The following is a 138179-nucleotide window of genomic DNA, read 5'->3' on the forward strand; positions in this document are numbered from 1 at the left end:
ATGGTATTTATCTTCAAGTTTCAATGTTACATTGAAGTTTTGTTGATGATTTATCCCCTTAATAATGGTGAGTGATAGGAACTTTGGGCAATCAAAAGAGGGTAGCCAGGTGCCTTTTTTATTTTATTTTCTATTTTTTATTTTTTATTTTTTATTACATAGATCCTGCACTCTGCTCTACATCTCCCATAATAACCATTAACCCTTTCCCTTTGGTAATATAAATGGCATTATTGGCAGACACAAAATATTGATTCAACGCTCATTGTCTGGCTGTCTGCACAAGTTTGTGTGGTTTTGTTTTCATGTAGAAATCTTTATAAATTTTAATGCCTGTTTTAAAGTTCAAAATGTGTATATTTTTCCTTTTATTTTATATGAATTTGACAATAATTTCAGGTTTCTCGCTCCCTTGCAGCCTGTGAAGGTGCACTTCTTGTTGTAGATGCTTCTCAGGTATAATCTTTTCCTCTTTATGCTTGGTATCTTCTTAATTGATAATTTATCATCTGGAGAGGTGTTGCTCACTTCGTGAACTATGATGCTTATTGTTGCTATTAAGTGCCACAGTTATTTCACTCTAGTTATCATTCCCATATGTGTTTCTTGCAGCAATTGATTTTGAAGTTGGATTATACTGTGTAGGGTGTGGAAGCTCAGACTCTGGCTAATGTTTATTTGGCGTTGGAAAACAATCTTGAGATTATACCGGTATGTTGGCAGAACTCCATGGTTTGTTATTGGATTAATTTGACTGAATACACTTCTAAGCAAATAATTATTTGAGATGCTTCACCTTACTACTGTATGGCTCTAAAATTTTGTCATGTTCTGGGAAAAGTCCACCACAGTTGGTCAAGTTCACCAGATTTTTAAGTGCCTTTTTGTAGGTTATTTAACAGCTGTATATAGAAGTATAGGCTTGGTGTCAGAGTGAAATAAAATGTCAGAAGGCAATTACATTTTTGTAGCATATCAAGAAAAGTACTTAATAATTATTCTTAGATTCATGATTTATAATTCAACTGCACAATTTAACCAACTTACCAACTGCACAATGAGATTCTGAAAATTTTCAAAATTTGTAACACAAAACTGTGCTGATGGAGTGGGGTTCTGAGCAGTATTTATTAATATAAAAATATGGCCTATTTCTTTTAAGGGGAATATAATCTGGACTGGAAAATTACCCCTTTATATACAGAGAAGCTAATCACTAATAAGAGACAGATATGGACATATCAGAAATACAAAGTGACAAGAAAGTAGTAATATTGCAATTTACGAGAATAAGATATCACATTACAGCAAATACAAGATCTTTAATATTAATTTGTGATCATATATGATAGTCACCTTTATTTCTTCTATCCAAATAAAAAATAGATCAACTTTAGGGATTAGTTTATACCTTTTAGGATGGCATTGGGGAATAATTAAATAACCCAATCACTTGATCTTCTAAATGAGTTAGACCAATTCTGCATGTAACCAAAGTAGACAAATCTTGGAATGGACCAAAACAATACAATTGAGTCAATCCCTAATTTTCCAAAAACTCATATTTTAACTCAAAAACACGTTGGAGTATTGTTGGCATCATGTTAGAGAGCATGTTGAAATGTGGTGGAAACAAGGAAATTTTTCTAGACAATTGTTGTGGATGGTGCTATTCATTTTTTATGTGCACTGCTCATTGTGTCCTGCTCACTTTCTTTATACTTCCAGTTTCATAATATATATTGTCTGTTCAGTGTGCCATTCTTCATTTTTGTTAATTTGAATTGAGTGATGCATTCTGCAGGTTTTGAACAAGATTGATCTTCCAGGTGCTGAACCAAGCCGTGTTTCTCAAGAAATAGAAGAGGTTGGTGTGTAAAGATAAGGAGAATAGAATACTATTGTTTCATTTATTTGATAGTAGGATCCTACATGCGTATCAAATGAACACAATTATAATCAGGATTCACATTAGCATAATTCCTCTGAATATCTGCAGCCTTGATATTATGCTCTATATTGGGGATTTCAGTTAGAGTTCCATTATTTTATTATTATTGTTATCATTATTGCTACTGTTTTGGTTATGGATCTTGCAATTGGACTTCATATTATTTTTTATTGTTGTTCTTTCTTTCTTTGAATGATCTTTGCAACCTTTCTGTTATATTATGATACTGGTATAATTCCTGTTGTTGAAATTGATTATGGCTGACATTACTGTTATATATGCTCTGCTCATGTGTGGCATTTCTTTCTTGCTTTAAGGATATTAGTTATGACTAAGCAAACAAGTTATTGGAACATTAACGCCACTAGAATTTGACAGTTTTAACCAGCTTAGCTTATCTTCATTCCTAGATTGTTGGGTTGGACTGTAGCGATGCAATCCTCTGCTCAGCAAAGGTTAGCTCTATTTTATTGTTTTGCCATTATTTTGATCTATCAAGGGAAAACTTGTCACATTCAATTTCATAGAAAGAGGGATGAGACTGATCATATGAGATAATGCTACACGAAAACTATTGCACTTCTCTTGTTCTCTCTCTATTTAAAAAAAAAAAGAAGATGTAGTGCATGCTCCATTTATATGATTGAGCCCATTTTTGACATGGTATTCCTTTCTCTAGGAAGGAATTGGTATTACTGAAATACTAAATGCAATTGTTCAAAAGATTCCACCACCTCAGAATACTGCTGGAAGGCCTTTGAGGGCACTTATTTTTGATAGGTATCTGATTTTGGTACCACATAAAAGTACAGAAATTCATTTGTTTGGTAACTTGCGTATTTGGTTTACAACATTTTCATTTAGCAAGAATCAATGTTGCTTTATTTTTTTAAAGCATGAAAATTAAAGATTGATGAGAATACTCTTATTTCTCTTGACACCTTGTTGTTTGTCTTTTTTCATGCCTTAACTGGCTGATTTTGTACCTTGGACTTACTATAAATTTCCACTAATTTTATTGTCCATGTCTTTCTGTAGTTATTATGATCCATACCGAGGTGTTATTGTATATTTCCGAGTCATTGATGGGACAATTAAAAAAGGTGACAGAATACTCTTCATGGCCAGTGGGAAGGTAGAGTGCATCGGGCTTCATATATTATCTTGATTGTAAATTAGTATATTCACAGGAAATAATATCCTCATGTATTAATGTAGTTGCAACTTTTATATACTTGAGCTCAAATGATGACATCAAACTAGTTACCTCAAGCGATTAGTGATGATAGACTATTTGAAAATTTTGTTTTCTATTTTATCATTTTCTAATTTCTAGCAAATTTATTCTTGAAATTCTTGGTGCTGATTCTTCTGTGCGTATCTGTAAAATGCAGGATTATACTGTTGATGAAATAGGAGTTTTATCTCCCAATCAGATGCAAGTAAATGAGCTTTATGCTGGAGAGGTAGGATTGCCTCAAAATTTTGTTGTAGGTGTTGTGTTGACTTTTCTTCCCCATGTGACTAGTAATGTACTTAAATAGCTAAAATCCAGGTGGGTTACGTCTCTGCTTCAATAAGATCTGTGGCAGATGCAAGGGTGGGTGACACCATTACACACTACGGTAGAAGTGCAGAACAATCTCTGCCTGGATACAAGGAGGCTACGCCAATGGTGTTCTGTGGCTTGTTTCCTGTTGATGCAGACCAGTATTTTCTTCTCTTGCTCTTCTTTCTTTAATACAGTTAAATGATCCAAATTAAGTAATGATGTTGGGTTGGCACTATTATTGCTTTTCGTAATCTTATACTACTACAGGTTTGCTGAACTGCGTGATGCATTAGAGAAATTGCAGCTCAATGATGCTGCATTGAAGGTAAATATAGAGCTGACATTATTATTTTGTATGATGTGATGCCCCTTTTAAGAAACTGTTTCAAAACCTGTGTCTAGTTTACTTCAATGTTTTCAGCAGCTGCTGCATCATATACTCACATGTTTAACCAATGTTCCAATCAGTTGTTTGAAAGAGATGTGGACCATAGGTGTGCTTTTTTTTTTTTCCCAAACATTCCAATACTTTGGAAATTGATTGACAGATGAGGGCCTCCAAAATACCACTCTGTGTTCATACAAGAGTTTATTTTAATAAATGTTGCAGACAATAGTCTACATTTTCTTTTAAATACATTACTGATAAGGATTTCTTCATCTATACCCTGTGTAACAGTTTGAGCCTGAAACCTCTAGTGCCATGGGTTTTGGCTTTAGATGTGGATTTTTGGGTCTTCTTCACATGGAAATTGTTCAGGTCAGAGCGCTGCCATCTATAATGTTGTTGATGATATTGTGTTTTACCTAATATCTTATTTTGTAACACTGTCTATGATATACTTTGTCACAGGAAAGGCTTGAGCGTGAGTACAACTTGTCACTAATAACTACTGCACCAAGTGTTGTTTACCAAGTCAACTGTATAACTGGTGATACTGTAATATCTGCTTATCCTGAAAGCTTTTTAGTTTGAGTTATTTTGCATCCTCCTGACTATTATAGAATAGCAGTAGATAAAGTAAAGAAAGTTTTTCAGCAGTACAGCACTAGCTCTAGATATGAATTTTCAGAATGAATATGTGAATCTCCCAATCACTTAAACAGTCTCCTAAAACAAAATTATTAGGCTTGATAAAAATTAAACAAAAATATGATAAGTTCTTCAAGAAAGGACATGAGATTAATTTTCGCCCATTGTGGAAGTTCTTGCCAGTTTGTACAGGTGCCTTACACTTATTGTAATGCTGATTACTGGACTTCTAATTGCTTTGAGTTTCAATACTACATTTTTTGGCCACATGCTGAGGGAAATGGAGATTAATTTGAGACTTCCCTAGAGTCACAAAACTATACCACCGAACTATATAAGGTCTTTGACTCTTTGGCACCAATTACCTTGAGTTGAGTGTCATGGTGGGGAGTTTGCTTCTTCGTATCCTGTTGTTTGTTTTGCAACTTCTGGATCTGCATAGACTTTTTGTTACACTTCTCAAAATGTCATTAAGTACTTCATTTCTATGCCGTGTCTTATTTAACATGCAATCTTATCATATCTTATCTTAGGTTGAGTGTTCAAATCCATCTTTGCTCCCAGAACCTGGAAAAAGAAAGTCAATTGAGGAACCATATGTCAAGGTTGCTCATTCAGTTTGTAAAATTTGTAATCATGCAATCTCTCTTGTGACTTAACCAAAATGCCTTAGTCATTTACTCCACTATAGATTGAGATGCTCACTCCAAAAGAATACATTGGTGCACTAATGGAGCTTGCTCAAGACAGAAGAGGAGAGTTCAAAGAAATGAAATTTATTGCTGAAAACAGAGCTGCAATTATATATGAATTGCCACTTGCTGAGGTATTCCAATGGGGTTAGTCAGCCTGTTGTGTTTTCTAAAGTTTTCAGTGGTAACCACCCCCCCCCCCCCACCCCCCCCCACCCTCACACACACACACACCAAAGAAAAAAGAAAAGAAAAAAACCAAATCCGACTTCAAACTGCTTTTTTCTTCAGTACATACAGCTATCAGCTAAGGACCTATAGTGTATCAATTTCTTTTATAGATGGTTGGTGATTTCTTTGATCAACTGAAATCAAGAAGCAAAGGTTATGCTAGCATGGAGTACAATTTTATTGGGTGAGTTCATCTGTTATTATGATTTATTCTCTTGATGCTTTTTTCTGTTGCAAAGTAAGGTTATTCTTTGTAAGATATTGGCTTTAATAAAGTATGGAGTACAACTGACGTCTTTATGACTATAACTACATAAAAGATAAATGCCTATGATTTGCACAGTATTGGGGAAAAAACATTACCCAATCTTACCTCCGTTTTCTAAGATTGTTTCTATGGCTAAACCCTTTAGTCAGTGTGAAGAGTGCTTTTGATACCAACTCAGCCTTCATTCTCTCTTTCTTTTCTTTTCTTTTTTTTTCCTTATTGCCTTCTCTCTAAATTATAGTGTAGGGAATCTTTGACACATTTTGTGTTTCAAAAGCATCAAAATTTGTCAGATACAAAGAAAGTGATTTGATAAACAGCTAATTTGATATTTGCTGATATATTTGCCAGATACAAAGAAAGTGATTTGATAAAGCTTGATATTCTTATTAATGGTGACCCTGTGGAACCTTTGTCAACTATTGTGCATAAGGACAAGGTACAAAATTTACATCCATTTGCCTTTCTTTCGTGGTGGAAGTTTCTCTCTCTCTCTCTCTCTCTCTCTTGCTGAAGGAATATAACTTATCATGCAACTCTGATGCATCAAGCATTTCCAATGTTTTTTCTGAGCTTAACATTTTAATTTTAGCTAGATGAAGACAATTCCCTGACCTCAATTTCAATTCAATAATTCATCTATCATTGTATGTTGGTTGGGGACCGACTTTGTTCAGTTAGGTTTTACTTTGGAGATATAAATTATGTTTTTGATGCATCAAAACTTGGTGCTTCTGATTTTCCAGATGAAAAGTAGATGAAATCAGAGGTTCATAATTTGGACTGAGGATGAGAAATTGAGAGTAAAATAAGAAATGATGATAGAAGCTGCCTTTCTTGTCCTTTTTCTATTCTATTGCCATCTCTGATTGTGTCCAGCTGTACTTGATTAGGGATTAAGCTTAGGGTAGGAATTCGTGAATGAAAATACTAGGGATGTTTAACTAATAATTAAACTAAACCTTTTCACATGTCTTGTATGAAAACTTTGATTTCTGAATTTTTCTGAGACTTTAGCTTAATGGTTACCTATTGATTGCTGCAAATATATTCCTTCTACATTTCAGGCATATGGAGTGGGAAGGGCCTTGACTCAAAAGCTGAAAGAACTAATACCTAGACAAATGTTTAAAGTTCCAATCCAGGTAAAAACCGCACTGTACCTTTTTCATTTGCTTGTGAAAATGTTACTACTAAATTAGGATAAAAGATCCAAGAAACTTACTCCCGACCAGCAGAAAGACATGGTAATTGGGTGATATAAGGTCCTCATCTCAACCCACTTATAAACTGTCAAGGTAAATCTTAGGTTCTCAATTTAATCTAGTCAATAAATGTAGCAATTAAGCCATTAAGGCTAAGATTCCCAGCTTGCCAAATAAAGACACTGAGCCTGTGCTATCATATATTTGAAGCTATCTACTTTTATCAGCACCTTCATTTTCTTGGAAACTTTATGTAGGGATCCTCTAGAATGAGTCAGAACTTTCTAAAAGTTTAGTGTGCCATTCATGCTAATGGTACCTGAGTCATGGTTCCTACTGAAATGCTACACTATGTGGAAAGGTTTTATTTTGTGCATTAAAAATCTTGTCCATGTTGTAATCTTTTTGCTTACGATCTAGTAGAGTTCATCTCATGTTCGGTATTTCATGGCAGGCATGCATAGGCTCCAAAGTCATTGCCAGTGAGGCTTTGTCTGCTATCAGGAAGGATGTTCTTGCCAAGTGCTATGGTAAAATAGTTTATAGCAACATTCCTTGGAGCATTTGAAAGATGCTTCATAAAGATCAATTTTCCTCAAAAGAAATGAGTTTCTTTGGCATTATATGACTAAAATTAGTTAATAGCATTCTTGTGTGATTTCCAATTTTGCATGAGATATTTGACATCTTTTAGAATTCTCTTTCTTCAATATTTATTATCCTTAGTTTTATCAGGAACTTGCTACATAGTATGTATGAATAATCTATCGGTAATTTTACGTTGTAATTCAACAATACTCAGATGCTTTACACTCATTTCTACGATTCTAAATGCTTATGGTTTATTTGTTTTTCTAGGTGGTGACATTTCAAGAAAAAAGAAGTTGCTTAAGAAACAGGTAATTTCTTTTTGAATAGTGATATCATGTTGTCTTCAAAGTAAAATAACATGGAAAACATCATTCCAAGCTAAAATTTGACATACATTCATATTTCAAAGCTTTAAAATTTTGAAATTTTACTGCACACATTACTTATAGACCTATGGAGTATGATCCTATCCAATCTCACAATGAGGGTTTCATTCTTTATTTTATAATCTCTGAATCATGCTTGACATTGCTATCACTATCACTATCAGGCCGAGGGGAAGAAAAGAATGAAGTCAATTGGTAAAGTTGATGTACCTCAGGAAGCATTTATGGCAGTTCTCAAACTTGAGAAAGAGGTCCTATGATTGCATCAATGCAGCAGAGGGAGATGTAGAATCAATGCCCATCTTCTTGCAGTTTCTTTTTTTTTTTTCTTCATATTTTTTCGACACAACCAAATTGTAAAAGGCATCAGATATCTTGGTGATCAAGCAAAGATTCATGTACATCATATGGCAAGCTTCATGGATTGGAATTTTGATGTAAATAACAACAGCATTTTTGTAACTGAAATGTTTTTCATCCTAATCTGAAATTGAAGCAAGAAACCGTCCATGTCTGGGGTACAACCTTCATTATCTTTCCCAACACCTTACACTACTGTATAATTACATCATTATGTTTCTTATCTCACCATAAAATGCTAAAATACAAGAGAGTAACAGTATTACGTTGAAAACAAAAAGGCATCAAAACACCCTCCTTGTGATCCTCTGTTGGTTACGGTTACAAGACGAGGTTTTTGCTGGTTGTTGAGTTTGTAAGAATCATAGGCCTGGCGGGTGGAGAATAACACCACCCGCCAGTTAGGAGGAAGCAAGATGAAGAATCAAGAAGAGAGAAATGGCTGAAAATATATTAACTATCTTACTTCATGTCTTTTACTGAAAGAAGATTACACAATATATATACACATAAAAGATGCTCAAATAGTAAACCTACAAAGCTACCCAATAATCTTTTCAGCTCCCAAGGCTACAGTATGTTCATTTCAGCTCCCAAGGCTACAGTATGTTCATTTCAACTCCCAAGGCTTAGTTCACACTGCTCAAGGAAGACAATTCTAACACTCCCCCTCAAGCTGGAACATCTAGAAGTTCCAAGCTTGAAGTCAAACATAAACTCCACTCTAAATTACAAATGAAGATTACAAGCAACTAGAGGATAACAGTGCTGGATGGCTTCAGAGAGACAATGCTATACACAACCCTTGGAAATGCATCAAGGGCGAAGCTTGTCACGACCATCCTTGGAAATGACGGCACCAAGGGTAAGAAATAACACTAACACCTTCACAGCAACATAAACACTCTATGACTTGCCAACAACAATCTTCATCGAGAGTGGTGGAGGAGAACGGGAGCACAGAATGCAATTGAGCCCATAGTAATGAAGATACTTCAAAGCAAAGAAATGAAGACGAAAAGCAAAGAAATGAAGACGACACACCAATTGTAGACAATCACACTCCCCCTCACTTGAAACATGGGAATAATCAAAGGCCTTTATAGTAGTGCTGAAACTTACCATCCATGGGATAAGGCATACCGGAGATAAAGAAATAGCACGGTTATACCAAAAATAGTAAACACCATGGGAAGAACCGAAGAAGCTCAACAATAAACCCAAAAACCTTTAAATTTTACCCAGCAGGCATCAATGGTTGCCAAGAAATTTGCAGCACTTTGGCAGAGAAGTGCCCATAGTATTACTGCAGTTTGGGACGTTTGGGACATCATGTGATGCTATAATGGAGGGAAATGTTGTGTGAACTGAACAAATACATGACACTAGTAGGAAAAGAGGTAAAAGATGTGGTAGTTCAACACGAAAAACTAGAAATAGAAGCCAAGATGAAAAGCTAGAAATAGATACAGAACACCACTCTATCATGATATCCCGAGGAGGAAAAAGATGTGGTTTCCACTCTATCATGATATCCCGAGGAGGAAAAAGATGTGGTTTCAAGGTGAAAAGCTAGAAATAGAGGCCAAGTATGATAGGTTTCAAGGTGAAAAGCTAGAAATAGAGGCCAAGTATGATAGCATCATATACTGGAAGCTCGGGAGAATTTAATACCACAGTCGCCGGAATTTTTCATACGGTTGACTGGCGTTGACCGGCAGTTGACCGGCATGACCGGCGGAGACTGGAAATCTGAATATACTCCCAGGTGTGTCTCATCAAGGCGAATCTACTTGGGGCAACAACACCTTGAACGGAGATCGGAGGAGAGAGATATGGCCGGAAAAGAGTGGAGACTTCCGGCAGAGTGCGGCGGCGCGTGGGGGCGCGTGCAGAGGATGATGGCCACCGGATTTCAGGCGTCGGCTCGCGACGAGGTTCCGAGTAAGGTTGTGGTGGTAGTTTCTTCACACACTAGCTGGAAGTGAGTCGGAACGAAATGGGCAGCCGCGTATCGCCGGAAAAAATGGTGTTTTTTTTTTCCAGAAATGGAAAGGATGAAAATAGCCTAGAATCTTAGGCTCTGATACCATGTTGAGTTTGTAAGAATCATAGGCCTGGCGGGNGGAGAATAACACCACCCGCCAGTTAGGAGGAAGCAAGATGAAGAATCAAGAAGAGAGAAATGGCTGAAAATATATTAACTATCTTACTTCATGTCTTTTACTGAAAGAAGATTACACAATATATATACACATAAAAGATGCTCAAATAGTAAACCTACAAAGCTACCCAATAATCTTTTCAGCTCCCAAGGCTACAGTATGTTCATTTCAGCTCCCAAGGCTACAGTATGTTCATTTCAGCTCCCAAGGCTTAGTTCACACTGCTCAAGGAAGACAATTCTAACACTGGTTAAGGTTACAAGGCGAGGTTTACTCTAGTACATACCCTCAGGTAGTGACTGCATGTTTCCGTTGTCAAACTCCACCCCACCCCACCCTACCCCACCCATAAAAAATAAAAAAAAAAAAAGCATCAAAACACCAAGTAAATAGATGCAATCTCAAGGATTGGTAAAATGTTGCTCTTGAAAAACAAAAGTTTCTAAATGGGTTTGGGTTGAGGTAATTTCACATGTCCTATAAATCAATGGAACGCAGTATACAGATACAGTGAACCTCCGTGCCAGAGGGTCATTGCCAGCAATTTTGTACTGTGTTTATTGGCACAAGAAATTCTTACCTGAAAACAAGAGAATGAGTGAGTCATTTACTTCTTAGTTTTGACTTTTGATACAAAGAAATGTTTAAGCCATAGTAAATTATTGATAAGGGCAATACACAGGTATACAAACCTATACAACAAGAGGAAGACAGGAATAATCAGGGGCGCAAAAGAATGCATACTGATGTTGATCAACGTCAAACGAATGAAGAACCTCTTCCAAGACTTTTCGCCTATCTGGGTCCAGTGGATTTGCTAATCCATCAGAGTGAGTAATATTCAAAAGATACAGCTTCTTAGATAACACAAAAGCAGCAGAAAACACCCTCTTCATTCCTCCCCTGGAGCTATCCACTTTGTACTCAAACTCGTAAACTTCAATGCCTCCCTTCCCTGACCTCTCGGATACTGCAACCAATTCAGCACCTACGGTGCTTTCCTGGTGGAGAATGGCATAAATTAAGCGACACTAAAGCACAAATCAAGATTTAGCCGCAGATAAAAAAGATGGAGCACAGAGATGTGGAGGAGAATGCTTTGGCAACTTAAAATGGCAGCATACAACCTTGTTGATCAATGTTATTGCAAAATTGTTTCCACACATTCAATAGATCTTATTTCAACAAAAAAGTTTTAAAGTTTTCTATACAATATAGCATAATTATCCCACGAATGAACTTGTTGACTACGGAAAAACCACAAATTATCAAACTAGATAGATGTCATATGCTACCTCTACCTAATAATTGGCATAGCTGGGGGCGGCTTGCAGTGAACGCTAACAAGTACACACCCAAACTTAGTACTCAGACGTTTCCTCTTATCACAACAGAAGTCTTGAACACTAATTGCAATTCAAAAGCCAAAGGGATAACAGTTTTGGTTAAAAGGGGCCGGGTTTACAAAGTGTGGGGGCCATGACCAAGGAGCCAAGGGTGGCTGTGTTGAGGTGCCCTTGACCCGGGGCTGTATGCTAAGACCAATGGCCCAAGCAACTTGGGCAACAGCTAACTGCAGCAGTTGGGTTTAGGTGGACTTGTGCATGGTGGAACGAACATGGGCATGAACCATGGGAAAAAACCATCACCAAGATTATTGCCAGTTGTTGGTTATAATTTTAAATGGATGTAAACTGATCCTAAGCAGCATGTAACCACCCTACAGGCTCAAAAAGGGGGGAGTTTGAGCACTGCTTTGTATCAAGGTATTATAAAGTGCATCATGTTTCCCTTCAATCATGCTGCTTTTCATCTCTATGAGTTCAAAATCTTGTTTTTCAATTTATCATAATATAGAAGGCATCTCTAAGTCTCTATCATCAGATCAATTTCCAATCCTTGCATTATGGTACAAGTATACAACGCACAAAGAGTCAAACACTAGTAAACGTTCAAGTGACACATTCACTTAAACACATGTTGAAAAGGAATTAACCATTCATATCTAGATTTAAGCTTCTTTACAACCATATCATCCCCGCTTTTTACTACCAAATCATCTGCATTCTCTAACTGTTATGATGAATGGCAGTCATATATATGCAACCACTCCTTATTTGTAAAAGTTAATTAACAGCCTAAAGAGCTTGTTAGATAAAAGATCACACTAAACAAAGAAACAAATTAACCACAACCAAATCAGAATTCAGAAAGAAGGGACCAACCTTTCGGCGTTCGGCCTGGATGAGTTTTTCAGCCACAAACTGAGGAGTTCCAAATTGAGTTAGGCTGGTGATCTTCACAGGGCTCACCACAACCCCAACATTGTTGGATCCCTTGCTCGCATCCTCAAAGAGAACAGTAGCTCCAGCTTTATCAACCTACCAAACTCGCACAACATCTATCAAGTCAGATTATTTCACAATCACTCGCAACCAGAACCAAAAATCCAAGTACAGAAGATATAAACCTAATTGAAGCATGTGCCCGTCTTAACTAAAAGTCACATGGGTTGGCTATACTACATCTCAATTAGAAGCCAAAGTTGATAGTTGGATTGTACATTTATGTTTATATATTATATATATGCTCAACAAACCTTAATCCAAGAAGAGGGTCTGAGAAAAGTGAAACCATCTTTTGGGTCGGTGTACCTTTCGAGCTCCAATTCCTCTCTTCCTCCTTCAAGGGCTTCAGAGCAGCTGGGTAGAAGCGAAGCAGCTAAAACGGAGATGGCCAGCAACCTTCTACTCAGAACAATTGACGCCAGCGCTTTCACGGAAACGGGAATCGAATTCTCAGTCTCAATGCTGGTACAAGAAATGGCAGAGAAATTGAAGAGACGTCTATGCCCTCTTCCTCTCTTATGGGTCTGCTGCTTCTGTGGTGGAAATTGAGAGTTGAAGAGAGTATACCCATATCCGCAAACTGAGATTTGGGCAGCCCGATACATCAAACCTGCCATCAAACAAAGAATTGGAGATTGGAAAAGAGAAACTGCCCTGTCTCTGAGCTCACACTCTCTGATGACACTCCACTTCTATCTTGCATTCTTACATCCCCAATTCTAAATGTATAATTTTAGGTGTTTTCAAAAAAATCTAAAAACATCATAAATGTGAATGAAGGTTATATCCCTCATTTATGTCCGTTTTTTTTCTTTTTTGTACATTATGTTATAAAAGTTGTACTACGTAATATTTTAGACAAATATACTCCTACCGTTATAACTTTCGTTATCTTTTCCACTATTGTTACTATGCACATGCATTCACCATATATTTTCTTATCTTCTTCAATAATAATAATATACACATTAAATATTAGAATTATATGTTAGTTATTTTAAAAAATATAAATATCCAATTTATAAAAAAAAATTTACATTATTATTATTTACTATATTAAACTTTAAATAAATTTAAAATTTTAATATAAAATACTAATATTGGGCACATATTTTTTGCGCATCGCGCATAAGAAAAACTAGTATATATAATAAGAGCAAATATCAATTTTGATCTCATGAATATTCACAAAATGATAATTTTAATTTATATGTTTAATTCTTACCAATTTTTATCCATGATTATTATTTTAGTGCCAATTTTCATTCACGACTATTGTTTCAGTGTCAAAATTTATCACGTCGACCACCCCTCTATTTAAGACATGTCGAAATCTAAAAACTTTAAAGGCATTTTCGTCATTTTCAACTTAAAATTCATAAGATCAATCCTAATTCATAATTCTCCTCCTCATCCTACCTTAATTTGAGGAGGAGAACTGTGAATTGAGATCGATCTTAAAGTTTAAATTCATTTATTAACGCTCAAATTGGGATATGAATTTGAAAAGGATGAAAATACTCTTCATAATTTTACACTAATTATGAGTATGAGCCCATTGCAGAATCAGAACCTTGCTTTTAAAAAATTATGCTCAAACTATGACATGATTTGTTGGGTCATTGGGCCTATATTGCCTATATTGCATTATAAATCTACCAAATTATGTGTAATTTAGAACGATTTATTCCTATATCTACTATACTAATAAGAGCCAAAGAGAGTTAGGCTTAAAATGGATAGAAAAATGGCGGTCAAATTATTTAATCAAATGGATGGTTCAAATGAATTATTTAATCAAATAGATGGCTAAGATAATTCAGATTAATATTATTCATAGGGATACCTAATTTAACCTTACTTTTATGATTATCCGTTAAGTTTTCCGTTAAATATTCTCTCCTCCGTTAATATTCCGTTAACTTTTAACTTACCCATTAATTCCTATAAGAAAGGTCTTAGGTTCGAACCTCATCTCAATCAAATTTGACATAATTAAGTTTCTCACTCTATTTACTCTTATTAAATTAAATAAATTAGTAGCTACAACAAAAAATGATACATATGTATTTCTTTAATTTAGAATTATGTGTCTGCAATACCTTTATTTGAAAAAATTATTCATTATCAAAAAATTAAATTAAATAAGAGAAATAATTTCATTAGTTATATTGTCTTTATTTTTTCTCATGCAAAGATTCTTTACATTCAAATTTATCAATTGATATTCATTGTATTGTCCATTATCTTATTTTTACAATATCTTGTAATTAAATATCAAAGTTATAGTACAAAATAATGTTATATATTTATTTACCAAGTATTTTATTAATACTATGGAAAAAAATTTAATATAATTTGGAGCTAATTATATTAACTACTTGGGGATTGGTTGACAAAGAGGGTACTCAAATAACCTAACAAATTGAAGCGAAATTGCTCTATTTTACTCTTATTGAATTAAATACATTAGTAGTTACACCAAAAAATGATACATATGTATTTCTTTAATACCATGAAAAAAATAAAAAAGAATAGTTTGAAACCAATCATATTAACTACTTGGGGGATTTGTTGACAATGAAAGTACTCAAATAACCCATTACCCAGCAAATTGAAGCGAGAAACTACCTTTTAATATCTTTGGAATATATAATATTTTAAATTTCAAATTTTTATTAATTTATTTAATCTTTTTTCTTAAACTAGAAATTTCTTTATCCACAATAACTCATTCAACAATAATGGTTGAATCAAATGAACCCCAAGCAGAACACCTAAAGGAAAGTACATAGCTCCTATATCATAATCACATTGTATGACGTTGTCATCTATGCTACCAACAATAACCAAATTGCAAATAACACACTACCAACAAAAAGGAAGAGAACAAATAGTAAAGATGAAGACAATGACAATGTTACTCAAAAGAGAATTAAGAACACTTAGAAAAATTCAAATGAAAAGTAGTATTTATTTAGACTATCATTTTTAGACCAAATATTTAGACTTATCGATTCTACAAGGTTGCAAATAATTATTTTAGTAATAATTATAATGAATTTTCTATATTATCTTGGATTCATATACTTTGAGTTAGATATTTAAATAAAAAAATTCGACATTCAATTACTCATGTATAAACTTCTCTTATATAATCTTGCATTAATATACTTTCAAATATTTATTTAAATATAAACATTGGGCATTAACTCATTCGCGCAATGCGCGTATAAAACTAGTTGCATTATAAATCTACCAAATTATGTGTAACTTAGAATGATTTATTTCATTATGATTTTTTATATTATTTTCTGCAACGGAGTAAGCCAACCACTTTATATTTTTCAATCTTAATTGATGTGTTCCACACATGTTACGTTACTGATGATAATTTGATCCATCCAATATATAAGATTTATTCAAATTTATTTATGAATTAATTTCACTGTTTTTTTTTTTTTTGAAAAAAAAAATTTCACTGTTGTAAAAATCGCACTTAGGCGTCGGTCGGTCACCTAGAATTTCACCATAATTAGTGTTCTATGTGACATATATAGGTGCCCTAGGCGCTAACTACGCGGCCGATTAACTACTATTAAAAATTGGACGCCTGAAAAACACCTAGTGATTTTTTAGGATATAGTTAGACGTTGTATTGGTATTATTTAGCCAGCCTTAGAGCCACATCAATGAAACAAATACGCACTTGCATATATATTGTTGATGTAAACCTAATTACACACACCAATAATAATCACTCAGAAACCATATCAAAAAAATATATATATGAATTTAATCGTCAATCATTTCGAATATAAAATGAATGTAATAATGCTGTCGTTTTTGAAAAACAAATAAATCAATAAAAAAAAAGGAATTTAGAGGAAGGTAAATGGAAGCAAAAGCAAATTTGGTACGTTGTATATTACAGTAAACTATAAGTTGGACCATTTTCAAAGGGATATATACTTAGCTTTTTCAATATTGGTTTAATTAAGTCAGCCACTATACTGGGACCTATGGATTTAAATGCGGAGACATGTTGTCGCAACACACCCCTTGTGGTTGCTTTCAACTCCTTTTCTTGTTTTACAAGATATATGATATGCCCAATGTTTATCTAATTATCTAAAAATTATATGATTTAATTTGTAACGAATATTACAATTATTTATATTCATTAATCGATTTTATTATACATTAATTAAATAAAATTTAATAGGGATAAAATTTAAACAAATGCTCGAATTATTTCGAGATATGGACGATAGTAATCTTTAATTATTTTTAGTTTTATTTAGTTTAATTACAAATTCAAAAGGATATCAGGTCGAATAACAATAATAATATACACGAAATGCTAAGTCAATATTTTATCCATAGAAGTTTCAGAATTTAATGTAACAGATGACATCAACTAGTGTCATGGAATACGTTATCAAGCTAATGTCAAAAGATGACATCAGCTGACTCCTCATTCCTCACAGAAACCTCAAACCGCGTCCATACATTTTTTGGTCAACGAACATTCCTTGATAAGCATATTAAGCATATGCCATTGTCAAACACATGCAAGGAGCTTAAATTATAGATTTACTACATTTACTATTTATTTCTACTCCTTCACTTTTACTGCATATGATGTAATAATTGATGATTAGTTATCTTTATTCTGTGGATCTCAATAAAAATATCAATATCAAAATTTTGTGAAAAGTATAATTTAAGAGTATGAGTAGTATTTTCCCTTAAATTATATATAAGTTAGGAAAATGATATATAACTTTTATGAAGTAAAACTTTCATCACATGTTGTGATTTTATTCATAGAAGATAAATAGTGGAGAAATCCAAATTATGGACCACTATTTTTCTTGGATAAATTAGAACATATATATACTACTTAAGTATGAAATAAAAATGGAGTAAAAATATATCGAGTAAATGCATTATTAAACAAAAAAAATCTTATCACATATCTTGATAAATTATAATAAATTTGTTATTTTTTGAATCAAATACGCGATAAAAGAGAGTATATATAATATTACTTTAAAAATAATAAAAGTCAAAAAAGGATGAAATCCTAACGAAAGTTGAGAAGTAAACATGAAGGAAAGTCATTGAGTTGGACCACAAACCAATTGGGAGCCACTATTTATTTTTTTGCTACTACTATTATTATGGGAATGACTATTATGTAACATGGCTTTTGTTTTTCTACTTACAAGGAAAATAATGTTTTTGTTTCTATATTAAATAAAAGAAGTACGCACAAAGACGCTAAACTATAAAATTATAGCGATAAGTCCCAAAGAGGTCGTCATCCAATTAGGTGAAACATGACTCTCAGACTCTGCAGATACATAAATGTCATGAGTTCTATTCTTGCTAACACCAGCAAATTATAATAGACTTTGGCCATATCATATATACTCATGCTTTGGACTATATAAATATATATTTCAATTAAAAAGGGTACTAAATCATTTTAATGAAATTTTGAATTAAATTAAATTAATTGAAAAGTCAAATCTTTAAAATATTAAAATAAAAATAATTCACACCATTTAACAAAAATAATTCAGTTTGATCGATTAATTGATTTTTAAATGAATTATACTAACCCTAAATTTTGTCCTAGAACCGATATATAAATTGTGCTTTGGTGCATAGTAATCTTGCTTCATTGATAGTCAAATCGTTGAAACACATATTGTACTTTATTTCTTCCATTATTAAGGCTTCACTATAGGAGTGATGGAATAAGAATGCAGTTTTAGGACAATCTCAATGTATATTTTTTTTGGTGGTTTTTGATTGATTTCGCTGAGAGAGAATCTGTTTACAAGAGATTGAGTTTTTATTTTATTTTAATTTTTTAAAGATACATACCGAAACAACAACCAACACATGATTTTTACACAATCGTAAGGTCAAAAGTTGCTGGAAGTGGTAAATTGCAAATTGCTACTCCAGTCTCCAGATTCCCACTACACCATCCACATTCAAGCTTAAACTCACAAAAAAGTGTCTAGCCACTAGCTCAGTTAATTCGATGAGAATAGGAATTCTGTATGATCAGATTAACATAAGGAACGTATGCACAATATAAGAGAATACAGACATAGAGTCCTAACATAACACAACTATATAACTCCTAACAGATTCAATCGATCATTTAAAGTCTTGTTCCAATGACTCTCGTGGGAAGAGATGAAGACCCTTTATGTATGGAGGACAGATATAAAATTTGGATGAATATATACGTGATGCTCAAGGTAGAATATTTAGGAGGGGAGCAGGAAAGGGGAACAGCAGTCAGTGGCGGGGTCTGCTCTGCTGAATCCAAATTAAAAGAGATGACGAGAGCAGTGACGAATTGAAACCAAACCACCACGCGGAGGACTTTCCTACTCCCTACTCCCCACGGCTTAAGATGTCACCATCACCAGTCATCATCCTATCCTCCTCCGCCCTTCTCCGCCTTCATTCAACAACGGCGGTCATACATGTACAACACCTCCCTCCCTCCCTCCCTCCCTGTAAAGTGCACCAATCAATTCATTCCCCACAACAAATTTTCATGTTTGACCAACACACAATCATTCAACTTTAGTCACAGTGACGTCTTCCACTGCTTATAAATATCTGTCTTCCGCACATCTTTGGGTCAGTCCTTCCAGAAGTCTTCTGCCTCTTCTTTTCACCATCACTGCTACTCAACTCAAGAAAAGCCAAAACCGAATTTAGAGGATTCTGCAGCTGAACAGAGGATATTCAAGGGATCAATCGAGAAGAAAGGAGAAGATGATGAATAGTGGTGTTGGAATCCAGAATAATCGCCGGCCTGAACTGGACTTTCTTCCGCCGGGGTTCAGATTCCATCCCACCGACGACGAGCTGGTGCTTCACTATCTCTGCCGGAAGTGCGCTTCCCAGCCCATCTCCGTTCCCGTTATCGCCGAAATTGATCTCTACAAGTTCGCCCCATGGCAACTTCCCGGTAATTCTCCCTCAGTTCTGTGAATTTGTTGGCTTCTCTTCTGTTCTGATACTAATTCCCAATTTAATGATTTGATGCAGAGATGGCGTTGTACGGAGAAAAAGAATGGTACTTTTTCTCGCCGAGGGACCGGAAGTATCCCAACGGTTCGCGCCCCAACAGGGCAGCCGGATTGGGTTACTGGAAGGCCACCGGAGCCGATAAGCCCGTCGGCAAGGCACAGGGAATAAAGAAAGCCCTGGTTTTCTACGCCGGAAAAGCTCCCACAGGAATAAAGACCAACTGGATAATGCACGAGTACCGTCTCGCTAACGTCGACCGCTCCGCCGGCAAGGGCCACACTCTAAGGGTACACTATATACCAAATCTCAGAGATAAACTATAGACTTAGACTTTTAGTTGAGATGAAGCACATGCTTTAATTTAATCTAATAATTTATGCATAATAATCCTACAGCTTGATGACTGGGTACTATGCCGGATATACAACAAGAAAGGCATTCTTGAAAAGTACGACAATGTCGTCGCCGCCGACGACCAGAAGCCCAAACTCACCGGATTTTCACCAAATGCGATGTTAGCGCCACCGCAGAGTAATCAGAGTGAGTACTTGCATTGGCACACAGACTCAAGCTCCTCCTCCGACCAAATGCTGTCGTCGCCGGAATTAGCGCCGGAAAAAGAAGTCCAGAGCAGTTCAGGCTGGGATGACCTGGATTTTCAGCTTAACAATTTCATGGCAGCCTTCCCCACCGACGACCCATTCAACGAACACTTCAATTCTTTCCCAGACATCCTCTTTCCACTGCAGTAGTAGTCCTAAACACAAAATCTCCATTTCCCATTCTCCACATACAACAATTCGTTTAATTTAGCCAAGTATCATTCAGTTCAATTCATTCTTTAATTTATAAACCAAAAAGAAGAGAAGAAGAAGATGAAAGATTGTTAGGAAGATGCAGGCATGTCTGCAATCATATTACTGAAGTAGTGTACATACATTTTAATGCAGCGCACCTTTTACGATATGATAAATGCTATATATAGCCTACAGATCCGACAATGAAGCCTAAATTATTGTTTAATTTGTTCAAATGAAAACAAGGTTGGGTGCCGGAGGGCGATCGCAGTTCGCGCGCGTCCAACCTATAGCGCTCTTCTCATTGTCGTAAATCACCATTTTATCCTGCATCGACACATCTGCAAAACACGACCAACCATTATAATTGGATAGATTAAGGTTTCAATCAATCTGTTTTACTGTTTTGTAGCATCCAAGAAAATATATATATATATATATATACCTCCGATAAGGTTGTAGGTGTGCAGTCCTGCTTCTGTTCCGTTCAGAACTCCCAGACAAACACTGCCCATAGACTGCACAGCAATAGCACCGCACATGCACATTTATTATTATATTCGACCTATTGTTAATTTGGTAATCACAAAATTTCAATCATGTTCAATTTTTGAGTCATATGTTTACCACAAGACGAGATTTACCTACACTGTACTAGTTTCCTCATCACGAAAAAAAAAAAAAAAGAAGTAAACAAATTAAAGGTGAAATGCATGACTTACAGAGATGATGAGATAGGATTCTGGAGAAATCTCGAAGAGAGTTCTGGATCTCCATCCATTGGCAAAGCTGAGTGCAAAGGGCTTGAAGTATTTCTTCACATCACTGATGCTTCTGAAAGGCTTCCTGCCCTTCCAGCAGAAAGGTAGGGTAGGGTCATCCCTAGCTTCTCTCAACGGCTTTCCTCTCAGTTCTTTCACCACCTGCAAGTACATACCACCGTTATTTATCGAGACTAAAAGTTTAAGCTGATAATGAGATTTGAATGGAGATATAGATGACAACTTACTGAATACAGAAAAGCTTCATATGGTTGGGAAGTGAAATAGCTGTAAGAGCTTCCACTATCAAACACTACAACCATATTCTTAGCCCCAGTACTTTTACCACCAAAAGTTAGCTCTGCAGGGCCCGGAGAGTAGTGCTTCCTGTCATATATCATCATCATTCATCATCGTATCGAACATATAATATATAAACATAAATATGCAATTCAACTATAAATTTAGATTTTCAGTTGAGATGGAGCACATGTTTTAATTTGGTATCAGAGAAAAAAAAAAAAAAAGACTATGGTCCACATGTTGTTAGGAGTCCATCAGGAGTAATCAGCAATATAATGTATAAATATAAGTGTGCAATCCAACTATAATCTTAAACTTTTAGTTGAGATGGAACACATGCTTCAATTTATATATATATGAGAAGTGCAGGTTATATTATTACGTGAAGTCTCGTGACATAGGTGTCCAGGTGATACGCGAGGCATCATAAACCTCGTCGCCCAAGAAGAGATAGCCTCCTCCTCGCCCACTCAAGCAGTGACCGATTACATTTCGCACCAGACCCTGACCCCATAGCTGTGTTACAACGCTGCTTTTTCCTCTCCCAAGCCCAAGTATTCCATCTAAAGGATGGTGCGAGGTACCTGGTACCTGATCATATCCACACCTGTTGATATAAAAAATCCACAACTTCTCAACCTTCTAAACCATTCAAGAAATAAAAGGAATATAATATAATGTCTGCAAAAGTTGTACAAGCTGATCTCTTCTAAGACTAGAGAAATTGGCAGTCACGACCTGCTAAGAGTGGGTACTGGGTAAACCCTATTGCCCAAACCCTAGCCAGCAAATGATATGATCACAGTGTGTTGGATAAGCAAGCTAGGTTATTAATAGTTGACCAGTTTAAACCAGCCACTACCAGAGGGTGTACCCTAAAGTAAACCCCACAATTCACCAAGAAAATATCACAAAGGAATAAACAAACCTAGGTTATCCATTGACTTGTTCAACCCAAGAAAGTCAATAAACAAACCTAGGTTACCCATTGACCTGTTCAAACCAAGAAAGTCAATATAGGTGACTTTCAGTAAGAATCAGAACTTGTAACACTGTGGTTACCAAGTCAATAATGTGACCAACTCCCGTGGATCTTGACATGGGTTAAAAGAGAATAACATATCAGGTGTTATCAATAGCACAGACATCAGAGAGCAGAGAGACAATTATGCAATGCAAGATAGATATACTGACCCTAGAGCCAAATGAGGCTTAATCTTGACACCATTGGTGAGGTTGAGATGAAAAACATCATTAAGCAAAACACCCAGGGATGAACCTCCATCTGCATACTCAACCTCATAGTCACATTGCTGTGGATCCTCACACGTGTAGTCCCCCAAATGCAAAGAGGCACAAAGGGGATCCTTGCAAATCACAAGGTCATTGTTGGGCTTGTAGTAAGGGTGAGGTGCCTGCAGAATAAATATATATAGAAACCCATTGAAGAATTTAATTTGTAACTGAGACATAAAAAGAAACAAATCTGTAACTGAGCCATATTTCTTATCAATCATTCTTCATTCTGTGAACAATCTGTGTATGTAAATGTGATGAAATTAAAGATTTTACCCTTGTGCAATGGACACAAGGAGCGTCGCATTGAAGCCATGTAAGGTCACTTCCCGTATCAGGATCAACAAAATAGGGCCTTGGAGGATTCCCTATATCCACTTGGGCAAAGTAAAATCTACAAAAACATATTTAGATTAGAACCACACATTCATAAAAATGCAACATTGGGCAATTCATGTTCTTTCCTAACATAAAATCTCAAAGAATCAATCAAACAGTAAACGAATTTGCTCCACTATCCTGTCGGACCGAAACGTGGAGTCCTAAAGGCTAGAGATCGAACTCCGTCTTTTGTAGAAAAGTAAAAGAAATCACTACATTCTAGGTCCTATCGGACCAGACGTGGGGCCTTGAAGGCTAGAATCGCATACCGGTTTGGGTAAACGTTGCCCTACAGCGGCAGAACAATCAAAGACGGCCCACCCCGGCTGTACACTGGGGATGGGGTAGATGACGATGACGAGGCTCTATCGGAGCCAGAAAACGGCAGTTTCCACCATTTCTGATGGCGACTTTTGTAGACAAGTAAAGAAAATTACTACATTCTATGTCCTATCGGACCAAATGTGGGGCCTTGAAAGCTAGAATCGCATATTCGTTTGGATAAACGTTGCCATACAGCGGCAGAACAATTGACGACGGCCCACCCCGGCTGTACACCGGGGATGGGGACGGGGATGACGACGACGACAAGGCTCCATCGGAGCCCGAAAACGGCCATTTCCACCATTTCTAGACAAGTAAAGAAAATTACTACATTCTATATCCTATCAGACCAGACGCTGGGCCTTAAAAGCTAAAATCGCATACCCGTTTGGATAAACGTTGCCGTACAGCGGCAGAACAATCGAAGATGGCCCACCCCGGCTGTACACCGGGGACAAGGACGAGGACGACGAGGCTCCATCAGAGCCCGAAGACGGCCATTTCCACCATTTCTGATGGCGATCAGGCGACCCGGCAGCCAAAGAAACCGCGACGACCATAAAGATCGCCGCCACCACCATCATTCTCCCACCCATCTCTCTCGATCAAGCAGTCAGACAAGGAAACAAAGCAGCAGACAACCTAGCCCGACAAGTAACAGAAGAAAATTTATGTTCCAAAATGGGTCCAATTCAATGAGGACCCTGTTCTTTGACTTATATATAAAGACTGGGATTCTTTGGAAAGGCTAGTAATTTACTTGAGAATGCAGGTTTAAAAGAGGTATATATCATTATCCGCATTATTCTTTCACTCCTTCATATTCTATTGGCGCCGCATTATTCTTAACTTTTCTTGTTAAATGTTTTTATTCTTTCCTTCCCTCCTTAGCAACAGTTGTGGATCATGGGTCATGGCTGATACTGCAGTTGTGTTGAACTGATATTGCAGTTGAGCGGAACAAAGGCATTTTCATGCGTCTGAAAGTGTAGTTGCGTTGAACTTATACTGCAGTTATGTCGAACAGATAACTGACTTCTGTTTCGCGCAACTGCAGTTTCCTTTCAACACAACTGCAGTATTCGTTCAACACAACTGCAGTATCAGCCATGACCATGGTCCACAGTATAATTTGCGCCTTAGCAAACACCAAACCGCAGTTCGGAAAAGTTAAGAATTAGTAACGGTACGGTTAGTTCTATCAACTAACTGCTACTCCGTACTGTGGTTATACCTATGATGTGATTATAAAAAGTGAGCTTTTTATGAAAAGTCTGCACAGCTCTTTGGTGTTCGTTCAATGTCGTTAAATTCCTGAACCACTTAGGCTTGTTTGGTGACTGAGAATTAACAAATACAAAATAAAATATAAATCACATGATTTTCACATTTCACACGTATTATTATTAGCTTATATGATTAATTTTGTTTTTCTTTTTCTAGTGGCACCCGGTTACACTCCTATATGGAATGAGGTGGGTTCGAGTCTCAGTAAAGATAATATTTGACTCTTTGTGCTTCAGTAGGGACGGTAATATGTTACCAATGTATATTTGTGTATTAGTGAAGTACAATGAGTAATCAATTTAAGTACAATATTGTTTGTGTCAGAAAATCAGAGACTCCCTCTCCATTACAAGGTTCGTTCTTTATACTGAAGGTGTAACAGACTCGGGTAATAATGGTAGGAGGAATAATGATGGGGAGCCGCTGAGTAATTCCCCTCTTCAATGTGTCGGAGTAATGCACTGTTATGTGGTTGTTTGACTTCTTCCTCGTGACAGCTTGCTTTCGGGTCGGGTGCTTTCCTAATTATCCTGTCACCAATCCCCCTTACTCTGAGAGCCTAGTAGAGTCAACTAGGGAGTAATGATAGTGCAAATTTGTCATTTATCGAGTATCATATGCTACAGGCGTAGAGAAGCGAGGCGAATAATTTTTTTAAATTATTTATTTTTTGAAGCCCTAGCCAGTCATGGCCAAGGCACCACCTTGGCCGATTGTGGCGTGGCCGAGGCCCGATTGTGGCCAAGGCACGGCCTCGGGCGATTGTGGTCGAGGTACGACCTCGACTCAGTTTTTTTTTTTTTTACTCATTGTACTTCACTAATACACATATATACATTGGTAACATATTTACCGTCAAGTAGGTTGAGAAAGTAGTTATAAACAGATATTTCATTATAACAGAGTCAATAGTACTAAAAAAAAGAAGAAGTCAATTTTAACTTTTGTTTTTAACATATGAATTAATTGGGTAATCTTATTATCAAAGTTAATAATTCATCTAAATATATCATTATGATATAATCATTCTATATCATCATCATTATAATATATCACCTAAAATGATTTAATTAACTCAAAATTTGAAAATAATTGATTATATAGTAATAAAATAGGAGTCCAATCAACATTTTAGTAATTTGAAAATAATATATTTAGGAGATTTTTGATACTTTTGAAACGTATAATTGTATAAACCTATTATACAATTATTACACTCGCATAACGTACCTTACCGGCGTTGACCTAATTGTGTATCCTTAACCCGCAAGTAATTACATATTTAGCACATCAATCAAATTCTTATTCATTCTCAAATATATATATATATATATATATATATATATATATATATATATATATCACAATATTTGTCATGAAAAGTACGCTAATAATTCAGTGGGTAGCGTGCAACGCAAGTGCATTAATTATTTACTAATTGTTGGATATGGTACCACGGCCCATAAAGATAAAATGACCGAAATATATATGGCGGTCCAATTCATATACAAAGCCCAATCAGAATTGCAACTCAATCGGAGTTAATACCAGATAAAATATCTTGTTATGGAGTGTGATGTAAGGGATGACATAATATCTACCATAATGGAGTATGAGGTAAGGGATGATGTAACAATGGGTGGATTTTACACCTTGAACTTGAGGTTAATTACAAGATTAACCCTAAAATTCACCTATAAATACCCTACTCATTTCTCATTCTCACCATCCCAAAATCACTCACAAAATCTCCTTTCTCACACTAGTTCTCCTTCTTTATATCGAGAGAAGAAATCATACATTGTCTCTTCCTTGTTATATAAAAGATGTTGTAATATTTTCTTTATAGAAGAATACTTTCATTCTTGTTCGTGGTTTTACCCTATCGGGTTTTACCTATAGAGGTTGTGTTTCCTTGTTGATACTAATTCCTCTCTTATTCAATATTCATTTCTTATACCGTTTGTAGGAATTGATCTTGGTAGAGTGATTGTACATGTCTAGGAAAAACACTGGTCAAGACTTGGTATTTAAGTAGTCCGTTGGTGACTCACCTCTCTTATCCAGAAGTATTTTTCGGTGTACACTTCATAAAACTAGTATTGTTCTGCATTTGGTATTATTTGAGTATTTCATATATTACTCGTAGAAATTACGGTAGTTTTCGCCAAGCCGTTGACTAGCCCATTAGTCACAAAACCAACACTAATCATACTCACCTAACCTCACTAAGTATATACCTAAAATGATTTAATTTACTCAAATTTTGAAAATAATTGATTGTGTAGTAATAACATAGGAGTCCAATCAACATTTTAGTAATTTGAAAATAATATATTTAAGATATTTTTGAAGCTTTTGAAATGTATAAACATATATAATTATTGCACTCACGTAACGTACCTTACCGGCGTTGACCTATTTATTTTTTATACAACTGACAGTCTTGCACCTAAGCTACCTATATATGTTTTCATCAATTACATATTCTTACCTTGCAAGTAATTGCATATTTAGCACATCGATCACATTCTTATTCATAATATTCTCAAAATGTCTATGTATATCACAATATTTGTCTCATACCCAAACATTTGGAGAATTAAAAAAAAAAAAAAAAAAAAAAACATATATGTAGGGTATAGCACGACACGCACATTATGTGCATAGTGATTGATGTGTAATGCACATGCCCACTATATGTAAATAATTATAATTAATTAGGATCTAAATTTATACTTTAGTCATTTGAAAATCTTGGACTAAAGATATATATTTTTTTTGATAATTTAAAACATAAATACATATAATTATTATTGTCATTTATCTAACATTCACATAATCTTAGTGTCACATACCTAATGACTTAGCAGGAAAAGTATGCTAATAATTCAGTGGCTAGTGTACGTGCAATGCACGTGCCTTATTTACTAATATTTTTATTCCTTATTGTATGTTCCATACAAAATCTACAAAACATATTCAGATCAGAACCGCACATATTCACTAACAGTCAAACTTGTAACTTTGTGGTTACCAAGTAAAATCTACAAAAACATATTCAGATCAGAACCACACATTCATAAAAATGCAACCTTTGGCAATTCATGTTCTTTCCTTACATAAAATCTCAAAGAATCAATAAAACAGAAGGAAATTGCTCCACTATCATGTCCGACCGAAACGTGGGGTCCTGAAGGCTAGAGATCGAAATAATTATACTCTAGTCATTTGAAAATAATTATAATTAATTAGGATCTAAATTTATACTTTAGTCATTTGAAAATCTTGGACTAAAAATATTTTTTGATAATTTAAAACATAAATACATATAATTATTATTGTCATATATCTATCATTTACATAATCTTAGTGGCACATACCTAATGACTTAGCAAGAAAAGTATGCTAATAATTCAGTGGCTAGTGTACGTGCAATGCACGTGCCTTATTTACTAATGTAGTATTTTTATTCCTTATTGTATGTTCTATACAAAATCTACAAAAACATATTCAGATCAGAACCACACTAATATGCAACCTTTGGCAATGGACACAAGGAGCGTCGCATTGAAGCCATGTAAGATCACTTCCTGTATCAGGATCAACAAAATAGGGCCTTGGAGGATTCCCTATATCCACTTGGGCAAAGTAAAATCTGCAACAACATATTCAGATCAGAATCACACACAAAAAAAAATAAAAAAAAATACAACCTTTGACAATTCATGTTCTTTCCTTACATAAAATTTCAAAGAATCAATAAAATAGTAAAGGATTGAAATTGCTCCACTATCATGTCCGACCGAAACGTGGGTCTTGAAGGCTAGAGATTGAAATAATTATACTTTAGTCATTTGAAAATAATTATAATTAATTAGGATCTAAATTTATACTTTAGTCATTTGAAAATCTTGGACTAAAGGTATTTTTTTAATAATTTAAAACATAAAATATATAACCTATAATATAAATAATTATGATTAATAATTATAAATTATATGTAAAGCAATTGATTGTGTAGTAATAATATAGGAGTCAAATCAATCAAAATTTTAGTAATTTGAAAATAATGTAAGAGATTTTTTAAATGTATCAATACATAATTATATATTATTACACTCACCTAACCTCACTAAGTATATACCTAAAATGATTTAATTAACTCAAATTTTGAAAATAATTGATTGTGTAGTAATAATAACATATAGGAGTCAAATAAACATTTTAGTAATTTGAAAATAATATATTTAAGATATTTTTGAAACTTTTGAAATGTATAAACATATACAATTATTACACTCGCATAATCAGTCTTATTAGCGTTGACCTAATTATTTTTTATACAACTGGCACCTACCTATTTATGTTTGTCATCAATTACGTATACTTACCCTATAAGTAATTACATATTTAGCACATCAATCACATTCTTATTCATTCTGAAAATATCTATGTATATCACAATATTTAATTATCTCATACCAAACATTTGGAGAATACGCTAATAATTCAGTGGCTAGCGTGCAATGTAAGTGTCTTCTTTACTAATGTATCATTCTACATCATCATTATAAGACATCACCTAAATTGATTTTTTTAGTATTACTGACTTTGTTACAATGTAGTATCTGTTCATACACCTAAAATGATTTAATTAACTCAAATTTGAAATAATAGATTGATTGCGCAGTAATAATATCGAAGTCAAATTAAAATATTGGTTTAAAATAACTTTATTAAGATATTTTTAAAAATTTTGAAACGTATAACGGACACAATTATTACATTGCCCAACCTTTCTAGCATGTACGGCATAATTATTTTTTACACAGCTGTCACCTACCTGCTATTATGTTCACAGTCACTTACATATTCCTATCATACGAGTAATTATGAAATTAGGAGGCAAGCTCAACTAAGTTGGTGAGACAGTTGGTTTAGTACCCATAATGTTTTAAGTTTGACTCTCCGTAGAAGTCGTCTATTGAGTTTCTTAGTTTGAGGCAGTTAACTATGGACAACTTAAATTAATTTACCTCCTTGTGATCATTTATCATCTAAGATTACAATGCATACATATTTAGATAATTGTTGTAGGCTTTCCGGTAAATCAATGATGTAAAATAATTATAATGAGAATCCAAATTTGTATTGTTGTCACTTGAAAAGCATGTACTAATGATAGATAATTATATTTATGTAATATATTGTTATGATGCAGCGAGTTAACCACAGATTCAAAAATGAGAATCCAAATTTGTATTGCTGTCACTTGAAAAGCATGTCGTAACGATAGATAATTATATTTAGGTAATATATTGTTATGACGCAGCGAGTTAACCACGGATTCCAAAAAATATATATTTCGTGGACGGCAGGATTCGAACCTGCGCGGGCAAAGCCCACATGATTTCTAGTCATGCCCGATAACCACTCCGGCACGTCCACAAGTGCATATTCTTTCTAAACATTATCTAATTAAACGATAGAAGATATTAGCATCAACCCCTTAAGTAGGTAATTTTTAAATATTTTATGGTATATTTTCCTCCTTCAAAAAAAAAAAAAAAAAAAAAAACCTTAGGTTTCAAATTAAAATTTTTGTATTTTTGAAAATAACATATATTTAAGATATAAAAATTTTGAACCGTATAAACACATAATTATTAAACTCACTTATCCTCGTTGGCATATACCTAATTATACTTTACACAATTGTTACATACGGAGTTACTTATATAATTATTGCTAAATTATAAATTGTATGCAAAATGATTATAATTAGGATCCAACTTTATATTATTGTCAATTTAAAATAAGGTATACGTGTAATTATTACTCATGATTAGAGCTTAACAATTGGTGTAAAATGCACATGCCATTTTCCTAATGGGTTTTTATTCCTTATTTTTTATTTTATACAATATATAACATATATTAAAAATAATTATGTCTAGATATCTTTTTTTTTGGAAGGTCCACGAGGTGTCCTGAGCAGGCCCAATTATGTCTAGATATCTTTAGTACATGTTTTTCAAACGATAAAAATATAAATTTTGATTTTAATTAGGGATGAAAATGGACTAAATCAAGCTGAACTTTAGAAAATTGAGTCTGGACATTAGCCTTACTGCCAGAGGTAACAAAAATGTTGTAGTCCCAATAACAATGGCTATACAATTGGTACAATAAGGATCAGGAATCTTGGTCCAAAATGGAACAGTGCAGGCAAACTCGAGGGACTTGTTACGCTTGGACAACACACAACTGACAAATAACGACAATAACATATGCAAATCACGACATACGACAACTTGTGGTGCAAGTACGAGGTTTTGGGTTCAAATCTTATGAATGGAGCAACAGATCGATGTTATGAGAGCTCTCCCAGTTAGGGTCCAGTTGAAACTCGAGTATGAAAGGAACTATGTATTGAATGTTATTGATACCTCGCTTTCAGAGAACTGGGATTAAATGGCAGGGATAGCAAGGGATCCAATGTCAAGCAATCTTGGAAGTATCTGCAAAATCGAGGGAGAGAGAAATAAGGTAGAATGGTGCCAGTGACTTGTGTAAAGGCAGTCGTGAAGGAGCCTTACCTCTCCAAGTCGAGCATTGATTTTCAGAGGTACAAAATCATCGGCTCGTGTTGCACCGATATTTACAATTGCAGTGGCAGCACCAACCTCGTTTGCAGTTCTGTGCAACGAAATTTGAAGGTTTTACCATATTTCAAGACTTAAATGCACTCACCATGAGAAAGATGACAAAATAAATGAGCTCCCAGAAAGAATCAACATCTAAACTATAGCTTAATGCAAGCGAATGATGAAGCTGAAGCTAGGACGTATTTTTTCCTAACAAAAGTCCTATTAGCATGGGTAATTCTTTTTCCAGTATTAGTCCAATCCGCGTACCCTATGTAAAGATATTGGATCACATATCTTCGAAATCCAGATGCAAGTCTCCAAGAAGAGAAAATTTGAAACACTCTAGTTTTGGTTGCAAGAACTCAAGTGATAATAAATAAAAAATTTCACCTAATTAGCCGGAATGCAGACATGGTCATCATAGAAGAACCCAGTGCAACAAAAGCATCGCATTCCTTGGCAGCTAGCATTGCCGAATCAGCTCTCCCTTTGGGGACATTATCTCCGAAAAAGACAACCTGAAAATTGTCAACAATTAGAAATTTAACTAACCTCGATAGCATCACTGTTAATGTATTTTTATTTTATTAACTTCAACGATGGCTAAAATCACCTCAACAACCTCAAAGTTCATACCTAACACGAACTAGAACAGTCCTTTGGAAAATGCTTTTTGGTTGAATTTATAAAGTTAACCCCCATTTTTCAATTGTGACCTTTAAGTCAGGTAAAATACGCATCTCGCAAATAAAAAAGAAAAATGACTTACATTCGGTTTCAGTAATCCATTGCATTTTGGGCAAACAGGAATATGGAAATCCTCCTCCCAGAATTTCTCATCAATCTCGATATCTCCATCAGGCCTTTGTTTCATTCCAAAACTCTTGTCCGACCGGCTGTCGTAGTCCAAACTTTCAATTGCCTCAGCCCACTGCACAATATGCGTTCTTCACTTAAGTTATAATCCCATACAGCAAGTAACGAAAATGAAGCAGTACGCCAGTACAAGTTGATATAACTTTAGAAATGAAATTCTTTGAATGATATAACAATATTGACAACACAAAAGTGGGGATAATCCTCCTACCTAATTTAAACCAAACCAAAAGTATAACTACTATTAATAATGTTTGGACCTAGTAAAATCACGGGATTCTAACATGCAGACCCAATTATATGCCGTGACTTATTTCCAATACAACGCAAGTAATTAAATACCAGAATGTTGCAGAGTACTAAGGCTTAGAAAGAATGTGCATGACCTTTAACTATTAATAAGTGTCTGCTGATAAATGAAAATTGTGGAGTAATTAAGAACTAAGGCAAATAGAACAATGGCTCGAGGCATGGGTCGAGTGATTAAATACTAAGGCGGGGAAATATAGATATTTGAGCGGGCAACAAAATTTTTTTTTGGGTATGACCGAGGTTTAAGGTCAGGCTGCATTCTTAGGGCTAGAATCCAAGACCTCTGGTTTAGCTGGAAGAGACCAACGTGAATTTTAATCCAAATAAAATAGATAAATGAATAATACCAAAAACTAACCTTTGGATTAAGAGCCTTCACTTGATCTTGAAATAGATCACGAGCTAGAGTATAACCACAATCCGTACAAATAACAGTATATACGGTACCATGCAATTCAAGTGGGTCACTGCCAGCACGATGATGCAGCCTGAAATGAAAAATGAAATTTTTAGTACCGTAAGTCCCCTAATCAGTAATTATGCAAGTTGATAGAAAATCAGTCTTATAACCTGTCTACATTCTGTGTAATCATATAACTAATGTGGCCCGCGTTTTCAAGAGTACTTAATGCCATATGAGCAGCACTAGGCTGCGCTGCAGTGAACCGTCTCCAACCAGCATAGCTCCGTGCCCAATAACGTCTTCGAGCCCGAACTGAGCGGAGAAACTCCTGCATGTTGAAAACCAAGCAAGTCTAATTCAGAAATTCTAGTCAGGAAGCAGAGAATATAAACATGTGAATTACAAAGCAGAATTGTATAAGAAATTACTCAAATATAGAAACAAGCAAAACATGAACGAGGGAGAGTTGGAGAGAATGAAGAATGGTAAGAATCCAAGCTTTTCACAATCACACTAACAGAAACACACTATTTAAGATTTTCTCTTTATCATATTGAAGGTAGACTTGCATTAATTATCTTAAAGTCTTTAAGGGCTAAGAGAGGAGAGTGCCCTGTGCCTTGAGAGGAAGAAAAGTAGAAAACAGCACTTGAATGATAAAGAATTTACAAGACATGCCTTCAGATCACCTGGTGAGTAATCGGTTTGAAACCTGTGCTATATGCTCCATTTGGGCTGCCAATCGAGAATGAAAACAGTTAAAAGTAGTACGGTAGTACCATCGTAAATCTAAAAAAGGAGAGTATTCCTAGGACACGTAAAGCCATGGCATTCAGTTTGTGTCCTACAATTCAATTGACAAAAAGTTTTTCAGTGCAAGTAGAAGTAACCTTCTGTAATCAGGAATACCGCTCTCTGTGCTTATCCCTGCTCCAGTCAAAACAACAAGCTTCTTGCTGTACAATGCAAAACAAACAAACAACAGATGTTAAGAAATTTGCGGTCATTATGTTCATCGCTATCTATAAAAGATGCCATGATATGAATTAGAGACTGACGATCAAAAACCATACAATTCAGAGCACACCATGGTAGGAGGAATTAATTCAAGGAAGAATCTTGATATCCATTATTGTCATATGAGAACTTCTGTGATTCTAACTAATTTCCGTTTTTCTCTTTTCTCTGCCATTTGCTAGCCGAGTAAGACCAAAAGAGCCAGTTACATTTGGTATTTTACTTTACATAATTTCCTTCCTCCTAGTTCCGTTTTCCATGGCTCATACATTTGTCCTCTAATGATATGACACACATATGTAGATGCAAAACAAGATCCATCGAGAAATTTCACCCTTCACCAAAGCACATAAACACCACCAGACCAAATGCCATGCTAAGACTATCAAAGTAGAACTAGAACTTGAAGTAGACAAGAGCAACAAAATAACATCTTTCATTGTTTGCAATACACAATCAACTAACATAAACACTCACTAATCCAAACAAAATTAGCTTAGCCTGACTAATTTATCCACTAACAAAAACAAAACAAACCAAAAAAAAAAAAAAAAAAAAAAAAAGAGCTAATTACTATTATAAAGTTGCATTATCATGAAGCAACCCCAACCAATTTGGCCATGTGCCTTAGTAACCACGAGGTTATAAGTTCGACTCTCAGCAAGAATGACCTATTCACCTTTTTGGTTTGAGCCGCTCAGTTATGGGCAACCTAAGCTTCTTTGTTGGCTAGGATCATAAGGTGGGGTTCACCCGTGCATATTAGTTTTAGCCAATTAGTTATAGGGGGCAACCTATGTTGATTTATCTCTCGTGGTCCTTTGCCGACTAGGATCGGTTTACCTAGTGCACACCTGGCTGTGGGTTTCCCTTGTCACATAAAGTTGCATTATCATCCATTTTCCTGAACAAAGAAATCTTGTGTACTGACCTCCTATCAAACAATTCATACAGGCGGTTGACATCATCTCTACTTGGAGGGTCTGAATAAGGAACTGTCTTCTTGTCTCTCAAAAAAGCATTTTCTTTACTTCCAGATGAGTTTTGAGGAAACTTTATATGAGCCTTTGTTTGCACAGACTTCACAGATATCTCACAAGGAACTGCCCATTTCAATCTGCTGGGAAACCTCCCATTTCTGCCAGTTGATATAACACCACCTATACACAGCCATAAATATGAACAATTAGCTAATAGCTATATATACAGGCAAAATACAATTCAAATTCATAAATATCACGAATCAGCTTGCCTGCAAAAGGTATTCTCAGGAATTCTCCCTCTTTTCTGAGTGCCTGCTCATTCAATTGGCAGAAATGTTATGAGAATAAAATTAACAGTAAATTAATTGCTAGTCAGTCGATTTCAGACTATTGTAAATTCATAGCGGGAAAAAACATTGAGGTAAATTTTCAACAGACAGGAAGATTCATACATGGAATAAGTGTCGGCAGGACAAACGCATAGTCATGGCCATCGTCTTCGTATGATTCTGAGAATATGGAAGAATGAGTTCTGTCGAGATTCTCGTCTGCTTTCCAGGTACCACAAGCATCAAGCCGCCGAGATTTTGGTTGGCTTTATGTACGAATGAGGCTGTTGTTTCTTCCACGTCGTAGAAGTCTCCGCCATTCACCGAAACAAAATCGCTTTATCGTGCACGCGCGAAAATGTTTTTACAACTAGCCTTTGTTTAGTATTAACATATAGAAAAATTTTCAATTTTAATCATATGATTGTTGGGGTATTTTTAATTTGAGTTTAGGAGTTTTAAAAGTGTCAATTTTAATTTACAATTGAGGGGATTATTTTTGGGGTATTTTTAATTTGAGTTTACAAGTTTTAAAAGTGTCAATTTTAATTTACAATTGAGGGGATTATTTTTCGAAACCAATGTACGTATAGTACTCGATATCGAGCTTCTAGCACGTGACATGGTCACACTAGTACAAAACTGCACATCCGCTACTGTTGTAAAAGACTTTTCGCTACTGTTGTACAACAGTAGCTGATGGGACAGTCTCTGAATATCGCTGACTTTTCGTTACCGTTGTACAACAGTAGCGAAAAGTCAGTAGCGGATTAATTTTTTTTTTTTAATATTTGATCATTCGCTACCGTTCCTAGCTAAGAACGATAGCGAATTAGTATTTTTTTTAAAAAAAGAAATTAAGCATCCGCTACCGTTCCTAGCTAGGAACGGTAGCGGATGATCTATAATAAAAAAAATTAAAAAAAAATCATCCGCTAGTAACGGATGGTTATATATATATTTTTTAAAAAATATTTTAATTTATTTATTTTACTTAAAACCAAAACAATAATATTCAACCTGCAATTCTCACACAAACATTATGATCAATTGAAACTACAATACTTCAAAGCTTAAAAAAGAATCAATGAAATTAAAGGTTTACAATTCCAAATTATAAATAATTGAAAGCTACAGAAGAGAGAATGAAATTACAACCAAATACTAGTCTAGTACTCTAGTCCAAGGAATTTTTGGCCATCTCTCTCCTCCTTTCAGATTCATCATACTATAATCAATAATAGGCAAAGCAAAAGTTGGTAACTAAATTAAGCATCATCAACTAACTCAATATCAATGCATTAAACGACCCAGAAAACAAACATATGAGACATCCAAAAGTGACCAAACATAATTTTGGACATACCACTCCCCCGTGTTTTGCTGCTTCATAGCGATTGCATGCATAAAAACCACCTGTCTTTTTGCCATGGTCTGATCATGCACCAAGGCATAGCCTACAAGGGATTAAATCACACTGCTTAAGGGACAATAACACTTAAATTAGTTAAAATAGAATTATATCCTACATGCTCAAGCTTCTGAGATAAAATAAGTAGTAAAAGGTATGTAAAATTAAAGTTTATAACTCATAAGGCAGATAAAATAAGCAGTAAAAGTTTATAACTCGGCAAATAAAAAAAACAAATAAAAAATAACATACCAATTCATGTTCCAGAAGGATCACATCTCTCTCCTAAAGTGGAACTTGAACATCTTTCCTGGCAATCTTCTTGGGCATATGAGAAAGATTCACTTCTGGCACAAAAACATCGGCCTATACAATCTTGATTTCATGACAGTTCTTCATCAGGACAGCAACCTGTTGCATTAGAAGACAAGCAAGTATCTCCTGTACGGCCTTTGCATGCCCAACCAGTGAAAAGTGTTACCAACGCAGTGTCTGATGCCGGAGCTGTATCAAATACAAAATGAGAAAGGCAACGTGGATCCTCTTCAACAAGGCATAATAGTAATAGATACTAACTAAAGAATGGTAAGAAAAAACACAGTACCTGCCATATGCATATTGTGCAGAAAAGGCATTGCATCCTCCTCATTTAGTGATCCTACTAACCACGGTAAGACGCATTCAATCAGTCTAAGTGGCATCACACACAAGCTCTGAAAAAGCAGTTCCCGCTGCCTTTTTGGGCTAAAATGTTTTCGTGCAAGCGGAAGAACCTATTGCACGTGTAGTGACAAAAATAAGTAATTAATTTAAAATTTCAATTTTCAAAATCAAAATGGACAGGAAACAAAATTTACTCGTATTATTAATGCAAGAAGGAAAATATCACCATTTGTAAATGGTTTTCTATGGAAAAGAAAATCTTAATTAGACAATCACTCACCTGAACTTCCTCATTGTGGAAGTGCTTCTCTATTATCTCCATTATATGATCAGCATGAGAGCATAACTTTGAATAAAATTCAGTAGAAGGTGAGTTAGCTCCAGCATTCTGAATGTTTTCTATGAGGCATCTGAGCTTACCAAACTCATTTTCTTCTTCTGCATGCTCCAGGGCAAAAGACAACTCTGTGTCTACAGCAGGGAATATAACTTTGTCCTCAACGATGCTGCAATCAGACAGGATAAGCTCAGAACCTCAGAATAGGAAAGCATAATGCTATAAACCATCATTAGGAGCTTATCATTTTGACAGAAAACAAAATTGCCAATTTTATATTAAACAATGCACATGGAAAAGTGTGAAAATTGGGGCACGTGCAACATTGAGGCAAGTCAAAGAGAATAATTAAAATATGAAATTTGCAAATAAAAGAAAAAGGCAAGTACTCTTATATGGAAAGAAAAATGTCAAAAAATGGAATAGAAGTGTCGTAATATATATCTGTGGTACTAGACACACACAAAAATATACAAAGTTTAAAACTTATGGGTTCCCTACACTAGCTAGGTGAGAGCTCAGAGCACATAAATGGATAGTTGGATGGTAAAATTCCAACCCTTAGTATTTGTCCACAAGGCAAAATGTTTTTTTATTCTTCGTTGTTTACTATCATGCAAATGGTTTCTGATAGGATAAAAAATAAAAGGTTCAAATTCCATGAAAGGATGATCGAGATTGTATTTGCCTTTAAAAAACTAGAACCATTTGTGAAAATTTATTTGCTAGCACTAAAATAATCACAGTTAAAAGTTCAGCAATTGACTGTTATACCAATTCATGTTTTCAATTCAACACTGTTTTTCGAAATCCACTTGGCAATAGTCTCACAGTCTACAGGCCGATGAGCTCCCTCTGTACACTGCTAGATCAACTCAGAGTAATAAGCTCAACAATTTCAATAATGAAACAAAGCTGAGAAAACTCGAAAATCAAGAAAAAAAACCACTCACATTCGAACAAAAGCTTTGGGTACAACTGCATATAACATTTCGCAGAGCTAAACAACCAACAAAAGTCTCTAAGCAGCCTCATTAATGTGTGGAAAGAAATCAAAATTCTTTAAAATAACAGGATTATTTGCCTTAACGTCATGGCATTATATGGCATAGTTGGAACTCAAAACCACAAGTAATGGCAGAGATTTTAGTTCAGCAATTAATGGCAGAGATTAAGTTCAGCAAATTAATGGCAGAGCCATAAGTTCAGCAAATTACCTATGCAAGTTCTCCCGAGTGAGGTTAGTAGCTTCTTTTATCCTTTTGGGAGCATACTTAGGACCCTTCCTTACTGAGTAGCCTTTCCAACTCCTAAAAGGAGAAGCAAATTGACACAGTCAAGAAATGAGAAGATTAACACATATGGAGATTACAAAAGATTTTAACTTGAGAAGTATAAAGGACAGAAATCTAAGAAACACCTAGATAATTACTGTTGGGCAATCAAATTTCTTCGCTTAAGACCATCAATATCTTTTGGATCTACTGCCTGCAATGGAGACAGAATTTTAATTAAAGTATAACTAGAAGAAGCATAATAAATTTAAAGAGAAAAACTACTAGGGCATGTTCGTATGATAGGACGAGACTAAATTGTCTGACATAGAATGTAAGTATCAATCTCTGGCTCTCTGCTAATAAATGTCTCCATTAACAATTGGACAAGTGATGGCATAATGTTAATAATATGCCTCTTAGAGGTCAAGCCCAATGCAAAAGGCTTTGACCATGCATGTCTTAAAAGGAAGAACAATGTAATTTAACATTTGATCTCTTTTAGTCAAGCACATTTCCACTATGTCAAGCAAAGCCTTTGAAATAATGTTTCTTGTGTAAAAAAAAAAACATATAATCATCTATTAATGAACATATTGGACTGCAAAATGAATTGTTAGCAATGTCTTTCAAATCCAAGGGTAGAATCTTATATAGAATTATAGACAGAATGACAGATACAGTACATTGGCTAGATCGAATCAATTAGAACTAATGAACTATTACCTTAAAAGTGGAAGAAACAACTCTCTACTAACCTAACATGGAACTATCAACTAAAAGGTAAAACCAATTCTCACTAAAAATAGAATGAAGCAGGTAGAGAGATTCGGTCCAAATTATTACCTCACCATTCTGGATTTGCATTAGCAAATCTTTAACTATGTCGTCAACATTTTGTACCTACACAAGTAGAATCACAAATAAGTAGTAAAAGACTTCAATTATTCACTTGATCATCAATTAGGTCAACAAATTAAAACAAAAAAACATTAATAAAAAATGTAACCTGCGCAATGGAGGCGGAAATGGCGGACGGTGGTGGCTGTTGTGGAGGGGGAAATGGCGGACGGTGGTGGTGGTGGTGGTTGCGCTGCGCAGATCTGGTGGCTGGCTGCGGGGGAGGCGAAAATGGATGGTGGCTACGGTGGTGGTGCTTACAACGGAGGCTCGCTGGTGGCGGAGGCAGACGACGGCGAAGGCGATGGAGGCAGAGGTGCGGTCGCCGTGACTGAGGCGGAGGTAGTGGACGAAGGCTGCAATGGTGGTCGTGGCTAGTGCGGGCGGCAGATCTGTTTGTGACGGCGGTGGTGGCTGCGACGGTGGAAGGCGGATGCGGTAACGGTGGAGGCTGCGGTGGTGTGGCGATGGAAGCCGTGGTCTGGTTGCGTTTGTGTGGAAGTAGTGGTCTGTGGCCGTGGATCTAATTTGTTTGAAGCAGATCTGGGATCTGTGTGTATGTTTGTAGCGAAATGCATTTTTCACTTTTTTTTTTAATTTTAATAACTTATATTTCGCTACCGTTTCGACACGAAACGGTAGCAAAATATAAAGGGCGCTTTTTTTTTTTTTTTTTTTAAATTCGCATCCGTTCCTACTAACAACGGTAGCGGATTGTTCTTCACTTATTTACGGAATTTCCACCGCGCGATTTTTTTTTAAGAATACACAACTGTTCTTTCAAGAACAGTAGCTAAATGTGAGTGTTTTATGTGCTATTTTGTACTAGTGTCAAATCGATCACTGTCGAGCACACTTAGACTCTTCTTGATCATCCTAAAAGTCGAGCCTACCTGTTTGGTTCCTAGCATATCCCAGCATCTTCATTACCGGCCCAACCTATTTAGTCGGGGTCAGGCCTTTAGATTTAGATTTCATCGACTACGCTCCGTGTTTTTTAGAGCATCTAAGAATACGTGTATGATTCTCCTTTTGCCTCGACCTCAACCTACGCAAGTGTTCCATGTGCCTAGCATGTTGAAATGAGGGAATTTGTTTCCCAGCCTCGACTATAAATACCGCACTTATTGCGAGGTAGGAGATCTTTTTAGACTATTTCTATAAGCTATAAAGGAGTTCAGAGACATCTGACCCACTATCACGTAGTCTGAACTCAACACTTAAATCAATAGATCACAATTAATTCGACTTCACGGTCGTAACAGATAATCTGGTCGCAATATCGGTAAAATTTGATCTCTCAATCATGGTACAAATCTGATCCCAAGACCAGTAAAAATCTAAACAACCCCTTATAGTCCAAAAGGATGTACTTATGGTTGTGCTCTTTTCCCCTTAACTAACATTTTTCCCACTGATTTTTTCTTAATCTAAGGTTTTTAATGAGGCAACCGTCGTTAGTCATGGACTGTATAATCAAGTATTCCAACTCGAACTCTGCCCCATTAGCTCGATATCACGGCTCGGACTGAGGGCTACTTGATAGGGAATATTCCCGGGTTTGACCTCCACATACGTTCCATGCTATTGTTTTGTAGTCGGGTTGGTGTCAAACGATTCGGGTCAACGTCAACTAGTTAATCAATCCTTATATCGTGGACCCTGGTCCAAAATGACGGCGTTTAACTAAGTTAGTGGAGAGTTGGCGCGACGAACACCGTTCCATCCGTTCAATCCCCGTTATGTGTAATTCTGTGTATTCTATTTAGATATTATGTGTATTATAATATATAATTATGTACATTAATGATTTGAATGCCATGCCTCATGAAACATAAATGATAATATTTAATCTTATAATTTTGTGTATTCTATTAAGAGATTAGGTGTATTCTAGTATATAATTATGTAGATTATTGATTTCCAATGTCATATACAAAATCCGTGTAAAGAATACACATAATGTCAAAACATAATGTACAAAAAGATGTCACACACGTATACATAACTATTCTTAGTGTCTCTAATGGTTAACACCATAATGTACATAAATGATAACACCAAATACACAAACACGTCATAACCTACGCATAACTCGTCTTACACAACTCAAGTGATTAATATACATAATTGAGATGAATGTACATAATTTGTAGCCAGAATGCACAGAGTAGCATCATAACACACACAAAACTCATCTTAAAAGTTAGCGATAGGCGAAAAACGAAATTTTCAAAAAAAAAGTTGTTAATTAAAAAGACCAAAAATGTCGTCGTTTTGGATCAGGGTGCACACTGCATTGTGCATCCTAATCCACGATATAAATTACCCTAGTCAATACCTTGGGCCTATATAAAGATCAATCACTCCCAAACCAAGGGGGTGGCTTATTCACTCTATCTCTAGTTCTCTACAACACTTACACGGGACTATCTAGACTGTCTCTAAACATTGAATAAAAGGGATACTTAGGGTGCGTTTGGTTCGTACATGGGAATCGGAATCGGAATGAGTATCAAATACTTGGTAATAGTAATGGGTTTTGATGAAAGTATTTAGCATGTTTGGTAATTGGTTGGAATGAGAATGATTATTAATAGTTGCGGAAGAAATGAGGAAGGGAGATGAAACCCTTATTTAATAAGGGTATGGGTTTTGTCATTAATTGGGTATTCCAAACCCATAGTAGCATTCACAAAACCTATCAACCAAACACAAGCAATCACTTTCATACCCATTCCTTATGCCTAAACCCACCAACCAAACACACCCTTAGAGTCAATTTCAAGGCTTTTTATCTTGATTCGTCTTACAATTTCCATACGTATTCTATACACGTGAACTACATAGAAATGATTTGTTCCATCAACACTCATTTCATTTTTTCTAATTTTAGTCTATCTGATCAAATTGTCAGAATATCGTAACGGAGATATACTTGTTGAAATGATGAGGCCAGGTAAACATGTATTTCCATAATTGAAATTACTACAACAGTCATATGACCAAAAGTGACATTTTTTCATGTTATATTATAAATAAATGTCAAATATGTCATCAAATTATACACGAAACTGTAGTTGAACCATCAAACTCAAAAGAATTGCAATTGAGTATATACACAACGTAAAATCATGCAATTGACAAAAAATGACATGTTTAAACATTAATTGATTTAAAAACATTTTTAAATTTATTTTAATAATTTATATAAAATTAGACAATAATACAAAACTATAAGATATTGGGAGAACATTCTTGCAATATCTTAAAAGGGGCAGTTTTGTCAGAGAAGCGCGCTTGCAGAGCTTTATGTCATTGACCGAACTAATTGCGTAGCAAATACTAATATTAATTTCATTAATCATAGTAAAATGATGATAACCACAGTAATTAATGGGAGTTAAAAGGTAATTACTGAGTTCTACTGCATAAGAGGGCGTTTGGTAATTTACATCAACGGAAAAGTATTTTTCAGAATTTATTTGATGGAAATAATTTTGTAAAAAAATTAATTAACACATTTAGTATTATTTTAAAAAATAAAAATTAAATTACTAAAAAAAATTAGTTAAGATGTTTGATTCGTTCAATTTTTTTGTAGAAAATTTTGTTTTTAATATCTAAAATATTCTTGTTATATACAAATATTAAAAAACATAATTAATAAATAATATGTCAAGAATTCAATCTACAACAAGAATATTTAAAATTCAAAATAATATATATGTAAAAATATGTTGAAAGAGATAAATTTATTCGATAAATAATGCTATTTTACTTCGAATGATGTGATAAACAAACTTCTTACATCTACAACACTTTTATTTTGATATCAAAAGATATAAATATCTAATTGAATAAATTTAATATATTTATAATCGTATGAGAAAAGCAAATCAAACCTTTTCTATGTGAGATTTACTTTGTTCTGATATCATAAAATTAATTTTTATTAACCTTATTAAATATATAATATATAAACACATATTTCAGTTTGATATAAAGCTAACCCTATATCAAACAACAGATGTGAAATTAAAACTTTCTCACCTTTCCCCCCGAAGACTACCAAACGCTCTCTAATATTCTTATCTTGCCGTAAGTAAACGGTATTTAATGTTGGGTGCCCACGTAGAATCTTCTCATCTCTGTTGAATTTCCAGTTCTCTCTCTAAAAATCTTTCTCCAATTCTCGAGTCAGTCTCTTTGACCACTAGTCTGGGAATTTTCGCTTTCGTTTATCGATTCGGCTGTAATTGAAGCTGTAGAAGGGAGTTGATATAGCATGGACGGCAATAATTGGAGGGCGGCGCAACCTCTGGCCCAGCCTCAGGGCGGTGACCCCACCGCCATTGCTGTGGCGGCGGCAGCACCGGTTCCCGGAGCTATGGAGACGGGCGATTGGCGGACTCAATTGCAACCGGAGTCCAGGCAGAGGATTGTCAACAAGATGTAAATTTTCCGCACTCTTTATCAAATTTCTGTGCAAACTTGGCCGTCATACGTTTGCGAATTGGAAGCCAATTATATAATTTGAATGTTTGAAAACCCTAAATTTGCTGGTTCTCGCTATTCGTAGGCTTCTTCTTAGTATTTTAATGGATGCTATCTGTCTAATGCTATATGTTTGATGGAACTAGCAGTAAATACTAAATTTTAGAGTCCGGGGATTGATTTATTGAACTTTTAAGCTGCATACATATATATAAGCCTGATGGAAGTTTAATCTGGTAATTTCAACATTTTTTTAGGCCGCAAAAAGTATAGAGTCATATTTTACATTGGCATGGCATAACATGTTCCAAATATTAACTCAGAAAACTACATGTTTGGGCTTTAGGGAGTCAATATTTATTGTGTTTATTTTTGGCAATCATATACACTATAAAATTTTTTAGAAGCAGTGAAGCACTATATTCTATGCTTATTTGGAAGAGCCCCTAAACTTCAATATTTGGTTCTTGTACTATCATATTTGAGAAGCTATGCTCACAAGAAGAATTCTTTTCTTCATTCTAGGTGGGGCAGGGGTGGGTAATATATACTCATTATTGATCTCTTTGTGATGGATTTTAGATGTAGTTCTCTTGTAATGTTGGATGGTATCTTTATCAACTTTTGTCATAACTGATATATGAAATATGATGGCTATAGAATGGAGACTTTAAAGAGACATCTTCCCTTCTCCGGACCAGAGGGACTACAGGAACTTAAGAAAATTGCAGTGAGGTTTGAGGAAAAAATTTATACTGCTGCAACAAATCAGGTATACATAATGTTTGTCATTTTAAATTTACAGCCTTTATCTACTCAATTATTTATGTAACCTTCAAAATGTTTACTACTAAGATTATTTATATATGGCACAACTTTTAACCATCACCTTAATTTCTATTGCAGTCAGATTATTTGCGGAAGATATCCTTGAAGATGTTATCTATGGAGACAAAATCACAAAATCCCATAGCTAATCCTCTGCAGGCTAATGTTGCCAATAGTAGTCAAAATCCCCAAGGAACAGGTAATATAGCAGGATTTCATGTTCATTTAATTTGTGACCAAATTAATTGTTATAATGGAAGTGGTATTGGTTACTCTTGCTCAACCGTTGGGTAGAGAAGATTACTATTCTTGTAGATGTTATTTTACTATGACAACTCTTGTAGAGAAAGATTCTTGTTTCCTATTTTCGGTTGTTCTTTTAGGACTATAAATTTTTATATCTTACTGGGTTCTAAAGTAGGGTTGCTTTTGTTTTATGGCTGCTGCGTTTGTTGCACTATTAAAATTGCTATGAGCCTGAGGCCTCGACTCATATCTCTGGACATGTCTCTTGATGCCTTTCTGTAGGTTCACATCCAATGCAACCCCAAGTTAATAACCAAGTGCAGCAGCTTTCTGTTCCAATGGTAACCAATCAATCTCAAGCCCGGCAGCAACTACTTTCCCAAAATATTCAGAACAATATTACATCGTCTGGAATGCAGAATTCTGCTAGTTTGGTGCCTGCACTTCCTAGCGTTGGCAATTTGACTCAGCCTAACATTCCAAATGTAGTAAGCCAAAATTCTAATTTGCAGAATGTACAAGGAATTCCCAATGTTGCTCAAAATTCAGTAGGAAACAGCATGGGTCATTCGAATATGGTACCCAATTCTCAGAGACAGATGCAAGGGAGGCAACAACAAGTTGTTTCCCAACAGCAACAGCAACAGCAACAGCAATTGCAACAATCTCAGACCCCTCATCCACATCTTTACCAACAGCAGCTACGCCATCACATGATGAAACAGAAGCTTCAATCTCAAGTGCAGCAGCAACAGGAGCAGCAGCAACAACAGAACCTACTACAACCAACTCAGATCCAATCTTCTCAGCAAGCGGTCATGCAGCCCTCTACCACACAACAAACTTCTCTGTCAAACCTTCAGCAGAATCAACAGTCTTCTGTTCAACAACCAAGTCAATCCATGCTCCAGCAACGGTCACAACCGGTTCTCAGGCAGCAGCAGCAACAACAAACTCCTATGATTCATCAACAGCAGGGATCAATGTTGCAACAGTCAATGTTGCAAAGCCAACAGCAACAACCTCAACAGCAGCAACAGCAGCTGATTGGGCAGCAGCAGAGCGTTGCAAATATCCAGCAGAACCAGCTAATTGGCCAGCAAAACAACATCCCTGATGTGCAGCACCAGCAGAATAGGCTGATGGCCCAACAGAATAACTATTCTAGTGTACAACAGCAGCAGTTAATTAATCAGCAAAATAATGTTCCAAGTATACATCAGCAGCAAATGGGCCCTCAAGGTAATGTTGCTGGTCTACAACAGCAACAGCTGGCTGGAAATCAATCTAGTAACTCTGGATTGACAACTAATCAACATATCCAGATGTTACAACAATCAAAGGTTCCAGGGCAACAACAAATGCTTCCAAGTGCTACACTTTTGCCAACTCAAGGTCTTCAATCTCAGCCACAACAGCAAATGATGCAACAGAATCAATCACAACCTGGACCATTGGGTTTGCAGCAGCAGGCAAATCCTTTACAACGAGAAATGCAGCAGAGGCTTCAAACTCCAAGTCCTTTACTTCAACAGCAGAACTTGATTGATCAGCAGAAGCAAAATTTTCAGCCACAAAGGGCTACTCCAGAAGCATCATCTAGTATGTATCTGTGTTGAGCAACTTCAAAAGTTTGCATTATGTTACTTTCCCTTTTCCTAATAACATTGCTGCTTTATGCCATTGAATCTGGAGTAGCTTATATTTTCAAATTGTTTTGAAGCATCTTTATGATATCGTCATATCTACCAGTATTTGACCAACTGGACTTGTCCTTGCTGCCGCCCCCGCCCCCCCTCCCCCCCCCTCTTTCCCCCCTCATGTCCTTGTAGTAAGAAACCGTTTCAGGTTGTTTTAGGTTTGCTTGTTGTTACCCTAGTAAGAAACTTATACACTGTTAGGCATCATTTCTAGTACATTTTATAGATGTATAGATCAAATTTCCCTGAGTTGCATTTCTCTTTGTGTTTCCAAATATAAAATTTACCTGTGTGTGCTGTTTATTTGCCATTGTAATGATTATACTCTCTCTATTTATGTGGCTGTATGTTCATTAAATTTTTGTCTATAGCTGGTAAAAGCTTGTTAATTCATATCTACATTTGAAAATTTTAATGTAGCATCTTTAGATTCAACGGCTCAAACTGGAAATGCAAATGTCGCTGATTGGCAGGAAGAGGCTTACCAAAAGGTACTGCATCAGTTTAACTTAACATAAGACTTTATGGAGCTCAAACTTAAAAATGATTTCTTTCTTTCAACAGAAAAAAAGTAGAGTTTGCCAAATTGTCTGGTTAAGTGAAAGATATAAATAAGAACCACTTGAAAAGTGAATTCCACGGTGTTTTTTTAGGCGTTGCATTTCGCTTTTTAGTTTGTATTGTTTGGGTCATCTGCAGCAATGCAGTCAAGTTTATATAAATCAAGGACTATTCATGAAGTTTAAGTATGAAATTTGGATAAAATGTTAACAGGTGATGGGTTCAGAAACTAAACTATGCTAATAATAAAATCTAATGGTTGTTGTTTGTCATGTGTCATTCTCATATGCTAGGGTCTGAGGTAACTAAAATGATCTTAGTATCTCATCTTGGCATCTTGGGATAAGATATTATAATTTTGGAGTTGAGATTATCTTATCCCTTGAGGTGGTTGTCACATTCAGTGATTTAGATGATATTATTGAGTTTATTCTACTTTTGGTCCTCTGACTATAGTTTCATTTCCTCTTTTGGTCCTTGAATTTAATTTGCTCCACTTTTAGTCCAAAATGCCCTTAAATACAGCAGGGTAAAGTTTTCACAGAAAGATGGCTAATTTTGGATTAAAAGTGGAATGTTTTTTTTAAGTCAAAGAACTAAATCAAATTCAACGACCAAAATTGAGAATGACATTACAGTTGAGGACCCAAAGCGGAATAAACTCTGAGATAACCTATTGTCCTTAGTACACTCAATGCTTTTCTTCAAATGTACTTTCCTCTAGTTTTCTCTGGCTCGGCTGATGATTTTAGATTTCGGATAAAGTTGTTTGCTTTTCTGTTTCACAATTTAAATTGGAATGCATACAAGTTAACTGATGAATACTCCCTTGCTTTAGTAAACTCATTTTCGGTTGGCACCTTCAATTCTGTGACATTTTTAGTTTGTTCTTTGCATTTCAATTTCTTCTTTTGTTTTACTTCTTTACCTCATTTTGGGTCCCTAAGTTGGTCTAGTTGTAATGTAGTATTACAACAGCTATCTCTTTTTGTGTTTGTGGACTTATAAACCAAGTAACTTAAGCAGTAAGATTTTTTGCAGATCAAGGCCATGAAAGAGACATATTATATGGATCTAAATGAATTGTTCCAGAAGATCGCTGGCAAGTTGTCTCAGGTGAGATGCAGGATAAATGAATCTATTCTTTGCATCTGTTCTGACTTCTAAACCTATTTTACACATTTCTATATAGGTTGTCACTATTAAGTTCTGAACAAATTTTTGCATGATATTCATTCACGGTAATTTATTTGAGCAAAATTTCAAAAACTGGTTCAGTTGGTTTTAGCTTCTGTACATACCCCAAAAGAGAGAGAGACTGGAGTTGAGGAAACTCGTTATGGTTTACCTCAATTTATTTAGCTTTGGCCATTTTAGGTGAAAAATCCTATGCACATGACAGAAATAGTCAATGAAAAAACTGCACTTGGAAATCTTCTTCTACTTCTGGAGATGGAAGATAGTCTCAGTTGTGAGATTGAACTACTTCATGTAGAAACCTGGAGTTCTATTTCCTTAATTAAAAGCATAAATAGGCAAACACACGCACAATGACTGTGTGAAGAAAGGTTTGGGTAATATGCAAACATTAAATGAGCAGCTCAAGGAACTTGATGAATGTTAACATAAGTAACTTCCAGAATGAAAGTATATCTATCTTCTTGTCATAATTAAAACCAAAGTTGTAATGTTCAGTAAGCAGCTCATTGAATTTTATCATCTTATTAAAAAACCATGGTTAAAAAAATCGCTAGGCGCTCCTCGGGTGCTCGGGGAGCGCCCAGGCGGGGATTAATCGGCACCTAGGCGCCCATGTATTTTTTTATTTTTTAAAAATTTGTTTTAAGTATTTTTAATTTTTTAAAGACTAATAATTATAAATTATATAATACTTTAATAGTTAATACTAAAATATTAAATATTAACCTAAAAAATATTTAGAGTTTGTATAATTTAGGATTATTTCACTCAAAACGATGTTGTTTTGAGTTAAATAACCCATAAAAAAAAAGAACAATAGTTAATCGGCCGCCTAGGAGGCCTAGGCGGTCACCTAGCTAGCCAACCGCCTAGACCACCATTTAAGGTGATACGCTAGGCGGTCAACCAGCGTCTAGCGCCTAGACAGGGATTAATCGACACCTAGGTGGGATTTTTGCAACACTGTAAAAAATAAATCTATAAATGAAACGTATTGAAAAATTCAAGGTCTATTTAGGTACAAAAACCTTTTTTCATTTTATATATCTCTAGTTTTCCAAATTCTTCGCTTTCCAATTGGAAAACGAGAAAACATGTTTGTTATAATCTAAGATTGGGCCAAGGTCATTCAATTGGGCTATAATGCACTATTTTCAATCTGGGACTCTTAACACCTCCCTACCCCCACCCCCAAGTGGACAATCGGGTCATTTTGAATCTAACCGGTTGACCACTTGAAATTGGATTGAACCCCCCTTTTGAAACAAATGCTTTGTATGCCACCAAAATGGACTGAGCTCTGATACCATGTAATAATCTAAGATTTGGTCAATGTCACTCAATTCGGCTATAATGCACATGGGCTAAACCATCCTAAAAGATTGAATCCAATCAATTAGCTAGTTTAATCTATGACCTTATAAGCTTATATGTTCTCTCTTATATTTTCAATGTGGGACTCTTAACACTGTTTAAATTCAACTATCTTCCAATTTATAAATACAATTTTTTATTTTTTATTTTTTATTTTTTATTTTTTATTTTTTGAAATTTACTTGCTTTCATTGTATTGAAATATAAATATAAATATTAGTGGACAATGGTAAGTGACAATAGTGTGGGTGGGTTCATGTGTGGGCATCTAGTGGGGTCGGGTGATAATTTAGATATTCAAAATTTCAAGTGATATTTTTTGGATAATATATTCTAATTGTTTCAAATATGTCTGTGTTAGAATCTAAGGTTGGGCCGAGGTCACTTAATTGGGTTGTAATGCTCATGGTCCAAACTATACTAAAATATTGAATCTAACCAATTAGCTAGTTTAACCCATGGCCTTATTAAGCCCATATGTTGATTGTCAATTTTGAATCTAACCGGTTGATCACTTACAATTGTATTGGTGAGTGGGTGGAAGGAAGTAGTGATTATAAGGGAGGTAGTGGCGGCGGTGGTGGTGGGGTAGATATGTGGCCATGTGGGTGAGTAGGTAGGTGAAGGTAAGGTGCATAAATAGATGAATTAGAAGTTCATAAGTAATGATAATAGTGATTCTAAATGAAGCTAAGCAGAAAATTTGAAAATAAATTTAAATGTGTTTTCCAAATTCGTTCGCTATTTTGAAAAATTGGAGAATTCTCTAATTTTCTGTTCTCTATTTCGGAAAATATGTCCAGAAAATTGGAAAATTCTCCATTTACTAAACAGGTCCTCAAAATATTAATTGAAAAAAAAAAATTCCCAAACAGCTCAAAACAATCCCCTCTCTAAAATATGAGACCTAGTGTGTCATACTGTCATTTAGGACTGGAGAATTCTCTAATTTGCGTTCTCTATTTGGAAATAGGTCCAGAAAATTGGAAAATTATCCATTTACTAAACAGGGTCAAAATATTAATTGGAAAAAAAATTCCCAAACATCTCAAAACAATCTCCACTTTCTAGAATAAATATGAGACCTAGTCTGTCATTTAAGAAGCACGCCGCTTTTACGAAATGTGTTCTTGTGCCCTATTTTCAAGAACAAGGACGCAGCATCTGTGAAAGTGCCCTATGCTTCATTTAGCTCTCTGAGAACGAACTCTGGACCAGAGGTCTCCTCACAGGGCAACTTTCGTTCATTCCTCTCCTAAAATCTTCCCAGGTTCTCCCCGTTCCTAAGCACCGAATAATCGAATCCTCTTGCTTTCTAATTGCGCACAAGGATCTACAAGATATCTGTAAATAGGAACAAAAGAGGAGATTTAGGGGAGAGGAGGATAGGAAACGGAACAGAAACCATATAAAGGTGAGAATAGAGGTATGCCTAGAAGATTGCTGTCTTTGCCTCCACTTCCCCACCATTTATTTTTGCTGCCCTCTTTAACACAAGTCATACTTCTGAAATGTGAAAGTCTCATTTCCTAAATGAGACTCAGAAGCCTGGTCTCATGATTAAATGCATTCACAAAGTTTTGGGAAGTTATTGTTACAATTTTTAAAATTAACATCAGAATGCCTAGGTGTGCGTGCCCTTTGACAGAAGGAAGAATGGGAAAATCGGCCTTCTATGCAGTCAGTTGACTAGGCGTCTAGGCGTCCATTGTTATTATTATTTTTTACATTTTGTTTGTTTCGTTTGTATCTGTTATGTTTAGAGTATTATGTGTTTTTAGTGTATTATGTGCTATTGAACATTTATATTTTATGAGAGTGATACTTATCAAGTTTTTTTTAGTTGTGCACCTAGGCGCCTGTCTAGGCTGCCTAGGTGCTAGGCACCCATCGGTGGTGCCTAGCAACTTTTACGACACTGAATAACATGCTCCGGATTCACAAATATGTGTACCGCAATTTGGAGCACAATAAAGTCAACCACATTTGTTTAGCAGTTAAAATTTATTTGTTTTGGATTCATAAATTTGTTTACCACACTTTGGAGAAGATTTAAAATCAACAACATTGTGCCAACTAGTATTTAAATTTAGTGTATTCTGAAATTTCCTCCTGCACTTTGACTCTTTTAGATTCTGACAAAACAGTTTTAGAGAAGAAAGAAAAAGGAATGAGTCACAGACTTAGATGAAGGAAATTATTACTCATTTTTACATTATATGAATGTATTTCCCCTGTCATTTTCTTATAACACAATTTGTTTCTTTTGCAGCATGATTCTGTTCCTCAACAACCCAAAAATGAACAAATTGAAAAGCTCAAGATGTTTAAGGTTATGGTAGAACGCCTTCTTCACATGTTGAGGCTTAACAAAAATGAAATTCAACCGCAACACAAGGACAAAATGGGCTATATTGAGAGGCAGATAATTTATTTTCTTAATTCCAACAGGACCCGAAAACCTGCTTCATCTTTGCAGCAAGGGCAACCTCCTCACCCTCCACAAAATCATGATGGCCAAATTAATCTTCAGATGCAATCTGTAAATGTGCAAGGCACTATGGCAGCAATGCAACAGAATAATTTGACCAACATGCAGCATAATTCTCTGTCTTCTGTATCTGCAGTCTCAAACTCTCAGCAAAACATGTTATCGACAATACAGCCTGGTGCTAGTTTTGATATGGGGCAGGGTAGTTCATTAAATTCACTGCAGCAGGTGTCTACTGGTGCTTTACAACAAAATCCTGGTCCCCAACAGATGAACATAAACTCATTTTCATCACAAGGTGGAGCAAATTCACTGCAGACTAACCTTCAGCCAAATCCTAATATGCTTCAGCCAAATTCTAATATGCTTCAGCAAAATTCTAATATGCTTCAGCACCAGCATCCTAAGCAACATGAACAGCAAATGTTGCAGAACCCACAACTGAGGCAACAGATACAGCAGCGGCAGATGCAGCAGCAGATTTTGCAAAAGCAACAGCTAATGCAACAACAGCAGCAAATAAAGCAGCCACAGGCTCCTCTGGCAGCACAGTCAATGTCACAACTTCACCAAATGGTTGATACAAATGATATCAAGATGAGGCAGCAGATAGGTATTAAACCACAAGGTGTGCAGTCACTTGGCCAGCGTGTTGTATCGCATCACCCACAGCTCAAGTCAAGTATCTCCTCACCTCAAGTTCATCAGACACTTTCTCCTCAGCCTGCCCAGCATTCTTCACCACAAATTGACCAGCAAAATGTGTTGGCATCTCTTACAAAAACCGGAACACCTCTCCAATCTGCAAATTCACCTTTTGTCCCATCTCCTTCAACTCCCTTGCCAGGGGAGTCAGAAAAAGTTAGCATGGGGATTCCATCACTTCTTGGTGCTGGGAATGTAGGGCATCAGCATACAAATGCTGTGTCTGCATCAGCTCAATCTCTGGCAATCGATACTCCCGGGATATCAGCATCACCGTTGCTTCCAGAAATTAACAGTCTAGATGGCACACATGCAAATGTACCAACCACCATTTCTGGGAAGTCAAGTGTTGAACAACCTCTGGAACGCTTGATTAATGCGGTTAGTATAGTTCCACTTTTTAACCTGGGGTGTTTGTTGTTAAATCTTGCTTTAACCTACCTATTTTATTCAGGTAAGAACAGTTTCAGCTAAAGCATTGAGTTCCGCTGTTAGTGATATGAGCTCTGTTATCAGTATGATGGATAGAATAGCTGGATCTGCACCTGGAAATGGCTCAAGAGCAGCTGTTGGTGAAGATCTGGTTGCCATGACAAAATGCCGTATGCAGGCAAGAAGTTTCTTGACACAGGATGGACCTACTGGAACAAAGAGAATGAAATGCTATACAACCTCAAATGTAGTGTCATCTAGTGGAAGTGTAAATGATAGTTTTGCACTATGGAATGGCTCTGAAGCATCTGATTTGGAGTCCACAGCAACATCCAGCATAAAAAGACTCAAGATTAAGGTATACTATCTGTCTAGTGTTCTCTTTCACTTATAAAAGTAGATCATTTATCTTGCTCATTGGTATATACTTTTCTACCTTAAATTAGGTATTCATGGGTGGTAATTTTCTCTTAATAGAACAAAGAAACGACTATTGTTGTATATGGAGGGGATATACTCGATACATGTATACAGTATTGCAAACTTTGGCTAATCCCACTAGGAATGCTTTTGAAAGTAAAGAAGCATCAAACAGACTAGAGTGCTTTCCCTTTCTTAAAGAATGCCATCGAGAGGTTTCTTCACATTACTCCTATTTGAAGCATGATAACTTATCCCTGAACGCTCTGCTGAAAATTCCCAACCCCTCTTTTTCTTACCCTTTCATTTGGTTGCTGATGGTTCTTTTCAATCTAATATCCTTGGTCTTCTTTACAAGATTCCACTGGAGGTTCTTTCTTTGACAGCCTTGAGCTTTTCCAGTCGTTCCTATTTTCTTTGTTATGGTCTGCTAATACTTCTGTTCCACCATCAGTCTTCATACTTTCTCCTTATAAAGATGGTTAGGCTGTCCTAATATTATTGTGAAATTCTGCCTCTTATTTGAATCCATACTGTATATTACTTAAACTGCATCCTTGCAGTGTACTGGACTACTGGTGCTTACTATCTCTTTCAGTTCTTTTTCTGTTTACTGCTGGTATGATGCTTTTCTTGATCAAATGGGAATTGAACTAGTCAACAGTGTAAAGCACTCTGTTTTTTGGACTGCCTTACACTTTGGGTGAAATTGTTTGGCAAGGGCAATCAACATGATCATACTTTGTGCATGACCTTTTCTTTAGCTTTTCTGCTGTATTTTAATGGATAATTTATTCTTGCTGTTAGGATGTTTGTGCACGTTGTATGTGGCACTACTAATTGCTTCTCAGTTATGATTTGGTTATAATCTTAATGTGTACATATTTTTCTCTTCGATGATGTATGCCTGAATGATGTTCTTGTGCTAGTAAAGTATTGTAGTTTCCATGTAAATTTCCTGCCAGGCACTACCTTATTGCTTCTTAATTTCTATTTCGTTATTATGGAGAAATATTGAATTTGAAGTCTGGTGGGTGGCAAGGAGCCACCACCAACAGACAAGGTGGAAATCTGATGATAGGAGAGACAGAGAAGATATGAAACTAGATAGATTGCATGACGAAATAGTTAGAAAAGAGCTAGTATATTTATAGGCTATGAGACTATGAGAGTCATGTGTTACTTAAAGGGATTGGCTCTTTAACTAATTAAGTAACTCTTGAATACACAAAATATGATACTAAGGAAATCTGACTACTCTTCAATTTCTAGCACTCCTGCTCAAGTTGGAACATATGCAATATGTCCCACTTGTATAAATAAACACTAAAAGAGCCAATGTATTTATAGGCTATGATGCTATGAGAGTCCCCTCACTTAACTTTTGTGTTACATATGAAGCTTCGCTCTTCAACTAAACTAATGACTCTTGAATTAACAATGTGTGATAACTATGGAAATTGGCATCTCTTCATTTTCCAACCATTATAACCTCAATTTGCTCATTTTTCTCTTTGATAATAACATGTGCCTAAATGTTGCCTTTAAGTTTACTTACCTAATAAAAATGGTTTCTATCCCTTTGTAGGCTAATCATGCACTCATTGAAGAGATAAGGGATATCAATCGACGACTGATTGATACTGTGTTAGAAATCAGCGATGAAGGTGTTGATGCAAGTGTTCTAGCTGCTACAACTGACGGAAGTGGAGGTACCACTGTTAAGTGTTCTTTTAGTGCTGTGTCTCTCAGTCCAAATTTAAAATCACAGTATGCTTCAGCTCAAATGGTAAGTTTGCCTGTCCCCACAGACCAGGTTGCAATCTTCAATCAACTCTTATTAGTTTCTTCTGATACGTTTTTTCTTTTTTATGGTTTTCTATTTTATTGGGCAGTCACCAATTCAGCCTTTAAGATTGCTTGTTCCTGCAAATTATCCAAATTGCTCTCCAATTATCATGGATAAGTTTCCAGTTGAAGTCAGGTCAGTAGTTATCATCGCTTTCTATAATAATTTGTTTCCCTATCTATGTATGCATGCTTGTATGTAGTGTTATTCGTCTTTCACATGAAAACAAATTCAAAGACGAATAACATGGTGATGTTATATGATAAAAGATGAAAACCAGAGGGAGAAAATAAAATTTCTCCTAATCGCTTCTTACACTAAAAGACTTTTGCTTTTTTAAAATTCTCCAGATTTTTTATGTGAGATGTGCCTGCATTTTCAAGCATTTTGTTCACCTTCAACTGATTATAATTTTTAATCATCTGTCACACAGCAAAGAGTACGAGGATCTATCAATCAAGGCCAGGTCAAAGTTTTCTGCCTCCCTCCGAAGTCTATCCCAGCCGATGTCACTGAGGGACATTGCGAGAACTTGGGATTTCTGTGCTCGGGCAGTTATTCTGGAGTATGCCCAGCAAAGCGGTGGGGGAAGTTTCAGCTCAAAGTATGGTACCTGGGAAGACTGTATGACTGCAGCATGATCGCTTGCTCACCTTACTCACAAATTTTGTTTTTCCTAAAAGTCCCAACACCTTCATTTCATCCTATGATGAAGTATTTATAGGAAGTTTTTATGCTTACTTTTAAGCTGCAGCTTATCTCCTTTAAATTATTAGACTCAGATTCAAAGTTTGAACTGTATGTTTGTACTTGTAGCATCCTGTCCTGTGGCGTTGCCCAGTTTAACTTTGTTCGGATTTTCTTTGTGGTTTTAAAGGGAACTGGGAGAAAAAAAGTAGATTTATTTATTTTATTAGTCTACCATTCTTTAAATTTAGAACAGAGGTATTTGAGAATGCCTCGTTATTATGCCGGCAAAAGAATCAGTTGGGGTTAGTGAACAGAGCTTTTGGTAAATTATTCATATCCTTGTCGTAAATTATTCATATCCTTGTCGTTAAGCATATCCTTGTCGTTAAGCGTTTGTTTATGTTCGTTTATTAAGATAAATGAATATAAATGAACAAATTTTAGACATTAATTCATAAATGAACAGTCTGAATAGTTGAAGCCTTGAAGGCTTGTTTGTTAAGAGTTTGTGAACAAATTTATTTGTGTATGTTTAATAATGTTTATGAACGAGTTTGTTAGTGTTCGTTTAATAATGTTTATCACATATTAATGAACAAGTAGTTAAGTATATGTGTGTATAAAATAGTTGTGTTGTTTGTTTAGTTATTGTTTGTGAACATAATGTCTTTATGAACATGTTCGCGAACGTGTTTGCAAATGTTAACGAATATGTTCATGAACATGTTCGTTAATGTTATGAACATGTTCCCAATGTTAACGAATACTTAACAAACGAATACGAACATGATTTTCAAAAACCTTAACAAACGAATATGACACATCAAAAATATTAACAAACGAACACGAGCATCCTTTGTTCAAGTTCATTTCGTTAATAGTCCTAGGATCAGATTCCAAATCAAGTTCATTTCGTTAATAGTCCTAGGATCAGATTCCAAATCTTATGGAATGTTTGGTTGGTTGTAAGTAGAATTCGGATGCAAGAAAATATTGTTTGAAACTAATAAATAATTAATATGTATACATATTTTTTTAAAAAAAGTCAAAAATATATATACACAGACGAGACAAATGATCCCTCAATATTTCGTGTTGTTAAAAAGCACCAATTTCTTGTATTTTATATCTTATTTTTTATTTATGTCCTATAGTAGGTTATAAAAATTGAAGCATAAGTTTACCTCTTCAGGAACCTAAAAACATGTTCATAGGGTAAGATATAATCTAATGAAGTTAAAGAACTTGAGTTTGTAGAGTGTCGAGTAGAATGACAGTAAAACATATTTAGGTTTTTGTTTGTCGTGTGGTTTATATACGAATTATATATTTTGTACTTAGTGTTTTTGTTATGTGGGGACTAATCTGTTGATTATTGTATTGTGTTGTGTGTATATGATTATGGGAAAGTGTTGTGTTCTGTGGGGACCGCTATGTTTATCCTTTTGTGAATATGTCAACAGCAGCAACAAGACAAAGACAAATCCATGTCAAAGATTACAGAGAAAAGCACTATAAGGCAATCCAACCGGAAACAGTCATACTATACACAGCAAGATAACCATGAAGTCCTAATTCTTTAAAAACAAGGGTGATCTTATCAACATTGAATAAATGAAGATTACCCTTTGATTGTTTTTTGGAAAACAGATTGAATTGAAACTTTAAACTCGATTTGTTGTATTGTAATGGAAAATGCAATATGTAGACAACCATGTAGTGTTGGTTAATGCTTTGAAACTTTGAAGTCAGTTTTTGAAATTGTCCATGTAGTCTTGGTTAATGAATTTTGTACATTGTACATTTTGATAATGAACTTACCCAAATTATGCTCTGTATGTGTAATGTATGAATTTTGGTAATGTAACGAAGTGATCCTTTTGGTATGTACCTGACTGTTCGCAATGTTTCAAGGCATAAAACAACTGACTTAATTCCAAAAATTGATTGTGGTAATGTAGACAATTCAGAGCCACCTCTTTTTTTTTTTTTTTTTGAATTGTAGCACCTCTATTCGGTGGAACAGAGATTTAAGGCTGCTCCATACTAATTTGGAATTAACCTTTTTCTTTCAAGTGGAAAAGTAGTCCCATTTTCTGAAACTTCTCTACTGATGTATTTATATTACATAGTGGCTTCAAAAATGATCTCACTATATACTTACATTACATGTGAAAAGGAAAACAATAAAAGAAGAAAAAATATTGGGGGAAAGGAAAAATACACCAAAAAATGGAGCAGTAATGCATGTTTATGATTACCAATGCCCCACTGAATCAATCTGTTCCTGTTTTGTTAACTGAGACTGAACAGAGTTCTGGGGCGAGAAAGCCAAATTAGGGAACTGTTGGTGAAGAAGATGATGATGATGATCAGAGGAGGACATATAGGAAGGTTGATGATGATGGTGAGAGAGGAGAGTCGCCGGAGAGGAAGAATATACATTGGTAGCGGCGGCGTTGTAAGCCAAATTGGCGGCGGAGGAGGGCGGCTGTTGCAGCTGGGGTGGCTGTTTTGGAAGGTTAAGTTTCTCTCCTTCGATCTCTCTGTATTTATTGAGGTAGAGTTTGAGGGGGTTGACGTAGTCCTCGAATCCGAGGGTGGTGATGGCCCAGAGGATATCGTCGCCGTTGATCGTCTTCCGCTTCTCGCGCTGGCACTTGTCGGAGGCTTCTCCGGTGACGAAGCTGATGAATTCCGACACGCATTCTTGGACGGTCTCCTTGGCTTCCTTGGAGATCTTGCCGTTGCCGGGGATCACCTTTTTCATGATCCGTCCCACGTTGGCTATCGGCAGGAATCTGTCTTGTTCTTTGTTGTTTGTGGTTTTGGAGCTTTCGGGGCTTGCTCGGACGACGGCCAAGTTGGGGAGGTTTCCGGTTTGCCGTTCGTCGTTCTCCGCCGTGGTTGTCGTCATCATCGGATGGGCATGTGTGTAGGTAAGCTAAGGAGGTGTGAGAAGATGGTTGGGGCTTTTAAATGGGGGAAGTTGCAAATGGCACGAGAGGCTTAAAAGGAGGCATGGAAGTGGGAACACCAAAGGCAATTGGGAAGAATTCCCATTTCAGACCCTGGGACTCGCTCCCTATGTGTTATTTTATGTAACCATCATTACACTCAATTATACCACTCCTATTTCCACACTTACATTTATATATATCTAGTTTACAAATAAAATTTAATGCAAAAATCACAAACAGCAAGAATTGGAGTCAATTAGACCTCCAAATGAGAATATTAATACATAGTATGATATCACAGAACAAGTGCACACTTAAGAAATGATTGCAAATTTCTCATCACTCAAAAAAACAGAGAATGATGGCAAAATTGTCAGTCCACTACTATTTCATGTTTTATTCTTTAGTCACCTTCGGATTGCATTTCGCACTGGCTCAACCAAAATGACAACAAACAATGAGGTGTTGAAGTAGTGCAAGGAAGATGAATTTGATTGTAATGAAGTTCACCATTGTATTTTAATACAATGGCTCTTTTTACAGGTGAATAATTTGTTGACTTCCCCTCATCAGTTGGTGATATATAATGATACAGACAGAAAACAAAACCGTGACAGCTCCGATTAAGCAACCTAAACCCGATTAATCAAAAGCACTCTAAGGTCGCTAACAAATGATACATTTATCAAATGATATAAAAGAATACCTACTCTTCGGCGGCATCAAATGTGTCCTGAATGGATGATGAATCGCAACTAAGGCATGCATAGCATTAGGCAATAGCATAGGAGAGTGTCTGGAGCTCCTTGGGGCGCCACATTGTCTTCTGCACGCAAAGTAAACCTTCATCGCCATTAGAATATGTCATTCGGATGTCATAATGCATAGACTTCAATATGTTCTCCAGTTCAGTTATAGTCTCCGTGTGGTCACGGACTATGAGCTTCCCTTCGGGTCTCAGAATCCGATCCACCTCCACAACCAACCCCATTAAGTTACACCTGCAAGTTTTGAAGATGTAAAAATATTAGATCACAGCTCAGAGACAGCAGGGCACCTATAGCAATGTAAAGACTCCGTGTCTCCATCTAGCAAGAAAGAAGTGGATAAGATACGCACTTTCTTTTGATCTTGGAGAAGAGGTGATCCGCATGGAGAAGATCATAAGATCTAGGGTAAGTGCTGAATGATTCACACCAGTCATGGTACATTCCAAAAAGACCTCTCTCATATATTATAGGAAGGGTATCAGGAGAATCGATTGCAACAATGTTCATAACCCACACTTTCAAATCTTTCAATGCAGCTGCAAATCTGCAAGGCAGCAATTAAATTTAATATTAAAAAAAAAAGGTGTTTGAGGGAGACTCAACCAAAAGATCTTTTAGTGATGGAAAATAATATTTAGTGGATATAATATACTGCTAAGAAATTCTCACCAAACAAGTAACATAAAATGTAGCAGTTGAAATTGTCTAGCTTACCCTCCATAGACAGCATTCATGTCCATGACATTCCGAACAGTAGACCAGTTAATTCCCATTCCATTCAAATATGACTTGGTCACAACTCGTGTCCAATGTTTATAATCTGCAGCAAAATCTTCAGGAGCTGGCTTCCCATACACACCTGTCTCGGAACTTAGTAACCAATAAGGTGATTTCTCCAGCCTAGCAGGCCATGATTCTGGCCATTGAGAACCCCTCTCTGATTCAGAAGTTGGAACTTTGTGCATGCAAGCTTGCAAAGGCACATTCCTGAACAAATCATAGATATAACATCATTGTGATGGTAGCAATAACACTTTGGGACACTTCCAAAATAAAAAATAAAAGAATAATCCAAATCTCCACTAAAAATATAGTACCAGGCTGCATTAGGATCATCAGACTCTTGGCAGAGTGGAGGATCATCTTTTGATCTTTGCTCATAGCACTCATTGGTAGTAGGTTTGCGGAAAAAGGCAACACCTACTCCATTCACTCTATCCTTGTTAACTTGAACCAATTCCCAGCACATTGACTTGGTTAACTTCTTCATTGCTGCCAATAATTCCCAAAATCATACACATTTAATTATTTTTAATTGGACAATGTAACATAGGATCACTAGTAAAACAGGTTGTCAGCTACCTTCCCAAATTTCAACATCTTCCTGAAGTTTCTGGTACACAGGAGTGGCAGACCATACAAAGAAACCACCAGGTCGGAGAAGACGATTCAGCTCGAGGAGAAGCTTACCACCTAGAACATAGCAACAAAATGTCAACTGTTTTTAGGAAATGGAATAAGAGATTAATGGTAAAGAATACAAGTTGACAGAATATGTGTACAAGTCCAAATGTAAAGTGGAATAAATAGAATAAACTCAAATACCTTCAATATGCCAGGGCACCCTACACCTTGCACAGTGGACAACATCAAAAACTCTACCAGGGTAAGGAAGTCTCTTTGTGCCCATGACGGCAGATATAGCAGGAATACCCCTTTCAAGTGCAAACTGAACCTGAGCTTCATGTTCATCTTTGGGAGCAAATGACATAGACAATACATTTCTTTCAAAAAGATAGCCTCCGAAACTTGCAACCCCACAGCCAACATCTAATATAACACGTGTACGTTTTCCCCAGGCAATATCAGGTAGAGACTGCAGAAACAATGCAAAAATTCACGTAAGCATGAAACTTTTGGAAGGACACATCTGGCAATTAAAATTTTAACTATATATCTTTTTGGCAACAGCAAAAAATGTTTCTTCACTGAGATTCAGAGTGTAGCTTCGGGGAAACATTCCATTCCCAATCCATTTCATTCTCCAAGAATCAAATTAAATTTGATTTTACTACACCTTTAAACCATACCACTCATGCAATAAAATTATTTTTGGTGTTTCCAGTGTAAATGGCCATTTACCCTTCCCTTATATTTGCCTCTTCAGATGAATCACATAAGATATTAACCGAAAATTAGTATGATTTAATTCTAGAGTAATGAATGATTTCTAGAGGCTAACCTGCTGTATAAAATCAATATAGTGAAGAGCACCATGCTTAAACTGGGTCCCACCACCAGGGAAGGTAAGGTATTCACCACTAACTTTAACCCAGTTTTGATGTCCCTTAACCTCTGCAAGCTTGGTGTGTGGAACATTATGGTACCATATCTGCATCAAGAAAATATTCAAACATTCTGGATAAGCAATAAATACTAAGAGAAAATTGGAAATATATTTTAGGAAAGTCATTGCATTACCTTTTCCCGACTTGTAGGCCATTCAATTGAGCGTTGATATCCTTCAGGAAGTGGAACAAGGCAAGTTGGAGGATCATCAGGACAGTGTCTCTCCCTGTGCTCATAATGCTTAGTGCTTCTGAGGTGCCTAATTGCATCCAGATTATCAAGGCAAGGGATGTAATCAGGACCAGCAGTGACATTGCAGAGCTTCCAACTGTACCCTTTTTCTGTATCTGAGTCAGAAGACTTTTGAGCTTCCTTTTCATTCTTCGATTCAGTTGCCTGAGTCGGAAATGCCCCATTCTCAGTAGTAGTTTCATTCAAAAGCTCAGACTGAGCCCCTGAAGGAAACACTTCATTTGAAGACTCCTTTTTCTCATCTTTTTTGTCCTCCTTCTCCTCTATGTTACTGTCTTCTTTATCGCCTTCTTTTGTCTCAGCATCCCCTGTGTCAGATTTATTTTCATCCGAGCCTTCTCCATTCTCTCCTTCTCCACCAGACTTGCTTTCAGTTTTCTCCTCCTCTTCAGAATTTTTATCATCGCCATTTTCTTTCTTCTCTTCTTCATTGTCCTTCTCACCCTTGGATTCATCTTCAGACTTAGGCTCATCTTTGTTTTCTTCTTCAGATTTCTCTTTTTTGTTTTCTTCTGCAGTTTTTCCTGTCTCTTTATTCTTTTCCTCTGGAGTTGCAATATCCCCTTTAGTTGCATCATCAGGTAGATCCCCAGGAGTATCCTCAAACTGTTTTGCTTTTCCCCCATCAGATGTATTACTTTCATCACTAGCATTGTTGTTTTCATTGCTGCCAGTGTCACTCTCATTGCTCTCATTCACCTGTGTCTTCAAGTCAGTCTTGCTCTCCTGTGAAGAAACCTCTGAATTCTGTACCGGTACAACAGATGATGATGTCATCATCCACACCCCAACCAAGCATACTGCTACAAAAACAATTATAGTAACCGTTGAACAATAATTGGGTGACGCTTTCCTACCATCAACCCTAGAATACTTCCCTAGGGCCATTCTTCTTCCTGGAAAATATAAATCAGCCTTTCAACAATTTCCCTAGTTTCACCTGAAGTATAGAATATAATCAGTAAATCAGAAAGATGTTTTCAATCTATTTAAACGAGCAAGTCTGCAACTAAACCAATTAATGCTAAACTGCAATACAAACACCACACACATACATCACACATGTAAGCATCTAGCAGGTCTGGTGACTGCAACTACTTAGAAACAGGCATGTTACAAACAGCAGAGTATAGTAAAATGATGCAACCAGAACACTGAATCAGCAGCGCGTCGCTTTTAGATTCTCAGACTCTTACAAAACATCAGATCAGAATGTGTATCACTCGGATCAAACAAACAACTTAATGATGACGGAAATAAGTTAAACGATTCCCGCTGGAAAAATCAGCAATGAATAAAAAAAACGGTCACAAGCAATCTTTGAAGCAGGATTGCCACCACAGCACAGAGCGAAACCCGACAAAAGCAGAAATGAGAGAGAAACCAGCCAGATCTGTTCTAACCAATCACAGCTGAACGAAAATAAAAGAGAAACCACTAGCACAGGACCATCCCCTAATCCTACCAACAGATCTGAGAAGAAAACAGCAATCACCTACTACGACTCCAGTCCATAACTAAAACTAAACCAAATTAACAACAACATAAACATCATTTCAGATTCATCACTCCAAACAACCAAAACGCAAGTTAAACTCAGTTGAAGCTCAACCTATCACGTCTGCCATATTTAGAACGGAGATTACCTGGCGAGTAACGACGGCGGATCCGCAACGCGAGAGAGCTACAGAATCAGAAAACTGTCGCCATTCCTCAAACTCAGATCATGCTTTTTGCTCACTGTGATCCCAGCAAAGAGAAGCAAAGCTCTCCGTCGCTCTTTAAAGGAAGAAGATGAACCCAGCTAGTACTCTAGTAAATAATTATTCCTTTTAATAATTACTAAATAAATAAATAAATATTTAGACCAGTATGGAGGAGGGAGATAGATCTCCTTGCAATTATTTTATTTTATTTTTAATATATGATATGATTTTTAAAATTATAAGTGGCGGTGCAGTGTTGCTTGTAGTTTGAGACAATGAGCTATTTACAGTGCGAAATTACCAAAATTGTTGAAATTATTATTATTATTAGTATTGTTTAGGAGGGGAGATCTACCGCGTAGAAAGATACAAAGAACACGGCGTGGCAGAGACTACGGTGTGGCGTCGTGCAGATAAACACGGTGCACGTCTGGCGCTGATGGAGGGGAAGAATGGACGCATCTTGACTTCCCTTGCCGACAAATCCCATATAATTATATATTAAAAGATCTCTTTTAGAGTCTTTCCATCGCAACCGTTGGCCGGAGAAATTGCTTTACTTTGACTAATTAGGAATTTAGGATTGTTTAATAGAGAAAATGACGTTTTAATTTACTATTTATTTTTGAATTACTTGGAGTTATTTTTAATTTAATTCGTTTAGTATTATTATATAAAATTTATATATGTAAAAATTACATTAAAAATATTATTAAATAAATAATAAAATTTAAGAATAAATATAATTTATTAAAGAAAATAAGTAAATAAGAAATAATTTGTTGGACCAATGAATAATATAAAATGGCAAGTGAAATGGATAGGGAGAGTATAAATTTAGTTATTTCTTTTATTTTTATATTTTTTTGTGCGACAAGATAAATTTATCATTAGTGTTTGATTATGTGCACGGTATAAACTCGTTCATGTGAATAATTCATAAATCGTAAATCGCACCAAGAAGATCTTGATGGAGTCAACCAAGATGGTATTGACAAGATTATTTTTACAAATTTGAATTATTAGTAAATTTAGTCCATCGACTAATATGAAATTTCAACACAACTGTTTGGACAAACATGCTTTTGTAAAAGAACAAGTGACAAGAATGCCAAGAGAACTTAACACAATAAATGTCGCATAAATTGCCTTAAGTTTGTAAATTTTTTGTCTTTATGTGTCATTGAAATGAGTATTTATAGTTTTATACATGACACTCGCCTTAAAAAAGGGAAAAAATCCAATGCAAATCCGGACCAAGAATCCCCCTCGGATCTGTTCCAAATTGCCTTCCTAAACATGGGATTACGTTCTTAAAACACAATTGGAAAGTAATTAGAATTAAGTATCAAATTTCCTAAAACCGTTTAGAGGCATCCACAATAGTGGATTTTAGATGGTTTTTGCATGTCTTGATGCACATGTGGAGGAAAGAGAAGATTTGAGGTTTTTGCACGAAAACTTGGTTTTTATTAGGGATGGCAATTTCAATCCGCTCCGCGAATATCCACCCGAATCCACCCCGCATGGATCGGGTTTATTTGGGTGGTAGTGTGTTGTGGGTCGGGGGTGGATCTTAAAAAAGTAAACCCGCAGTGGGTCAGGTTGGATTCGGGTTCTACGTCCAAAACCCGCCTAGAACCCCACCCGACCCACTATATGTGTGTGTATATATAATAGTAAAATTAGTAGTACTAGTATATAGTTAATTATAAAAGTTTCTAATAACTTTGGGTAACAATTTACTATTTTTACATCAAAACTACTTAGTTTATTTTTAAAAATTAACAATTTAGTTATTATATTGAAATATTTCTATTATTTTATGTTTTAGTATAACTAATGAAGTTTATTATTTTATTATGTGTAAGTAAATAAATATTTTTTTTTGAAAAAATAATAATAAGTTGATAAGTGGTGGGTACCCGCGGTGGGCATCCGCACCCGTTGGGGTGGGTGTGGGTTTTGAAAAAGTTCACCCGATGCGGGTTGGGGGTGGGGGTGGGTGGAGAAAATGTAATGGGTGGGTCGGATGATGGATGTAGCTCTCCCCGACCCACACCCGACCCATTGCCATCTCTAGTTTTTATCTGCATAGCAGGTGCCACCAAAGTTGAAAAGGCTGCTATTTTGTCGCGTGAAGCGCACTAAAAGCGCCCAACCGAGTGCGTAACTTCCTTTGCTTTTTTTTTTTTCTTCTATCCCTTCTCTCTCACATGTTCTCTTTCCTAGTTATACCTGCAAAAACTCATTGAAATCTATGCCTATTGAAGGTGCTTTTAGGTTATCTTTATCCCAAAAATTTCTCTCACTGTCTAAAGTAAATCACACTTCCACATCATCAAATTTACAAATTCTTCAATATTTGTTCACATTCCAACAATATTCTCTCACTTTTAAAAGTGGTCTCACATTCATATTATATTATAAATATAATAACCAAATAATAATATAATAACTAATAAGAAAAAAAAAAAGTACACAAAGGTTGCCGTAGCTGCCCTGCAGCAGCCTTTGTCAGTCTTTAGCAAGATTTCTTAATTAGAAAGCTTGCAAGACACCTAGCCAAAAAAAGAATAAAATAAAATTCAACATCGATGGCCACCTCACCTAGCAAGTGGAAGACTTGCTAGGATGAGCACAGCCTTAGACACATATTTCCATATCTCGTTGGTCCTATCTCCTTTTATACGCCATCTCCAAGGCCTTCCAACATTGCCATCCTCTAGTCCAAGCTATGGGCCAGTGGTTCGAGGACTTTGAGCAATTTCCCTAAGCTCAAATCGACCGGCCACCTCAAGCTAACTGCTCGGGCACTAGTAGCCTAGTACCACCCCAACAATAATGTTATATGTTTAACTTCTAATGTATGTATTGTTTTCCCATAAGTCATAAAACTCATGTAAATGCAATTTGACGTCTCCACTGGGTAAGGATTGAATTTACATATTGTTTGACAATTAAATGCCAATATTTGTAAAAATGAAGGAAAAAAAAATCAAATTTGTAACTCATGAACAATTGAATAACTAAAAAAAGTGTCACTTTTCCTATCAATGATAGTGTGAATATAATGGCATGAGTCTCTTTTAACTTAGCTGATGTTTCAGGTGAAGAACATAATAATCTGACTAATTCAAATTCGAGTCCTACCTATAGAATTGCACTCCTTTAACATGGTACAAGAGTACGTGCTTTAAGAGTTTAAGATAGATACCTTAATGCCGTTGCTAACTGACTTCATTCACCAGGCTTAAATTCAAAAACTTTTGAATGACCAACTAATTTACCATCAAATAAATATGTACAATAATGGACCACTCAATCATGATGAAAGGCAAATGCACGATTGTTTGCTGACTGCTGTCTCTAAAGTCTATTATATATAGTACATAGCAGAATAATACTCTGTACAATACGGCATGCAAGCTCAGTTTCCAGCTAAAAAGTTAACAATAATCTCAAATGTACAATTTTGTCACCAAGGCCTCAGTTGGGGGGTAGTTGGTACTTACAAATCTCTTGGCTCAGCTCCCTACCTGGCTTGAGACAACTGAATGGCTTCTTGGTCATATGTAGAGTCTTCAGCCCACAGAAACTCGCGTGGCACGAGAGAGAACTCGCGATTCCTAACCTCCTCGAGCTGCTCCCACTCCGCCCATCTCTCGGCCAGGCCCACGCCCTGAAGCATGTTGATGACTTCAGTCATTCTTGGACGATCCTCGGGCGATGTTTGGGTGCAAAGCATCGCGACTTGGAGGACCGTCTCGACTTCTTTTGCATCATATGTTTTCAGGTTTGGATCCATGATGTCCTTCAGCTGTTTCTCTCTCAGTAGTTTCTTCACCTGCAGGATTTACAAACATATAAGTCGTTCCTGCTGGGAATCAAACTTATAACCTGATTGTTACCAAGTCAACAAGCGTGATCAACTTGGCTTGTGGGGTCACATTATACCATATTTGATATGAAGATATGCTGTCCACATGCTAAGAGAAAAATGTTAAGGTGCAAAAGATATAAGTTTAGGTCCTCTCACCCCCAACCCTTAATCCTCCCCTATTGAAGATTCGAATCCGAGTAATTAATGGGCACTACACCCACACTCAGACTTTCAACCACAGAGCTATGCCCCGGGGCCAAGGTGCAAAAGACATGGAACTATGGAAGCACGCGTGTTATCAACAAGAGGGAAACAGAACTTACATGATCCAGCAGCAGAACGTCTTCCTCCTCTTCTAGCCGAGAAAAATCAATGGCGCGCTGTCCAGTTACAAGCTCTAGAAGCGTTATGCCATATCCAAATACATCCGTTTTCTCCGAAGATTTTCCCGTGGACAAGTATTCCGGGGCAATGTGTCCCATGGTTCCGCGAACTTGAGTAGTAATATGTGTCAGCTTCGTGTCAACCAGTTTCGCTAATCCAAAATCACCAAGAACAGGTTCAAAATCATCATCTAGGAGGATGTTCGCCGCCTTTAGATCTCTATGTATAATCTTCGGATTGCAATGCTCGTGTAGGTACTCTAGCCCGCGTGCTGCTCCAAAAGCTATCCGTTTTCTAGTTGGCCAGTCCAGACCTCTCTCTCCCGGTTTCAGCTCTACTCGCAATCAACAGACAAAAAAGACGAATCAGTGCAGAGACTCATACTCATGCTAAGACTTATTGCAATAGCATGACAGTGAAATTGAGACATAAACAGGATGAATCAAAACGATACCTCTTAAGCGATATGCAACGCTCAGGTTCTGCATGAAAGGGTAAACAAGAATCCTCTCAGATGTGGTTGTACAGAAACCAATTAAGCGGAGGAGATTTCGATGAACTGCAACACTTATTAACTGAACTTCCCTTAAAAATGCTGCCTCTCCACCGGGACTATGGTAATCCGCCAGCCTTTTCACAGCAACCTTTGTGTTGTCTGAGAGAAAACCTTTGTACACTTTACCAAACCCCCCTTGTCCTATGATGTTACTTTCATTGAAATCCTCGGTGGCAATTTGGATTTCACGCCACGAAAACTTTCTTATTTGTCCGAAGGCAATTTTGCACTCATCTTCACCTAAAAACGCCATACGTCTCGATGTTACAAAACTCTTGGCTAAACAAGGTTCTAAGAAAAACTTTGCATAAAATACCAGTTTGAAGATACTCTCAAGGAGGAAAGCAAAATGAGAAGATACAAACATACCTTCCACATCAACAAACACGTCACTTTTGAGTTTATGAAGGCGATTGGATCGGTGTACAAAGATAGCCCCAATTAAGAGAAGAACAAAAGCGCCACAGCTTGCACCAGTAATAGCAATCTCAAGTTTTGATTTTCCGTGGGAAACTGTTATAACAACCACAACTAAGTCTCGTTTTGTACGACTGTTACTATATATCGAGTAGTATGAAAGACATGCACCTATGAACACTGACCTGGGACAGAGGAGCTCGAGACACAAGGTTGCTGGAAATGATTGCCACATCTAAGACGAGTCCTTGAAAAACTGGTGTTGCAACACATTAGATAAGAGAACACAATGACTTGCTTCTTCTATATATTATAACTTAATAGTTTAAGCATTAATGTAAAACGAAATCCAGACAAAAAGAAACACTAGACTACTAGTTTTGAAGTTCAAGGACCATATAAAAGATAGTTGAACACTGAAATTACTTGTATATTGGTACTGAAAACAACTGCACAGGAACACCTCCAGCGAGGTCGTTGGATGAGATGTCCCTGAGATCATAAACTTGCAGAGATTAAGAGCAAGAAAGAAGAAAACGGATGAAGAAGAGAAGAATACAAGTTCCCTATAAAATTTTTAACAAAAAACTGGAGATTAGGTGAAAAAAGACTTACAGTTCTTTTAGGCCGGTGATATTTACAAGTGAATTCGGAATAGGTCCGCTTAAGTGGTTTTCTCTCAAAACCCTGTTACAGAGGTTACATTTGCTTCAGTACTTCTTCAAAGAGTTTGTTCAAAGAAAATGCCAGATTTAACTAAGAAATCCAACGATAAGAATATTTTGGCCAGGCAACAAAAACGAAAGTACTGAATGCGAGCAAGATAAATGCCTTACAGATGCTTAAGATTTGGAAGCTGACCCAAAGCTGCTGGAATAGAGCCGCTGAATTTATTGTTTCCAAGGTTCAGGATCTGTAGGTTCAACATGCCAGCGAGGTATTCGGGTATGACACCTGATAGATTATTATCGTGCAAATCCCTGTATGGAACGGGTGTTAGTACGTAAGTCATTATTTACAATCATACAGTTCTTCCTTCCTCAGGGACATAAAGAAGTATAAAGAAGGCCATTTGCTTGCTGCATTTCGTAAAAACTTAAGAGGAGTTAATTAGAAAGTACAGAAATTTTATCAACAATGGATACAGCAAGTTAAGATATCATTGCTGAATATGAAGAAAATCTTTTGATTAAGTCCAATTCAAAGTATCAAGGAATTTCGAACATATCAGGATCCCTTGTTTCCGAAAAGAACCAAAAAAAAAAAGAAAAATCTGTGGGTTAGATCTTAATAATGTTACCATTTTCCATATTCTGCTACTGAAAGGGTGAGCATGTTCACAACTTCTCTGCTTTGGAATCGATTACAGGCAAGGGGATTTACTACAGTACGGATTAATAACCTAATATGCTTCTAGTGAACATGACCTGTTGGCCACCAAATATACATAGAGCATATTGAGAAAATCCAAGAATATTTAAAGTATTCCTAATCTGAGTATAGGAAGGCTGCTTAAACTCACTTTTTAGGATCATGGAAGTACTAGTAATTGCTTTATTACTTTTCTTTCCTTGAAGCTTAGCAACCTTAGATATTGCGGGATTCCCAGTTAACCTATCCAGATAGTCTTTATACAATGGCGTTCCAATATTGAGCATCATTAATATTCTTTCTGTGTTCTCGGTCCCTCCCCCCCATCTGCAGATTAATGAAAGAATAGCATACTTACAGGCTTTCCAAATACTTCAATTTGGTTATTGATGGTGAAAGCGTTCCCGAAAATCCGTTAGAGGCTAAGCTCCTGCAAATTGAGGCGTTACAGATTAACGGGATTAGAATTTCCTTTATGCAATAGAATGTTTAATTTGAACGAACTGGTAACGTGGAAAGGCACTTACAGGGATGTAACATTTCCATTTTTGCATGTGACATGAGACCAACTGTCACAAGGGCTCACAAAATCAATATTCCAATCAACGACTTTACCATTGGTATCATTAAGAGCCTTGAGGAGATCTATTAGAGCTTCACCTGACATCAGACAAACAAACATAATTGTATTCAAAACTTCTTGCATATCATGGCTGCAAATTCATTCATAAATTCGTGGAAATCAAGAAAGACTTTGTCTGATGATTTCCCCAAGTTCAATAATCAAACGGGCATATATTAGCTTTGATTATAATCAGATAGATATGAGGCTTGAAGGACTAAGTTAGCAAAAGGTTAATGTTTTAGAAGACCTATCCGTACCATTTTATGTAGTTATACAAAATTCGACAGACATTAATAAAATAAACGAATTGAAGCCAGGTACCTTCAACTTTAGGCTTATTGAAGGAATAACAACTCCTTGAGAGAACCAGCAGCATAAGCAAGCGAACTGCTAGTTTCAAGAATAACTTCTGGATAGTAAAAGCCCTGTTCATGGTATACTCTCGACCACCGGGTGATATACCTTCTCTCATAGGCATTTCTATGCAAAACGAAATCACCAAAAATAAGAATAGTTAAAGCACATGTGTGCACAAGAAGATGCAAGTAAAAAGGGTTAAGGGAAATGGCAAAGAAACAGCATGATGCATGTAGTTGAGCAAAATACCTCTATGTACTATGAATTTCCATACTATATAAACATATATGCTTCACATGCAATGTGATAATTTAATCAAAGGCACTACTATAGTACTATGTATTTGATGTATAAATCATTATTGCATACAGTTGTGAATGATATGATGCCGATTATGCAATACTTGAGCCTGAGCTTGTAGGATATTGATTATTGGGTATCTGGTTCTAGCTTATCAGCATATAAAGTTGGTAATCACAAGAAGCAAAAAAGCATAAAATAGATCCATGATATTTAGGTGAATATTAATATATAGTATATAGATAGATGGGTCTTTCACAGTAAATCAACTCGGGACAACTCCAGCCAAGTTGGTCAGACTGTTGACTTGATAACCACAAGGTTACAAGTACTCTAAGCAGCGGCCTATTGACCTTCTTGGTTTGAGATGGTCAACTATGGGTAACTTAGGCTGGTTTATCTTATTGCGATCTTTTATCAGCTAGGGTCACAAGGTGAGGTTTATTCAATGTACACCCTAAATTAGTGGGTGCGGGTTTTCCTCATCACGACATCACCAAAAGAGGTAGTTTGGCTTCTTTGCCCATTGTATTGCACCATTATTATCCTTCCCATCCATGGGCTAAACTTATGAATAATCATTGAAAAAGTTGTTTCAAAACATTCAATTGCTTAAACTCACACACCAATAAGGAAAGTGTTTACTCAGTGCTCTCAATCATCAAATATGAAGCAATTCCCATTCTCCCCAAATGTACCCAAAAGTTTAAAACAAAAAGTGGCCTTCTTTGATCAAAATACCCACTTTGATCCTAACATTTCTTCACACTTCTGATAAATCTTTGTTAAGGTAATTTTTCCAAGTTATATCTCTATCTTACACTTAAAAGCACTGCACAAACACCCACTTTGGCAATTGAGAAACAGACAGTTTAATCATATCACCAGATCCTCCAGAGCTACATATATATAATATATGCATGCATTTCCTCAGCAAAATAATCATAAAAATAAGAAGCTAAAAGAGCATGATAATTAAGGGTTCATGCAGTGATAACCATTATCAGACCAAATCCATGCACAAATACAAATACCCACAACACATATACAGAAATAAGAGATATAAAGGGAAGAGAGCTCACCTGGTTTGGGCAAGCTAGAAGGATGAAGGCTAGGCTGAAATTGCAATTATGAATTATTAAGAAGCATAATAAAAGGGAATAAAAGGGGGTGTTGTCATGATAATTGACATCAACATCCACATTCCACATAGTAATTTAATATATATGTATATATATAACAATGTGATCAAATGGCCGGAGGGTTGGGAAAGGGACCCACAAAGCATTGAGGCAAGAAAAGAAAATGGAAGAGAGAAAAGGGAATTCTATTCTGAGAAGTGGGAGGGGGAAGGCCAATGGAGTAGAGTGAGTGGAGAATAGGGTCTACTAGCTAGGAATTGGATTGAATGGGGGGTGGTGGATGGTGGGGTGAATGAGGAAGATAGAATCCCACTACTGATTACTGACTAATCACTCTATAAATTTAAACTTTATGCTGGATGAAAGTTGGTCATATTTACCACAGTAATTAATTGCTGTGTATGTATTTTGTGCAAAATTGTTGGTAAGCATGCACAACATGATTTTTTTTTAATGGTGTGGATTCTTGTGTAAATAATATTTGTATAATTAAATATATTTTACTTCATGTTAATGCCTATATAATTAGGTATTTTTTTTTTAATGGTGTGTCTTCTCCCCTGCATCTGCAACCATGGGCTCTCAAAGTGCTAAACAAACAAAAAGAAAGTGGACACCCGAAGAAGACATTATATTAGTGTTTGATGGACTTCAATATCATCGTGATATGGATATGTTTCAAAAGTTTATGGATATGTTTCAGAAGTTTGATCGTGTATTACAAGAGGTTGATAGTTTGACTTTAGATGAAATGGACCTTGTTTCGTTAAAGCTCACTGATCATCCTAATAAAGTGACTTTTTTCTCATCCTGATCGAAGACTACAGTGTATCAGAAGATTCCTTGCTGGTCATTAATCATTTTTGTGTCATTAATCATTAATCATATTTATATTTTATGAACATTGCTACTATCATTGAATTTTTTTGAGTATTTTGTTTTAAAAAAAAAACTTATGTTATTTTTCTTCTGAATATTAATAAATGTTCTTTAAAAAATTTTGTTAGCATATGAGGAAACTGATGTGATGATGATGATATATTGATTAGCAGTTGATTATGAAATGATGTTTAATTGATGTGTAATAATAATAATAATAATAATAATAATAATAATAATAATAATAATAAATTTGTACAAGGACATTTATGTCTTTTAAATGTATATTCAATTTCTATTCCTTTAACCAACCAAACGTTGGAATACAATTCTCAAATACATTCTTTCAGCGAACCAAACAATATAATACAATTATTATTCTATTCATTAGGTATTCCATTCCTTTAAGGAATAATATTTTCATTCCCTTCAAATTCATTACGTGAACCAAACGTGTTGTGAGCTCTGATATGATGACAGTATTGACAATCAATATATTAAGTAACTAGACATGTCAAATAATATTATACACTAATATAATGTTCAAAGTTGTTATAATCATAAACATTATTATGAATAAATGGAACTACTATTTGCCGCATAAATATTATTGCACTCTTGTTGGAATATTATTGAATTATAATATGAACATACACCACTAATTGGATATACAGTTATTAACTTATTATTGCTTTCGGCCGGTCAATTGAAATTGGTTGGATAGCTTGATTTAATAATTACAAGATTCTAATTTTGACTTGGAAGGGAGTTGTCTATAACCTTTGTTATTTGAACTGATCATTTATGAACAATTTAGGTTTGTCATTGTCCTCCCTATTTTATGTTTTTAAATGTACAAATAAACGTAATCTCTATTTCCTTTTTCTTTTTCTTTTTTTTTTTTTGGAAAAAAATAAAATTTTAAACTCTTGTTAATAACACACTCTAAAATTTCTTTTTTTAATAGTGATCAAGTCATAGTTAATAACTTAAATTGAATAAGTTTAATAAATCTCAATTGGTCACAAATGTGAAGTTTGAGAAGAAAAATTAGGGATCAGATTTCACTAGTGACAGTGTCGGAGCAACCCCTCAAAGTGAGGGGCTCCTTGTGCACAGTAAGTAAATGTATAGCCTCTGTATTAAGCTGAATTACCATGATTTATATACTTATATAGTATATTGTATTACGAATCTCATTTCACAGTTTTAGCAAATAGGATGAATATTGCAACCCCAAAAAAGAAAAAAACAATAATAAAGAACACAAGTAGTGGTAGTCAATCAAGTAACAAAGATTATGTCCAAAAATCAGATTCCCCTAAATCAATAATCAACTAATCACTGCCCACTTTGTGTCTTTCTCAGCAATGGAAAAACACTATACTTGCAAAAAGAGGTTCTCTCATGTTGCTATGTTTTGTGTCATTTTTTGGTTGATTTGTCGTGAATTTTGACCAAATGGAAAGATGCTTAATTGGGTACAATCACAAAGCTAAGGCAAGAACCTTCTTTAGCATCATGAGTCATGAACCCAACATGCGCTAATAAAAAAATCATTTTTTGTTTTGTTTTGTTTTTTTTTTAGTGTGTGTATTGTATGTACGTGTTAGATAAATATATAACGATATGTTTCTATGACTTATTTGAACAATAGTATCTGTTATGTGGGTTTGTACATCTTTATCCATTTTTTGGTTGATTTGTGTTAAGAGTTTATGAGCCCACAATCTTTATTTGAAAGTACGCTCTAAAAAAATTACAATAAAATAAACCAGTTTTGATTGGTCAGAATTGACTAATTCAAATTAAGAAAGTTAATAGACATCCCCACAAAAAATTGAACTTAAAACATTGTACGTGATTATTACCAAATTAACTGTCTGACCAACTCAATCAGATTCTTTATAACTCATCCAATTATAAAGAATCTGAATATTAGTAGCTTAACCTTGTAAACACTCCTTGGTTGATAGAAAGAGGCAGGAGCTAATTTACTAGTCCTTCAACCTTTTGCAATGAATAAAGGTTACCATAATTTTCCCCCAAGAAAAAATGACTGAAATGTGGATAAGAAAAGGCAAGAAGAAAAGCTTATAGTACGAGACAAGTCAAAAAGGAAGCAAATATAATAGCGATCCAGACAACCTTCTTTGTGGTGTTTGACGTTACCTAAAAGACATTATGGGATATGGCATTGGTACCAAATGTGTGTCATAAGGAACACAAACATTGCTATAGTGGAATAATTAATTGAAATTTGCTTTTTATTATTTTTATTTTTTCTCTGTGCTTTGATGGAATAGTTCCATCAAACTTGTAATGCTTCTTATCCCTTAACAAAAGCATAAATTGACTTCAATTGAAGTGGGCAAAATAGAAAGTCTAAAGGAACTATTTTTCCATCACTACCACTGTATATTACCCTAAGATTAGTGGAGGTAAATCACAGGATATGTTTCAACTAGTCTGATCTAACTTTGCACCATGACTGCCCATTTAGCAAAATAAAACTTATGAATTTATTTTAAGTTGGTTGACTAGTTAAATTGTGTTGTTCTGTATATATATGGATCCACCCCAATAATTATTTTTCATTCAACTAACTATATATTTAAATTATACTTCAACTTGATAAATTATATGTGGATGAACACTTGCAATAAAAACAAACTAAAGATAATTACATAACAGAAAATAGATGACTCAAAAGATCAGAGAGCAAAGTGCAAATAGAAAATGATTCAAAAAGCTAGCTTTATATAGATTTAATATGCCACACATTACTTTACACAATAATATAATTTGTTTGCACATAATATAAAGTTGATATGCACAAGAGATGTGACAAAGTTTAATTCTTTTCATTAGCATCACTACATACATACAACATTGCAAATCAAAAACCCTTCTATAGATGAACAATATAATAAGAAGAGAAAAATTTGAAATATATTTTAGATGAAAACAAATTATTCGAAAGAAAATACAAAGCAAATAAAATGATTACAAACATAGGGAAAATGAAAAGGGGACTCTATGAGTGTAATTGAGTTAAGTAGAGTAAGAGTAGTAGAAGTTGGAATTGGACTTGATTCAAAAAATTAATGCTCGAACTTCACTGAACTTTAATTTATTATTGAACTTGAACTTGACTAAACTTAACTCAAACTCAAGTATTAAGATATTCAAATTCGGTTTAATCTATTATTCAAAATTAAGCTCAGCTCAATGGTAACTAAATCAAATTTAAATCTTCATCATATTGAATCCAAATAACAGGAGTAACTTGACTCGTTTATATTTTGAAACACTATGAAAAATGTAAAGAATTTATGATGTGATGTGTATAATGTATCAATATTATAATGAGGCTGCAATGCTGCATAGTGCTTGCCTAACTGGGCTTTTGGGTAAGTATGTTGGCAGCCCATTTTTCCCCGCAAACAATCATTATTACATAGATGATCCATATAGTTATATGGATCATAAATAAAAAGTACATTATTTGAATATTGAAAGTACATTATTTTATATATTATGGAGTATTAAATAACGTACAGTCAGTACACAAATAATGTATATACACAAATCATGTACTTTAGTATATTAAGAATGTATTTTATATTCACGGTCCACACAATAATTTACCGCGCAAAGGTATCCTTTTTAAAAAATATAAATGGAATCAAGTGGCCCCCAACTCGTCTCTCACATTTTTGCTAAACCGTGGTTGATACTATGGGCAAATTATTGTCTGGACCACGGTCCAAAACAACGTCGTTTTGATGTTAAAAGAAAAAATCTTTCTTTCACATGTGTGTTAGAATAATGAACATTTTGGAATAAGATAATGTATTTTATAAGTTAAAATAATATATTTTATGTGTTTTTGGACCGTGGTCCAAGACTACAATCTACGTAATAATGATTAGATATTGTGACATTAGGCAATTTATATCATGGACCAGGGTTCACATAGTATTATAGACCCTAGATCGAAATAACGAGATACAAAATCTATGCCTGTAAGATATAGAATTTCATAACACAAAACACATACACACACACATATATATATATATATACACTTATTTTTCAAATCTTATATAATTTAGGTACATAATTTGTGTTCATAGAGACAAAATTTCACAATACAAAGACACATAAATTCATAAAATACAATTATTAATTAGTTTCACGTACAGAATTTCACAACATAACACACAAAAACATGCATCAGGGTCGAAAGTTAAAATATGTTGTCCTATTGGCAGTATGTGCATGCGTGTGCGATTGAATTAAAATATGTTTTATTGCTTCAATCGAAATAGAAGCAAAGTTAGAATATGTTGTCGTATGTGCTTGGTTGAACAAACCACCACCACTGCCTTCACTTTTCTAGTTTTCTTTGCTTGTAGGTAAGAGGTGATAATGTTGGGGGTCATAGATTTGGAACGTAACGAATCATTTGCTAAAATATTTGGATAATATCAACCTCTTCTTATTCTTGATGTGAATTAGAACTCTCCAGAACTGCAGTCTGTGAAAACGTGTTTGTTGGATGATAATAATGAGTCCCCAAAAAGGAAAAAAAAAAGTGAGAAAAAGAATGTCACCAAATTAAATTCTTTCCCAGATTGCAATTAGAAGAGATTTATCAGATCTTTCTGCATCCTTGGAGAATACTTATGGCAATGATTATAAATTAAATGAGGGTATTGATAACATGGTGACTATCCGGCCTGCAAGTAAGGAGCATAAATCATTCCACTAATCAAACTATCATCCCTGCATTATCTCTTCATGCCTACATTATATCATCAATGGTCAAAGACAAGAGCAGAACATCTTCACTTAGTTACAGCTCATTTGGGTCATTGGGTTAATTTTCTTAGCAAATTATTCTGTTAACAATTTTTAAATTCTATTTTCACAATTTTTAAACTCTATGTTCATATTTATAGAATTCTATGTTCACAATTTCATAACTACGAGTTTTTTTAAAAAAAAACATATACGCATATTCAATAATCAAATACAAAAATAAAAATCAAAGATTAGTGTTTACTTTAAAAGGTAGATAATTCTTGTTAAAATTTTAACAACTTGATAAAAGTGTTATTATGTCATGTGTTTTACAACATTAAATTTTGTGCTTTGACAAATATATATTTATATAAATAAGAAGTACGTACAACTCTTTTAAAAAAAAAATACCAACTTACAAAACACAAGATATAACTTTATAAAAGGTGTAGTATCATAAAAATTTCAAAACAGTTTAAATCCATCCACCATATTATTATTTATTATGATAGTGAAAGTGCTATATATATCTTCAAGTCTTGGGAAGCTAGTAATAATTGTTCCCAAATAGTAAAAGGAAAGATGTCATATGTGTACAAGTCGCAGGCAACTTTCTTTCATCCGAATGAATATAATGGGAGTGATTGAGTAAAGAGGATGGCTATTGTCAGCTTTGCAATCTTAGACAAAGCAAAAAATATCAATTTTTTTTTAAAAGAAAATTATTAACCATTTCATTTGGAGGAAATATAGAAAAACCAGACATGCTTTTTGGAGGTCGTACGTTTGGTATATTACATTTGCTTGCGTGGGTGGAACCAATGCAAGAAATCAACTCTTCTGGAAATGGGTTTGATATATGTTTTTAGGTTACCCTCCTCAGAGAGACATATGTTATGCTAGCTTAGCTTCCCCATAAACACCGCCTATATGGCTAGCTATATATTATATTCCTAAACTTCTTAGGCCACAAAATATCATTAATGTTGAACCGATCAGTTATAAGCAACATATGATAGTTTATCTCATTGTAGTCTTTTGCCAAGTAAAAACACAAAGTGAATTTCATAAAGGGCGCACCTTCAAGTAGCGAATGCGAATTTATTTATTATATTTGACTGAAAATAATATTATTTTTTTACGATGACACACATTTAAAATTTTTATGAAAACTAAGAACTGTATAATACATTTCAGCGAGTTTAATTGTATAAATTGTGTCGAGATTAGTCCATATATAAATTAGTAAACAAAAGAATTATTGTAACTAGCCTTGAAGACTAAGAACAACATAATGTTTCATTATCACAATTCACACCAAACCTCAAACAATCCTAGTATATACCATCAAACGCACTCTATTCAAGGATTGCGTGGAAGACAAACCAAACATGCCTTTGTTCTTTTTCATCCTTAGCTTCCATCATCATTAGTAGATGAGTTAGTCCACCAACCTCTTCTCATCTTTTCTAGCTCTTCATCTTAGCTTCAATTATGTATCTATTTTTTTTTTTCTTTTTTGGTTATTACCCATTATAATATGGCAAATTATATCGTGGACCATAGTCCACAATACCATGATCATAACTGATACTGAAGTTGTGTTGAACGGATACTGCAGTTGTGTTGAAAAGATACTGCAGTTGTGTTGAAAGGAAACTGCAGTTGCACGGAACAGAGGCCGTTCATCCGTTCCACACAACTGCAGTATCCGTTCAACATAGCTGCAGTATCTTTTCAACACAACTGCAGTTCCAGATGAATGACACGGCCTCTGTTCCGTACAACTGCAGTTCCTTTTCAACACAACTAAAGTATCCTTTCAACACAACTACAATATCCTTTCAACACAACTGCAGTATCAACCATGACCCATGGTCCACAGTATAAGTACTGTTATAATATTCCAAGGACACAAAGACAAACCCAAAGTAAATACAACGTTGCTAGTCTTACGTCTTTCGTGCGATTGGGTCTAGACTATAGTTGAGATTCCTCAACCATCCCTTTAACTTAGATAACGTAACATTGCTAGCTTGCTTTAAATTTTAATTTTGGTGTCAAATTTTGTATATTTTTATGTGATTTTAATTATTTGATTACTACATAAATTTATTAGTTTGCAAATAATCAATGGACGTGCATGAAAGATTACGACATTTGTAACTGATGACATCATACCATTTGATATAAACTATTTGACTCTTTGTGCTACAACAAGTTGAGAAAAGTATGTATGAACAAATACTACAATGTAATAGAATCAATAGAACTCAAAAAAAAATATTTTCTTTAATTTATTTGGAAACACTATTGAGAATATAATGTTTGAACTTTGATCAAAATGGTGTAAGTATCGGAAAATGCACTTTGGGTGAAGCTCACCATATGACTATAGTCAGCAAAAGACCACAATCAACATCTAATGAATTAATATAAATAATACATGAATTTAAAACATGTGAGTAATACTGCACAACTTTTTTTAATTTCTTATGGTGAGTCAATCAATTAATGAACATCTAATGAATTAATATAAGAAATTTTAGTGATATTGGTAAGTAAATTTCAAATGGAAAAATAACATTATTCGAAATTAAATCCTAGTAATAGTTTTGAAGATGAGCCCTTGTTTTCTCCAACAACCTTCAATATGACTCACAAAGATGACATATCACCTTCCTTTGACGTTTAGATGAACTTGAAATTTGAAATGTCTAATTAGCTACTATACTATATACCATTTTCTCTTAGCTTAGCTTCTCTTTCTCTCTCTTTATATATTAACGTATCTATTCCTATTTCATCTCATTCTTCTAAGTTGTCCGCCTTCCATTTATTCCGTCCGATCCGATAGATCCATCTTTTTTTCTGAGAAATTTTTGTCTTTCTTCAGACCATTTCTTCCACTAAACGCTATATATAGAGACGAAAGCTGATAAGTCTGATAGAATTTGGTGACGATTGAAAAAAATATTTATATATAATGGGGTTTTCGTTTCCGTTGAAGTTCGTGATCGTCATTGTTGCCGTTTCGATCTTGTTAGTGTTGCCGCCGGTGAATTCCACGTCCAGGAATGCGATCAAACTGAGTAGAGGGTTTCAGGTGAGACTCCGGCACGTCGATTCCGGCGGGAATTTCACGAAATTCGAGAGATTGCAGCGTGCAATGAAGCGCGGGAGGCATAGGCTTCACAGGCTGAGTGTGTTGGGGGCGGCGGCGGAGGACGACGACGTGAAGTCGCAGATACACTCCGGCTCCGGCGAGTTTTTGATGGAGCTGTCGATCGGGACGCCGCCGTCGCCGTTTGAAGCTATTTTGGACACCGGAAGCGACTTGATTTGGACGCAATGTAAGCCTTGCCGGCAGTGTTTCGCTCAGAAATCGCCGATTTTCGATCCGGTGAAATCGTCCTCCTTCTCTAAACTCCCCTGCGGCAATAAGCTTTGTGCGGCGTTGCCGATGTCGTCGTGCGGCGAAGGCTGCGAGTATACATACGCCTACGGCGATTATTCCACGACTCAAGGAACTATGGCGTCGGAGACGTTTACGTTCGACAATAAAGTTTCGGTCCGAAACGTCGCGTTCGGTTGCGGCGACGATAATGAAGGCACCGGATTCAGTCAAGGCGCCGGCCTCGTCGGCCTCGGCCGGGGACCATTATCGCTGGTTTCGCAGCTCACTGAGCCTAAATTCTCCTATTGCCTAACCGCCATCGACGGCGGCGATAGCGGCGGCGACACCACCGCAAAGAGCACTCTTCTAATGGGCTCTCTCGCGGGAATCAAACCCGGGAAATACGGAAAGGTAGTTACAACCGCTTTGGTGAAAAACCCGTTACAGCCCTCCTTCTACTACATCACTCTCAAAGGCATCACCGTGGGCGGCACGCGCCTCCCAATCCCCGAATCCTCCTTCAAGCTCGACTCCGACGGGAGCGGCGGGATGATAATCGACTCCGGCACCACCATCACGTACCTGGAAGGAAAAGCATTCGAGGCAGTAAAAAAAGAATTCGTTAACCAAATGGATCTTCCGGTGGACGATTCCGGATCGACGGGACTCGACCTATGCTTCACGCTCCCGGCCGACGCCGAGGACATAACCGTCCCGAAAATGATATTCCACTTCGACGGCGATGACGCCGATCTAGACCTCCCCGGCGAGAACTACATAATCGCCGACAAGAGCTCCGGGATGGCGTGCTTAGCCATGGGAAGCTCCAGTGCAATGTCCATATTTGGGAACGTGCAACAGCAGAATATGATGGTGGTTCATGATCTTACTAAGGAGACTCTCTCTTTTGTACCAACACAATGTGATCAATTGTGATTATTGACAATAACCAACTCATGCATGGTGTCATATATGTAGGGAGATTTTTAAAATCTCGACCACCTAAATTATCATGTTGTATTTTGTGTTTTGTTAAATTGTGCTTTGTTGTTAAAGTACAGCTCTTGAAACACAAAATATAACTCACTGATACAAGTTAAAATGCACCAATCGCATTTTAAAAGTTTCGTTCATATATATATTGCATTTGATTGTATTTCTCTCAATTTGGAATTTGGATACTTATATATATAATGAGGGATGATATTGTTATGGCAATTATAGTCTTTCGGTGTGTATACTTAATTGTGTGTTTTTAAAACATTTACAAAACTAGAATGCACATAATTGAGTATCAACATTATAAATTATTTATGGTTTGAAAATGGTTGTTATATAACCGCACCAACAACCAAGGGTATATGCACGAGGTATAATGAGAGTTCTAAGCCAAGCACCCTCAACACATAAGGAGAAGGTGATCAAGATTGAGAAGAAGAAAAAGACGACTTATTGACTGCTTTCTTCCAGAAGTAGAAGAAGGCAACCATGGGTCACTAGCCGGAACCTTTAAAAAAAACATTAAAATATTCTTTTTATCATTAATTAACATGTTGGTTATTGGTAAAAAAGACTTAATTACATTATTTTATTGAATTGAAGTGTGTAATTGTAACTTTTAAAGTTTAGTTGTCGAAGTACTTTAAGTTCAAGTCGATTCCTTAAAAATTAATTACTCATGCTCATAATAAAATAATAGTTACTCAACATTAACCTATGGGGGAAAAAAATACTACACATTTTTTTTTCTTATTATATATTATTTAATTTAATTTGATTAAAGAAGAGAATATGATAATTTTGGATCAGCATCATCATCATCAAATAAACTGGAAGTCTGGAAGCCACATGGGAAGATTGGCCCAAAACTCTGCCCTGCCCTACTCAGTACTCACTCACATCACATTTGTAGTTTTTTGACAATTATCGTGATGTTGTTCGCATGTTGTCTGTACTCTGTCGTGGGTCTATTGCGCAAATTGGGCAGGGTGGGATCGGAGAGACACAAAAAGCTTCAGCAGAAGGAAAGAGAAAGTTTAAGAGAGAATAATATTGAAGAATGAAATGGGCATTAAGGTAGTAATGTAGTATGCCATAAATTCAGTTATCACATAAAATTAAAATTTCAGAAAATTTCTCAATGTTTTTAGTACCCTATTCATTGAAACCACAATTATGGCACTAAAATTTCTACTGCAATTGTCAGGGATAACCTATTGCATTGTGAAACACCAATCAACTGATAAATGATACTTCCTATATGACAAGAGTGCAAGACAAGCTCACAAGCATATATGACAATAATAAACAAGGACTCATTTTTTAACTCAAGAAAAAATAATTCTCAAAATATGAAGCAGAAGCAATTCATAGTTGTGAATATCCAAGCACATGTAGAAAGTAGCTTTATCTAGGCACCTTAACAGTAACTAGAAAACTTAATCAAAATAATGATAGAAGTTAAAATCTCCCTTATCTTCCCAGATAATATCTTTCACTTAAACAGGTCTAAAATTGCAGAACAAGGAAACTGATAACGAGACAGTATTAGACCAAACAAGTTACACAAAGATGTTGGGCCTAGACGCCTTGTATGTGGTCTTGAGCTTCCTGGATGGTGGCCTCACCTTCTTCAACACCAACGGGAACTTGATCTTGGAGTTGTGGAATTGCTTGGTGCTCTCCCTCTTGCAGAGTTTTGCGGGAATGGTGGCTGTCTTGATGATTTGGATGCAGTGGTGGCGCACCCTGTGACGAGAAGCCATCTCAGTGTACATTTGTTCAACAGCACCATTCAAGGTTGTGTCACGGAACTCCTTGTACATATTGTGATACCCGGTTCTGCTCTGGTACCTCAACCATATCCCGTAATTCTTAACCTTGGTAGGACACTTCTCAAATATCTAGAGATACACAAACGGAAAACGTTTCAATTTCAACAACTATAATTTGACTGGATATTGAAATATACTAATTCTTGAAAAGTAGATACATTGAAAGAAAGCACGAGATACTTAAATAGTTGAATGCATCTAATGCACGAGACATATATGCATTCAGAAAAAAAGGCTGTTCTAAGAACTTCATTCATGCAACTGAATTGGATATAAAGTATGAAACTAGAAATTAGACTACCAGAATAGAAACACTTGCACAAGGGGGGAGTCCAGGTAACTCATAAACAGTCAATTCATTAGCTACCCGAATTACAGTGTTTGGTTGGAGGGAATTGCAATTCCAATTCCCTCATTTTGTTGAATTGCAATTCATACATCCCCCATATGAATTGCAATTCAATGGGAAAAGGAAAGGGAAAAAGGAAAGAAAAACACTTTTTTACCCCTGATTATTATTAGTATTATTATAACACAAGGTTTCGTCTTTATACCACTTCTTCCCTTCTCATTCCCAATAATTTTATTCCTCTCTACCAAACAATGTAATTTGAATTTCTACCTTATTTCCACCTTATTCTTTTCTCACAGAATTACAATTCCTTCCCCCCTAATTCCTTCCTTCAAACCAAACACTCTATTAGCATAGGGAACATTGTTATGAATTTACTCCATAAAGAAAAGGCCAAATTAAAATCTTCCTCCATGACAATGAACAAAGAACAACAATAAAAATACCAAATGAAAGTCCAGTGAATAATAGGAGCAACTAGTAAAGCATATATCCACCGAATGATCCTATAATTCATAGTCATTATAATTCATAGTCATTTATAAGCAAAACACATAGAAATGATGATAGCCAACAATTATTGAAGCCATGGGACATTTTTGCTTATTAATCAGATACTGAACCACACTATTGCAAGAATAACTACATAGATCAGATGTATGAGACTTAGTTCATATACGATCTACAAATAACAAAGCATATAGAATCAATTAAACCAAAACCATTTAATAAATTGATCAGCTCAAAAATGCAAATACCTCATTGATAGCGAGGACCTGACCATTGCTTTTCTTAACTTTCTTCAGCTTCCTCAAAAAATACCTTTTCACAACAAAAAAAAAAAAAAACAGACGATAAAAAAACCATTCAAATAGGGACATACAGCGTACCGATATATATGTGTCTAAACCGATAGAAGGAGAGAGCATTACCAGAACTTGGACTTGGCACGGACCTCATTGGTCGCCCAGAGCTTCATGCGGTAGATCTTGGGGTGCTCATCAGTCTCCGACGGGAGACCTCTTCCGACAACCTGGTACTGATGGAACTGCACCGGCAAACACAAACCCTCGAATTATTGTTGCGCAGACATACGTGTATGAATCTTGGTCGAATTGAAAGTAGATAGAGAATAGATAGCACTTACTCTGTAGGTCACCATTTTCGCAACGACGGAGCCGTCTTCCTGAGATCCTCTCTCTCCCTCCCTCTCTCTGTGCAGCTAGGTCGTTGTTAATGATAGATAGACGAGAGGGTTTTGTAAATGGCCACTCTACGAAAACCCTAATTATATGGGCCTTAGCAGGCTGAAGATGGTATAAAGTTTTCAGATTTGGCCCAACAAAATTGGGCCTTAATGTAGTAGGAATAACCTTCTCTACAAATTAGGAGTTGTTATACCATTGATCATGGTCTATCTTGCCAATCATTATTGCATGGGGTCCATGCAGCTGTGTGGACCAAAAATTAAAAGTACATTATTTTTGTACTGAAGGTACATTATTTTTATATTGTAGGTACATTATTTTTGTACTGAAGGTACATTATTTGATATATACTGTCAAATAATGTACTTACAATACAAAAAATAATGTACCTTTAGTATAAAAATAATGTACTTTTTATTTTTGGTCCACACAGCTGTGTGGACCATGGTCCATGCAATAATTTGCCTCATCTTGCAACGTAGACTTTGATCCTAAACTATGTTTTTTTAGTATTAGAATAAGGTTCAAATTGATTACTGAGCGTAATTTGACCATTAAAAATGTGAAATTAGGTCACAAAACACTACAAATGTATGCAATTTCACCTGAGGTTACCATCTATTTCATCTGGTTACCTACTTATGTGAATGGTGAGTTAACATTTTTAAATAATTTTTAATAATAAACTTTAAAATAAAAATTTAAATTTATTAAAAAAAAAAAAAAAAAAAAAGTCAGGGTGGCCACCGACCACCTCCTTCCCCATTCCTCCTTGTCTTCATCTCCAACTCCAACCAGAGACGACAGAGGAGGGGTAAGGGTCACCCCGTCTTATTTATTTTATTTTTATTTTATTTTAATTTGTAAAGTTTATTATTAAAAAAAATACCAACTCACCATTCACATAAGAAGGCAACCAGATGAAATGGATGATAACCTACTATTAGGTGAAATTGTATACATTTGGAGTGTTCAGTCATCTAATTGCACTTCTTTTTTCGTCTAGTGTCCTTATTGCATTTTCAAGTTACGTTCAATGACAATTTTGGACCTTATTCCTTTAGTATTTGAATTGTGAACTTCTATAATATAAAGTGTGTTTCTAAGTCAAAACACATAAATTGTATATGTTACCCTTGTGTGGGCAAATTATGCTGTGGACCCAGGTCCACATTGCAAGGTGGACCTGGGTCCAAAACTACGTCGTTTTTGTCTCTTTTTTTTTTTTTTAATTAGTAAACATATTGCTGAATATAGAGTTGTCCAAAAATGTGTGAATGTAGAGGTTTCAAAGTGTAAATGTAGAGAAAGTGTAAATGTAGAGTATAGGAATCGTGAATGTACAGTTATGATTGTGTGAATGTAGAGTTGCCCAGAAATGTGTGAATGTGAAGGTTTCAAATTGTGAATATAGAGTATAGAAATCGTGAATGTAGAGTTATGCATGTGTGAATATGTAATAGAGTTAAGAAGTTCTAGCAACTTGTAGTCTGTAATGTGTGAATGTGAAGTTTTCAAGTTGTGAATATGGAGTATAGGACTTGTGAATATAGAGTTTTGAATGTGTGAATGCATAACAGTGGTAATATAGTTACTAAACATATAATCTTGTAATGTGTGAATGTGGAGTTTACAAAGTGTGAATGTAGAGTATCATATAATCATCTAATGTGTGAATGTAGAGTTTACAAAGTGTGAATGTAGAGTATAATGTATGTGAATGTAGACCAGGTCCACCTTGCAAGGTGGACGGTCCACGGCATAACAATTGCCTTGTGTGCCCGTAATATACAAATTGTAAATTTTTAAAAGGTAAATTGTGAGCATTCACATTTTGTGTTCGTAGTATACGAATTGTGAATTTTTAAAATGTAAATTATAAACATTTAATTTGTAAATTGTGAACATTCAAAATCCGAGTCCAGATAATAATTTGTGACAAATTAGACTCGTGATTTGTGTTGACGGGTCGAAAATATTTGGTCAAACGAAAAGAATTAGAATTGTGTTGCTGCAAAATAATTTTAAAAAACGAGGTATTCTCAAAATTAATTAACAACTTTCAAATTAATAGACTTGAATTAGACTTAATTTTGAGCAAAATACCTTATGCTCATATGATACTTTTGTGACTCTCTTTAATAAAAATATATAACAAATACTATTTTGTAATAGAATCAACAATGCTCAACCTTTGATTAATGACTTACCCTCAACCTAACCCCAGGTTAGAAATTGTGTAGTATAGCGTGAATTGTATTATGTCACCATGTTTATTCTCATTGGTCATGGTTAGCAATAAAATATTCTAAATATATAAATAGCAAGTTTTAATCCGGATACTCTGCCAAATTGCAAATCAATTAACACTTGTAACTTTCCATCCTTTGGCACTAACAAAAACATAAATACAAAAGAAGCCCATAGCCAACTGATATCATTCTGTCTCCTCAGAGCTCATCCTTGGCTGGTTCTTTTGATGCAGCAGAGTCTGAATTGCTACGTATATCCCTATTTTTCTGGATAAAATCAATAAAGTCCCCTTTTGATCTATCCCCTTCATACTCGACCAAGTTACCACTTGCAGATACAAAGTATAGTGTTGGGAACCGTTCAACTACAAACCTATTACTCGTGATATCATTTGCAGTTGCATCCTAGGATGACAAATGGAAATAAATTTAGTTTCCAGATTCTGTAACAATCACTTAGATGCAACAGAACATTCAAGCAAGGATGAACATTTCTTACCATTTTTGCAATTGTGACATCGGGGTCGTTCTCGAATGAAACTGCAACTTCATCCAAGATTGGAGCCAGTTTCTTGCAGTGGCCACACCAGGGTGCATAGAATTCTATCAGAACTGTAACAGAACAAAACATATATGTTTATAATTCTTTTCGGATCCTTACTAAAAGGCAACGAAGCATATCCTCGAACCGAACTAGTCTAGATACACACCGTTCTTCCCCGAGTTAAAGACGAAATCTTCCAGGTTATCAGCAACAACCACCTTAACTGGTTCATTGTTGACTTCAGGAATAGGCTCTGATTTTATATGTGGCTTCAACTTCCCCTCCTGCAACCATATTTCAAGAAATTTTCACTATTGTGTTATAAATGCAGACAGTCATAGAAGAGAGATTGAAATCCTATTCAGACATGGAAGCTAATTGCATCAGCAAAGTCAGGTTCACACCAACCTTGACAACTACCAACACAACTGAAGTACGTTTTTTGTCTCAACTAAAAGTCTAAACTGATAGTTGGACTATACACTTATATTTTATATTATATTACGCTCGAGCATCAAGCAAGAGAATCATGAGAGCATTTACCTTGTAGTCCTTAACCCAAGTTGCAATATCATCAGGTTTCACATTTGGCTTCAAATAATTTTTTCTATCATTGGACTGTATTAAGATTACAGGTGCTTGATCCTCTGTCAGTCCATAGTGCTACATTTCAGATCAAATAATAATCTTTAGCAAATCACAGCAGCTGATAAGTAGTACACTAGCTAGATTAGTTAAGTAGAAAAATTAGAAAAAGAATGAACAACCACCTTAAGCATACCAACATCGGTCTCAGTATCTCCCAAAAGAAAGCTTATTTCCTTTCTCTGACCTGATGCAACCTCATGGTATTTTGATTTGAAAGCATCAAAGTCACGGCTGAAGTTTACAAACAACAGAGCCTACAGATAAAAAAATATATCTAATTAAAATTAAATTTTCAACAGTTTTCAAGGGTGACCTATCATTAGACTCTAGAATTCAAAAGAAAGAGCAAGGAAAACATATATTAAACTGACAGGACTGAGCTATAAAGAAAACATATATTAAACTGACAGGGCTGAGCTAGGAAACATACAGATTAAAACAATAGATATGAGCAATGCATCTAAGAAGTTACATTTACAAATACAGGCTCACATAAGGAACATTTCCAAGATAATAGAATTTAGTAATCCAAGTACCTTAGTGTTGGGACTGTAGAAAAACTTTTCAACAAAACGACGATTTTCTTGGTTTTTGCCAAAAATAGTCACAGTAGGGATACTAGCTTCTTCAATGAATTTCTCCAATTGATCAACTTGGAAGTCCTGCAACGATGTCAAGATATTGCAACGGTTGGCAACAAAAACAAACCAAAAAAGAATAATCATGTGGATCAATCCTAAAAAAACAATAGTATATAATACCTGGAAGTCTGCAAACAGCTCATCAAATGGCTTAAGTAGCCGGAGTGTTGGCTTGTCAACTGGTCCACCGTGTGGGAGGAGTTTGGCATCAATGGTGTGACCAAAATCATAGTCAGCTCGTAGTTTTTCAGCTACAATTGAGAAGTTCTGGAAACTTTCCCCAGAGAATACTGGAAACACACCAGCCTAGAAGTAGAATACACAATTCAGATCAGCAAACTCTTGAGTGGAAACAATGAAAGCAACTCCATCGCTTTAATTAAGGATGTAAGACAGAAGTGTCAACTACAGAACTTACAACAAAGAGTCTTTTCTCATCTATAAGGGTTGCAGAATCTTCCCTTGACTTGATTTCAGCTGACGAGGGACCACTTTGTTTTTTCAAATAAGCAACTAGACCATCTGCTTCACGAGGACCTTTGTATTCTTGAATAGCATTTCCTCCACTGCGTAAGATCTTAATGGTTGGGTAAAACTGGATCTCAAATTTGGTAGCGATTTCGCTGCTTGCTTTATCACTCAAATCAATTTTTGCAAGTGTTATGGGAGGGTCATGACTGCTCAACAAGGAGGCTGCTTTTTCATACTACATGCAGAATATAAATAATAAGTTGTTTTACATTTGGAAGACAGGAGAAGCTAAAGAAGTAATGAAAGCAAAGATTAAGCCTTCTTCTCTTTATGAGTTAACAAAGTAATCACCTCTGGAGCAAGTCTCTTGCAGTGTCCACACCTATTACAAGAGTAGGGTATCATATCTTTAGACAAGGAAAAGAAACACAAGAGATTGTTTTCTAATAACTCTGTGGAGTAATATCCAGAGGGGCACTAAACAAATTTTGGCAATCCATACATTATACATGAACCTTAAGGTTTAGGCAAGTCTTATCAAACAAACACAAACATATAATCATCTAATCTGCCTATCAGAGATTGATGAACAATATAATTTCAAAATCAACATTTGCAAACCATAAATACTTGCTGCCTGAAACCTTAAATTAGACAAATAAATGATTTAGAGTTGAGGATCAATAATATTTGAGACAAATTTATGAGAGTTAAGTACCATCTTGTTAAGTGTTAACTATCTTTAAAACATATAAACTTTTAACCTCTTATTAATTATTATAACTATTTACTCAAAAATTATCTATCAATATAAATATTAAAAAAATTAATTACATATATAGTGAGACATAATGATAAATAGTATTGCTTTTAAAACTACTTATGTCCAACATTTATTAAAAATTATATTTTTAATATTAACACGTTCTTTTTAATATGTACTGTTGACTCTATAGTCCAATAAAATTTAAACCATTACAAATTTTATTATGAAAATAATAGGTACCTCATCAAAACTATGCCATGTTAAACTATAATTGTTCAATTTCACTCATATATTGATTTTTTTACTATGGCCAATCTCCCAAGTTATCACTTTTTATAATCATCAATAGAAAGTATATAATCAAAATTAAATATATTAGTTACATAACCTTCTTCTTTTTTTTTTTTAAAGTATATATTTGTACTTAAATCATGGTACGCATATAGAATCAAGTAAATTAAATGCCACATTAAATTTAGTAACCACCACTATCGTTTTTACGTTTAGAATCACCTTGATGTAATTTCCATATCTCTCATGAAATAGATACACACAAAGATCGACATATACACATTGATATACGAGCATCTATACGTAAATCACATTTCAACCACATCTAGACTGATCTCCAATATTTTTATTTACTTAAAAAAAATCAGTCTATGATTTAGACGTCAAATCAAAACGACCAGAACCCCCGATCCCATTATACCAATAAAAATTCAATTTCTTAACACAAACAAAGAACAAGCGAGCAGAGATTAAAATCAAGTCAAAAGGATCGGAAAAACAAATAGCATCGATTCTAGAAAAATAAAAATCAAAGATGCATTGCCAGAGCAATGACTGTAAGTAAAGGTGTATGGCAGATATAATACCAGGGAGCATAGAATTCGACGACGATGAATTCGTGCTTAGACACAGTTTCGGTGAAGTTTGTATGGTCCAACGTCAAGACGTGCTCCTTCTGTTCGTCCTCTCCCTGAGCGCTCGCTGCGGATACGGCGAGGAGAACTGTTAGAATTATGGAAATGCCACTGAAAGCGCTCATCGCCATGGTCAAACGGTCAAGGTTTTTTGTCTGAAGAAGAAGAAGACGGGACAGGAGCGAGAGAAATGCATGCAACGAAAGCTCCATATATATAGGGTCGCGGAGATGGTGGCCCCGTTGGTTTCACAGACACGTGTCAGAATACGAGTGGTGGGTGCAGTGTGGAAATAGAAGCGGGTAAGGAAATATTTGGAGCGTAATTTTTTTAGGATTTCATTGAATTTATTACTATAATACTCTATACTTGCAAATTAGGGAAGGATTACGAATGCTATGTCCCCTCACACAAATCAGTTATACGTTACATGTCATTACTGTATTGGTTTCTTCTTCTTTTTTTCAAAAAAATAATTTATATATTTATTTTATTAATTTATATTGACATGAACAAATTCATAAATTAGTGTCATAATGTTAGGAATTACAAAATTTTGTTAAAAAATTATATATATAAATTATACTAGTTTTTCGCGATGCGCAAAAAATAGGTGCCCAATATTAGTATTTGATATTATAATTTTAAATTTATTTAAATTTTAATGTAGTAAATAATAATAATAATAATAATAATAATAATGTAAAATATTTTTATAAATTGAATATTTATATTTTAAAAAATAACTAACATATAACTCTAATATTTAATGTGTATATATTATTATTATTATTATTATTATTATTATTATTATTATTAAAGAAGATAAGAAAATATATGGTAGATGCATGTGCATAGTAATAATAGTAGAAAAGATAACGGAAGTTTAACGGTAGGTGTATATTTGTCCAAAATATTATGTAGTACAACTTTTATAGCATAATGTACAAAAAAGACTTAACGGAAAAAACGGACATAAATGAGGGGTATAACCTTATTCACATTTATTATGTTTTTAGATTATATATTATATTTATATTTAAAGTTAATGCATTGGTTTTTAATTTATTGCAATTGTTTTTTGGTTGCCAGTTGGTTTGTTGCATGTATTTCAATTTGTCCGTTGTTCGTAGTCTGTTGGTAAGTTTTCGTGTTAACGATAATAATGTTACGGGAGTATATTTGGAAAGTAATGTTATTGCTATGTTCATAGTGCAATATTTTGAGCGTGTCCCCTTTCCCCCATTGGTACATGGGGTTAGCTTTTATAGTAATGAATAACCGTTACAGTATTAATGGGCATAATGGGTGCTCTTTATGAGTCGTTGCCCCAATAAGTGTGTTTGGCTATACCTTAAGTGAATCATTCATCTTCCTCTTTACTCTTGACCGTTACTAATTGATTTCCTTTGACTCATTCATGTTAAACTCGGGTCTAGTCTAATACCATGCCCAATTATCATGTCACCAACCCCTACTCTCGAGTCGCGAGCACATCAAAGTCAACTAGGAAGTAATAAAAGTATTGAACTCACATAATATTTCGTCACCCCCTCCCCCCATACTCCCAAGCTACAAGCATAAATGAGCCGCCTAGGGAATAATAATTTTCTTGTTTGTATTACAATAGTAATTTTTTTATCGGACCAAACCAGGCAACTGAGGACTAGCCTCGTCGCTGGGCCAATGATGATCCTTAACGCCTTTTGTTTTTAAAATGATGTTGAAGACACGATTTCGGCCTCCCCTTTTTTCTTCTAGGCCGAGGACAAGCCTCGGCTATAGTGATTGAGGACATGTCTCGCCCATGGTGGTTGAGGTCACGGTCTCGGGTTCCCACTATGTTAACATAAAGGACTAAGTGAATTAAAATGGGAACGTTGTATTTTATTCTTTAAACAACATTATTAATATGGGCAGACCATGATCAATAGTTACACAAATCTTTCTATGGATATTATACTTCTTAGCAAATGATTTTTTTTTAATATATTGCACGGGTTCCTCTTCTAATCATTGTTTCATTCATCCGCGATCTGGTCGTACTCCCTCTTTTTCAAATTGGATGGCTTGGACTCCTCACTCTTTTGCCATACATTTTTGGGTTGGCCTTGTTGTCCTAGGCACTTCACAAGTTGGCTAAAGTATCCCTTTTAAATGAGCTCATTTATCTATCTCTTCAGAATGTGACACTCGTTAGTGTTGTGGCCAACCTGTTAGTGGAACTATCAATATTTGGTTTGGTCTATCTTTGAGGAAAACTTTCATGCATTCATTTGGAAATTGCACTATCCCCGTATCGACTTGATCCAAGATCACATTAACTGGATGGGTGAATGGGTTAAATGGCAGAAGAGGACCAAACTGGGTCATCTTGAGAATTGATCCCTACCTCCCTTCTTTGATGGAGCCGAGGCCGACACCTAGTTTGTTGGACCCATTTTCTCGGAATTTCCTCATGCATTTTCTTCCTCTTATTTTTTCTTCTTATCAGCCTCCTATGCTTCTGCATAGCGGTTTTTCGCCCTCATAAAATCTTCGTAGGAGCGAGGAGGGTAAGTGTTCAACTGCTTGTGAAAATCTTTGGACCGCACCTGCCAATGAGTCAAAGTTCTATACGATGTTTACATCTTTCTTTCATTTGCCAATGAAATCTCTTAGGTTTGTGTCTCTACTCTGTCTTATAGGGCACGGGTGAGAGAAATGCTTCATGCATGCTAAATGTTGTTATAGAAATGTGCTAAGAAGCTGTTTGACAGCTCGGTGAAGCTTCGTATTGACACATATGAGATTGCGTTGAACCAATCCTAGGGCGTCTCATCCAAAGTGAACAGGAATGTCCTGCACATGACCGCATCTTCTGTCCAAACCATCACCATAACCGCCTTGTATCACGTCATGTGTGTGCACAAGTCAGAGATCTCAGTGTAAGCGTTTATAGTTGGAAGTCTGAAATAATTCAGAAGGGGCACATCTATTATACTCGGGGTAAAAGGGTGTGGCCAGCCTTTATCTCGGGCTCCTGCTCCCTTGCCTCCATTTTTTCATTTTTTTGATTGGGATGAGGTTCACACATAAGACTTTTCTTATATAAATCAATGAGTATTCCTCAAAAAAAAAATAAAAAAATCAATGAGTAAATTAAGAATAATAAATACTTAACGGAATATATTTCGTTACTAAAGTTTATACTAACCGAATGCGTGGTATTTAAGAAAAGAAATATAATAAAAGGTAAAAGTAAAAAAAAACAAATTAAAATCAAAATAATATGAATCATTAATTTTCTATTGAATAATTGGACGAATTCCATTATCGACCTAATTTTATTGGCTCTTAAATTAGTATAGTATAGTATGTAGATAGATATAACGATTCTTTGTATTTGGGTCAATTATAGTCCAGACTGCCAGATTCATCAATATCGCCATGACCCAATATGGACCATTTTCACAACGATTCTTTGTATTTGGGTCAATTATAGTCCAGACTGCCAGATTCATCAATATCGCCATGACCCAATATGGACCATTTTCACATCAGAAAATATCTAAGTAATTATCTGCTCAAAAGAGTTCGCTGTGTATATAGACAACAGCGTCGAAAATGAGCTCGCAGTTATGGAGCTCCACAGTATATGTTCTGCTTCGTCTGCTTGTACAGACTAATCTCTCCCTCTCTTTTGCTCCAATCAGTCTCACTCTGCTTGTGTGTTTGTGTGTATATATGTTTCTATTGCATTTTTTTTATTTCTGTTTATTTATCATGTGACAGTTGTGGATATGTAAGTTTGGTATATATCGATTATCTGCGGCCTTTTCTGTTTTCGTTGTCAAAACCTGGTTGCTGAAATGTTTGAATTTATTGTTTGATTCAAATTACAGAGCAAGGGAGGCCGTTGCATTTGTAGTAGAATTTATATACCTATGTTAGCATGTTAATTCATTATTCACTTGACAGATTATTATGTAATCCGATGAAGAGTCCTTTTCATTTGTTAGTGTTTTGATTTTGATTTCATAATTTTTCCTAATGATGTTGAAGCTAAGAAGACAAGTGGAGAACTTGTTTAATTGGTGCAATAATCTTGTATGACAAATCAAATGCAAAGCTTATTTGGCCTGTTAATTTCTTTTTCCAGGTAATGTGCTTTCTTGGGTACAACGTCGTGTTTTCCTTTGGGAGAAAAACTATAGATATAGGTCTGGTATTAGGAACATAAGTATCCTGCTGAATGCCAAACTGGAAAAAGGATATTCCTTAGAGAGTGTCAGAGGGCGCATTAATTGTTTGAATAAACCGGAGAGTGATGGCAGCTCTCCACCCCAAACTATTGGAAGCGGTGCAAAGGTGATTTATGCTGCTGCTCCTGCCTTGGGTCACAATAAGGTATACCAAATTCAGCCATATACTTCCATAGTATTGGGAAATTATTTAAGGACTAGTTTATAGTTCCTTGTCCTGACACTGGACTGGGGTTCTGGTCTTCATGGCAAAATCATTAATTGAAACTAACTAATATTTACCTTCCCCTAGAATCTAGGTATATGACTTGCACCTATTGTATGTTTGTATATTAAAATGTTTATCAATCTAGATCCGTATCTATTTGATCAGGAATCGCATCCAGAATGCAACTCCAGAGTTCCTGCAATTCTGAATGCTCTGGAGAAGATGGAGTTGACTTCAAAGGTATGATACAAATGATGAAGTTTTATTTCTGACTCTCAAATATTGTGTCTATTTGCTTTTTCATTTCCTATTTGTGCTTGCTTTTCTCTTAAAATTATGCACTCTTCAAAATTTGTATCCATGTCTTAAAAACAGATGCTCCTTGTTTGGTTTGATGTCTATGCAAATGCATGTTTAATATCAAGTATTACTTTTTAAGGTTTTGTGTAATCAAACTACTACATTGTGCTTCAGCACCGAGGTTCTGATATCATTGAACTGCAAACATTTAGACCTGCTACAATAGATGACATAACAAGTGTTCATGCCAGGGCCTATGTCTCAGGCCTTGAGAAGGTAACTTTTATCCACCATTGGTATTTATCATTTCAACTATGAATCATAAGCTCTTTGTCAATTCTTAATTTACCATGCTAGATATGGCCTCTACTACCTTTACTAGGTTTTTCCTCAATTTTCTCATTTATATATATATATTTTTTCAGGCTATGGATCAGGCTTCAGAGGAAGGTCTAATTTTTATTGATGGATCTGGACCAACTTATGCCACTTCAACAGTAACAATTTGCTTATTTTATATATATCTATATATCTCCATTTTCCTAATTCTAGTTTAAGATAACATGTGGCATCCCCTATTAGTGTATGGTGGCATGCTAATACTTGTGCTTATAATCTGATATATACACTTGCTTTTGCGGGTGGGGACGTGGGGTAGAGGTTGAGATTATAACTTATTGTTCGTATTTTTAAATAATGGATGCATTTAACAAATTCATTGATAATTGATCTAGCTGGTTGCTTCTACATAGACTCTCTTTCTCTCTAAATGATCCATATGATAAAACTTCACATAGGCTGTCAGCTTATCAGAACTCCTCCTTCTACCAGGCCTACTAAATCAAGAGCAACTTCGATTGAGTTATTTATGAATAAGTGAATGGTTGAATTAACTCAATTCTTTTTTTCCTTTGCTGTTATTTCTAGCAATGTTGTCAAATAAAGTATTATCTCACTTTTTCTCTTTGATTTGGAAGCAGACATTCCAAGAGTCCTTAATGGCAGCTGGAGCTGGTATTTCTGTGCTTGATTCAGTGGTAATGTCTAAATATAAGATCCTACTTGCCTTACTGATGAATGCTCACTCCTTTCCTATTTTAAGCTGCTCAAAGTACTATTTAATGTGATTGGAAGCTCTGTTACTTAGTTGTTTCTAATTTCAGGATGGTTTTGTATGGTTTGATTTTTAGCATGGAGTAATTTGTAACTCCTACCTCTTTCAATATTTTGATGGCACAATCCTCCAGGAACTTTTTTCATAACCTCTGAAATTTCAGGTAGCTGCATCGAGAGTCAGTCAGGACCCTCCCGTTGGTTTTGCACTCATACGGCCCCCAGGGCATCATGCTATTCCCAAGGGGGCCATGGGATTTTGCGTGTTTGGAAATATTGCCATTGCAGCACGCTATGCTCAGCGTGTGCATGGGCTCAAGCGTGTTTTTATCATTGACTTTGATGTTCATCATGGAAATGGAACCAATGATGCCTTCTATGAGGATCCAGATGTATTTTTTCTTTCAACTCACCAGGTAAGTAACAAACAAACATTTTTGTAACTTACCTACTTCTAAATCTTTATAGTTAATCTAAAAGCATTTTCTCTCATTTGCTGCCTCTTTGGATCTCTTGCTTTATATGTCCCACTCCCCAGGTCGGTCTGCAACCTTTTCCGCTTCTCACTTTTGTTTGAGTCTGATTTTGCTCTGTATATTTTATTTTCATGTCTAGATAACACAAGAAACAGTTGAAACTAATCCAGCTTGAAATTTGAAATTGTGGAAGGAAATCAAATGATTCACAGTTTCTAAACCATAGAAATTCATTCAGTTTTTAGAATAATGTTTTACTGGTTGAACCTCAGGTTTCTTAAACATTTAGACATACCCAGGGAGTCATCCTATGATTCACAAATTCTAAACAGGCTCAAACAGAGATGTAACATGAACTTTGTGGTGGTTCCCTATGGATTTGCTAAATTATCCACTTCCTTTTTATTGGTATATAGGATGGAAGTTACCCTGGTACAGGAAAGATAGACCAGATTGGTGCTGGGCAAGGTGAAGGATCAACATTAAATCTACCTTTACCGGGAGGATCGGGTGATACAGCCATGCGAAAGGTGTTTGATGATGTTATTGTACCATGTGCACAAAGGTTCAAACCAGATATAATCCTTGTCTCAGCAGGGTAATGCTCTTCCCTGTTAAACTATATATTGTTATTATGCCTATGGACTCATGAAAACTGTGGATTATGATCTTCATATTTAAGCTAATATATATATTTCTTGTCTTTTAAGCAAAAACTGGTTATTCACAATAGTACAATAATTTTATAATAATAATAATACTAATACTAATACTAATAATAATAATCATATATATGTTACATACAGATATGATGCACACATGTTGGATCCCCTAGCCCATCTGCAATTTACAACAGGAACATATTACATGCTCGCTTCCAACATTAAGCAACTGGCGAAAGATCTGTGTGGGGGACGTTGCGTTTTTTTCTTGGAAGGAGGATACAATCTCGACTCTCTTTCCCATTCGGTGGCAGACTCATTTCGTGCTTTTCTTGGGGAACCAAGCTTGGCTACAATGGTGGATGATCTTTCTTTCTTATATGAAGAACCATCTACCAAAATAAAGCAAGCAATACAGAAAATCAAGCACATACATTCTCTCTGAACAGAGTTCAGGTTAGATTGTACAACACTACTACTCTCCATTAATCATATATTTCTACAAACATTTATATCCTCCTTATATATGAAGGTACATCAGTAATTTCTTTGATATTTGACAAATACCAAAAAAGAGTCATAGAGAAATTGCATGTTAAACATGAAATGACTCAAGTTGTACATCCTTAGACTTCAAAGGAACATATTCTCCATGGAAATCTTCTAGATGATCTGACAATGAGGACTTGTCAATATTCTCATGGTGATATGACTTGCAGATGAGGTAGATGATAGTCTGGACAGTGAGTCCAAGGAGCATCAAAATTGCCAACAACAACACAAACACAATTCCATACCCTACCCTCCCTGAAAATCCACCTCCATAGCCGAGCACCACAAAGTACTCAAACCCTGTCTGAATTCCAAAGAAAAGCGTGTTCAGAAGCATGAAAATGATGGCAGATATACCCAGTTTACCCTTGATCAGGCCCTTGCTCTTGATGATGGCTTCCAGGCCATGCACATCTTCAAGCACAGACACCACACTGGCTAGATGATATATAACCGTGATATACACAAACCCCGCCATGTACATTAGCGTTAGAAGTAGAGCACCAAACAATCCAAATCCCCTAGGCCCCATCATTATCAGCCAGAGAACTAGAATGGAAAGAGTCAGGATGTTGTAAGCAAAAAGAATGAGAAAACTCCAGAGGAAAGTTACCATGAGGCGTTTCCAGACCTTAGGGACAACAGATATGACCTTCTTGAAGGAAATGTCCTTGGAGGTGTAGATGCAGGCAATGGTGTAGACAACCGCGGAGGTGGAGAGGAGGGCAAGGATGAGGAAGAAGATGAAGTAGGCTATCTTGAAGAACCAGAAGGCGGTCCATTCAGAGGAAAGGACATCAGAGATCTTGTCGTACGTCTGGGTGCCCTCTTGGATCCTGTCGAGAATATATTCATCACGGAGGATGTCGGTGAAGATGATATCAGATATCTCAATATGTGCTAGGTAAATGAAGGAGAGAGGGACGATCATGACTGCTGTTATCTGAAAGAAAATCTTCTTCAATGCTGAAACCAGGGTGAATGATTCTTTGAATATGCCGAAGAACCCAAGAAACTGAATCTCATCTTGTTCCTTATCCATTAGAGTATAATCAGATATCAGATGAACAAAGGAATAACCCAGAATGGATATGGAAGATAAGGTTTTTTCTTTATAATCTATCCAGGTATATTGAGGAAGGAAGATGAAATGATCTATAATTGGTTTAATCCCCAAAAGAAAAATGGAAAATCATGAGCAGACAAAGACCTGTTAGTTACAAAAGGTGACATCAGGTTCCATCTTATTCTTTAGTCTAATTGAACTCTTTACCGCCGCGTATTGAGGAACACAAATGCCATTCATGCAAATTGACATGTGAATCTCAAATTAGGAACTGAATTTGATACCTAATCCACTTTCCACCTTCACCATTTCTATAAACCATCAAATATTCAACTCCAATATTATTAATATTTTTCTCTCCCATCACATTACAGCTCCAAAACATCACCATCATAGTATATTGTTATAGGGTAATCTTAGAGTTCGTCCGAGTGTTGGTCATGCTCACTTTTCGTTCTTAAGTTATCATTGCACTTTTCATTCTTTCGTGCTCACTTTTTGTCCATGAGTTGTACTAAAACTGTAAATTTTGTTCATAATGTAATAATGTTTTATTAATAAAGGGACAAAAAGTGCAACATTAATGATAATTTATGATGAAAAGTGAGTATGACTAATACTCATAGACGAATTTTACATTATCATATAACTTAAGTATGAAAAGTACACTTTTTCTACGTAAAACTATTTCATTTAAGACAGTCGATTAAAGATTAGTGGTAGAGACATTTTTCGAGCCTTTATTTTTACTTAATTACATTATTTCCTCACTTGGGGGGATGGGATCCAGAGAGGTTGAAATCACAAGCATCCTCACCATAATTATTTGCTTTCTTTGCTCTTAGTAGAGAACAATGAATATAATGATAAACTATTTATAGCAAAACACAGCAGAATGAGAATTCATCTGAAACTTAATAAAAAACTGAGGCAAGTGGGTAGGGATCATGAATACAGCCGATGAACACAATTTTCCCATGTTGAAAACGGCAAAATTAAGCAGATGCCAAAACAACTAAACAGTTAATAGTCTGGATCATTCAGGAAAGCAAGTGAGACTCCATTCATGTAGTTTAGACGCAAGTGCAGTATTTACATCCAGCCCGTCAATCCATATTTTTCAGCGACATTGTACATTACCAGCTCATTCCAAACATTCCCGAATAGTTGCTCTCCTCCGACAGCAAAGGTAATAGCCCATGAACAAAGAATAGCGGTGAACACTGTGAATCCGATAGCTGATCCAACTACATCTGGAGAAGGAAGATTCGAAACCAACATATGAAACAACAAAAATGTAAATTATTAGATGATTCCATTTCTTTCTTTAAATAGGAGAAATGTTTATCAGTACTCAGTAGAGCACCAAGTGAATGCAGCAGCAAAAACACAGAAAGTGTAATTGCGGAAATTCCTAAATAGCAAAAACAATTCTAAACTATCCCTGAGTTAGCACTTTGCAAGCACTTCAAAATATTCGGCAAACAGGATAGCTTTACAAGAGGGTAATAATCAAAAGCAGAGGACAACTAAGCGGTTCAGTGCCTCTAGTAATCCTAATGCTAATACTGGGGCATAGCCATAACTCATTTCTGAAGCATTGTGGAAAGCTCTATCATTGAATATCAAACTAGTTCATTCCCTGATGTACATAAGATCCTCGATATCTTGGCACTTTGTTCAACTTACTAGGAATTCATGGCTGTAGGCCAGTAAAGGATGCCCATCTTGCATGTTCTAGGCAAACTCCCCATCAAATTACAGACTTTTGATACCATCTTATAAGCTAGAATTATGAGAATGGCTCAATGTGCACAACTTGGTAACTAGTATTTCATAACATGATAATGTGAAATGAGGAAATCCATTGTTATGTGCACCACTAAACAAGCCTTCCTTTGCTTCGTGCTAAGTGCTAACAGCCTAACAGAAATGCACGTCGAAAATTTGAAATACAGATTCTTAATGCCGAACATAGTCAGTCAGTATTAATGTATTATGTTATACATCCAAAACAAGAGCTATAAGGGGGCACCCCAGCCAAGTTGGTCAGGCTACAGGTTTGGTAACCACATGATTCCAAGCTCGACTTCCAGTCGGAGCGGCCTATTAGCCTTTTTGGTCCTAATCTAGTTTAACTCCTTACGGTTCTTTGCCAGCTATGGTCACAAGGCAGGGCTTACCCAATACTCACCCTCGGGTAGTGGCTGCTGGTTTTTTGTCACCCAAAAAAAACAGTTCTCAACTTCCACCACTTAGTTTTCTCAATCTATACCTTCTTACAGTCATCCAGTTATCAATATTTCTATGGGTTTGCATTTTACATGGTGAAACCCCTTAAAACCCTCCATATCAAAATAACATATGCATCATACAATGTAGACCAGTCCCAGATTATTGGCACTGATAACTTACTAAATTTCATTATTTTGCTCATTTGAAGGATCAAAGGACCCAGTGCTATCCAGTTATCACAAATCTCCCCACAATATGAACAATTAAAAATTGAAAAATCAGAAAGCATGCTTCAGTGATTGATCGAAAAAATTCTTCAAATTTCTAAAATCTTGATAAACAAAATTAGAGATTAGTGTATGGTTTCCGGGAGGGAACTCACAGCGACGGAGATCTGGATTGAAGTGAGAAGTGGGGCGGCGAAGGACAGGCCAGAAGTAGAAGCAATTGACGGCCCAAAGCCATGGGAGAAGCAAAAATCCGAACTTGAAGAACCTACGGGCGTATCCAATTGAGTCCTGCTCCGACAGCCCCAGCGGGCCGTCAACGGTAGGCCAGTCGACTCTCAGCGGAGAGCCGCCGGAGGAGCCGCCCGCGGTGGTGGCGCTAGAAACACTATGATCCTGGCTTTCCATCCTCTACTGCGCCTCAAAACCCAAATTACTCTTTTATCCCCGTACAAAATTTCTCCAAAAAAAAAAAAAAAAAAAAAAGAGGAGAAATTTTGTACGGGGATAAAAGAGTAATAGTCTGCCAGTCTATGAGACTATGGTCTAATTTTAATATTTTTAGCATTTTACGTTCAATATCTTAAAATATTATAATATATAAAATTATATACAAATCGATAATAGTAGTTTATAATAAAACTAAAAAAAAATGTTGATCAGTTATAATGATAGATTGTCCATTATTCTAACTTTTTTGTATATTTATAAAATAAAAATAAAAATTGATCCTTCTCTTTTCTTTTCCATTTGACATCCTTAAATGTATAATTTGACTTTTTTATATACTTAAAATGATTTTTATTTATTTAAAATTTATTATTTGTGTATTAGTTATTTCTATTATTCATCTCCTTATAATTGTATTATATTTTCTCATTAGACATTTATTTCTTCACACGATACATAATACTCCGTACTTGACTAGTCTAATCTAAAATATCTAAAAATATTTTCATTTCATAAATATTTTACAGAATTTTATCCTTCTATATTTGAGAAGATGAAACTACTACGGGAAAGAGAATCATCGGAGAAGCTTCAAAATGAATAGTCGAGTAAGTGAAACATAATTTTTGTATCAGAATATCATGAGTTTCAATCTCTTGATCGAACCCTTCGCACCAAGTTATTACACACGAGGAGAAAATTGACTTATCAAAACATTTATAATTAAACAAAAATTGCCAAGAAAAAGATTATTGGCAAACAGAATACACAAAAAATCACCGGAGGAGAAGATTATCGCCAATCAGAACACAAGAAAGTTGATGCTAAGGACATCCAATAATATACATACAGGTAAGGACATCCAATAATATACATACAAGTTTAATAATATACATAACCGTTTAATAAGAAGTCTCGAGTTTAATCCTTACTAATAAAAACGGAGTCGAGGTTGCTCGAGTTTAATCCTTACTAAAAAAAACGGAGTCGAGGTTGTTTGGTTGGCATGCTCTTTTCAGTCAAACCAAACGCCGGCCATACAGAATTTGAAGAAAAAAGTAAGAACCGGTCGTCCGACATTCCAACGGTGGGTAGCCGCCACATAATCAACGATAATGTAGTGCACAACATAACACACAAAAATTTAGGTATCAAATGCGTATGACAACCTGAATGTTTTTCCAAGTCTGTATATGGCTATATATGCATGACTTGTGGCTTTTGTGAGTACACCAAATCTCACCCACTCCTCTACTACATTTACCAACTCCCAAAGATTACACATTTTATTTACATTTGCTAGCAACAAAAAAGATATGATCTTTACAGATTACAGCCACCGGGAAAGAACGCCGCATGATCTGATCACCCAAAAAAGAAATCCCCTTTTTTCTTGAATTTCTTCTTTCACCGGTATGCAGAAAAACCCGCCACCAGCACTTCACCTCCCTTGGAGAAGGGCAAAACCCGTGCTCTCGTGTTTCGGGATCTCGCGTCTTAAAGAATGGGTCTTGTTTTAGAGGATCTACCGGCCGTTTGGACTCCTCTATATTGAGCCATCTCGAGCCATGGGTCTAGCGTGCTTCGGGTATTCGTCGGCCTTGCTGTTAGCGTTGAGTAGTCGTTCACGTTGTACCCGCTTTGGCCGATGAGGGGATAGGATGGGTGTTGAGGGGAGAGATAGCAGCTTCTGCGTGCAGGCTCGTACTGTCTTAGAGGGCTTGAGCAGGGAGACACTGGCAACGAAGTTATGGTTCTTGCGCTTTCCCTGTAGGTTACGAGAACAGAACAAAGCACGTTGAGAATAACGTTATGTTTCGGAGACGATATGATTGTAGGACTAACTATAGGCAGTGGTAAAATCGAAGTTTAATTTTATCATTTCCAGTACCTCGAGCTGATCAAGGGTCTAGATATAGTAACGGGTTTTGTAGAATTGTCTGCCTCGAGAGACCCCATATAACCCCGGCAGGGATGTAGATCCAGAGCTGGCTGTTAAACGAAAAAACAAACGCCACAAAGAAAACATCTCAGAAAGCTAAAGTCTTGAAGGTAATGATAAAGCACCGAAGATTTTGTCAGTTACATTCGATAAGAAATTCACCCTACCGTTTTGGCTCTACGTTTAAATCACATTTCCTAATTGTTATTGGAAAGCAAATAAGTACTTTAAGTCTTGAAATTTTGCAAATATTCAAGATAATAATAATCACCCCTGACTGTTAGGTCAGGGGATTTAGGCATTGAAACTACTCTAAAATACGGATAAAATTGCATAAATCTTCCTTAATAAAATTAGTAGAAATGAAATGATGTCCCAAGATAAGACAATTACCGGGGTACGGCTTCCATCAAAGGAGGAAGGATTTGCTTCCTTAATAACGTTAGCGTGGGCAACTTTTGCTGTCTTTTGGTCTTTAGTAATAAAAGGGTGTTCGAGAAGCTTCGCCGCTGTAGGTCGTGCAGACGGGTCTCGCTGCAAGCATAGCCTTATAAAATTTTTTGCATCGATAGATAGGTGATCGGGTATTTCAGGCATATCTTTGCTGTTTCCAATTTTAAATATCGCAGCAACCTGTCATTTACAAGAAAACGACAGAATTTGGCGTTAACTATCCGATGCTTGCCAGCAAAATATGAGTCTATCGGTCCGAATGAATTTCAAATATCTTACCCCTTCGTATTGGCTCCAAGGTGGTTTTGACGTTGCCATTTCAAGAATCGTACACCCTAAGCTCCATATATCTACTGCAAGGCTGTAGCCATTTGTATTCATAACTACCTGAAAGTAGATACAGTTGTTGGTCCAAAATTCAAAACGGAACTTACAAAAACAAATTAAGTTCAAAGGCTTGGTAGTACGTTAAGGGAGGTATACCTCGGGTGCCATCCAATAGGGGCTTCCTTTGAAAGATAGCATTGACGTGGCCGAGTTAATCTGGTAGGAAATAAATCAAGTATTATAAGAATTGAGACAACCGATGACATTGGGACCCACACAAAGCTTAGCTGATACCTACATGTTTAGCCATGCCAAAATCTGCAACCTTGATTTCACCATTGGGGCCGACTAAAATATTTGCTCCTTTGATATCCCTGTAGAAAAGCACTGCCTTTTAAAAAACCCGTGGTTTGGAAGACTAGTTGCCTTGCTCAACATGACTTCATTGACAAAGAATTACCTATGCACCGTATTTCTTGTGTGTAAGTACGCAAGGCCAGATAGAATTTGCCTGGCATAATTTTGGATAACGGGCTCGTTGAATGGTCCATATTCTTGTAACAACTTATGGATAGATCCTCCCGACACAAACTCCAAGTAAACTGAGAGCGTTTCGTCACCCTAAAGAAAACAAATTACCAAAAGGTGCTATGTGACAAGTTTCTATTCAGCAGGTTTGACTGTCATACAACAAGACACGTGAACGTGCAAATTTCAAGAGTCAACTCTCAGGGTAATTGCGGGGCATACCAGTTCACTTCCATAGTATTGAACAATGTTTGGATGTGAAAATTGACTGAGCAAGCTGATTTCCTGTAGACAAGAGTTAATATGTCAGAAACACATTTGGTATGAAATGTACGAGCGAAAAAAAACGTGTCTAAAAGGTAATAAGACTTCAAAATGGCAGAACGTGAAACATGATACATAAGAAATAGGGAAAACCTGGTTTAATTGCTTGAGGCTTTCTCTGGATGTCTGATCATCTGCAACGACTTTGACTTCTTTTATCGCACACATTTGCCCATTCTCACTGTAAATATTGATAACACAGGATTACATTCCAGAAAAGTATCAAAATCGAGTAAAAGTGTTATCACAAAAGACTGGCATTAGGTAACAAAACGAAGAGAAAAGGATGGTCACCTGTTAAATCCGAGATAGACATGGCCAAACGTGCCTCGGCCCAGAAGCTTTCCCCTCTTCCATTTTGACAAATTACCACTCAATCCTTCAGTGACACAAGTTCTTGGATTTGGCAGAGCTGGAGGGCTGGTCGGAGAGCTAGGTGGAAGAGGCAACCGATGGCACTCACTCTTCGCATCATCCAACTTCCCCGTTGGAGAATCCAAACTACCACCCACAAATCGCGGATGTAGAGGTGACGGCGTCGTAGTAGGTGCTCTCGATCTAACAGGGCTTCGAGACAGCGGGCTCATCCTGTTGTCCCCAACTCCTCTGCCACAAAACACGAGTTTTCTCAATACTAAGGTTTTAGACTAGTTGCAGTCCAGCATAGAAGCAAACAGCCATTACTCACAACAGATTCATGCTACTTACTGTGAACACTTTAGGTTTATCTACAACTCAACCCATAGAAGTGGCCAAATTCATGGAAATTTCAATATACTCCTCCAAACAGGACAAGAACTGAACTAGTGCATACACACATAGAAGTGGGCAACTAAAATCAAGGAAAAAATAAAAAAAAAAAAACTTTTAGCACCTAAATCAAGGAAAAGTAAGAACTTTTAGCACCTGAAATCACAATCAAGAAAAAAGTTCACCCAACAGAGCTGATGAAATTACTAATTGCTAGGAAATCGAAAGGCAAGATGAAAAAGCTCTCTCCAACTGGGCAAAAGAAGGGGGGAAACAATCTTGTAAGCTAAAAAGAAGAAATAAGATAAAATCCTAGGTGATTATAACGTTTCAATTCTGGTCATACCAAGTCAACCACCATGAATTATCCCCAAATTAACCACAAAAATAGGGAAACCCTATCCAAAGATCGAAACTTTATCAACAATGAAACAAAACCCAACCTGAAAGAAGACGGCTGAGCATGATCGGGGTGGGGATGATCATCATAGGAGCCCGTAGAGCTAACGCTGGATCCCGACTCCGACCCAGATCCCAATCCAATCCCATGTTCATTCGACGGCGTCGGCAACGGAAGCGGTTTATCCGACGAAGCCGAATCGAAACCCGAGAACCCGGAAGACCCTCTCCCACTAGAGAATTCCCTGCTACTCCGGGGCGAATTCCTCGCTATTACCGTTCCGAACGACTCATCGAAGCTCTTGGGTCTATCGCTCCTATCAACCCGCTCCTTGGCGGCGCCTCTCCGGCTATCATTCTTGACGCTGGCCGGAGAATTGGGCTGTGGGTCTTTGGAGCTAGTCTTGGTGGATTTCCTTCCCCACCAAGCGGGCATTTTTTAAGTGAGAGAAGAATGAGTGAAGAAAAACTTATCAGTTTGTGAGGGAGAGAAAGAGAGAGAGAGGAGGAGGAGAAATTTTTTTATATTGTGGACGGAAATGAGGTGAAGGGGGATGTATCAGAAGGAGGTGAAGACGAAGAAGTGAAGAAGAAAAGTTCAAGAAGAAAACAAGGGAAGGCAAGGTAGAGATAGACAAGTACGTATAGAGAGAGAGAGGGGCCAAGAAAGGCGAAAGCCAATGGCAAGTGCACAGTGAGGAACAGCTCATCTAGTTGGGGACGGCAGGCGGTGGTTGGATTAAACCGGGATGGTGACGTGGCGGCTATCGTTTTCTTTGTAACGGAGCCTTAATTAATTATACATATATTACTCCCTATTTTTCTTGAAACAGTATATTACTCCCTATTTATTAATAGGTGTGTTATAGATGCTGACAAATTTTCGAGTCCTGACCGTTACAATATAAGAGTTATATTTGATGTGGTGGGTTACTGGTAGGCACTGAACTTTTCACATAATGGGTTACTGGATCATTATGATTTACACTTTTGCTATTTTGTTTGGTCGATGATTAGGACTTTGAGACAATAGCGTATCAATTTTTGTAGATACGAGTATTAAAAATACCAAGTTGTCCACCATTATCATAACGATTTGTATCAAATATAATAAAAGAGGTAAGAATTAATTTCATTTTCAGTTTAGGTTTCTTTTATTTTACTATTAACAATGAGAGCTAATAACATGTAATTTCATTATCTATTATATATATATATGTGTGTGTAAGAAAATGGGGAGGGGCAACCCAAGCCTAACTCATGCTCTCACTATCGTTCTAGGTCCAAGCAAACCCAGCTCGTCCCCTCTCAAAATAGTCGCAATATAATTTAAGAGGTCCGTAATACACATATAAAGGACTATCTTTGTTTATTAAATGAACTCTAAAATTTATTTATTTATATTTGTTTACGTTAATAAACTAATTAATATAAACGATGTTTACTGAACACGAATAATTTATCAAAAGTTATGTTCGCTAAGACTCATACATATTACTGTAAAATATTAATAAACATTCTAACAAATTATAGCTTAATTTTGAATTAAAATTATACCAACGTTTTAAATTTTAAAACAAAATTGTTAAAATTAAGATGAATGACTAGTGAGTTACGTTGTAACCTTGGAAATGTTTAGAGTTGTATAGCAATTTATAACTAAGGTCGGTGAATGCTATTAATAAATAAATAAACAAATTTATGTATATATGTATACCAAGTGAACCTTTTTTTGTCAACAAGACTAATTATCACTCAACTAGACAAAAAGCATATTGTTGAAGCAAGAATTATAACTATACTTTTATTAGTGATGAGGTAGTTTAATTGTATATCCACTATATATTTTTAGTTTAATCTTCACAAAATTTTGTTTGAGTGAAGAGAGAAAAGAAAAGGTGAAAAATTCGTGGTATTGTATATATTGAATAAATCTCAATTTTATAAAATAAATTACATTAAAAAGATTTTATGCGACAAACTTGATGGAAAATATATTAATGACAATATTAAATTTCTTAATGTGAAAATCACTCATTTAGCCACTCGTTTCGAGACTTTAATCTTCAGATTTTGACTTAATGTTTTCTCGTGATTTACATATTGTGTCGGAATATTGAGGCTCAGCAGCAAAGTCATCCCAAGAATAATTATAATTCCATAGATATCACATGTCCACATGCAATTGACACTTTAATTTCTTCAACTTAAATCTTTACATTTTAAAAAGAATTGAAGATACTCGTGTGTGTCAGTGTGTGTACATGTTGAAATAAAGATTCAGAAACATTGACAAAAATACAAGGTCTTGGATTGAAACTAACCTGAATCAGGTGGGAACTGAAATAAATTTTGGCTCTTTTTGTTTTGTTTTCTTTTTTCAATAAACTAGGATAATTGTTTGTTACTTATTATAAAAATCATAATAGTTATTATAGAAAAATAAATACGAAATTAAAATAGATAAATTGTTACTTAATTATAATAGATATTGTAATATTTATTTATATGTGAAATCGTGATACTCCATATATTTAGGGTAAAAATAGTTGCTACTAATGATAAATATTGTTATATTTATAATTGAAATTGTGATACTCACAAATTAAAGTGTAATTCTAATGCTTATATGTGAAATATTACTTAATTAGGAAAGCAATTGCAATACTTATTGTATAAAATTTAATACCAATTTGAATTAAAAACGAATCATTACTTATGAAGGATATTGTAACACTTATATGTGAAATTGTGATACTATTTAGGGTAAAATTGATTGTTATTAATAATAAGTATTGTAATACTTATAAATGAAATTGCGATACTTACACACCCAGTCGTTTGTAACACGACCCACCTCACGGATCATTTCACACAAGTTTTTGTTATTCTTAAAAGCCATTCAATGTAATACTTAATTAGTTTATTAGTACCCATTAGATCAGAGAATAAAAATGAGAGAGTAAGAATTAAAACTACACGTAGTAGAATTTTTATATTATAGGTAGAATTGTGAGTTTGGAATAGTAAGTCAACTATGCATATCTTCACTAGTACAATGGTCCACACATATGTAGTATGTATACCTACAACGAATATGAGTGGCAGCCAAGCGAATCAACTAGTTCAATGGCATGCCTATTCATTAATTATATTATGTTACATTATGATTTTCTTTAAAAAAATATATATAGTCTTATCAATAAATTCAATGAATGAAAGAGTATTCACTATATAGCTAATGTACAAATTAGCTTATATATAAGTTAATATTTGGTATCCCCACCCCACTCAACCCCCTCCCCCCACAAAGTAAGGCTTAATATACTTTGTTTTGCCCTAAAATGTATGTAGAAGCCACGTTTGGCACTAGCTTAGCAGGGCAATCTAACAATGAGGAGAATATGCAGAGCTAGTGTCCCGACTAATATGAGTGATTGATTATCGTACCTGATCTCAAGTCATGGTTAGAGACAATAAGGTGGGAGTTCAAATCTCACCTCAAACATCATCGAAGTTGGTTCTCCTGGTTGTTATAAGGTGTGTGTTTTGCTCATTATTGTGGGCACAGTAAGGCATTGACTGACTGAAAGACTACGCGTCCAATTCACGATTTACCTCCTACCTCCAATAACTATATGGGCAAGGAGTTGGGCTCCCCTCAAACATCATCATTGGAGTTGGGCACCTTATGCGCACATTAATAAGGCAAGGACTAACTGAAAAGCTGCTCGTGCAATTCATGATTTACCTCCTCCAGTGATTATAGGAGCGAAGACCTAGAGGCTAGGATTAGTCTGACGTAACATGGGAAGCCTACCTTATTGCTGAGTTAATATTGACCAAACGTTATATTAATTTAATTTCGATCAATTCATGATTTATTGCCATTTACATTTAAATGTGTTGCACTTTATTGAAAAATAAATAGTACTTATATTTAATATTATTTTACTTATCTATTTAACATGATAAGACATTAAGAATATCCTTATATATGCATATATATTGTTGATCGATTTAATTAGTTTCAAACATGATTGGACATCAAATCAAAATTTCAAAACTTTATGTTATGTCATGGTATAAAAGATAATACAAACAATACGGTGGAACTAATTTTATTAGCATGATGTTAGTTCTAACCAACAACGACTTCAATATGAAAGTTTCTTAAACTTAATTATAACATACAAATTAAACTACACATTATAAAAGCGAGCCGTGCAAGTTTCAGCATCAACCTTTCAATTCAATTACATGCATGCACTATCACTCAGAAGATGTTACCTACCTATTTCCACCTTTTGCATTTTTATGATTCAGCAGTAACGACACTAGGTAATACTATAATATTTGACAATTTTATCGAGACCTTGCTAAACACACCTATATGTATCACTCACAAATCGACACTTTCTGATGTGACAATTATATATTTGAGTAGTTATTGCATGTTTATGATGTGATTTTTTGTCATATGAGTGACTATTTCTTTGTTAACAGAAGGAGTATTCAATTAATTTTTTTTTATTAAAAAAACTATCTTTAGTTGGAGCAATTTTAGAGATTTGAATAGGCAAAAATGCACGCAATATTTTTTTTTAAAAAAAAAAATTGACATGTAAGGTGTCGTTTTGAAATATTATTTTGAGTGAGGTGGACAATTAAATTGAGCCAGGTCAAGATGGATTCGAATTCCCTTTGTGAGGAGATGAATTTTGTATATTTATATATTCAAACCAAATAATAGATAAATGAAAAATTAATTCTCAAATGTACTCATAACATTAAGAAAAAGAGAGCTCGGAAAGTCATTCAAGTGACCTTTGTCCTATATTGAAAAAAACATACATTTTTAAACTAGTATAAATATATTTTTACTTTTAAAAGCTGTAAAATACTTTTTTTTTTGGCATGTACTGTCGCTTCATAAAACGTTTAATATTAAAAAAATATTTAGCATTTTCTAAATTTTTAGAATACGTGTGAAAAATTCACAAATAGTCACATTGATATCTACAAAACTTTGTGGTATAGTTAGTAATGGACAAACGTGAACGGATGATGCCTAGGCCGCCGGGCAGGTAGAAATCTACACAACCACCAAACTATTAAATAATAATAATATAAAATTAATAATTAACATTATTTTATGATTAAAAATTGAAAATTTGGAATTTTTTATTTGTATTTTTAAATTTACTTTGGAATCTAACAACAAATTTCATTTTTAAACAAAAAATGAAAATAAAAATGTATTGTAATGATAGCGACAGGTGGATCCTCCAGAAAACTAAATGATTGGTATGGATTCAAATATAATTTAATTACTATAAGAGATAGATAGTAATTAATTAATTAATTTAATACAAGTTTCAGCCAAATTAAATAAAAGTTATTATTGATGCATTACTTTTTTTGGAATTGAATTATTAGCCCTATTAGATCTTACTTGAAAAAACTTTCCTAACAATACATTTTATTACTCAATTCATTATATTTAAATTCAAAACTTTACTTAAAATGATAACAACTTGTAATCAAATAAAAATTATATATTTATATATATTTACAAGGTGTGGATGAAATAGCACAATTACACAAATTTCTTTTAATTTAATTAATCAAATGTCTAATCGATATGAACATAATAGATGATTGGACGGTAATAACAAAAAGAATTGTTTATAGCGTTAAGACATATCAACCAACTTAATCAATCATAGGTGAAGAAGACCATGGCTCCTAGCCTCCTACGATGATATGCATATACCAAAAATCAATAATTATTTCTGAATTCTAGAGCTTTTGTCATTATGCACGTTCAAATCTCACCAAAAAAAAAATATTGTATAGTCATATTTATAAAAGGTTGTCTTTTTCTTTTTTTCTTTTTTTTTTTTGGGAGGGGGAGGGTTTACTAGATGTTGTAATTGGTTATAAATTATAATGGATATACAACCTATCAATTGTAATAGAAATATTTACAACTCAGCTAGTCATAGATGTGAAATTTGTTACGAGATGTTAAGGATTTAATCTTACTAAATGTAGTGTAAGAGCAACCAACAACCTCTCAAATTAGGAGACTCTTTGTGACAAGAATACCCAATAATTATAATAACTTCGAAACATGAATTTTCACAGCGTTTCACTATTTTTAATGTAGATTGCTTGCTTAAAAATACAATGAAATTCCTATTTATATGGAGAGAAAGTCTTATATACTTTTCAAATGCGAACAGTGATTTCTGTGCGGTTTGTGCGGATTCACCATTAGGTATACATAAATGTGTCACACAGTATTAGGAAATGCGCCACACCTAATGATACATTTTCAAACTTTATGGTGCATTTATATGTACTTAATGGGGAATGATTGCACGGTCGCATGGGAAACACTGTCCACACGAGAACTTAACGCTATATATATAATTATATATATATATATATATATATATATATATATATATATATATATAAGTTGGTGTTTCTAGAAACATTCTGGTCTAGAAGTAAGGAGGGAAGGATGGTTCTAAGTTGTAACGTAGCCTGCCAAGTGCATACCTTTTCAAACATTGTTTTTTTTCTGGGGTGATGTGCTTTGATATTATAAAATAAAATTGTGAAGTCAGTTTCCACGTGATTTTACGTACATACAGATATATATAATACATGTTTTTTTTTTGAGAAGAATATATAATACATGTTTTGTGCACTTCTGATCTATGCTGACTATAGAATCAACTTGGGGAGGAAATTATTATGAAAACTTCAAATTTTGCGACAACATCATATGTGTTTAGCCCCCGCCAATACCATTTTGTTTTTCAGCGGACAGATGTATTGACATTTTCTTTCATACCGTGTGCGCTTTTCCTCCGGATATTGTAAAATATTTAACAAAAATCACACCAATCTTTTCGCCGACGCAATGTGCATTTGCTAGTTGTACAACTTTTAAGTTAGTTGTGGGTTACAAGGAGCAAAATGAAGTTACTGTTTATTTGTAGGTTTCTTTAGTTGGTATGCTATGCTCCTATATGTTAGCGTATTCCCGTGGACCAATGTCCCTATGGCTCCTCGGGTTGTTAAGAACTTAATTGACTTTTTGAATAAAGTTTAGGGCCATGTTTGGTAAATAATCAGTCTATCGGTCAATTTTGACTTATTTAACTACTATTAGTTGTTTGGTTAATAAGCTTTTTGTAACTCTAAAATACTAAAATTCAAAAGGCTACTCAAAGCTGCCTTTTCAATTAGCTTTTTGAGAAAAGAAATTATACCAAACAGCTATCAACTAACAGCTAATTTATCAAACATCTTTCTACAATTAGCCAATGTTATCAACTAATCATACTTTCTAACCCAAACAACCAACAGCCATTTACCAAACAGGGCCTAGGTGTTTACTAATCCTTTTTCTATGTCTCGCAATTTTAATCGACAAAGGATTATAATGAAATAAACCAATATATGTTGTGCATAGTTGGCCGGTTCAAATCAAAACGTATAACCCACCTCATGATCCTAATTGACAAAAAATCACAAGATGGTAAACCAGTTTAGATTGTCCATAGCTAATCGGCTCAATCCCTCCAATTTTTTAAATTATATAAGATTTTTAAAAGTGTTACATTACCTGAAAAACATATATACAAATCCCAACTTGTTTTGGTGGTAATCTCAACAATATTGTAATCAGAAAAGAGAATTTATTACAGGCATGAAGATCCCAAATCTAAACTTCATTTGATTGTAATAAAGATCCCAAATCTAAACTTCATTTGATTGTAATAAATGAAGAACGATGGACGAGATAATCGACATCAAAACATTGTAATCGGAACAAGCACATATAGTAATAATTACGTACGCCATGGCCTATGCAGAGGAACATGAATTGCAGTTATGGCATCAAAATGTTATTGTAACATGGAACTATTTTCTAGATGAGAGAGAGAGAGAGAGAGAGAGAGAGAATTGAATCTGGGTGAAATAGCATTGCCACCCTGAGTTGATTTACATTATTCACCACCAACATATCTATCACATATGTTCCAGATTCAATTGACTACAAGATTCTAGTAAAAATCAAATGGGGAATAGTAGGCAGAGTTTTACCTAGATTCAGCAGCATGAGTCTCGGAGCCCTTAAGGAATGATCTCCTCCACCAAATCTGGAAGGCTTTGCTGAGGTTAGGGCAATCTGTACCGTTCTTGGAGAAGCATCTGAACCAATCCATAAACAGCATGTATTGCTCCTTTAAAGGAAGAGTTAGGAGAACGACACCCATGGCTTCCTCCAAAACCTTCACGTCTAGGCCCTTTTTGCACCTTCGTAACCAACTGAAATCCGATACCATTGGTCTGAACCACGCTTGAAGAAGCCCCGACCTTGCTTCTGACCGACAATGCACTTTTCTAGTGCCCATTGCAATGAATAGCATTGCCGACACTCGGCTCAGCTCATATCTAAGCATAGGAGAAGCACGCTCGTGCATGCTCAGTAACTCGGCTTGATCTGTCCACATGTCAACCAAATCCTCCGCCATTTGGTGCTCCAGCAAAATGTCTAGCAGCCAATTGATGTTGTCAACCTGATTTGATATTCTCTCGATTAATGGCTTTTCTTTTGGCTTTTCAGCCAAGTTTGCACATGGATTAGGGGTAGTGGCCTCCTCAAATAGAGAAATCAGTGAGCCAAGGCAAGCTCTGCAAACAGCAAATATGTCCTCTTTGTTTAATTCACCGCACTTTTCATAGACAGAGCTTTTGCACAGGAGACCTTTGACTAAATACTTGAGCTCGTTTCTGACATTGGCATCGTTACAGGCGGTTATAGACGAAACAATATTCCTAGTCAAAGTTTGAGAATTTGATGAGTAGTCTTCAGTATACAGCCTGCCCAAAATGTCTCTGGTGGTTACATCATCAAACTTGACCCTACCAAATAAGCTCCTCAGTTTCTCCTCTTCCTCTTCAGTCCAAGGCATGGCTTCTATGTACTTTAAACATGACAAAATTCCCCTGACAAATTTAATGCCAGCTGAAACCTAATGATTAAAAGCAAACGTCAATATTCTGTGTTTAACAATTAATGACAGTATGACACTGACACACTGCAAGAGAATGTGGTACGAAATGGTACTGAAAAGCCAGATCATCTAACATAAAACTTGACAAGTAATCTATTATGAAAACTTTTGCAGTTGATGATCATAAATAGAAATTTACCAAAAGCGTATAGCTTAACATCCCTACTCCCCTTCTTAGGCATACAAAAAGAAGTAAAGGAGAATCCTCAATTGGGAATATGTTTGCATCAAAGCAGCACACTGATTAAATTTCCATTACCACGAGCACATTTATTACCATGTTATCATCTGGTGTTTGGACTCCAGAGATATCTAAATTGCAAGAATTGGAAGTACCGTAACAAGAAGGTTCAAATTCCTCTCAATTTCAATGATGCTAATCTGATATAGTAACAATAGACTAACCAGACATTTTACATTAGTTTACAAAAAGGGGAAATCACAATGCAGAAATCAGGGTTAAAGGATTACAAACTCCAAGAAGATCAAGGAAATGTTTCACTAACAAGGATAGATATGAAAGGTGCCGGTGATCTGGTAAAATCTGAGCTTGAAGGAATTTTATAAAAAAAATAGCTAGAATATAAATGGATAATTTCAAAGGACAAGTAATTAGTTAGTTCAAACAATAGTTCCTTAAATGGGAATGAATTCAATTTTACCATGCAGAGTTGATACGAGCCACCAATATCCCCATGCTTCAAAATCAAAGCTTTGCAAAAAATTTGTTTCCTTGTACAAGTAAACCGTTTTCAGAAAGAGACCTCTAGACTTCTAATAAGAGTTCACTTAATTTCAATACTTGATATTAAAAAAAAAAAGTTAAAGAAGAACACTATATTGTTCCCACTGCCAAAATAATACAATCACAATATGTTGACACTCCTAGAACCAAGATAAATATTATGCGATTCCTAGAGGGATCGGCCCATTGACCTTCTTGGTCAGCTATGTACAACTGAGGCTGATTTACTTTCTTGTGATTCAGAAACGGGGATTACTAGTGCACACTCTCGGATAATGGATGCGAGTTTCTGGTCACCCTAAAGATAAAAGGCAAGCTTAGGGCAAGGAACTAAAAGCATTTTCTGTACTTTATGCAATAGACAACTAATGTATACTTGAACCGACTAATGAAATGAAAATTTCATGCCAATGCACTCTTTTTCCTGAACAATAAGAATCAGGGAAATCCACAAAAATGAAGCAATATAATAGTAATTAAACCTCCAAATGATTACCTCCAGCACATCAATGGCGCGGCAAACCCCCATTCTGAGTAGCGCTCTAGGGATATCTTCCTCGAACATTAGCTCAATCGTCTCACGAAAAACCCCCAAATTATCCACATCCGGGACCTCAATCCGGCACAAACCCCTACACTTTCTCCGATAATCCGCAATCAAGTCGGCAAATACCAGGCTATTAGCCGAGAGAGCCTCGGCGGAGAGCTCCAGCACCAATACACTCCCATTACTCCCCTTGAGACTCAACCTCGCGTCGAAGATTCCCTCGGCACCGCACTCCTCCGTCACCGCACTCGCATTAGAGCCCTCGCGGCGGAGCGGCGAGGGCGACGCCGGAATCTCAGCCGCGGAATGCACGTGGAGCGGCGGATTGGGAGCTAGGGTTTCGTCGATAGGAGACACCCGGCCCGGCGAAAGGATCCGGCGAGTAGTCCGAGTAACAACACCGTTAGTGCTGGGCTTGTGAGAGAGAGGGGAGGCGGGGAAGGAATTGGAAATGGAAGATGGGGATTTGGTCTTGTGAGAGAAAGCAGCTGAAGTAGTGGGATTGTCGGGGCTGTGAGGCGGCTCGGCGAAGCAGCACCACGAGCGGCGCCCCTTGGCCGGTGGCGCGTCACGCCGGCGGCTGGATTTGAGGCGCGTGGAGTGAGACATTTGTACAAAGAAGCTCAAGCTGAGATTAGCTATGGCAGACAAAGCGGAAGAAAGAAGAGAGAGAGAGAGAGGGAAAAGCGTTAAGCAATTAGCAGAGAGTTTTATAGTGAAAAATTGGCAGTTATCAGTTGATAGGAAGCACGTGAAAAGATGGGCTAAGGAAACAAAGGAATAATGGGCGAAGAATAACATAGCAGAGCTGTAAACTGTAGACTATATAAACTAAGAATGACAATTAGCTGGATATTAGTATATTAAAAAGGAAGAAAAAATTGCAATTTTAGTCTTTCAGTTATATCCTTTAATTCCGTTAATCGTGATACAAATTGATATTTTTAACTCCTAAGTTATGAATGAAATGACGATTTTAGTCCCTCAAGAACTATTTCTATCATCAATTTGTCATTTAATAAAGTGGTTGATTTGGTCCTTAAAAGACTAAAATTCATACTCCGTGCATAACTTAGGGGTTAAAGATGGTTACGTATATAATCCAAGGACTGAGTCTGTATATAACTGGAGGACAAAAAATGCAATTTTTTTTAAAAAGAAAACATAAATGTGTAGTTCTAAGCATTAGTTTAAACTTTTAGTTAACATGAAACATATCTTTTAACATACACATATCTCAAGCACGCTTAATCACAAAATTCTGTAATTATCTAGTTGTCATATCCTTCTTAAAATCATTAATAAAACGATGAACATTAACCATTTAACTACATCCCTCCATAGCAAGTCACGACTGTCATCCATTTACATCTACTTTCCCTCTTTTTGTCATATTGCTAACATTCCAAGCCAAGCAATCCTTCAATTTATCTTTAAGTTCCTTTCTTTGACAGAGCCTTTAAAAAAATGTCAAATATCATTTAATTAGTTTTATTATATGTTACATCAGCTCATTTATTTGTTCACACATCAATCTGATAAAGAGAGCTCTCAATCTAATATTGATGTTTAATTTGGTCAAAGTTCCTTGAATCCATTATATTAAAAAGACATTCTCCTAAAACTTTGTAGGGAATTGATAAAACTAAAAATCTGATTACTTGCATTTGTAGTTAATTGAGCAATTTAATTTGATTAATGACAATTATAAAGTAAAACAAAATAAAAGACTAGTCATCAAACACCAAATTTAATTTCTACCAAAACTTTCAATGAGAGTTGAACCATAACCTCTCCATTTGAGTCTTGCCTCATTGAGGGTCCCTGCACACAAGAAGTCCTCCTTACTTTGAGAGGTTGCTCCCATACTAGCGCTTATGAGACTCGATCCATGGTCTCTTCTTCCAAACTTCACCATCTGACCAGTTGAGCTGCCCATGCGGGCTGAAAACTTCTTGAGTTGCTTTGTCGTGGTTCTATGCCTCAACATATTTTATTAAAAATACATTGTAACAATGGCAATAAACTTGTTGAGTTATGATCTAATTTTCTATTTTATGCTTTTTATTGAAATGCTTTAAGGATCGATCCGTTCTTGTTTTATGTCCTTTTGGTTCAAAATATTCTAAAATGAAAGCGAGTAATATATAAAATTCGTTGAATTGATTAAAACCATTTGACTCATAATATCACAAGCAATAGTATTTAAAAGTGTGTATAGCTGAACAAAAGAAAAGGTATATAAAGTGAAATTTTCATATAGCCTATCAAAGAAATGGTAGAAAGCATATAATGATATTTCGTGAATTTTAGAAAAATATTTTCAAAACATTTTAAAAGGATAACAATTAATTATTGCTAATCATAACAAATTACATAGAAGACATTGTTTGGCAATAAGCAGTTAGCGGATAGAGGATTGATATCAACGGGTTTGACAGGAAATAATATTAACAGTTTAGAAAAAGATTTTTGATAAAATTAGATGTTTGATATTAATGATTAAGGTGTACGTACAATGACTTATAAGGACATTGTTGCTACCACAACCACATTATAATACAATCCAAAGGGGAAAATTGAATGTTTGTATATATGTTTGGTCCCTCAAGGTCCCTCAATATATTCTACTTTCCAATCAATATTGTCCCACATTGAATGAGAAGTAGAATGGAGCAGTCTCCTCTATAAATTGAACGGGAAGCTTGATCGTATATTACAAGAGGTCGATGGTTTGACTTTAGATGAAATGAACCTTGTTTCGTTAAAGCTCACTGATCATCCTAATAAAGTCGCTTTTTTCCTCAGTCTTGATCCTGATCGAAGACTACAGTGGATCAGAAGATTTCTTGCTGGCCATTAATCATTATTCATATTTATAGTTTATGAACATTGTTACTATCATTGAATTATTTTCAGTATTTTATTTTAAAAAACATATGTTATTCTTCTTCTGAATATTAATAAATGTTCTTATAATATATTGATTAGCAGTTGATAGAAAATTATTTGAATTTTAATTCATACATAAATTCCGTCATGTATAATGAACAGTCTTCAAAGAATATTAGATTCAATAATAATAATAATAATAATAATAATAATAATAATAATAATAATAATTATTATTATTATTATTATTATTATTATTATTTTGTACAAGGGCATTTATGTCTTTTAAATATATATTCCATTTCTATTTCTTCCGCGAACCAAACGCTGGAATACAATTCATATTCTATTCCTTACATATTCTATTCCTTATGGAATAGTATTCCTATTCCCTTAAAATTCAATTCATTCCGTGAACCAAACGTGCTGTAAATGAGGAGATAGGGGTAAAGAAAAAGATAGTTCAAATTTTATTTTTAAATTATTAAGGACATTTTTAAGAAAATACACTTCTTTTCGTAAAATGCTAAACTCTAAATGTTGTTTGCACTTACTAAAATTTATAATTCATAATTTTAAAAGATTTTAAAACTTTATAGAGTTTTCTTCTCTTGACCAAGACTAATAAACAATTTAAAATATTAATCCAATCTCTACACTTATTTTCAACATTGTCTTCAATTTTGAAAAAAAAAAAAATTGAAAGAGAAAGAAAGACTCTCTAAGTTTTCTTTAAAGCTTGTGAATCACATTCCTTAATTACACTTCTTTGTATGGAATTATCTCTAACAAAAAGAAACATGCCAAATGAAATCAAAGTAAATAAATTTAAAATAATTGTTCTTTTGCATTCTTACAAAATTTTATTGCTTGAAATATAAAATAGCAATTTATTTTACATAGAGAGTGGGGCTAGGATTAGAATTTAAATATATACAACAAAGTATTTACATTATTCTATTAAATTAAATATAAAATTTATTATATAACTACAATATAATCTTTTCCTTACATTTAATCATTTATATAACTACAACAAAGTCTATATAACATCATATTTACATTATCCTATTAAATTAAATCCAAAATTTATAACATAACCATAGCATATCCACATTGATATTTATTTAGAATCAAATAAAACTATTTAAAATAAATAATAGAATATAAAACAAAAAATAACCAAGCAACTAGTTAGAAACCAAGCGTTATACATATGCATAGTTCTAAAGAGATAAACTAGTAGGTAACTTCAAATAGTAGGTAACTAGATAAACTAGTAGGTAACTTCAAATAGTAGGTAACTTCAAATAGACCTATCAATACGAGCTAGTAGAACTGGAATGAGCTCAAACACAGAACGAGCTAGTAGAACTGGAATGAGCTCAAGCACAGAACCCACCCAAAGACCATGTCGAACTATTATCACTTCAAATAGACCTATCAATACGAGCTAGTAGAACTGGAATGAGCTCAAGCACAGAACCCACCCAAAGACCATGTCGAACTATTATCAATGGAATAATGACCTAGAACTATTAACAATGGAATAATGATTATATATAGTGTTTGTCTACTCAGGTGAGAACCATGTCCTAGTATATCTAATGTTTAAAATAAACAAAACTTTGTAATATTTATAAAAAAGACCTCGTGAATTTTAAAAATTTGTAATATTTATAAAAATGACCTAGTTCATTTTTTACTTGATTTCATTTCGAGAATTGATAAAACAGTACACCTAATTTGCAAGACATACCTTCTTTCTTTTTGTTCTTTCTTTCATTTTAAAATATGATTTGTTCGATTTTTTTCCTCTCATTTTACCATTTCTAATCACAATTACAAAAACTCTTTAAAAAAGAAGAAAAACTCTAGTAGTAAGTATGCTCTCAGTAAGAACGTAGCTACCTGAAACCCTAACAAGATACGTAGTAATAAAAATTTATCTTTACGAGACCAATAAACAGAAGTTCAAAAAAAAAAAAAACCATTGTAACATTTTGTTGGCATATAATGACCGCTACTGGAGCCAACATGAAGATAAAATATTTCATGATACCAACAAAATGTTACAAAATCCAAAACTAACTGAACTATCCAAAACACAGAAAAGCAAAAGAAAATAGTCCTAAGATATTGCAAACTCTAATATATGGGATGACTACTCCAAGAAAACATGTCTCTAGATGGCAGTAAACCAAGCATGAGAAAGTGAGAACACGGTACAAAACAGCATTTAAAAAAAAATTATTGTTATAATCCAACAAAAATTAAAAGGGATACACAATGTCCATAGAATAAAAAGTTACGTAGTACTTCCCAAACTTAAAATTTTCTACAGATTCACTCCAAACTCATACTAGTCTACAACAGCAGACTGTAGACCAATAAATTTGGCAATTGTTTTGAGTTCCACAGCTGGAACTGTAGGCAATTCTTCAACCTCTATGCTGGTCTCGATCAGCAGCATGTGATGTGATCATCCCGTGTTGATGCATCGTGGTATCAAAACCATAATTGTACAGAGTGTTGTATCCCTGACCTGCATTAAACTCGATACCAGATACCTGCATCGCATCGTATCCCTGACTTGCATTAAACTCCATACCAGTTACCTGCATGGTGTTGTATCCCTGACTTGCATTAAAGCCGATACCAGTTACCTGCATAGCAACGCATCAAATCAATAATCAATAATATGCTAAAAACACACAATTAAATAGTATGTTATTCTACCAGAACCATTAATAGTATAGGCACACCATTAAAATAACTCACTTGTTGGGTATAATGTTGAGGAAGCACTTGGAGCTGGCTTTGAGTTGGAATGAACTGATTACCCCCAGAAAAATTGCCGCCATAATTAAAATGTTCCATTCCAAGGAAAGAGGCATTCGATGAATATAAGTTCTCTTCCACTAATGGGTGAGCTTCACTGGTTCGAGTACAGTGATCTACTGGCATTAAAAGATCATTGAGCTCCAAAAAGGAAGCATCATCTTGTGGAAACAGTGAATTAGGAGGGTGGTCAGCAACCAGACTTCCAGAGAGATAAGATCTGCCTCCACTCAGGTCTGCAAAGTTAACACGGCCACCAAACGCAGTGTATATATCATTTCCATCCATGCACGGCATCATGTCGACGTTCAACCCTTGATTGCAACAGTTAACATTCTGTACACAGATGCAATGGACACGTGTTTTAGGAAAAATAAACAAATTACCAGTGGTATCCTACAATTTCACAGAAAAAGCTGCAAACATCTAATACATTGAAACAATTCTACAATTTTAATGCCAATACAGATTAACTAGTTGATTTCAAGAATAACCAAGGAAAGATGGGGCAAGTGTGATTTACAATGACAGCCCATAATTAGGAAATTATATAAAAGAGGACCTTTTAAAATCAGTCAAAGGATAATTTATTTAAATATCTGCTGCAATGAAAAATTCAGATCATAAAATGTACCTAAAGTCATGACATGGCATAAATTTATAGTAGATATTGTTCAACAATTCTAAGAATTACACCAAAAACATTTATACACACACCTAGTGAGCATGATGATTGATGAGATAAATAATGTTGTTAAACAAGTCAAATGAGCCAACATAGATCTAGCTGAGGTCCTACCAATAAAAGAGAGATTTGTTATCAAAATGCTCAACAGTACATCATGCACTACGATGCTGCCTTCTAGGACATTAAGATAAGGAAACACCAAGCTATATGCTACCCCTACCCTTCATCAACCAAACAAAACTCATCAAATCTTCTTTGGTCTATGAAATTTCAACTTTCAAGGAATAACACAAAATACAAAACTATAATCATATTTGATACTAAACAAGAATGAGAATGTAGCACAGAATGAAATAGAAACCTCATTATTCTCAATTGGGAGTAAGTCAGTATCTTCCAGAAATGAGGCAAATAAATGACTGATATCATCATCTGGTGGCACCTCACTAGAATGGGGCACAGCTAAAGATGGACCTGGCTTGGCCAAAGACTGACTGCAAGTGTTCCCTGGGTCAACAGTACCCATAAAAACAGAGCAGTTTTGGTTAGTTGGCAGCATCTCATCCGCATGAAGCCTGGATAAAGATGGACCTGGTTCATTTGAAGGCTGACGAGATGAACATCCTGCGTCAATCATGTCAGCCACTGATGTGCAATTTTGATTAATAGGATCTTCATGTTTGGCAGGAGGAACAGCAGATGGATCTGGTTCAGCTAAAGGCTGATGAGATGAACACCCTGGGTCAATCATGCCGCCAGTCACAGATGAGCAATTTTGGTTAATAGGATCCGCAAGTTTGGTAGGAGGAGTGGCATATGGACCTGGTTCAGCTGAAGGCTGATGAGATGCACACCCTGCGTCAATCATGCCGACGGTCACAGATGAGCAATTTTGGTTAATAGGATCCGAAAGTTTGGCATGAGGAATGGCAGATGGACCTGGTTCAGATGAAGGCTGACGAGATGAACACCCTGGGTCAATCATGCTAGTCACAGATGAGCAATTTTGGTTAATAGGATGCGTAGGAATGGAAAATGGAATAGGTTCATCACAATTTTCAAAATCATCTTCCCAGTCTTCCTCACTGAATGGTGCACCATATTGTGCACCATTTTTTGGGCCTAGTCCACTCTTCTTGAATACTTTACATAGCACATATGAATCCTGCAGAGCAGAGAGACAATAATTACTAGAGATGCAAAATTTATAATGTGGCACATCCCCTTGAAACAAATTCCACAGCTAAGCAAATCAAACAACAATCTGAAAAGATTTACAGGAATAAATAAAAACACCTTATATCATCTTAATTATCTGATTTAGAACAGTAAAGAATAGCAGAGACAGTCACCTTAAGAGTTTCTTCTTCCATATGCAAGTCCTCAATTCTGTATTCATGTATAACCCAATCAGTTCTATTCCCCTTTGGTGCATGGCCTTCATGGAAAATCAAGGTTTTAACCATTCCAACAGTCCGCTCATTGTAAATTACAGGTCTATCCCTTCCAGTAGTTTTCCAGTACCCAGTTTCAGTTGATCGATTCATTCTAGCACCACTATTATACTTCCTCTCTCTCGGACAGAAGAAATACCACTCAAGATCTTTACTTTTCAAACAGGATTTATCTAAAACAAAGAAACATTAAAAAATAAAATAAAATCAATTAGAAGCAGAGTGTTTCAAACAATTTACAATCAAATAAGAACAGACAAATAGTGGGATACTTTTAGTTTAGAATAGATAAATAACAAATACAAGCAATGCTTATAAAGGCATCAAAATTACCAGGAAGATCCCACGGGGAGAACCTGTAAATGTTGATCTCTGATATAGCTTCAAAAAAATGAAGTTTCTTTCCCATGATCTTCCTCTTGAGATAGTACACTATAAGTTCAACATCAGTTGGATGAAAGCGGAATCCAGGAGGAAGGAATGTCCTCCCCATGTAAACTAATGACTAAAAACCTACAGCTAAATAGCTAAATCAACTAAAAGAATCTTCCCCGAATAGTATTAAGCAATACTAATCACAGCCGGAGACTTAAAGGTTGACCAAAAAACAAACAATAGACAGAGTAAACTAGGAAAAGAGCACAAGACCCAAACTCCCCTCACCTTGTTGCAAAGATAGGGCAATTGTCAAGTCCAATGTCGGAACAAGATCTTCCCAGCACACCACAACCTTCCCCGATTCATGAAAAAGAAATCACCCCAGAAGAAAGATAGATGTATCTTGAAGGAACCAAAAGACATCTGGCACAAAACATACCAACATCAGTCTCCAATACCACTACACAACAAAACTTCTCCATAACATCCAATGAAAACACAAGATTGGCAAAACAAGCATCATAAATTAGATCCAAACATTATCAACTCTCGACTACATTTAAACACTAACGAAATCATTCTAGTATAAAATCAGGAACCTTTATAAAACACAGAAAAAGATACCGCATTCGAAGCCGGAAGTGCAAGAAAACAAGAAAGTAAGCAATCTGGAATGAGAATTTATGAAGGTACAAATAGACATATAAATCCGATTGGAACGTAAGATAATACCCATTGTCGCCGGCGAAAAGTCGTAGAAGGTGGAACGATGAGTACGAAATAAAGCCAATATATCAAAGAATCAAAGAAATATGATAATCACATAGAAGAAACTCACCGGAAGGGGGGGTGAAATTGTGCGGGGAGGGCGGAGAGCGCCGAGAGGGTGACGGAAGGCGGAGGGAGGAGTGAGGAGGAAAACGAAGCAATGCGTATGGAAAGTGAAGGGTTTTGATCGGAGTAGGGTTTATATAGATACAAGGGTTTTAGTGGAGGCTTGACTTGACTGAGCTGGGCCAGCTGGCGAAGCTTATCTCCCAAGTTGCCAATTGTTTTGTTATATCATCTTAATCATAATACAAAAATTTTGTATCTTCCTTTTATATATTTTATACTTACTTTGCACGGAAACAAATAACTTAATAATTTTTCACACATAATATAATAGGTACTGATATAAAAATTGTCAACTGCAATCTGCATATACAAAATATTTTAACTACATATACAAAATCTAGAAATTATATTTATTTTTTTGGACCAGGGTCTATACAATGCAAGGTAGACCATGACTAACAAAAATTGCTGTGTTAGAAAAAAAGCTTTCTCAACCTACTGAAGCACAAAGAGTCAAAAGTCGCCTACACTGAAGCTCGATACCATTCTCTTCCATGTAGGAGTTTAAATTGGGTGACACTAGACTACAAGGTCTTTAGAAATATAGAGTAATAATTAGTTATTGCATTTACCAATTTGTATTCCATTTACTTGTCTCTCTCCTCATTGTTCTTGATATACAATTACAGTAGAATTGTTCGAGAAGATTGAGCTAAAGAGTGCTAACTTTTAACAAATTTAAATTTATCTCTTAATATTTAATTATATAAAAATTTTATTTTATATTTAATAATATACTTTTTATTATATAATATATTGAATTAACTTGTTATGACATTAGTTAATTTACAAATTTACAAATAATTAAATGACATAATTTTTTTAGTGAAAATTAAAGGACAATGTTAAAAGGGAAAAGAATTTAAAAACATAACTCAAATTAATGCTAATTTTATAACTTTTTAATTTAATAAATACTACAGTGTACTTTATAGTACCAAACTACTTAATTACTCCGTACTAATTTTCGTTTATCATTTATCATAAATTCAATAGAAGATCGCATTATGCCCAACACTCACACATATACATCTAGACTACGTATTTGTCTCAACGTCTGCGAGCACCTCACCAACAAAGACCATTAATGTTTTGCATGTTAATCAATACAACAACAACAACAAAATTATATAATTCACAATTTCGAACCATTAAAGTGAATGAACACTATGGAAGTGGCCAACTTTCATGTTTCAATTACACTACACACAAAGTGGTATACTATTCATTGAACAACACCAAAATGTAGCCCAAAAAAAAGAATATTATACACAATATAAGTCTCTGCTTGTCAGAAGCACATCAAAGAGAACTCCGCTCGAGGACCACAGGAATTGAGAACCAAGATTACAAGCTGTATTCCTATGCCGCTGCTTTTATAACACAGAAAAATAGCATACCCCCCAAAACTCAGGGATAAAGAAAATGTACAAACTTAGGTCTTCACCATGCCACAAAACTATAGCAAATTCGTAACTCAATCCCGACAGCTGTCTTGTCTCCATTTCAGTTCACTCTGTACAGTATCACCCCCAAATCTGGGTGCAATGAATTGAATCCTTATAAATTGGAAGTAAAGATCCTCCTTCCTTTGGAATTTCTCTCATCCTTCTGCACAATGATGGGAAAAGAAGCAACGCAGAAAACAAAATGAAGTGTTCCCGATGTGGAGTGCAAAGTGCTTCCCCTACATGGCTATGGCTATGCTCCATGCGTGATTTTTACCAATACAATTACAAAATTCCAAAAGCTCGTCAGCAACCAAATCACTGAGAATCACAGCATTGAGAATTCTTTCCCTACTGCAAATCCCCAAAACATGGAGGAGGAAACAAGCTGATAGCCTCTTTCTGGGTTTCACAATCAGCAAAACCAAAACACACCTATTCTCAAGTTTCACCTCATAATATCCCATTTAACACTCTCTGGTAATAATCGTACTGTCGAGTCCTCCATGCATCCAAGCTACTACTAATCAAAGAAAGCACCAAGGACACACATTGCTGGAGACACCAATATAATCTATTGTGAGCAGAAAGGACAAGGGATGATCAATTAATGCATGATATGTAGGAATCAAACCTAACCTCTTCTGTTAAACTAAGATGAAATCTTTTCCTCAAGTTCTGTATTGTTCTTGGACCACCCTTGAAACAAGGGAAACCAGAATCCTAACATAAAACCAGCAGAGTAATAACATCAGAAAAACAACAAATAACTCATCTTGTCGAGGCTCAGCAACACATGAGAGCTAAGCTTGAGTGTAGCTCAAAGATGAATCTATACATAATATTAACCTTTCCCCCATGAAGTATTTTTGTTTTGTAGGAATTATCTACTCTATAAATTATGCAAGTATTTCTTATGTTTGATTTTTGTTGGACTAAGGTGAAGTTAAATTCAGTTACATTCACGTTATTATGGTAAATGATGAAATGACCAACGTCCATGCCACTCAAAATTTTAATCGACAAGAAAGTCCTTGCCAACAGGGAGATAAGAGCACTTAATCACACAAACTATATTGGTCCGCCAGAATCAATTCCTTCCCCCACACCCCTTTATGTATAATCCAAAAAAATGCAAACTGCCAATTATACCCTTGTCTATCACTCAATCTGAAATATGTTTAGCCCAGGTTGCCAATACCCTTCTCTATCAAATTTCCCTAATAAAGATCAGTTCATCAAATGAAAACATTAGTCCTGATATGAGGTACTTAACAAGTTCCCCTGATCTATTAAATGAAAGCCTTTGTCTTGATACATCCATCAGAAAGTGAACAAAACTTTTTCTGTACATGGGCTCCAAAGACTTACATTATAAAATGATATCACATTTCAAAATATTTATAACAGAATGTGTAAAAGGAATCTCTTAGTATTACCTGCAACATCTCAACAAGAAGAATGATGCGTTCAGCATGCTTACGACATGTCAAGAAACCTTGGATACATAGAACCTGAAGACACATGTCAAAAAATACACACGACAACGAATATAGTTAACTGACAAGGGAAATTATTAAGTTTCATATCATAGAAAAACATTTGAAGAAAAAAATTACCTTGAAATAGTCAAAGAATTCGCTTGGAACTCCCTCAGCATCAGAATCCATGACCTGGCGCATTCATGAAATAATTCATGAGGTATTGGGGATAGTATATCACAATATCATACAAAAACTCCAAATCTACAAAATAATGCCACACCTCTAGAAGTTCACGAGTTAGCTTAAATGGAGCACTCTCAAAATTTACACCTCCAGGTGAATTGGACAGCATAAAGCCAAAATCAATGTGTATGATATGACCTTCTTCATCCAACAGGAGATTCCCATTATGCCTATCTTTTACCTAAAGGAAATAACGAGATCAGTGACGAATAATGCAACACCTATTTAACTCATGGCGTATTCAAACACAAATAATTTTGCAAACAAGCTCTCCATCCACATCAAATCAAATTGATAAAAGCAGCCTTGAGATATAACCAGTACTTGAACAAGATATATTTATTCACTTATTACATCCAATTGAAGAAAGAACTGATTCAGTTACATATACTTGAGAGAGAAAAAGTGATGTGATTCTACCTGTAGAAGGTAGCAAACCAGAGAATATCCAGCCATGCTTTCGACGAAGTTTCTCTGCACAAGAAATTGCAATGCAGAAATGGAAAGGTTCAATTTAGAATTAGGAATCCAGTGTCCCTGCCTTCTTTCAATAAAATTCTCTGCCTTCTGGCATGGAGAAATAAAGTACTACCATACAGTACAGAATTTTGTAAAGCTTAAAGTTTTCACTCAAACCACCTTAAAATAATAACTAAAGTGGCGTTTTGGTTGGGGACTTCTGTATCCTACTATCAGATTTGATACCCATTACCATAAAACGCATTACCCTTCTCTTCCCCTACTTTTGAAAAATGGAATCAAAAATGAAGGAAAAAAAAAAGGTCACTGTCCATGCATTCAATATGGAACTTTAATATATATATATATACACATATATGATATATGTATGTGTATATGTGTGTATTATATATTTTTATTTATTAATTAATTAATTATTTTGATTCCAATTCCTATTTTCTACCAAACAAAGAGACTTCTTCTACTTAAACCCATTACATTTACCAATTATTTGATTCCAATTATGATTCTGATTCCCCTAAACCATTTCACAATCTTGTAAAATGGTCAATAGACCTATTCCTAGTCTATTATTGTTTCTAAGATGCAAACTCTTATATTTTTGGATCTTGACACACTCAGCTTTCCTTGATTCCTTCTTTAATATGGAGTCAATTGTTATTTTTGAAACCAAACCATTTCCAAGATCCTTTAATATTGAGAACTCATAGCTAGTGGAGTCTCAAAATTATATTACAAGACTGGTAAGTGGAATGCAACAATGCATGTTTAATGAAAACGAAGTACCATGCAGATGTGAAAAAGAAGGCAATCTTTAAGGGTGATAATTTGAAGGAGGTTAGTAATTTTCTTATCAATCCAGTTGTCCCATGTACTTAAAGAGCAACAGAACCTAGCATCTAAACTTCAATGCTGATTCTCTCAGCTTCTTGTACTTGTTATGGGTGGCATCTTCTATGTTGCCCAGTGCATAATAAAATTCTATATTTGACTATTGAGGTTGTTCTTGAATAATATTCACTCAAAATAAGATACATAACTATAGTTTAGATACAAAAGAAAAGTGTTTACACAGATACTCTGACATCTTTCCAAAAGAAGGAGAAATGAATTTAGTATGGGCGTATATTTTTTTAAAAAATCACATTGAAATAATAGAATAAAAGGCAATGAGCTGTTGGTGGGTGACCTCTATTTCTTTTGGTTTTAGAAATATTTCTTTTTGGTGAATTGGTTTTAGCAATACATCAATGTGTGGGTGTGTGTGGGTGTGCGCGAACCTACAAAGAAGTGGTAGTTTTCTCAAATTATAAATACGTTCCAGCAGAAGCAAATCTGGAATTAGCAAGAGTTCTATCACAGTAATGCTGATGTTGTACTCTTTGATTAAGTATTAATTACTTCTATTCTCATTCAAGTAACATTTAAAAATATATTTGGTGAGAATATTACATTCCTGTTTAGGGGAAAGCAAATTTTACCACACTGTTGACCAATGACGTTATAGGAGAGCATAAACATGTACATTGATAAAGAATCTAATCAAGCATAAGCAAATGTTAAAAGCAGTTATCAATTGCAACTTAAGAGCCATTACCTGGGCAAGCTTAAAAGTTGGAGAATTTTCTTGATACTTGGCAACAAAAAAATCTCGTAGACTTGTTATATTAGAAAACCTATTTTTTATAGAATGAATTGAGGCCTGGAAAACAGTTAAAATGACATCAACGAGTAATATACAGAACATATACTAAAAGCATTTTAAGTGTAATAATAATAATAATAATAATAATAATAATAATAATAATAATAATAATAGTAATAATAATACTAGTTACCGTATCTGGTATAGTTTCAATTAGTGCTGTGTAAGATGATGTAACAAGGACTTCATATGGGCGCAACCAGAGAGGAAGACCAGCTTCCTGGAATATATCTGACATTTGTAATTTTTAAAAATATGTAAAACAATGATCAACAGTCTTCTAATGAAGTATGAATGGAAGATAAAAATGTGAATTCATACCAGATCAACCTTTTAATACTAGGTAACAAATTAAAGTAAAATGTGAAAGAAACGAACAGATAAAGGAAAATATGACAGAAGAAAAATTCTTAAGCCTTCTCTTAAAGTACAAAATAAGAAGGCTTTAACTAATTAAACTAATACTTTTAACAATGTAATAACCTTAATAGATACATAAATTCACCAGACAATCAAATAAATAACAAAGGTAGGTGATAATGAAAGCCTAATGAAAAGTAAAGATCACTAAAAAGAAAAACGCAACGAGCTCATTCAGATGCCTACCATAAAAGTGGGAAATAAGTTGAACAGCAAGATGCTCCTGTCTACAGTCATCACCGCTCTTTACAATGACCTATGTCAAATAAAAAATGGGGAAAAAATGTTACCTGCTAGATGCAATAGATAGGGCATACTGATTTAATAACCAGAAAAACTAAGGAAATGAGTAAATAAAGTGATGCAATCAAGCAATTCCTTTAGGAGTAAAGAAAAATTAAAGAGGCAACATATACCAGGAATTCCCCGAAAAAAGTATGAACAGGGGCATAAGACCAAACCTCTTCAGAAGAAAAGGAGAAAATGGCTAACTACCCACCACCCCAAAACCCAAAAAGAAAAAGGGAAAAATCCAAGGAAAACGGTGAAAGTTGTCAAAATCTAAAAGCACAAAGCTTAAGTAGTCCACCATAAATCCAGAAGACCTGTCATTAGAACTATGTTCCATCTCCTTAAGTCCTTCACAATGGACAAGTGGGTTCTGAATGTCTTATGTTCTCATGAATTTCCTTCAGAAATCAGGGAGCACAAGATTTCTATAATAAACTACGAACTATTATTATAATAAACCAAGAATGATAACAATAAATTCTTTCTAATACCAGGTATTGCTGATTAAATGCAAACTTCTAGCTCTCTTGTATCTCGTATCAGAATTGGCACCACCATCCTCCATCTATTGTCCCCCAAAGAATCCTGCCAGAGGTACTATTGCTTGTAACAAAGTATCTGAGCCATCTTCTACAAAGTGTATCTAGTACTTCCCCAACTTAGAGAACTTCATTTTCTGTAAGACTTCAATTCCCTATTAATGTCTCTTGGAAGCTTATGGCTCTTAGAAAAATCATTGTATCCCACTATTCCCTCACTACCACAATTATGTCCACATTCTCTGAAGCACTAAATCAGATGCATAACGAAGTTTGAGACCTGGCACCTAGAAAGACTCCCTATATCTGGTGCGTTAAACACTATGCAATTCAGGTAAATACATAGGAGGCTACCCATAAATAAGACAGCACTGCATTAACCATAATTGTATCAAAGTGCTGCAAAGCCTTAAAACCTAGCCCAAGAGGTGACAAAAACTAAGAAAAAACAAAGTAGATGTCTAAGGTTCTATATCTGATGCATGAAACACTTAGTCGTTCCGGTAAATATGTTACACTGCCCACCGATTAGACAGCACCACATTAACAATTATCATATTAAAGACGTGGCAAGGCCGAAAAACCAAGACACCAAAACTTAAAGAAAAATAGTCGATGGTCAAATCTAGGTCATATTGTATAAACAATACATTTTGCCACCACATTACTAGTTGCGTTTCTATATAAGTTTCCAAGCATGCAGTATACAGTTTTTACTAACCTATTGAGTCAACATAAAGCCTAATTGTTTCCTCCATCCAAAACAGAATCTTTAACCAATGAAAGTAATAAAGCAAACAGACTACTTTATGGTACATCATTTTGTCAATAGGTCTGAAAATAATTAGAACAAGTGAGCAACAATTGTAAGGTTGGACTTTCTTAGCAATTTTATTCTTCCACCATTTGTTTTAAAACCTTTTGGCAGAGGGTGGAGAAGAGGTGATGGTATGAAGCTATATTGACTCCAAGAGAAAGGCAGAACCCTTGTTTTTAGTAAATTAATACTTTCAAAATTCACACACACACACACCAGCATCCCAGGGTAAACAAAACATATGAGCTTATAACATTTTAAACTTACAGATCGCAAGTCCCAGCCAGGTAGTTTCCCATATACAGAGGCTTTACGTATTCTCTCCTTCTTTACCTCCCAAAGTTCACCAGATAGTGCATCACATGCGTTGGGAAGACCACCATTAGGAACCTGTTTTTAGGTCACCTCATTACATACAAAACTTGAATCTATTCTATTCACCTTTATAAAAGACAAATACTCAGCAAGTCTTTACCTTTGGCTGTGCATCAGAATCCTGACCAGCTCCTTTCAGAGGGAGTCCAGGAGGTGCTTCTCCTTTTAATGCAGCTGCCTGTAATAGAAAATATGCTCAAAGTTCATCACATGGAAGCAAGTTACATATGTTCAAATTTGTGAGCACTAAAAGGCTACATATCCTTCAGAGAGAAATATCTAAAGTATAAAAAATAAAAATAAAAAAGATTGAAAAAGAGTTTAATAAATAAGGAGCAGAAAAATAAATATCTCAGGCTTAATTTTATATATAAAGCAGCAACTACGCCCAAGAGTAAGCTCATTAAAACACAAGGGAAATTGTCTACCAATAAAAGCAGAACATAGCATTTGAATACCAAAAAATCAAAGATATTGCACTCAGAGAAAAAGCTTCTACTATTCTAGCTTGTTATCAACATTTCCCATTTCAGAAAGCCAATGGGCCCCTAATGGCATAACATAATAACAAAAGCATAGTTCACTCACTACTTGATCTCACATGCAGTTAGGCATCAACTTCTACC

At 35.4% G+C, this 138179-nt stretch overlaps 20 protein-coding genes and 1 non-coding gene across 31 annotated transcripts in view; 5 read left to right on the top strand and 16 right to left on the bottom strand.

Moving 5' to 3' along the window:
- Positions 1 to 8433, top strand: part of LOC116018998 (translation factor GUF1 homolog, chloroplastic) — a 10790-nt gene extending 2357 nt beyond the window's left edge. The window contains exons 4-22 of the mRNA XM_031259059.1: positions 400 to 456; positions 646 to 711; positions 1805 to 1867; positions 2362 to 2406; positions 2631 to 2731; positions 2990 to 3086; positions 3346 to 3417; positions 3507 to 3661; positions 3771 to 3828; positions 4183 to 4263; positions 4357 to 4443; positions 5070 to 5141; positions 5228 to 5362; positions 5570 to 5643; positions 6079 to 6166; positions 6795 to 6872; positions 7387 to 7462; positions 7791 to 7831; positions 8074 to 8433. Coding sequence (XP_031114919.1) covers positions 400 to 456; positions 646 to 711; positions 1805 to 1867; positions 2362 to 2406; positions 2631 to 2731; positions 2990 to 3086; positions 3346 to 3417; positions 3507 to 3661; positions 3771 to 3828; positions 4183 to 4263; positions 4357 to 4443; positions 5070 to 5141; positions 5228 to 5362; positions 5570 to 5643; positions 6079 to 6166; positions 6795 to 6872; positions 7387 to 7462; positions 7791 to 7831; positions 8074 to 8169 — 1542 coding nt within the window. The 3' untranslated portion in view covers positions 8170 to 8433. The remainder of the gene's footprint in view (positions 1 to 399; positions 457 to 645; positions 712 to 1804; positions 1868 to 2361; positions 2407 to 2630; positions 2732 to 2989; positions 3087 to 3345; positions 3418 to 3506; positions 3662 to 3770; positions 3829 to 4182; positions 4264 to 4356; positions 4444 to 5069; positions 5142 to 5227; positions 5363 to 5569; positions 5644 to 6078; positions 6167 to 6794; positions 6873 to 7386; positions 7463 to 7790; positions 7832 to 8073) is intronic.
- A 2370-nt stretch (positions 8434 to 10803) lies between these two features.
- On the bottom strand, positions 10804 to 13478 carry LOC116019002 (psbP domain-containing protein 2, chloroplastic). The gene is made up of 4 exons (XM_031259064.1): positions 13034 to 13478; positions 12660 to 12815; positions 11127 to 11435; positions 10804 to 11014 (listed from the first exon to the last, which is right to left on the bottom strand). Exons 1-3 carry the CDS (start codon positions 13397 to 13399, stop codon positions 11127 to 11129), a joined length of 831 nt encoding a protein of 276 aa, XP_031114924.1. The 5' UTR covers positions 13400 to 13478; the 3' UTR covers positions 10804 to 11014.
- Positions 13479 to 19379: 5901 nt separating this feature from the next.
- LOC116021114 (NAC transcription factor 32-like) lies at positions 19380 to 20831 on the top strand. The gene is made up of 3 exons (XM_031261724.1): positions 19380 to 19791; positions 19872 to 20140; positions 20249 to 20831. Exons 1-3 carry the CDS (start codon positions 19596 to 19598, stop codon positions 20603 to 20605), a joined length of 822 nt encoding a protein of 273 aa, XP_031117584.1. The 5' UTR covers positions 19380 to 19595; the 3' UTR covers positions 20606 to 20831.
- Positions 20677 to 24397, bottom strand: LOC116021113 (aspartic proteinase Asp1). Its single transcript, XM_031261723.1, has 8 exons — positions 24100 to 24397; positions 23287 to 23404; positions 22909 to 23129; positions 22097 to 22321; positions 21660 to 21798; positions 21373 to 21573; positions 21096 to 21168; positions 20677 to 20991 (listed from the first exon to the last, which is right to left on the bottom strand). Exons 1-8 carry the CDS (start codon positions 24309 to 24311, stop codon positions 20882 to 20884), a joined length of 1299 nt encoding a protein of 432 aa, XP_031117583.1. The 5' UTR covers positions 24312 to 24397; the 3' UTR covers positions 20677 to 20881.
- Positions 24398 to 30371: 5974 nt separating this feature from the next.
- Positions 30372 to 30453, bottom strand: TRNAS-AGA. The gene has a single exon. It is a non-coding gene; the product is annotated as a tRNA-Ser (tRNA).
- A 631-nt stretch (positions 30454 to 31084) lies between these two features.
- On the bottom strand, positions 31085 to 35910 carry LOC116019026 (NAD-dependent protein deacylase SRT2). Its single transcript, XM_031259091.1, has 11 exons — positions 35699 to 35910; positions 35516 to 35558; positions 35195 to 35423; positions 34137 to 34202; positions 33936 to 33981; positions 33414 to 33574; positions 33202 to 33331; positions 32425 to 32586; positions 32046 to 32173; positions 31605 to 31704; positions 31085 to 31526 (listed from the first exon to the last, which is right to left on the bottom strand). The coding sequence occupies exons 1-11, from the start codon at positions 35816 to 35818 to the stop codon at positions 31476 to 31478; spliced, it is 1236 nt and encodes a 411-aa protein (XP_031114951.1). The 5' UTR covers positions 35819 to 35910; the 3' UTR covers positions 31085 to 31475.
- A 708-nt stretch (positions 35911 to 36618) lies between these two features.
- LOC116020742 (zinc finger protein BRUTUS-like) lies at positions 36619 to 40702 on the bottom strand. Of its 5 annotated transcripts, none has more exons than XR_004098836.1 (10): positions 40270 to 40702; positions 40107 to 40163; positions 39407 to 39474; positions 39204 to 39296; positions 38761 to 38848; positions 37930 to 38155; positions 37591 to 37759; positions 37239 to 37490; positions 36942 to 37032; positions 36619 to 36803 (listed from the first exon to the last, which is right to left on the bottom strand). XR_004098836.1 is itself a non-coding variant. In XM_031261246.1 (9 exons), the coding sequence occupies exons 5-8, from the start codon at positions 38766 to 38768 to the stop codon at positions 37369 to 37371; spliced, it is 525 nt and encodes a 174-aa protein (XP_031117106.1). In that variant the 5' UTR covers positions 38769 to 38848; positions 39204 to 39296; positions 39405 to 39474; positions 40107 to 40163; positions 40270 to 40701; the 3' UTR covers positions 36619 to 37032; positions 37239 to 37368. The 5 variants fall into 5 exon arrangements, 1 of the variants encoding a protein (XP_031117106.1); XR_004098834.1 differs by adding an exon at positions 38940 to 38986 and having other exon boundaries at positions 36619 to 37032; XR_004098837.1 differs by having other exon boundaries at positions 36619 to 37032; positions 37591 to 37647.
- A 3520-nt stretch (positions 40703 to 44222) lies between these two features.
- On the top strand, positions 44223 to 57489 carry LOC116019204 (mediator of RNA polymerase II transcription subunit 15a-like). Its single transcript, XM_031259351.1, has 11 exons — positions 44223 to 44615; positions 45318 to 45429; positions 45564 to 45684; positions 46014 to 47333; positions 47852 to 47922; positions 49034 to 49108; positions 52839 to 54143; positions 54217 to 54552; positions 56203 to 56403; positions 56510 to 56598; positions 56897 to 57489. The coding sequence occupies exons 1-11, from the start codon at positions 44449 to 44451 to the stop codon at positions 57102 to 57104; spliced, it is 4005 nt and encodes a 1334-aa protein (XP_031115211.1). The 5' UTR covers positions 44223 to 44448; the 3' UTR covers positions 57105 to 57489.
- A 1711-nt stretch (positions 57490 to 59200) lies between these two features.
- Positions 59201 to 60336, bottom strand: LOC116019207 (nuclear transcription factor Y subunit B-7-like). The gene has a single exon (XM_031259353.1). It carries the CDS (start codon positions 60071 to 60073, stop codon positions 59411 to 59413), a length of 663 nt encoding a protein of 220 aa, XP_031115213.1. The 5' UTR covers positions 60074 to 60336; the 3' UTR covers positions 59201 to 59410.
- A 242-nt stretch (positions 60337 to 60578) lies between these two features.
- LOC116019206 (probable methyltransferase PMT26) lies at positions 60579 to 65397 on the bottom strand. The gene is made up of 9 exons (XM_031259352.1): positions 65131 to 65397; positions 63365 to 64424; positions 63126 to 63275; positions 62489 to 62759; positions 62246 to 62356; positions 61981 to 62155; positions 61598 to 61870; positions 61233 to 61427; positions 60579 to 61114 (listed from the first exon to the last, which is right to left on the bottom strand). The coding sequence occupies exons 2-9, from the start codon at positions 64370 to 64372 to the stop codon at positions 60886 to 60888; spliced, it is 2412 nt and encodes an 803-aa protein (XP_031115212.1). The 5' UTR covers positions 64373 to 64424; positions 65131 to 65397; the 3' UTR covers positions 60579 to 60885.
- Positions 65398 to 68443: 3046 nt separating this feature from the next.
- Positions 68444 to 74364, bottom strand: LOC116020592 (probable LRR receptor-like serine/threonine-protein kinase At5g63710). 2 transcript variants are annotated; one of them, XM_031261058.1, is made up of 12 exons: positions 74166 to 74364; positions 72748 to 72906; positions 72329 to 72461; positions 72160 to 72231; positions 71267 to 71410; positions 71046 to 71117; positions 70857 to 70922; positions 70616 to 70686; positions 70383 to 70526; positions 69912 to 70253; positions 69397 to 69791; positions 68444 to 69037 (listed from the first exon to the last, which is right to left on the bottom strand). In XM_031261058.1, exons 2-12 carry the CDS (start codon positions 72902 to 72904, stop codon positions 68726 to 68728), a joined length of 1908 nt encoding a protein of 635 aa, XP_031116918.1. In that variant the 5' UTR covers positions 72905 to 72906; positions 74166 to 74364; the 3' UTR covers positions 68444 to 68725. The 2 variants fall into 2 exon arrangements, with proteins under 2 accessions (XP_031116918.1, XP_031116919.1); XM_031261059.1 differs by lacking the exon at positions 74166 to 74364 and adding an exon at positions 73033 to 73148.
- Positions 74365 to 82686: 8322 nt separating this feature from the next.
- LOC116018696 (aspartic proteinase nepenthesin-1-like) lies at positions 82687 to 84528 on the top strand. Its single transcript, XM_031258659.1, has one exon. It carries the CDS (start codon positions 82900 to 82902, stop codon positions 84244 to 84246), a length of 1347 nt encoding a protein of 448 aa, XP_031114519.1. The 5' UTR covers positions 82687 to 82899; the 3' UTR covers positions 84247 to 84528.
- A 1100-nt stretch (positions 84529 to 85628) lies between these two features.
- Positions 85629 to 87763, bottom strand: LOC116018855 (60S ribosomal protein L18a). The gene is made up of 4 exons (XM_031258869.1): positions 87644 to 87763; positions 87429 to 87544; positions 87255 to 87318; positions 85629 to 86213 (listed from the first exon to the last, which is right to left on the bottom strand). Exons 1-4 carry the CDS (start codon positions 87656 to 87658, stop codon positions 85872 to 85874), a joined length of 537 nt encoding a protein of 178 aa, XP_031114729.1. The 5' UTR covers positions 87659 to 87763; the 3' UTR covers positions 85629 to 85871.
- Positions 87764 to 89969: 2206 nt separating this feature from the next.
- On the bottom strand, positions 89970 to 94083 carry LOC116021203 (protein disulfide-isomerase-like). Its single transcript, XM_031261816.1, has 10 exons — positions 93905 to 94083; positions 92612 to 92642; positions 92208 to 92495; positions 91910 to 92095; positions 91685 to 91810; positions 91271 to 91402; positions 91044 to 91163; positions 90667 to 90784; positions 90456 to 90568; positions 89970 to 90361 (listed from the first exon to the last, which is right to left on the bottom strand). The coding sequence occupies exons 1-10, from the start codon at positions 94081 to 94083 to the stop codon at positions 90155 to 90157; spliced, it is 1500 nt and encodes a 499-aa protein (XP_031117676.1). The 3' UTR covers positions 89970 to 90154.
- Positions 94084 to 97481: 3398 nt separating this feature from the next.
- LOC116019564 (histone deacetylase 14) lies at positions 97482 to 103131 on the top strand. The gene is made up of 10 exons (XM_031259834.1): positions 97482 to 97609; positions 98094 to 98341; positions 98570 to 98644; positions 98879 to 98980; positions 99130 to 99201; positions 99685 to 99741; positions 99982 to 100233; positions 100710 to 100891; positions 101100 to 101411; positions 101675 to 103131. Exons 1-9 carry the CDS (start codon positions 97573 to 97575, stop codon positions 101398 to 101400), a joined length of 1326 nt encoding a protein of 441 aa, XP_031115694.1. The 5' UTR covers positions 97482 to 97572; the 3' UTR covers positions 101401 to 101411; positions 101675 to 103131.
- On the bottom strand, positions 101551 to 102549 carry LOC116020499. The gene has a single exon (XM_031260969.1). It carries the CDS (start codon positions 102547 to 102549, stop codon positions 101551 to 101553), a length of 999 nt encoding a protein of 332 aa, XP_031116829.1.
- Positions 103132 to 103428: 297 nt separating the features above from the next.
- On the bottom strand, positions 103429 to 105459 carry LOC116019565 (probable gamma-secretase subunit PEN-2). Its single transcript, XM_031259835.1, has 2 exons — positions 105191 to 105459; positions 103429 to 103826 (listed from the first exon to the last, which is right to left on the bottom strand). The coding sequence occupies exons 1-2, from the start codon at positions 105441 to 105443 to the stop codon at positions 103666 to 103668; spliced, it is 414 nt and encodes a 137-aa protein (XP_031115695.1). The 5' UTR covers positions 105444 to 105459; the 3' UTR covers positions 103429 to 103665.
- Positions 105460 to 106603: 1144 nt separating this feature from the next.
- On the bottom strand, positions 106604 to 110875 carry LOC116021148 (mitogen-activated protein kinase kinase kinase 3-like). The gene is made up of 11 exons (XM_031261758.1): positions 110253 to 110875; positions 109354 to 109665; positions 109153 to 109240; positions 108958 to 109020; positions 108668 to 108828; positions 108506 to 108581; positions 108364 to 108423; positions 108160 to 108267; positions 107821 to 108060; positions 107377 to 107477; positions 106604 to 107253 (listed from the first exon to the last, which is right to left on the bottom strand). Exons 1-11 carry the CDS (start codon positions 110642 to 110644, stop codon positions 106983 to 106985), a joined length of 1872 nt encoding a protein of 623 aa, XP_031117618.1. The 5' UTR covers positions 110645 to 110875; the 3' UTR covers positions 106604 to 106982.
- A 7221-nt stretch (positions 110876 to 118096) lies between these two features.
- LOC116021149 (BTB/POZ domain-containing protein At2g13690-like) lies at positions 118097 to 121347 on the bottom strand. Its single transcript, XM_031261759.1, has 2 exons — positions 120551 to 121347; positions 118097 to 119267 (listed from the first exon to the last, which is right to left on the bottom strand). The coding sequence occupies exons 1-2, from the start codon at positions 121208 to 121210 to the stop codon at positions 118332 to 118334; spliced, it is 1596 nt and encodes a 531-aa protein (XP_031117619.1). The 5' UTR covers positions 121211 to 121347; the 3' UTR covers positions 118097 to 118331.
- A 4384-nt stretch (positions 121348 to 125731) lies between these two features.
- On the bottom strand, positions 125732 to 129807 carry LOC116019927 (NAC domain-containing protein 82-like). Of its 4 annotated transcripts, none has more exons than XM_031260317.1 (7): positions 129693 to 129807; positions 129140 to 129277; positions 128810 to 128908; positions 128375 to 128649; positions 127384 to 128187; positions 126275 to 126670; positions 125732 to 126159 (listed from the first exon to the last, which is right to left on the bottom strand). In XM_031260317.1, exons 3-7 carry the CDS (start codon positions 128883 to 128885, stop codon positions 125935 to 125937), a joined length of 1776 nt encoding a protein of 591 aa, XP_031116177.1. In that variant the 5' UTR covers positions 128886 to 128908; positions 129140 to 129277; positions 129693 to 129807; the 3' UTR covers positions 125732 to 125934. The 4 variants fall into 4 exon arrangements, with proteins under 4 accessions (XP_031116177.1, XP_031116178.1, XP_031116179.1 ...); XM_031260318.1 differs by having other exon boundaries at positions 127384 to 127877; positions 127962 to 128187; positions 128810 to 129277; XM_031260319.1 differs by lacking the exon at positions 128810 to 128908.
- A 1051-nt stretch (positions 129808 to 130858) lies between these two features.
- LOC116021303 (phosphatidylinositol 4-kinase beta 1-like) overlaps positions 130859 to 138179 on the bottom strand; it is a 12958-nt gene continuing 5637 nt past the window's right edge. For all 3 annotated transcript variants that reach the window (XM_031261930.1, XM_031261931.1, XM_031261929.1), the window contains exons 7-17: positions 137654 to 137731; positions 137446 to 137568; positions 135718 to 135787; positions 135245 to 135342; positions 135004 to 135108; positions 133347 to 133400; positions 132964 to 133107; positions 132819 to 132872; positions 132639 to 132713; positions 131839 to 131922; positions 130859 to 131754 (exon numbers count right to left, since the gene is read on the bottom strand). In XM_031261930.1, the coding sequence (XP_031117790.1) occupies positions 131653 to 131754; positions 131839 to 131922; positions 132639 to 132713; positions 132819 to 132872; positions 132964 to 133107; positions 133347 to 133400; positions 135004 to 135108; positions 135245 to 135342; positions 135718 to 135787; positions 137446 to 137568; positions 137654 to 137731 (987 nt within the window). In that variant the 3' untranslated portion in view covers positions 130859 to 131652. The remainder of the gene's footprint in view (positions 131755 to 131838; positions 131923 to 132638; positions 132714 to 132818; positions 132873 to 132963; positions 133108 to 133346; positions 133401 to 135003; positions 135109 to 135244; positions 135343 to 135717; positions 135788 to 137445; positions 137569 to 137653; positions 137732 to 138179) is intronic.

The sequence above is a fragment of the Ipomoea triloba genome, chromosome 5, assembly GCF_003576645.1.
Source record: "Ipomoea triloba cultivar NCNSP0323 chromosome 5, ASM357664v1".
In the NCBI taxonomy this organism is placed as follows: domain Eukaryota; kingdom Viridiplantae; phylum Streptophyta; class Magnoliopsida; order Solanales; family Convolvulaceae; genus Ipomoea; species Ipomoea triloba.

What these genes read in the sequence shown, in the direction of transcription:
- LOC116019002 (XM_031259064.1), bottom strand. Translation starts at nt 13,399, where the DNA reads ATGGCAGGTTTGATGTATCGGGCTGCCCAAATCTCAGTTTGCGGATAT. An exon ending in GACCCTCTTCTTGGATTAAG is followed by an intron (nt 12,816 to 13,033) that starts GTTTGTTGAGCA and finishes CGAGTTTGGTAG; the next exon opens with GTTGATAAAGCTGGAGCTAC. An exon ending in TCCAGGCCGAACGCCGAAAG is followed by an intron (nt 11,436 to 12,659) that starts GTTGGTCCCTTC and finishes ATTCTCCACCAG; the next exon opens with GAAAGCACCGTAGGTGCTGA.
- LOC116021114 (XM_031261724.1), top strand. Translation starts at nt 19,596, where the DNA reads ATGATGAATAGTGGTGTTGGAATCCAGAATAATCGCCGGCCTGAACTG. An exon ending in CGCCCCATGGCAACTTCCCG is followed by an intron (nt 19,792 to 19,871) that starts GTAATTCTCCCT and finishes GATTTGATGCAG; the next exon opens with AGATGGCGTTGTACGGAGAA. An exon ending in GCAAGGGCCACACTCTAAGG is followed by an intron (nt 20,141 to 20,248) that starts GTACACTATATA and finishes ATAATCCTACAG; the next exon opens with CTTGATGACTGGGTACTATG.
- LOC116021113 (XM_031261723.1), bottom strand. Translation starts at nt 24,311, where the DNA reads ATGGGTGGGAGAATGATGGTGGTGGCGGCGATCTTTATGGTCGTCGCG. An exon ending in GGCAACGTTTATCCAAACGG is followed by an intron (nt 23,405 to 24,099) that starts GTATGCGATTTT and finishes ATGTTTTTGTAG; the next exon opens with ATTTTACTTTGCCCAAGTGG. An exon ending in ATGAAGCTTTTCTGTATTCA is followed by an intron (nt 21,574 to 21,659) that starts GTAAGTTGTCAT and finishes ATGTACTTGCAG; the next exon opens with GTGGTGAAAGAACTGAGAGG.
- LOC116019026 (XM_031259091.1), bottom strand. Translation starts at nt 35,818, where the DNA reads ATGCTTGTGGTACCTGGAAAGCAGACGAGAATCTCGACAGAACTCATT. An exon ending in CCTGCCGACACTTATTCCAT is followed by an intron (nt 35,559 to 35,698) that starts GTATGAATCTTC and finishes TTGAATGAGCAG; the next exon opens with GCACTCAGAAAAGAGGGAGA. An exon ending in CCTGAGAATACCTTTTGCAG is followed by an intron (nt 35,424 to 35,515) that starts GCAAGCTGATTC and finishes GGCTGTGTATAG; the next exon opens with GTGGTGTTATATCAACTGGC.
- LOC116020742 (XM_031261246.1), bottom strand. An exon ending in TCCACAATGAGGAAGTTCAG is followed by an intron (nt 37,760 to 37,929) that starts GTGAGTGATTGT and finishes CACGTGCAATAG; the next exon opens with GTTCTTCCGCTTGCACGAAA. An exon ending in GCACAATATGCATATGGCAG is followed by an intron (nt 37,491 to 37,590) that starts GTACTGTGTTTT and finishes TATTTGATACAG; the next exon opens with CTCCGGCATCAGACACTGCG.
- LOC116019204 (XM_031259351.1), top strand. Translation starts at nt 44,449, where the DNA reads ATGGACGGCAATAATTGGAGGGCGGCGCAACCTCTGGCCCAGCCTCAG. An exon ending in CAGAGGATTGTCAACAAGAT is followed by an intron (nt 44,616 to 45,317) that starts GTAAATTTTCCG and finishes TGATGGCTATAG; the next exon opens with AATGGAGACTTTAAAGAGAC. An exon ending in TACTCCAGAAGCATCATCTA is followed by an intron (nt 47,334 to 47,851) that starts GTATGTATCTGT and finishes ATTTTAATGTAG; the next exon opens with CATCTTTAGATTCAACGGCT.
- LOC116019207 (XM_031259353.1), bottom strand. Translation starts at nt 60,073, where the DNA reads ATGATGACGACAACCACGGCGGAGAACGACGAACGGCAAACCGGAAAC.
- LOC116019206 (XM_031259352.1), bottom strand. Translation starts at nt 64,372, where the DNA reads ATGGCCCTAGGGAAGTATTCTAGGGTTGATGGTAGGAAAGCGTCACCC. An exon ending in AGATGTTGAAATTTGGGAAG is followed by an intron (nt 62,156 to 62,245) that starts GTAGCTGACAAC and finishes AATTATTGGCAG; the next exon opens with CAATGAAGAAGTTAACCAAG. An exon ending in TTCTCCAAGATCAAAAGAAA is followed by an intron (nt 61,115 to 61,232) that starts GTGCGTATCTTA and finishes CAAAACTTGCAG; the next exon opens with GTGTAACTTAATGGGGTTGG.
- LOC116020592 (XM_031261058.1), bottom strand. Translation starts at nt 72,904, where the DNA reads ATGCCTATGAGAGAAGGTATATCACCCGGTGGTCGAGAGTATACCATG. An exon ending in CTTCCAAATCTTAAGCATCT is followed by an intron (nt 71,118 to 71,266) that starts GTAAGGCATTTA and finishes CCTCTGTAACAG; the next exon opens with GGTTTTGAGAGAAAACCACT. An exon ending in CGTTGCATATCGCTTAAGAG is followed by an intron (nt 69,792 to 69,911) that starts GTATCGTTTTGA and finishes GATTGCGAGTAG; the next exon opens with AGCTGAAACCGGGAGAGAGA.
- LOC116018696 (XM_031258659.1), top strand. Translation starts at nt 82,900, where the DNA reads ATGGGGTTTTCGTTTCCGTTGAAGTTCGTGATCGTCATTGTTGCCGTT.
- LOC116018855 (XM_031258869.1), bottom strand. An exon ending in CGTGCCAAGTCCAAGTTCTG is followed by an intron (nt 87,319 to 87,428) that starts GTAATGCTCTCT and finishes TGTTGTGAAAAG; the next exon opens with GTATTTTTTGAGGAAGCTGA. An exon ending in AGGTCCTCGCTATCAATGAG is followed by an intron (nt 86,214 to 87,254) that starts GTATTTGCATTT and finishes GTGTATCTCTAG; the next exon opens with ATATTTGAGAAGTGTCCTAC.
- LOC116021203 (XM_031261816.1), bottom strand. Translation starts at nt 94,083, where the DNA reads ATGGCGATGAGCGCTTTCAGTGGCATTTCCATAATTCTAACAGTTCTC. An exon ending in GCAAGAGACTTGCTCCAGAG is followed by an intron (nt 92,496 to 92,611) that starts GTGATTACTTTG and finishes TTCTGCATGTAG; the next exon opens with TATGAAAAAGCAGCCTCCTT. An exon ending in ATGAGAAAAGACTCTTTGTT is followed by an intron (nt 92,096 to 92,207) that starts GTAAGTTCTGTA and finishes TTCTACTTCTAG; the next exon opens with GCTGGTGTGTTTCCAGTATT.
- LOC116019564 (XM_031259834.1), top strand. Translation starts at nt 97,573, where the DNA reads ATGGAGCTCCACAGTATATGTTCTGCTTCGTCTGCTT. An exon ending in ATGTTCTGCTTCGTCTGCTT is followed by an intron (nt 97,610 to 98,093) that starts GTACAGACTAAT and finishes TTCTTTTTCCAG; the next exon opens with GTAATGTGCTTTCTTGGGTA. An exon ending in AGATGGAGTTGACTTCAAAG is followed by an intron (nt 98,645 to 98,878) that starts GTATGATACAAA and finishes ATTGTGCTTCAG; the next exon opens with CACCGAGGTTCTGATATCAT.
- LOC116020499 (XM_031260969.1), bottom strand. Translation starts at nt 102,549, where the DNA reads ATGGATAAGGAACAAGATGAGATTCAGTTTCTTGGGTTCTTCGGCATA.
- LOC116019565 (XM_031259835.1), bottom strand. Translation starts at nt 105,443, where the DNA reads ATGGAAAGCCAGGATCATAGTGTTTCTAGCGCCACCACCGCGGGCGGC. An exon ending in CAATCCAGATCTCCGTCGCT is followed by an intron (nt 103,827 to 105,190) that starts GTGAGTTCCCTC and finishes TTCCTTCTCCAG; the next exon opens with ATGTAGTTGGATCAGCTATC.
- LOC116021148 (XM_031261758.1), bottom strand. Translation starts at nt 110,644, where the DNA reads ATGCCCGCTTGGTGGGGAAGGAAATCCACCAAGACTAGCTCCAAAGAC. An exon ending in GTCTATCTCGGATTTAACAG is followed by an intron (nt 109,241 to 109,353) that starts GTGACCATCCTT and finishes CAATATTTACAG; the next exon opens with TGAGAATGGGCAAATGTGTG. An exon ending in ATTTTGGCATGGCTAAACAT is followed by an intron (nt 108,424 to 108,505) that starts GTAGGTATCAGC and finishes ATTTCCTACCAG; the next exon opens with ATTAACTCGGCCACGTCAAT.
- LOC116021149 (XM_031261759.1), bottom strand. Translation starts at nt 121,210, where the DNA reads ATGTCTCACTCCACGCGCCTCAAATCCAGCCGCCGGCGTGACGCGCCA. An exon ending in GCGCCATTGATGTGCTGGAG is followed by an intron (nt 119,268 to 120,550) that starts GTAATCATTTGG and finishes TTTAATCATTAG; the next exon opens with GTTTCAGCTGGCATTAAATT.
- LOC116019927 (XM_031260316.1), bottom strand. Translation starts at nt 128,969, where the DNA reads ATGGGGAGGACATTCCTTCCTCCTGGATTCCGCTTTCATCCAACTGAT. An exon ending in TGGAAGAAGAAACTCTTAAG is followed by an intron (nt 128,188 to 128,374) that starts GTGACTGTCTCT and finishes TCTGCTCTGCAG; the next exon opens with GATTCATATGTGCTATGTAA. An exon ending in CTCAACATTATACCCAACAA is followed by an intron (nt 126,160 to 126,274) that starts GTGAGTTATTTT and finishes GTTGCTATGCAG; the next exon opens with GTAACTGGTATCGGCTTTAA.